This window comes from Microcaecilia unicolor, chromosome 1, assembly GCF_901765095.1.
Source record: "Microcaecilia unicolor chromosome 1, aMicUni1.1, whole genome shotgun sequence".
Lineage (NCBI taxonomy): Eukaryota > Metazoa > Chordata > Amphibia > Gymnophiona > Siphonopidae > Microcaecilia > Microcaecilia unicolor.
In genome coordinates, this window is record NC_044031.1 from 749,090,276 (window position 1) to 749,234,454 (window position 144,179).

General features: G+C 47.5%; 1 protein-coding gene across 1 annotated transcript; it reads right to left on the reverse strand.

Moving 5' to 3' along the window:
* Positions 1-904: 904 nt before the first annotated feature.
* RGMA (repulsive guidance molecule BMP co-receptor a) lies at positions 905-107,816 on the reverse strand. Its single transcript, XM_030189720.1, has 4 exons — positions 107,710-107,816; positions 61,764-61,882; positions 21,383-21,894; positions 905-3,007 (listed from the first exon to the last, which is right to left on the reverse strand). Exons 1-4 carry the CDS (start codon positions 107,721-107,723, stop codon positions 2,312-2,314), a joined length of 1,341 nt encoding a protein of 446 aa, XP_030045580.1. The 5' UTR covers positions 107,724-107,816; the 3' UTR covers positions 905-2,311.
* Between the last annotated feature and the right edge of the window lie 36,363 nt (positions 107,817-144,179).

The following is a 144,179-nucleotide window of genomic DNA, read 5'->3' on the forward strand; positions in this document are numbered from 1 at the left end:
ATAAAAATGAAGAAACTGCAGACTGGTGAAGGAGCTATGGACAGGACCAAACCTGCAGTCACGACCACCAGCAGGTCATTCATTAGGACTAAGCTGAACAGGAGAAGCAAAAGGGTCTCTGCTGAAGGTTTGTATGTGACCACAGCATCTGGGTACAGATGTGATCCCTTTTTTTGCCTCTTGACTGTGCTATTATGTAATTAGAAGAACTTAAACTCGATGCGAGTTTGCCTTCCTGCCATCCTGGCCTCTTTTACGCTATGAACCCCTTTTTACATTGGGGTGGGAAGGAAGGAGGGTCAAACAGCCCGAAACTCTCATCTTTAACATCAACTTCTGCTCTTCTTTGCACTGAGCCTGGGAGACACATTTTTACCGACACAGGGACCTTTTTACTAAGCTGTAACAGGTACTAACATGCGCCTAACGCCTCAAAAATGACCTAATAGAGGATATGTGAAAGCATTCTGCATTACGTTTGCCATGTGCACTTGCTAACTATGCACTAAGTAATTTTTTTTGCAGTTTTTGAGGGGGCATGTCGGGGTGGAGAGTGGGCATTCCTGTACAGTACCATGTGCTAACTGGTTAGTGCACAGATAACGCAGAAGCCCTAACCACCTACAAAACAGTTAATTGCTCACGCAGTATTTTTTGAAAATGGTCACAGCACACAGCCATTAACAGAAAAAAAAAAAAAAAAAAAAAACATAGAAAATTGGAGTTTTTACCGCCATGGTAAAAATGGCCTTAACGTGCGAGAACGACATGCGTAAGGGAGTACCAAGACCAATTCTTGCCGCAGCTTAATAAAAGGACCCTATAATTTGTGTATACAGACAAGAGGCCTGCTGTGTTTTAATACAAACCCACCCACCCCCCCAAAAAAACCCCAAAAGTGTGTAACACTAACAAAGAGCAAAAGCACATTCTTAAAAAAACAAGTACAGGAGAGAAGGACATTCCAGAAAATTCTCTCAACGTTAGCTAGCCATGAGAATGTCCACTCATACTTCTGCGGTCAATCAATCAGTCAAATGGAATTTTTACATTTTGCTGGGGGATGGAAGGAGAATATAAATATTAAAACAAAATGAAATAAAAACTTTTCTTTCTAACTTCTGACACAGAAAATATATTCAAGGGGCCAAAAGACAAAATGTGTATTCTGAGATGCCTGTCCCAGGGTTCCTCACCCTCTCCGACACCAGCTCCACCTTTGCACTGTACATTCTTTTGCGAATCATTGCTTGACTGCGCTAGCAGCTACACTTGGAAATCAGATATTTATAAGAAAAGGTTCCCCAAAGGCTCAGAAATCAGGGTCCTGAAATGCAACATCTGCAAATCCTAATCGGATTTAATTTGCAGCATCAAAAATTATGTGTATTATACACATAGTTTTGATGCTGCAAATTAAATCCTAATATTTTGCCCTCTACCTGCTGTCCCTGTTCGCTCTCTCTATTTTTGTTGAGATGCCCTCCCTTACAGTTTGTTTATTGGCTCATTGTAAACTGCTTACACGTTTACTTCGATGTACTGCAAATCATTAAAAGAAACGTGAACTGAGATCTGCATTCAACTTGCCACAGAACCTCAAAAGTCTTAGCAATGAGTAGCTAAAAGAGAAGGAAGGGATTTTTGTGTCCCAAGATATGCTTATAACACAACCCTCCACCAGTGAATGGGAGACGGGTTTTAAAAGTTAAATGTACAGAATCTGACATCTGGATACTGCAGAGTGCCAAAGACAGCTCAGCCTAAGTAAAACAGATTTTGTAACGGAGCAGGGCTCTCGGCCATTTCCTTCTTGCTTGGATCTGCCCTGGGAGGCCTACTACACCGATATGCCATCTCATACTGGGGCTAGTTTCAATTATTTCAACGCGACGATGAGGGGAAACGAACACCCATTACCAAACAAATGAAGCCACTTTCACAAGTGCAACGTCACAGTCACCACGACTTCTGCAGAACTACAAGGGTTAGCTTGGGAAGAAGGGAGACCAATTCATCACGCTGCTTGCCCCCCCTTCCCTGAGGGCTGCCAGATAAAAATGAGGTATGGTACAAAGCTGCTGCTTTCAGAAGGACCAGCAGCTCCAGAGCACCTATTCCTCCATCAACAGCAGAGACTGTCTAATGCTGTGGAGGTGCCAAACAAGGAGATCTGTCCTTCGTTTGCATGAGCTCCCAATCAGACCTGTGAGCCGTGTTTCTTCTGATTCAGGAAGATGCATATTTCCCTCAGTACATATCACCCCCCAGTTATTCTTGTCGTCCACACGGTTTTACATGGTAAACACATCTATAGCAATACTGCAAAGTACTGAATCAAACACATCAGTGTTACAAAGAGCTTAGGCAATCCAGAGGCTTGCCTAGAGGCTGCATTGCCTGGCCTCAAGTCCCTTGTCCTTTCAAAAATATGAATTTTGTCCTTGTTGGAGTGTAATGTTTTGACATCCTCAAAGGCATAATAAGCAGCAAGTGTGAAATTCACATCCCCTGTGGTTAACAGGTCAAACACGCATGACTGGAAGTAAAGGTCTTCTACTGGCAACTTCTCCTTGCATTTCGCAGTGGCCGTTTCATAAGTGAAGGCCTCCGCGGAAGCTGATCCCTGCCTCCGTGACCGGCTTTCCGTGGCCTGCATATGGAAGTTTTGGAAGTCAATCTGCTGGTTGAGCGGGCATCCTCGGAGGCACAGGTGGAGTCCCTGGTTGTCTTTGTCCTCCACCGCATTCACCACTTCTTCTGGCATCCGCACGGCGAAAGTCAGGTAGCGGCCCACTTGCCTCACCACAATGGTCGTGCCAATGTACTTGGCCTGAATCTCGATATGTTGACCAGCAACCTTCTCAATGATTTTCAGGCTGTTGGCGCCACTCTTGTCTCCTCCATTTTTGGAGCCGTCCATGAAAGCTGTGGGTAGTTCATCCATTTCTGCTTGGTATTCCTTCTGATCTACACACTCCTGGAAGTTTTTGAAAATTATAGTGAGCTGCAAAAGAAAGAGAAAAAGATACATAGTATCCGGTAAATGCTACAGTTCTAATGATCATAGATATAATATTTAAACATACGTAAGACAGGGAGAACTAAGTTCAGAAAGCACAATCTTCAATCAGGTCTGGTTTTCATGCAATCCATTTAGAACATTCAAGGTGTACAGATTTCTATCTAACAATTAGGCTAATTTGTATTATTTTTGGTTATTGTGAAAGCTGAATGTGGGTGAGCATCTTAGGGACCAATTGGAGACGTACTGCTATAAGACAATATGAATATTCATCGCTGGGTTTTGTGAATATTAAAAGCATTTTGGGAGTTAGGAACTGGGATGCTGCGCTATGTACGGATTCTGTATCGGCAATTATGCCAGTAATTGCTGTTACAAAATACTAGACTAGGTCGGTATGCGCCAACATTTAGGCTGATGTAAACGTCTGTGGTCGCCTCTGTCTCGCTGTCTTCGGACTCTGCATCGCTGCCGCTCTCCTCCGCAACCCCATGTCCCTATCAGGTATCGGTGCCGGTCGTTCCATCTTCACTTACCAAGTCAGGGTTACGGCGGCCGCCAGCAGCGGTAAAAGGCGTGCAGCCTAGGCCCTTTTCTCTCTCTCAGCTGTGGTCCTGCCCTTGCGGAAACAGGAAATGAGGGCGGGACCACAGCTGAGAGAGAGAAAAGGGCTGAGCCTCCACGCCTTTTACCGCTGCTGGCAGCTGCCGTAACCCCAACAAGGTAAGTCAAGATGACTTTCAAACTTGTTCCTGGGGAACTGAGGAACTGAGTTTGATTCCCACTTCAGGCACAGGCAGCTCCTTGTGACTCTGGGCAAGTCACTTAACCCTCCATTGCCCCATGTAAGCCGCATTGAGCCTGCCATGAGTGGGAAAGTGCAGGGTACAAATGTAACAAAAATAAAATAGACACTATTGGCGATTCTACATGGAATGTTGCTACTATTGGAGATTCTACATGGAATGTTGCTATTCCACTAGCAACATTCCATGTAGAAGGCTGCGCAGGTTTCTGTTTCTGTGAGTCTGACGTCCTGCACGGACGTGCAGGACATCAGACTCACAGAAGCAGAAGCCTGCGTGGCCACATTGGTGATCTGCAAGGGCCGACTTCGACATGGAATGTGGCTAGTGGAATAGCAACATTCCATGTAGAATCTCCAATAGTAGCAACAGTGGAGGAGAGGAGTGGCCTAGTGGTTAGGGTGGTAGACTCTGGTCCTGAGGAACTGAGTTCGATTCCCACTTCAGGCACAGGCAGCTCCTTGTGACTCTGGGCAAGTCACTTAACCCTCCATTGCCCCATGTAAGCCGCATTGAGCCTGCCATGAGTGGGAAAGCGCGGGGTACAAATGTAACAAAAATAAAATAAAAAATCTCTCTCAATAACAAAAAGAGAATTAAAGAATAATGAAAGGTGGTGAGAGAAAACAGAGACCCAGGTCCCAAAAGCAGTTATAGGAGATTGTACATACCAGCTAGAGTCAAGTAAAACAATGACCTGGGCAAAGCTAAGGAAAAAAGCTTAGTTCCTTTAGCTAGTAAGGCGTTCGCTGACTGATCAGCTCTTTGGATCTTATTTCTCCGAGAGGAAACCTTTATCTACTGGAAAATCCCTGAATAAATAGACCCTTTTGTTCTACAGTCTGAGATTTTCAACAGAACTCAAGGCAGATGAAAACATGTTGATGTGTCAACAGTCTCTATATCCCTGTGAAAATTTGTTCCCAGTCAAAATCTGTAGGCTCTGGAGAGTCTCAGTTCTCCTATTCCACTCTCCACCGCTGCAGGCACTGCCAACGTGTTACTGATTTATCATTTCTGGCAAAAATTCACACATACACACAAAAAAAGCTCAAAATCCAACCCCGAGGCCCAAAAAGCTGTCATTAATTTAAGGGGAGTTTTTGTGTTCTTGATTTACAGTCATTTACGGATCTCCGCCCTTTCCTGCCTCACACCTCTGTGGTCCCAGAACAGGTCATACACGAATAAACATTTACAATCGCATTGAAACCTGGCCCAGAGCAAATGCTTGCAGTTTTCAATGAGAGACTCGCTCCTGTAGGACTCTGTTGTTCAATACATCTGCCACAGGTGGTTCTTCAAAGGTCCTCAGCGTGGTACCCTATACCACAACAGGAACACGGGGAAGCCCCTACCACAAAAGGAGCATGAAGTAGTCTACACCTGAGTTACAACCACCACTGCACATGTGCAGTCAGACTCACCAATCCACAACAACTGTTTACATTATTATTTACATAAAGGCTCTGCACCAATTTTCAAGGAGAAAGTGTGCAAACTTTCTCTTCAATAACTGCTGTGCTTCCATGGACGCTTGTACCTGCTCCTTGTGTAAGTGCTTTGTTCATGGAAAATAATGCATATGAATCTGAAGTCTACAAAGAATTCCCCTCCCTGACCTAAAAGTGCCCCCAAGTATGTCTCCTAGCGTGGCTAGAAGCACAGGTGCTTGGAGGGAGAGGGTATTCTCTACCTAAGTTTAACATGGTTAATTTTGAAACAGTCCCTTTCTCTAAGTAAAATCAATACTTCCCCAGGGAAAAACTTTTTCTAACTTGTTTTCTCTGGGAAGATACTGCCATACTACGACATTCTACTGAATCAGTTTGTGCTGTTTGTCCAGTTGCATCACTGGCCGCATAAAAATCTACCAGTCAACCTAACATGTCACTGGTGACTACTGTAAGGACACACAACTGACATACAGTTGTGCATTGAGCATCAATTGTCCCCTGGGAGTTCAGAAATGGAATCCAAATGTGGCTCTTTGCACCTTGGCCCACTAATGACCTTCTTCTAGGTTGAGAGAATGTGCTGGAGGCAGAAGCAAGTAGGCCTCGCCCTTGCGTTTCCAAGGTGGGTAGGGTCTGGGGGGGGGGTCACTACACCACCACAGATGGTGGTGTCAAGGGGGGAGGGCTGGTGGGTTTCAAGTTCACTGGACCTGGGAACTTGTGCCATACTTCACCTCAGACGACCTTTGATGGAAGCTTTACGCCTCGGTAGGCCTGGCGTTAAAAGTCCCGCCATTCTCCTCAGCCTTTAATTGTTCTGCACATTTTTTGGCATCACCATGGTATATTTAATTGCTGTGATTTGAATAGGTTTAAACGTGCCGTGCCCTGATCCGTCACCCAAGGCTTTGTGTACGGTTAATTTTTGTGCAAAACCTTTTTCTGAATCGGGTGCCCACAAAGTTGTAGGCCGAAGGACACCGCTCTAGGATTTGTTTTCTCCATGCAAGGTCTTCTCCTCGTCTCTCTTGCAGTGTGACCCCTCAGCACTTTGGGGCAATTCTAAATCTGGGGTGTCCATTTAGGCAGCTTGAGGGCGCTTGGTGAGAGCCTATTAGATTTGTTACAGAAGTCTAGTGTAATCTGTTATTGATACACATGCAATTAGACCAGTCACAGACTTGGCATAACTGCAGTTGCGTAAATACAGCGGGGATGTGCATAACTTGCAGTATTCTGCAAATTATACATGTAAGCGGGATCCCTGCCCCTAAGAGGAAAGGCTAAAGCGGCTAGGGCTCTTCAAGATTGGGGAAAAGACGGCTGAGGGGAGATATGATAGAAGTCTATAAAATAATGAGTGGAGTGGAACGGGTAGACGTGAATCACTTGTTTACTCTTTCCAAAACTACTAGGACTAGGGGGCATGCAATGAAGCTACAAAGTAGCAAATTTAAAACAAATTGGAGAGAATATTTCTTCACTCAACGTGTAATTTAACTCTGGAATTTGTTGTCAGAGAATGTGGTAAAAAGCAGTTAGCTTAGCAGGGTTTAAAAAAAAGGTTTGGATAGCTTCCTAAAAGAAAAGTCCATAAGCCATTATTAAAATGGACTTGGGGAAAATCCACTGCTTATTTCTAGGATAAGCAGCATAAAATGTTATTGTACTTTTTTTGGGATGTTGCCAGGTACTTGTGATCTGGATTGGCCACTGTTGGAAACAGGACACTGGGCTTGATGAACCTTCGGTCTGTCCCAGCATGACAATACTTATGTACGCCGCTTGCATTTAAACGCTATTCCCCAGACTCTATATATGGCGTCCAAAGTTAGGCGTGCTTCTGAAATGTGCACACAAATAAATTGGATAATGATCTCTGAACCATCAATAACTGGATGCTAACATCCAATTACTAATGTTAAATGGCACACATTAAAATGTGTGCATGCATCTGGCTGTGTGCTATTCTATAAGGCATGGCACCTAACTCTGCTAGCATGTAATCAAAAGGGGGAGTGGACACTGCATGTCAAGGATGTTATTCTGAAAATTGCATGCGGAATTACAGAATACTGCTTAACAGCGCCTAACGTGGATGTTGGCATTTATACTAGATTTCAGCAGGCGCCAAGACCGGCACCCAAAAGTTAGGTGCAGCATCCCTGCTAAACGCTATCCTATATAATAAAACGCACCTCCAACATTCTGAAGCTGACTGCATGACTGAGGCATTCCTGCTCTCTGTATCGATCTCCTGAATTGACATCACGTACTTCCGGGTTTGTCAGAAGCAGAAGTGACCAACCACATGAGGTTTCTCGGCTTCAGAATGTTGGAGGTGCATTCTATTAAATAGGATTGGTCAGTTCCTTGAAGCACAGCCAGAGCTCAGCGTCCTGCACAGTTAACGCTCAGACACCAGAGAGAGAGGGGGGAGCCTGACACCAGAGAGGTGGGGGGAGGTATCTCTGTCACACACACACACACTCTCTCTCTCACAGTCAATGTCTTTCTCTCTCCCTCACTCTCACACACTGTCTCTCACACACTCTATGTCTCACACTGTATCACATTCACTCTCTATGTGTCACACAGTCACTCACACACTCTCTTGGTCTCATACACTCAGTCTCACAGAGAGTCTGTGTCTGACACACACTCTCTCACACACACACACACTGTATCTGTGTGAAACACACTCTCTCTCACACTGTGTCTCACATATGCACTTGCACACACACACTCTCTCTCACAGACACACACACTCTCTCACACACACACACACACTGTATCTGTGTGAAACACACTCTCTCTCACACTGTGTCTCACATATGCACTTGCACACACACACTCTCTCACAGACACACACACTCTCTCTCACACACACTCGCACATTCACTCTCTCCACACAGTCACTCTCACATACACTCTCTCAAACATACACACTCCGAGGAAAACCTTGCTAGCGCCCGTTTCATTTGTGTCAGAAACAGGCCTTTTTTACTAGTTCTACATAAAGGGCGTGAGCCCTTTATCGAATAGCGCTGAATTCTTTTAAGATTCTACATGGAATGTTGCTACTAGTTGAGATTCTGGAATGTTGAGACTCTATGTGGAATGTTGCTATTATTTGAGATTCTACACAGAATGTTGCTAGTGGAGGAGTAGCCTAGTGGTTAGTGCATCAAACCTTGATCCTGGGGAACTGGGTTCAATTCCCACCACAGCTCCCTGTGACCCTGGGCAAGTTACTTAACTCTCCATTGCCCCAGGTACAAATACGTACCTGTATATACTATGTAAACTGCTTTGAATGTAGTTGCAAACCCCCCCCCCCCCCCCCCCCGAAAGGCAGTACATCAAATCCCATTCCCTTTCTCCCCCTCCCTTCCTAAAAGAAAAGTCCATAAGCCATTATTAAGATGGACTTGGGGAAAATCCACTGAATGTTCTAGGATAAGCAGCGTAAAATGTGTTTTACTCTTTTAGGATCTTGCCAGGTACTTGGTGACCTGAACTGGCCGCTGTTGGAAACAGGATACTGGGCTCGATGGACCTTCGGTCTGTCCCAGTATGGCAATGCTTATGTTCTTATTCTATACAGGAAATGAGGCATCTAAGTTCCACCAGGTGGCCCCCTAAAGGACTGACCAAAGCTACACATCCATCCCCGGTAAGGACAAAGAAATCAACGGCTTCCAACGTGAAGTAGCTCTGGGACTAGATAGTACTACTACTTGACATTTCTAGAGCGCTACTAGGGTTACGCAGCGCTGTACAGTTTAACAAAGAAGGACAGTCCCTGCTCGAAGGAGCTTACAATCTAAAGGACGAAATGTCAAGTTGGGGCAGTCAAGATTTCCTGAATAGAGGTGTAGTGGTTAGGTGCCGAAGGCGACAATGAAGAGGTGGGCTTTGAGCAAGGATGTGAAGATGGGCAGGGAGGGGGCCTGGCGTATGGGCTCAGGGAGATTATTCCAAGCATGGGGTGAGGCAAGGCAGAAAGGGCAGAGCCTGGAGTTGGCGGTGGTGGAGAAGGGTACTGAAAGGAGGGATATGTCTTGAGAGCGGAGGTTACGGGTAGGAACGTAAGGGGAGATGAGGGTAGAGAGGTAAGGAGGGACTGCAGATCGAGCGCATTTGTAGATAGCAGAGACATTATTTTAAGCACTCTTCCCATTAGTATTATTGAAACGTGTGGGGGGTGAGAGACTGTGCAGTACACTAGCGGAGTGAAAAAGGACTGACTTTCGGGCTGGCTGGCGTGTATCATCTTCACAACAGAAGAACACTCAGCAGAAATCCTACACCTGACACGGGGGTGGGGGGAGGGGGGCCTATTTTATTACCAAGGCTCAACATTTTCCATCTGAGTTCCTCACAACTGTATCTGCTGCTGTGGCGAATTTATCTTGGCTAGAAAAGCGCAGTGAGAGGAGCCGAGAGACCAGAACATGTTGATACTAATATGGAAATGAGGAGTGCGATGGAAAAAGTGACCCTGTAAAATGATGCATGGAGCTCACTTCCCTGTCTGCAGAGTGGAGTCTGCAAATGGAAAGCTTTCTGCTAGAACTCAAAACTGCCAGTGTGCACGGTCAAATTATTCTCGACACGTCATCGTATATATTACATCAACAATTCTCAAGCTGTTAAAATTTGCTTTTTTTTCGGGGCTCCGGCTAAAACTCTGATAAAAAAAAAGTTAAAAGCCTGATTCTGCATAGGATGTTTCAGGCGGAAACGGAAGCTAATTTCAGTGAGTATTTTATAAAAAGCTTGCTAAATGCAGAGCCTTTTTGCAAGATAATCTATAATGGGCGGTAAATATTGGGCACACAGGGGCCATTTTTACGCATAACTAAATCAGGCAGTTGGTGCTAAATTAGCATTAAGTACCAATAACTGGTATCAACAAAGGGAAAGGGAAATGGGACTTGATATTCCGCCTTTCTGTGGTATTTTGCAACTACATTCAAAGTGGTTTACATATATTCAGGTACTTATTTTGTAACAGGGACAATGGAGGGTTAAGTGACTTGCCCAGAGTCACAAGGAACTGCAGTGGGAATTGAACTCAGTTCCCCAGAATCAGAGTCCACTGCACTAACCACTAGGCTACTCCTCCATTAGCAACATTCCATGTAGAAACCTGCCCTTGCAGATCAGCAATGCGGCTGCGCAGGCTTCTGTTTCTGTGAGTCTGACATCCTGCACATAGGTGCAGGATGTCAGACTCACAGAAACAGAAGCCTGCGCGGCCACATTGCTGATCTGCAAGGTAAAATTATGTATAATCATACCTGATAATTTTCTTTCCATTAATCATAGCTGATCAATCCATAGACTGGTGGGTTGTGTCCATCTACCAGCAGGTGGAGATAGAGAGCAAACTTTTGCCTCCCTATATGTGGTCATGTGCTGCCGGAAACTCCTCAGTATGTCGATATCAAAGCTCCATCCGCAGGACTCAGCACTTAGAGAATTACACCCACGAAGGGACACTCTGCCCAGCTCACCACCGCCGAAACGGGGGAGGGGAATTAACCCAGCTCATCCCCACACAAGTGGGGGAGGGGAATCCGTCCAGCTCATCCCCGCGGAGCGGGGGAGGGACACCACACCCGCCGATGCGGGGGGATCTGGCTTATCCTGCAACCGCAACCGCGGGAGGAGCTGACTGACCCTAACACCGCCGAAGCGGGAGGGGTACAAAGCTGCCCTACAGCCGCACGAAGCGGGAGGGAGTGCCGGCAGAATTTATGTCTCAATCCAGCCCCGTAAAATGGAGGGGAGAGGAATGCAGCAGCTCACTGTAACACAAACTCGTCTCAACTCTTGAAGAATCCAAGTGAAAGAACTTGAACACGAAGTCTTTCTGAAATAACTGAAGACTAAACTTGAACCTGAAATGCAACCAGAATAAAAACAGAACAGATATCTGGGAGGGGCTATGGATTGATCAGCTATGATTAATGGAAAGAAAATTATCAGGTATGATTATACATAATTTTACCTTCCATATCATCAAGCTGATCAATCCATAGACTGGTGGGATGTACCGAAGCAGTACTCACCCAGGGCGGGACATTGAAATCCCTGACCTCAACACTGAAGCTCCAAACCGGGCCTCCGCCCGTGCAGCCACAGTCAAACGGTAATGCTTGGGGAATGTATGAGCCGAAGCCCAAGTTGCCGCCTTGCATATCTCTTCCAAGGAGACGGATCCGGCCTCTGCCATCGAGGCCGCCTGAGCTCTCGTGGAGTGAGCCTTCAGCTGGATAGGCGGCACCTTCCCCGCGGCCACATAAGCCGCTGCAATGGCTTCCTTGACCCATCTTGCCACTGTAGGCTTAGCAGCCTGCAGACCCTTACGAGGACCTGCAAACAGGACAAACAGATGGTCCGATTCCGGAAATCAATGGTCACTTCCAAGTATCTGAAGATGACTCGTCTCTCATCCAGATATTTAAGAGCAGAGTACTCCTCTGGGTAGTCCTCCCTACGAAAGGAAGGGAGACAGAGCTGCTGATTCACATGGAAGCGAGAAACAATCTTGGGCAGGAAGGAAGGCACTGTGCGAATAGTCACTCCTGCCTCAGTGAACTGCAGAAAAGGCTCTCGACATGAGAGCGCCTGGAGCTCGGAAACTCTTCTGGCTGAAGTGATAGCCACCAAAAAGACTGCTTTCAACGTCAGGTCTTTCAGAGATGCCCTCGACAAGGGTTCAAAAGGCGGCTTCTGCAATTCTCTTAGTACCAGGTTGAGATCCCACGCAGGCACCACTGAGTGCAGAGGAGGGCGCAGGTGATTAACTCCTTTGAGAAAGCGCACCACATCTGGCTGTGAAGCCAGGGAAGCACCCTTCAGGCGGCCCCTGAAGCAAGCCAGAGCCGCTACCTGGACTTTAAGGGAACTGAGCGACAGGCCTTTCTCCAGACCTTCTTGCAGGAACGCCAACACTGAAGCAATTGGAGCAGTGAAGGGAGAAAGAGAGCCTGCTTCACACCACGCTGCAAAGATACGCCAAACCCTGGCGTAAGCAGTAGAAGTAGAGCGCTTCCTCGCTCTCAGCATAGTGGCGATGACATTGTCTGAGAAGCCCTTCTTCCTCAGACGCTGCCGCTCAATAGCCAGGCCGTAAGACCAAAGGGGGAGGGATCCTCCATCACCACGGGACCCTGATGTACCAGGCCCTGCTCCACTGACAGCCGCAGAGGATCGTCGACTGAGAGCCTGATCAAGTCCGCATACCAGGGACGTCTGGGACAATCCGGACCCACCAGGATTACCCTGCCGGGATGCTTTGCCACCCGGTCTAGCACCCTGCCCAACATGGGCCAGGGCGGGAACACATAGAGGAGCTCTTGTGTCGGCCACTGTTGGAGAAGAGCATCTACTCCCAGGGATCGAGGGTCCCGTCCTCTGCTGAAAAAGCGCGGCACTTGGCCATTGGCCGATGACGCCATCAGATCTAGGCTCGGCTGGCCCCAGCGCTTCGTGATGTCCAAGAACGCCTGAGCAGATAGTTGCCACTCTCCGGGCTCCAAGGTATGGCGACTGAGAAAGTCCGCCTTGACATTCATGACTCCGGCAATGTGGGCTGCTGAAAGCTGCTCCAGGTTCGCTTCCGCCCACTGGCAAAGACTCATAGCCTCCTTGGCTAGAGGGGCGCTCTTGGTACCCTCCCTGGCGGTTGATATAGGCCACAGTCGTGGCATTGTCCGACAGGACCCGTACAGGCTTCAACACCAGTACCGGGATGAACTCCAATAACACCAACCGAATGGCTCTGAGTTCCAGGAGGTTGATAGACCACTTGCCTCTGCAGGAGACTAGAGCCCCTGCGCTGTCCTTCCCAAGCAGTGGGCTCCCCAGCCCATCAAAGAGGCGTCTGTCGTGACGACAATCCACTCCGGGGTCACCAGAGGCAATCCTGCAGACAACTTGTCTGTCTGCGTCCACCAGCTCAGCGCCTTGCGCACTGCTGGGTCCACGGGAAGGCGCACAGCATAATCCTCCGACATCGGAGTCCAGCGCAGCAGCAGAGATAGCTGTAGTGGTCTCATATGAGCCCTGGCCCAGGGCACTACTTCCATCGTGGCCGTCATAGAGCCCAACAGCTGCACGTAGTCCCAAGCCCGAATAGGAGAGGCTACTAGGGACTAGTCCACCTGAGCCTGAAGCTTGACAATCCGATTGTCTGGCAGGAACACTCTGCCCACTTGGGTGTCGAATCGAACTCCCAGATACTCCAGGGACTGAGTCGGGCGCAGCTGGCTCTTCTTCCAGTTGATGATCCATCCCAGGGAGCTCACAAGAGCAACTACCCGGTCCATAGCTTTGCCGCACTCTGCATAAGAGGGGGCTCGGATCAACCAGTCGTCCAGATAAGGATGGACTTGTACTCCTTCCTTTAGCTCCTTGGAAAAGGTCCGCGGAGCAGTAGCCAACCCGAAAGGGAGGGCTCTGAACTGGAAGTGTCGTCTCAGGACTGTAAAACGCAGAAAGCGTTGGAGAGGAGGCCAGATGGGAATATGCAGGTACGCTTCCTTGATGTCCAAGGAAGCCAAGAACTCTCCTGCCTTCACTGCCGCTATAACAGAGCGGAGAGTCTCCATGCGAAAGTGCCTCACTTTCCAGGCCTGATTGACCCCTTTGAGGTCGAGGATAGGCCGGACAGAACCTCCTTTCTTTGGAACCACAAAGTAAATGGAGTAACGTCCCTTGCCAATCTGATTTTTTGGCACCGGAACGACCGCACCCAGGCGGATCAGGTTGTCCAAGGTCTGCTGCACTGCCACAGCTTGACCGGAGACTTGCAGGGAGAGAGTACAAACCCGTCTCTTAAGGGTTGGCAGAACTCTAGCTTGTAGCCGTCTCTGATGACTTCCAGCACCCACGCGTCTGAAGTTATAGTGGTCCACTCGCCCAGAAACGAGGACAGCCGTCCTCCAATCTGCACTGGGGCGTGGACCAAGGCCCCGTCATTGGGTACGAGACCCTGGGGGAGGACCGGAGGGAGCACCTCCGGGACGGCGGTCTCTGCGAAAGGAATGCTGCTTGGGGGAGAAATTCCTCTTGAAGGAAGAGGGGGCAGAGGAACCCGACTTGCCCGGGCGGGTACCGACGGGCTTCCAGCAACCGTCCTCTGGAGGTACCGGGACGAGTACTAGCCCGAGCCCTGACCTCTGGTAATTTCTTGCCCTTAGACGTGCCGAGATCGGTCACGATTTTGTCCAGCTCGACCCCAAAGAGCAGCTTGCCTTTAAAAGGCAATCTAGCCAGGCGGGATTTAGAGGCGTGGTCAGCAGACCAATGTTTCAGCCAAAGCCACCGCCGCGCAGAGACTGTCTGAGCCATGCCTTTAGCTGAGGCTCTCAAGACATCATACAGCAAGTCTGCCAAATAGGCTAAGCCCGATTCCAGGGCCGGCCAATCAGCCCTCAAGGAAAGATCCGAGGGGGAAGCCCGCTGCACCATAGTCAGGCACGCCCTGGCCACATAGGAGCCGCAAACTGAGGCCTGCAAACTTAAAGCAGCTGCCTCAAAGGACGACCTTAAGGCCGCCTCCAATCTTCTGTCTTGGGCGTCCTTTAGGGCCGTGCCACCTTCCACCGGCAACGCCGTTTTCTTAGTCACCGCAGTGATTAAATAATCCACGGTAGGCCACAGAAAGGCCTCACGTTCACTCACAGCCAAAGGATAGAGGCGGGACATAGCCCTAGCCACTTTAAGGCTCGTTTCCGGGACATCCCATTGAGCCGCAATTAAGGTGTGCATGGCATCATGCACGTGGAAGGATCTAGGCGGGCGCTTCGTCCCCAGCATAATGGCAGAGCCAACAGGGGCTGAGGGAAAGACGTCCTCCGGAGAGGAAATCTTCAAAGTGTCCATGGCCTGTAAAAACAGGTTGGGCAAATCCTCTGGGCTAAAAAGCCGCGCTGCAGAGGGGTCATCCGCTCCATCCGAGCGGGGATCTATCTCCTCCAAGGAATCCGCAAAGGACCGTTGGGAGACCTCAGACACGCTGCCCTCATCTACATCGGAGGAGACAAAGTCCTCCAAGGCCTGGAAATCAACCCGAGGGCGTTTACCTCTGGGAACCTCAACCTCTTTATCAGAAGAGGGAGCAGGGGCAGCGTTTGGCATGAGGAAAGCCTGATGCAGCAGCAAAACAAACTCGGGGGAGAAACCCCCCAGACTGTGCACTTCCGCAGCCTGGGCAACAGCCCTAGACACACTCTCAACCGGCGCTCGCAATAGCGGGGGAGAGACATGCTGCGCATCCAAAATGGCGTCCGGCGCGAAACTCCGCGAAGGAGCCGCGCGGGAAGAACGGCGCTTAACTTTAGCCGCTTGTGCCGTCGCCCAAATTAAGGGCGTTCATGGCATGTCTCCAACCTCAAGGGCGGCCCACGAAGAAGCCGTCCGAGCCGCGTGGCCGGCCAAGATGGCGGAGGCGAGGAGCGGGGGATGGGCGTTTATGGCGGGAAAAAACCGCCACGCCGGAGGAACGACCGGGACATTCATCGGTCACTAAACTGTCACCCATCAAGGGCGAATCAGGTTGTAAAACCCCCGCATCCCCTCTAGAAGCGCTCCAGCGATCCGGGGAGCGACCCTTTGCGCCCTCGCCCTCCGACGCCATATGCCACGAGGAGAAGAATCGGGGAACCCCCTGCCCGCTATAAAAAGGTAAAATTACCTGCTTGCCGCTCCGAGCTGTAACGAACTGGTGTCCCAGTGAGTAGCTGCAATGAACGTTTAAAGAAACGTCGAATTAAACGCCTTTAAAGACGTTTAAAATTTTTTTTTTTTTTTTTAAACGGAGCCAGCGGGAGGGGGGAGAAAAGGAGGGACCTGGCACCACCAGGTTTGCACTTGCTCAAAAGAGCCCTCAACCCCAGGCCTCAACAAAACCTAAGGATTAGGCTTGGAGGCCTAGCCAGAGCTGCTGCTGTGTGTGACCACCACCTGCTGAGATAGAGAACATACTGGGGAGTTTCCGGCAGCACATGACCACATATAGGGAGGCAAAAGTTTGCTCTCTATCTCCACCTGCTGGTAGATGGACACAACCCACCAGTCTATGGATTGATCAGCTTGATGATATGGAAGGGCAGGTTTCTACATGGAATGTTGCTAGTGGAATAGCAGCATTCCATGTAGAATCTCAAATAGTAGCAACAGAATCTCAATAGTAGCAACATTCCATGTAGAAACTCAAATAGTAGCAACAGAATCTCAATAGTAGCAACATTCCATGTAGAATCTCAAATAGTAGCAACAGAATCTCAATAGTAGCAACATTCCATGTAGAATCTCCAATAGTAGTAACAGAATCTCAACATTCCATGTAGAATCTCAAATAGCAGCAACATTCCATGTAGAATCTCAAATAGGGAAAGGGAACTGGTACTTGACATGGCTACTCCTCCACTCCTTGGCACTAATTTGTGGATAAGAACATAAGAATAGCCCAGTATCCTGTTTCCAACAGTGGCCAATCTAGGTTGCATGCGCTTGGCAGAAGCCCAAAGAGTAGCAAGATTCCGGAATCCCAGAAAAAAAACAAGATTCCATACTACCAATCCCAGGGCAAGAAGGACTTCCCCACATCTATCTCAATAGCAGACTATGAACTTTTCCTCCAGGAACTTGTCCTAATCTTTTTTAAACCCAGATGTTAACTGCTGTTACCACATCCTCTATTCCTTGAGTGAAAAAAATATTTCATCCTGTTCATTTTAAAAGTATTTCCATGTAACTTCATTGAGTATGTCCTAGTCATAGTACTTTTTGAAAGCGTAAAAAAAGAAATCAATTTACATTTACCCGTTTCTACACCACTCGGGATTTTGTACATCTCTATCATATCCCTCCCCAAAACCATTATTTTCCAAGCTGAACAGCCCTAACCTCTTAAGCCTTTCCTCATGAGAGAAATTCCATCCCCTTCATCGGGGCTGGTGGTTGGGGGGGCGGGGATAGTGCTGGGCAGACTTGTACGGTCTGTGCCAGAGCCGGTGGTGGGAGGCGGGACTGGTAGTTGGGAGGCGGGGATAGTGCGGGGCAGACTTGTACGGTCTGTGCCAGAGCCGGTGGTGGGAGGCGGGACTGGTAGTTGGGAGGCGGGGATAGTGCTGGGCAGACTTATATGGTCTGTGCCAGAGCTGGTGGTTGGGAGGCAGGGATAGTGCTGGGCAGACTTATACGGTCTGTGCCAGAGCCGGTGGTGGGAGGCGGGGCTGGTGGTTGGGAGGCGGGAATAGTGCGGGGCAGACTTATACGGTCTGTGCCAAAGCCAGTGGTGGGAGGCAGGACTGGAGATTGGAAGGCAGGGATAGTGCTGGGCAGACTTATACGGTCTGTGCCAGAGCCAGTGGTGGGAGGCGGGGATAGTGCTGGGCAGACTTATACGGTCTGTGCCAGAGCCGGTGGTGGGAGGCGGGGATAGTGCTGGGCAGACTTATACGGTCTGTGCCAGAGCCAGTGGTGGGAGGCGGGGATAGTGCTGGGCAGACTTATACGGTCTGTGCCACAGCCGGTGGTGGGAGGCGGGGATAGTGCTGGGCAGACTTATACGGTCTCTGCCCTGAAGAGCACAGGTACAAATCAAAGTAGGGTATGCACAAAAAGTAGCACATATGAGTTATCTTGTTGGGCAGACTGGATGGACCGTGCAGGTCTTTTTCTGCCGTCATCTACTATGTTACTATTCTGGTCACCCTTCTCTGTACCTTTTCTAATTCTGCTATATTTCTTTTGAGATACGGTGACCAGAATTGCACAGAATACTCAAGGTGAGCTTGCACCATGGAGTGGTACAGAAGCATTATTGTATTCCTTGTCTTATGCTCTCTTGCCTAATAATTCCCAGCATCCTGTTTGATTGTTTAGCTGCCGTCGCACACTGGGCAGACGATTTCAGCATATCGTTTACGACGAAACCTAGATCCACCACCCTAGGCCACTCCTCCACTGTTGCTACTATTTGAGATTCTACATGGAATGTTGCTATTCCAACATAAACATTCCATGTAGAAGTCGGCCCTTGCAGATCACCAATGTGTAATGTGGCCGCGCAGGCTTCTGCGAGTCTGACATCCTGCGTATGTGCAGGACGTCAGACTCACAGAAACAGAAGCCTTTGCAGCCTTCTACATGGAATGTTGCTAGTGGAATAGCAACATTCCATGTAGAATCTCCAATAGTAGCAACATTCCATGTGGAATCTCCAATAGTATCTATTTTATTTTTGTTACATTTGTACCCCGCGCTTTCCCACTCATGGCAGGCTCAATGCGGGGCTTACATGGGACAATGGAGGGTTAAGTGACTTGCCCAGAGTCACAAGGAGCTGCCTGTGCCTGAAGTGGGAATCAAACTCAGTTCCTCAGGACTAAAGTCCACCACCCTAACCACTAGGCTACTCCTCCACTAGCAACATTCGATGTAGAAGTCGGCCCTTGCAGATCACCAATGTGGCCGCGCAGGCTTCTACATGAAATGTTGCTAGTGGAATAGCAACATTCCATGTAGAATCTCCAATAGTATCTATTTTATTTTTGTTACGTTTGTACCCTTCGCTTTCCCACTCATGGCAGGCTCAATGCGGCTTACATGGGGCAATGGAGGGTTAAGTGACTTTGCCCAGAGTCACAAGGAGCTGCCTGTGCCTGAAGTGGGAATCGTTCCTCAGGACCAAAGTCCACCACCCTAACCACTAGGCCACTCCTCCATTATTATCTCTGATCATAAGGTAAAGTGCAGGAGGATTGCGCCTGAGCGCATACGTGGCTTACATGGAACAATGGGAAGGTACAATGGTTGGTTACAAGAGAAAAAGTGGGGTTAACAGTTGTCAGGTGGGGTTCACAAATCCATAGATAGAGCGGGAGTTTCTAGAGGTCTCTAGTGGAAGTAGTAGGATGGGTGGCCCCTATGGTGTAAAGCCCCGCCCAGCGCATCCCAAGATGCACTGGGCAGGGCTGGGCGCCACCACTGTTGAGGTGGCACTGCTGAAAGAGGAAGGCGTCTACCTCCCTCCTCCAACAATGGTACGGGTGGGGGGGGGGGGCAGTAAAGTGGGCCATGGACCACCAGGTCAGGGGGGCTTGATTTGCGGCCCACTGGGCCACCAGGGCTTTTCTTGGGAGGGATGCTAGGGGAGGTTACTGGGGCTGGAGGCCCACAAGATCTCCAAACCCCCCTGAACTTGTGTCGGGGGGGACTGGAGGTCTGCTGGACCTCCAGCCCCTAAGTCGCTTGGGGAGGGGTTCCTGCTGTGGGGTTGGGCTGCATTGGGGGGAATGGGGGGCTTGCTAGCATGCAAATGTATGCTGGACAGGCTGACCATTCCTCCCCAATGGTCTGCAAAGCCTAACGCCAGCTCCGAGCTGGCGTAGGCTTTGGCGCGCTGCTCGCTGATCACTGGAGATGAATATGTTTAGCATGCATTTGCACGCTACTTGTGCTAAGAGCCCTTTGCATGCTAGTTGCGTTCAGAGCTCGCAAGCGCGTTGTCATGCGCTCAGGGGCTCTGATCATGGGGCGCTAGCAAACACAGGCGCTAATAGCCTCTAGTGCCTGCGTTTGCTTCTGATCATTGGCCCACAAGTTATATATCCTTTGGTGGTCTAGTGGGTAGTTGGGGCCAGGGGTGTAGCTACATGGGGCCACGGGGGCATGGGCCCCCCATAGATTTGGCCCTGGCCCCCCGCCGCTGCCAACCCCTTCGACTCCCCTCCAACCCTCCCCCGCCGCCACCGGGTACCTTTGCTTGCGGGGGTCCCCAACCCCCGCCAGCCGAAGTCCTCTTCTCCGGCGCGGCCACGTTGCTGATCTGCAAGGGCAGGCTTCTGTTTCTGTGAGTAACAGAAGCTTGCCCTTGCACATCAGCAACACGGCCGCGCCGGAGAAGAGGACTTTGGCTGGCGGGGATTGGGGACCCCCGCCAGCAAAGGTACCCGACGGCAGCGGCGGGGGAGGGTTGGCGGCGGAGGGGTCAAAGGTGGTGGTGGTGGCAGGGAGGTCAAAAATGACGGGGGGGGGGGGGCTAAAATGTGCCCCCTCACCTCGGCCTCACCTCGGGCTCTGGATCCCTCCCCCCCCCCCCCCAGCTGAAGTTTGGCTACGCCCCTGGTTGGGGCTGAAGTGATCCCCAGCCACTCCTGCCCATGATGGCTCCGATCTCATAATGGCTGCTGTGACCTCAAAGCAGCCATTTTGGCAGCAGAGATGACACAGGCAGGAGCAACAAGTGATCGCTCCTGCCCTGACTACCCACTAGATCACCAAGGTACGTACAATAGCCCCGGGGGGAAGGAGGGGCGCCGGTTCCTAGAAACCAGTTTCCATTTCAGTCGCCCTCTAAAAATGGCAAGTACATGCTGATGATTTGAGTTTGTGCGACACGAGATCCTACTGCTTCGTTTTAGGCAGCAGCTGCTCTTCGCTGCCACCAAGACGTTCGTTGCTTGCCTAGGCGGCTGCCTAGTCATACCTAATGGCTGGGCCAGCCCTGCTCCCCCTATCAAGGAACCTCATTAAGGGCCCCTTTTACCAAGCTGCGGCAAAAGGGGGCCTGTGTGGCGTGTGGTTTTTGACATGCGCCAAGGCCCACTTTTACCACAGCGGATAAAAGGTAGGTCTTTCTTTTTTTTTAAAGAAATGGCTGTGCGGCAAGTGAAGCGCTTGCCGCGCGGCCATTTCGGGTGGAGGGGGAGCCCTTACCGACCCCTCAATGGGGGGGGGGGGGGGGGCGGTAAAGACTCCAGCGGTAACATGGTGGTAACCAGGCAGTACGCGGCACTGCCTGATTTCCGCCAGGTCCACAGCAGTGCTACAAAAATAAATATATTTCTGTAGCGCCGGATGACGGCACACTGGGAGTGGGAAGTACCGTCGGGCTGCTGAGGTAGCCCAGCAGCACGCGTTGGGCTTACCGCCGCTTTGTAAAAAGGGCCCTAACAGAGAAAGGCTCAGAAACTTTTCAGCTGGTACAAATGAATTTTCGGGGCCAGCTCTAGCACAGTCAGACTGTTCAACACTTCGGAATGAACACGGGCCACTGAGCATTTACCTACCTTGCTTGTTGCTGTCGCCGTCGATCCCGGTAAGACAGGTGTATTGGTGACTTGCACATACAGGTAGTTATTGTCTATCAGAGGCCAAGCCCCTTGTATTTTGCACGTCTGAAAGCTGTCAGTGAAAGTTCTAAGGTGGGGATCCCCAAAGAGACCGCAGTGGGTATAGTTAGGGGGGGCGGAGTGTTTATGAAAACTCTTTTCATAGTGACAGATCTCCGGGCTGTCGGATCTCTCCTGGCTGTCCCCTGCGGGCACCGTTTGCAGACGAGGCTGGGACGTGGGGCCATCTTTCGAGCAGTTGTGGTTGTTCATCAAGTCCTCTATGCCATGGACGGCGGAGTGATAGGCCAAGTCGCCCCGGCAAGTGCGGGCGGTGCGGCGGGTGCAGTGGGCATACGCCCTGAGCGCTACGCAGTACTCGGGTACCTCTTCGGCGCCCAGGTGATGTGAGCCGGACGTTGCCAACAAGAAATCAGAGTTGCACTTTAAGATCCTGCACTGGGAAGTTACTGTAAGACAGAGAGAGAAAACAGGTCACAAAGCGGATACTCATACCCAAGCTCTCCACCAGAACTTTCCATGCTTATTTACAGAGACTCGTACCAGACACACGTGCAAGCAGCCCTGGGCTCATGATTCTGGAAACAGGAGAGAAAAGGGCCGGGGGGTCCACTCCTTCCACAAAAGCGCAAGCAAAGCAAACCGAGGGTGGAAGAAGACCAAGTCCAAATGAACAGCCCAAACAAGGAAGTAAGAGCTTCAGACAAAGCTTATTAGGACCCTACACGGTCCGTGTTTCAGCAACAAGCGTTCCTCAGGGGTTGGTAAACAGGAGTCCTCTGCTCAGCGCCAAAAAAAACTGTGAAAGTGTTACCAATGCACAGGCGTGAATCCACAGGTCGTGGGGAAACGGCTTCCCTGCGATTGTACGACTTGTGGATTCAGCGTTCTCCCGCCTGTGCGTTGGTAGCACTTTCACGGTTATTTTGGCACTGAGCAGAGTACTCCTGTTTACTGACCCGAGGAAGGCTTTTAGCCGAAACACGGACCGTGTAGGGTCTTAATAAACTTTGTTTGAAGCTCTTACTTCCTTGTTTGGGCTGCTCATTTGGACTTGGTCTTCTTCTACCCCTCAGTTTGCTTTGCTCATGATTTTGGAAGCAAGGCATGGCTTGTTCCACCCATTCTCTCATCTTCCTGCACATTAAAACGTCTTCACAGAAAGAAGCTGTAGCTATGGACACTTTGCACAAGCCTGTTTACCTAACCGAGCAGGGTTAGCAAAGGCAGAACTGTAATTACACTAGGCTCTAAAACACCAATACACTACCTCGTGAAAAAAAAAGCAAAACAAAAAGGGCTGCAAATACTACATGCTAGCAGAATACTGCACCTTGATCACACATGAAAAACACATGACACAACACAATGAACATCCATGAGAGAAACCCGCATGCTGTGGAGGCAGTGAATGTAAATCTCTCTCAGGAATATTCACCGTGGACATCCCGAAAACCTGACTGGCCAAGGAGTCTCCAGGACAGGTTTGGGAATCAACGCGGTAGACGTTAAAATATGCTACATTTACCTAGGTTAAAATATCAAATATAGAAAATCAACCAATATATCTGAAATGTAAAGGGACTGAATATTTGTGACCATTATGTGCATTACAGAAAAAAAAATAAACCAGGGCCAGAGGCGCTAAAAGATTTTTCCCATTTTGGAAATATTTTCAGTCATCCCCATAGTTTCGGGCTCTTTAATACACGGATTTTAGCAAAATTTCAAAGGAACAGTTTATCCATTTGAAAATTAGGTAGCAGAAAGTCTGCAAGCTAAAGACCCCTGGTTAAGTAGTTGAGCGGGGGCAATTACCCTTGCACTTTTTTAAACAGTATAAATACATCGTTCTTAACTCACCTACCAGCTAAAATCTTGTGAGCTCTCGAAAGAACACTAGTCAATGAATGCAGATAAAGCTGAAGAAAACATCGAGGCTGGAAAAAGGCCAGGTCCCCCAGCCACCTGCTTGAAGTGCCAGGGAGTGGAATATGGGCAAATTGTTACGTCCGTTTGTTAGGGATTCTATTCATTTCGTTCAGATATTGGACCTCGTGGCTCTTGATGGGCGTGACAGTGTTTACTTGCTGGGTCTTGATGTGGTAGCTTTGTATACCAACATACCGCAGGATGTAGTAGTAAAGTTAGCCTGCGAGTATTTTGCTGAAGTACAGGTTCCACTTTCCAAGTATTGCAGGAATCGCAGCGGCGGGCGCCCGTAAAAGCATCAAGCAGCCAGGCTTCACTCCGTCCTTCGCTTCCTGCCCTCTCTCTGCGCCCTGCCTTCCTCTGATGTCATTTCCTTTCGGGCGGGCGGCACGCTGAGAGAGGGCAGGAAGCGAAGGACGGAGTCGAGCCTGGCTGCTTGCTGGTTTTACGCCCGCCCGCTCGCTGCTGCAAGAAGACTGTCATCGTCGAGGAGAAGGTCGCAAAAGACTGGGTGGGCCTGGGCCGAGATTGGGTGGGCCTGGGCCCACCCAGGTCCACCCGTAGCTACGCCCCTGCCTCATTTGCTTATTTCCGATCTGAGGAAGAAGGACAACCTTCGAAAGCTAATCAAGAAATGTATTAAGTTATGTCCAATAAAAAAGGTATCATCTTATTTTCTTTTCCATGTTTTATTTTGTTTGATTTCTATTGATAACCTTTAAAACGGTTAAAGCTAAAACTGGATATATTTAGGCCTTTGTTAACCTCGGGAGGATTTCTCAAAGCCTGAGGTGGGCCCCAGTGTGCTCTCCCTCAACCCCCAGCTAGAAAGAGGTTCCCTCCCCCAGGACAAACTGATGGTCTCCCCCCCACACCCCCACCCAAACAGAAATCACACCACCCTTTTACTCTGCTGGCATTAAAACAGTACTGGCTACCTTGCATATTCTTTTGCCACTGCAAGGCAGACAGCATCGCTTTGGACTAGGCCTCCCTCCCCCCACCATGTGTCACCAGTGGTCTTCATTCATTTTTAAGCTGGGGCCACTTTGGATTCTAATGAGCTGAAGGAGAGCCATTCAATATCTTCCCAAGCGGAGCCACACTGCTGACCAGTGTGTGTCAGTGACATCCAATCCCCACCGCCCTTCAAACTCCACTGGGGGGGGGGGGTAGCCTCAAGGTTGTGAGCATTTCCAAACACAGCTCTCTCTCCCCCCCCCCATCCACTTTCCCCATTCTGTCCTGAGCATGGGGAGAGAGGCAGAGTAGCAGGGGAAAAAAATGGGGGCCACCATGGCCACACAATATTTTATCGGCTGTAAGAACACAAACGTTATCTGCCACAGAACCATAGTAACATAGTAGATGATGGCAGAAAAAGACCTGCATGGTCCATCCAGTCTGCCCAACAAGATAAACTCGTATGTGTATACCTTACCTTGATTTGTACCTGCCTTTTTCAGGGCACAGACCGTACAAGTCTGCCCAGCAGTATTTCCCGCCTCCCATCACCGGCTCTGGCACGGACCTTATAAGTCTGCCCTCCACTATCCTCACCTCCCAACTACCAACCTCTCTTCCCCCACCTGCTCCGCCACCCAATTTCGGCTAAGCTTCTGAGGATCCCTTCCTACTGCATAGGATTCCTTTATGCATATCCCACGCATGTTTGAATTCCGTTACCGTTTTCATCTCCACCGGAATTCAAACATGCGTGGGATATGCATAAAGGAATCCTATGCAGTAGGAAGGTTTAACTGCTAATTGATGCATCTACAGGTCATTTAATAGGGGGGATGAGGTGGGGATGGGAAGGTAAAACTTGCACCAAAATCTTAATGCATTAAGACTTTAAAAATCTTAACACTCAATTCTATGGTTCTAAAGTTTGGATCTACCCAGACGTCACTAAGTCGACTCAACAACAAAAAAAGGAAACAGTTTCTTCCTTTAAAACAAAAGACAACGGATATAGGTGCTTCCTTTTTTCTTGCATATCCATGCAAGTGTATAGTTAAACTAGGTCAAACAAAATATACTTTCTTTTCACCGGAACAACTTAAAGCATTTTTAGAATTGAAACAAGTGAAATGAAACAGAACCTGGAGAGAATGCAGCCTTTACCTATAATTTGACTACTACTACTACTACTTAACATTTCTAGAGCGCTACTAGGGTTACGCAGCGCTGTACAAGTTAACAAAGGAGGACGGTCCCTGCTCAAAGGAGCTTACAATCTAAAGGACGAAATGTCAGGTTGGGGTAGTCTAGATTTCCTGAGTAGAGGTGTAGTGGTTAGGTGCCGAAGGCGACATTGAAGAGGTGGGCTTTGAGCAATGATTTGAAGATGGGCAGGGAGGGGGCCTGGTGTATGTGCTCAGGGAGGCTAGTTTTTTGTTTTCCTATGCCCCCCCCCCCCCATCCACCAACCCTGCTCTCTCCCCTGCCCTCCCCCCAGCGTCTGCTTCCCTCAGTTCCGCCCCCTCCTTCCCTCCCTGCTCCCTCCTCCTCCGATTTCCACGCCCATGTCCAAGCCCTCCTCCCTATTGGGCTGTACTGCTGGTGGAGGCGGGGCTTGGACTTCTACACTCTCAGCGTTCCGACTCTACTGCGCATTTGCAGGTCACTTGCCGTTTATATGTTTGATTAATTTCTTTTCCTTGTATTACTTCTCTCTCCCCCCCCCCCCCCCCCGCCCGCCTATGATTGGGGTCTAAGAAAGGTTTCAAATCAGTATGTTTGTGTAAACGCTCTAGTTATTGGTTTCTTTATGATTATAGTGACGTAAATTATCATATATATGAGTGTTTGGAATACCTTTATTTTATTTCTGCCTGTATTTCTATATAAGGTTATCCTTGTGTATTGTCATTAAAAGTATAAATAAAGAATTTAAAAAAAAATCTTATTGCAGTTCAGAACAGTGGCCGCCAATATTTGAACGGATTCTTCTTCCCAACTGAAAAATTTCATGCAGTCTGAACTTCAAGGCTGCGCTGCCCTAGCTGTTTCAAAGTGTGCACATCGATGTTCCAGAGAGAGCACACTGTAAAGCTCACAGGGATTCTCACTGGCTGCTACTTTAATTACATCACATTACTTGTTTTTCTATACACTTGGGGGGTAATTCTCAATAGAGGGCCTAAAGTTAGGATGATACACGCCCCTGCCCCTGCCCCACTCCTGCCCCTCCCAGGTCCACACCACCCTTGGAGTTGCACACTCTGGAATTTGAGCATGCAACTTAGAGAATACAGACCAGGGGCGTAGCTACGTGGGGCCATGGGGGCCTGGGTTCCCGCAGATTTGGCCCTGGACCCCTCTGCCGACAATCCTCTCGACCTCCCCTCCTGCCGCCAACCCGCCGTCACCTACCTTTGCTGGCGGGGGACCCCAACCCCCGCCAGCCGAGGTCCTCTTCTTCCTTCGTTCTGTTTCTCAGTCTGACGTCCTGCATGTTGTACGATCTGCAGGGCTTCGTTCTGTTTCTGTGAGTCTGACGTCCTGCACGACGTCAGACTCAGAAACAAAACGAAGAAAGACGACTTCGTCTGGCGGGGGTTGGGGTCCCCCGCCAGCAAAGGTAGCAGATGGCGACGGCGGGTTGACTGCGGGAGGGGGGGGGGGTTGAGAGGGTCATCGGCAGGGGGGTCCAGGGCCAAATCTACGGGGGCCCAGGCCCTGTGGCCCCATAATAGCTACGCCCCAGACACACACTCTCACAGAATGTGCTTTGTCACTTAGACACACAAGTGTATACTTTACCTGTGAAGGTGCCAGTATTCAGTACGCTTTCGTGCTCAAACAGCACGTAAATATTTGTTAAATGATACATTGCCTTTCCATGGTACAGCCAAAGCAGTTTACAAGTTACATATGGATACTTTCTCTGTCCTTAGTGGGCTCACAATTTAAGTTTTTGTACTGGGGCAATGGAAGGTTAAGTGACTTGCCCAAGGTCACAGGGAGCTGCAGTGGGAATCAAACCCGGTTCCTCAGGTTTTTAGCTCACTGCAATAACTACCCTTCACACAGGGCCACCAAGCCCCTATCATCAGACTAATGTGCCAGGCCTCCCACCCTTGTACAGTCCGAAAAACCATAGCTTCAGTGGGGACATTTGAGGATGTAACCAAAACACCTTTCTGAGAGACGGCAGAAAACTTAATGAAACAGGAATTTTAAGCGAGGTTAAGCACTGCAGCTGTCACTCGCGTAGGCCAGGGAGTTCACCCTTCGATGCGATTTAAAATCAGGTGTTCAATTTTATTTGCTATTATTATGCATATTCTAACACAAATCATAGTGGCCAGGTTAAAAAATAAAGGAAAAAGAGAGGAAATCGAAATAAATCGAGACACAAAAATTAAAATGACAATAATTTAATTGAACTTATTGGGAGTTATTAACCACCTTTATGAACGGATTCACCCAAGACAGCGTAAATACACGAACAATTTAGACTCCTTTAACAGGCTTGTCCCAGTTTAGTCAAGGGCTGCAAGCAGACCAGGTTTTCCGGATAGCTCTAATGAAAACGCATGAGAGCTCTGCACACAATAGATCTCTTTCTCATGCCTATTCATTAGGGATATCCTGAAAACCTGGTCTGCTTGCAGCCAGGACTGAACTTAGACCCAAGTCTGATTTACAAGGCCAGAAGGGAGGGGAGCGAGCAAGACAGCACATCACCCGTTAGTGACACCGTAAACCTACTGTCACGATCCTTCTTGGAAAAACCTTTCCCTGGCACACTGAAACACCCCTGTACCCCCTCAAACTGGCATTAAGGATGGACAGTGTATGTAAAAACTTCTGAGACACCCGTGACTGGAACAAGATTACGAGCCCTGCTGCAATGTGCACACCTGAAGGAAACAAACACCGTGTGTGCTTAAGAGGAACAGAGAACACACAAAGGGAGCCTTCAGAAACCGCCCGCAGTCACCTGATCTCCTGTACCAGGCAGCAGAACACAACACAGGCCTAGCCCCTGAGAACAGTGCATGCCGACCTCTGCCCCCCAGCGCCAACGCTCTTTGAAGGAGAAGGAAGATAAATATCAAAGACGAAACACCTGAAAGGAAAACGGCAGGAAAAGACAAAGCAGCCTTTAACCTTTGCTATGCCTATCAGCTACTGCAGTAATGAACTTAGTGAACAAGGCACGTTGCCCAGTTTCTGGGACTTTTGTTGGGACATAGGGCAGCCAGGAATGGGCCAGTGAAATATCGACGTGTATTGCTCTCTGCGTAGGGGCCCATGGCCACAGCCTGTCCGAGGCCCAGCTGTGCGTAGCCCATTTCCATGGATCAGCAGGCCATACAAACAGATGTTTGCAGGGTGTGAAGGCCTGTGGAGTCAGAATCAGAACCAATTTTGAGGGAGTCGGTAAAAAATGTACCAGGGGAGGGAGGGGGGAGATAAAAATCAGAAAAGTGGATTCTGAGCTCCGAGAGGGGAGATTTAACCTGCCAAAAGTTTAGATATGAAGCCTGAAGAAAAGAGCGTAAAACAAGTCTGATTCCTGTAGGCGCATCTGACAGCCGGAAGAGCATAAACCAAAGGGTTTGTTCTTTTAAAATCTTTGTGCCCTTGGAAAACACTTCTTCAGATATGGAAAATGATCCATAAGGGTAGTTCTTGCGTTCTAAAAACATGCCATCCTTGATTCAGGACTTTGACATGTTTAAGTGATCCAGGGACCTTAGGCTGTGGAGTTCAGAAAGTAGAGATTATGGTGCTTCCATGTGAATATTCTGCTACCTGTGTGACCCAAGCCTCATTTTCCAAAATATGAGCCCAGGACATATGACATTAACCCCGTTTCCCTCACGCCTCCGAGGACGTTACATGAGTGACACTGAGAAGGCAATTTTTATTAAGAAAGACACATAGGCTGCACCTGGGTAAACAGGCCAAAAAAATGCACAGAGTGGAGGAGTGGCCTAGTGGTTAGAGCACTGATCCTGACATCCACAGGTGGCTGGTTCAAATCCCACCGCTGTGCCTTGTGATCTTGGGCAAGTCACTTAACCCTCTATTGCCTCAGGTACAAACTTTGTGAACCCTCCCGGGACAGGAAAATACCCAGTGTACCTGAATGTAACTCACCTTGAGCTACTACTAAAATCCACGTTCCAGCTTCAAAATAAAAACTTTCAACATTATAATCTATGGTGGGAGTCGATATTCGAAGCAATTTAACCGGCTAGAAACGACTCCTGACTGTTTAAATCGCCTGTTCTGGATTAAACTGATTAGAGCAGCTGAAAACACCAAACTAAAAACCGGCTATTTTGGGGGCATTCCAGTGGCTGAGTGGGCAATTGGCCAGTTAAGAGCCGATATTCACCACTTAACCAGCCAGGTTAACTGCATAAAAGTCAGTCATATCTTTATGTGTAACCCAGGGGCGTAGCTATCATGGGGCCACAGGGGCATGGGCTCACGTAGATTTGACCCTGGACTCCCCTGCCGCAACCCTCTCGACCCCTCCTTCCCGCCGCCAACCCTCTCCTGCTGCATACCTTTACTGGCGAGGGACCCCAACCCCCGCCAGCCGAAGTCCTCTTCTCGGCTGCGCGGCGTTCATTGCTGAATGATACGATCAAGTTTCTGTGCGTGCGTCTGACGTCCTGCATGTTGTTGTGCAGGACGTCAGACGCACGCACAGAAACAGATTCAAACTTGATCAGATCATTCGGCAATGCCGCACGGCCGAGAAGAGGCCTTCGGCTGGCAGGGGTTGGGGTCCCCCGTCAGCAAAGGTATGCGGTGGGAGAGGGAGTCGAGAGGGTTGCAGCAGCGGCGGCAGGGGGGGTGAAAGTTGGCGGCGCCGGGGAGGGGACTAAAATGTGCCCCCTCACCTCTGGCTCTGGACCCCCCTCCCGTCGAAGTCTGCCTACACCCCCTGGTGTAACCCATAGCTGGTTAAGTTCTGAATATCACAATTAAGTGGCTATGTGTTAGCTGACACCGAGTCATGCAATGGGAGCAGTATAGTACTGTACAAGTTGCACAAGTAAACTATAGACACGCCCATGCCCCTCCCACAGTCACGCCCCCTTGCAGTCATGCGCTATAGCACTTGTGCGCGCCCTTATAAATACCGTGCACTACCAGTGATAGAACTGCCCTTCGCAATTTTCCTTGCTCTCAGACGGCTTAAAATCCAAGTCTGTACCTGAGCTAGAGGGGGGATTAAAGTGACTCAACCAAGATCACAAGAAGCAGCAGTGGGATTTGAACCTCCAATGCCTGGTTTCTTATCTTTTTGCCATTTGAGAATCCTCTGTATTAAATCCACTCCTTTTAAAGTTCCGTCACTGGTTTTCTGTCTCCATTACTTCCTTTGGGACAGCAATTAAATTGTACAGCGCTGCGTAACCCTAGTAGCGCTTTAGAAATGTCAAGTAGTAGTAGTAATTCGGGCATCCACCACTTTTTCTGTGAAAAAAAATAACACCACATTTAACACTGCTTCCGAGTTTGCCTCTCTCCGGCTTCATATTGGGTCACTGGTTGTACCACTTCCTTCCTTTGGAAAGGGTTAATTTGTGCATTCTTCCTTCCCTTCCCCACTTTGCTAGAGATGACCTATTTCTACAACTTCCTATTCCAATGACCTGGAAACATCCACTAGAAAGGTTTCTACCATAGCCAGAGGTCCGCAATGCTTTTGGACAGCGCCAAACCTGGTTCCTGTACCGCCCCTCTCCATCAAATACTTTTAAGGTGCTAAAGGTGGGCTTGGGGGTTGGTCTGCATCTCTCTCAGGCTGGGGTGGGTGGGGGAGGTTCCAGCTGACTCTTGGTGGTGGGGGGGGGGGGGGGGGGGGGGGGGGGGGAGTGATGCATTTACTCCTGACAGTATCTTCTCTCAGGCAGACCAAGTGTCTTCTAGAAGTCTCATTCTGGCCTCCTGGTTGGTCAGGGCTGGAAGGTGCATGAGGAAATCCTTCTAGCAGTGTCTCTCTCAGGCTGGGGGGAGGAGAGGTGGGGGGGAAGAGTCACCTAGCTGTACGTAGGACTACAGCAGCATTTTGAAAAGGAGGCACCGTTATGGGCCAGCTTGCAGGCCCTGGAAATGCACCTTGAATTCCATTACCATTTTCATCTCCACCATCTCCCACAGGAGGGCATTCCACATATCCACCATCCTTTCCAGGAAGTATTTTTCACGGAAAGGCTGGTGAATACGTGGAATGCCCTCCCGCGGGAGGTGGTGGAGATGAAAACGGTAAAGGAATTCAAATACGTGTGGGATAAACACAAAGGAATCCTGTTTAGAAGGAATGGATCCACGGAATCGTAGCGGAGATTGGGTGGCAATGCCGGTAATTGGGAAGCAAAACCAGTACTGGGCAGACTTCTATGGTCTATGCCCTGATCGTGACTGAATAGATAGGGATGGGCTGGAGTGTAAATGTTAAGGGGCTTTGACGTTAGCTTCAGAACTTTTAGTACAAGAAGAGTGCTGGGCAGACTTCTACGGTCTGTGCCCTGAGAATGGCAAGGACAAATCAAACTCGGGTACATATAAAGTATCGCATACCATGTAAAATGAGTTTATCTTGTTGGGCAGACTGGATGGACCGTACAGGTCTTTATCTGCTGTCATTTACTATGTTACTCTTTGGGGTTCTACATGGAATGTTGCTACTAATTGGGATTCCGGAATCTTGTAACTCTTTAGGATTCTAGAATCTTCAGAACTTTTAGTACAAGAACAGTGCTGGGCAGACTTCTACGGTCTGTGCCCTGAGAATGGCAAGGACAAATCAAACTTGGGTGTGCACATAAAGTATCACATACCATGTAAAATGAGTTTATCTTGTTGGGCAGACTGGATGGACCGTACAGGTCTTTATCTGCTGTCGTTTACTATCTTATGCTGCCACCCTATCATTTTCCAGGTGCAGAAGTGGGGCCACAGTATGTACCACTGACTCAGGGCAAGGCCAAGATTGGACCCATTTCTAAGGCAGCTCTGGCATTCAGCAGCCCGGGCAGGATGTCTGCCCAAATGTTTTCAAAGTGTCACAGTTTGACATCTGAGCCAGCAGCTACCGACCCCCCTCCAAAAGTAAAAAAAAAATAAATGTCTTTACCAGAGTGGGCACCGAAGGAATGTGCATGGACATTGCTCTCTGGCAACGCAGGCACCAGCCTCTCCCGGGAACACTCTGGGTTAGGAACCTCACAAGGGACCCGGTTCTGCCTGGAGATGACCAAATATTTTCCCAGCCTAGTTCTGCATTACTAAATCAGCAGGATGCAGCCCAGTCTACCAGCTGCAAAGGACTTAAATATAAATCCACATATGCAGCCAGCTTCTCCTACATAAGCGCGCAACTATGGAACGCACTACCAAAGGCCATAAAAACAATGCACGACCTAACAATCTTCCGAAAACTGCTGAAAACCAACCTGTTCAAGAAGGCATACCACAATGATCTATCCTAAATGCTAGACAACTAGACTTTACATGAACTAGACAAAACCGAACTCTTTACACTAGACTGATAACCTTCGTCGCTACTAATGAAAGTTACGCAATACACACTACCACTTTGTTTCTCATGCCGGAAATGAACTTTCTATAGTTGATTATCTAACTTATTTTAGAATTCACTCTATCATTCAGAAACTTCAATGCAATACCACCTTGTATTCTACTCTACCATTTATGCGCCTTAATGCAATACCACTTGTAATTCTCTATCCGGAAATGGCGATCGCCATTACGGCATAATGTAAGCCACATTGAGCCTGCAAATCGGTGGGAAAATGGGGGATACAAATGCTACAAATAAATAAATCAATAAGTTACAGGAGCAAAAAGCAGCTCAGACACCCATCCAACAGCAGTAAGAAACCAAGTTAGCTATCAAAATCGGAACTCTCCGTGCTGTGGTCCAGTGGATCAGGTTCTAAGAGTGAATCTGAGCTGCGCTGGGATACTGACTCCACATCTGGAGAATCGGGTTCATTCAGGCCGATGGGGGACAACGACTCAGACAGTCCTTCACAGTTGATATGATACAGCCCTTGCGTGCCCTCAGGTCTACAAACACGTGTAATAAAAGGTTTTTCTGGGTCTAGAAATGATCTCGATGCATATTATAAAAACAGTGTGGCTGCCACGTTAGCCCACTTAGATGCACAGAAATGAGAAGAGGTGACACTTTTTTATTGGTTTAAGTAATTATTAGTCCGATAAAAGGGTATCAATTGCACTGCTTGAGCGGGTTATGACATGCCATCTGCTCCCTGCCGTACTCCCCAGCGTATCTTTCACGGGAGTTTAATGATGCGTGTACAGTCAGGCAACACTGTGAAATAAACATTTTATCTTATCATCAAGGCCAAAGAAAGTGATGCTTGAAAGCTGAATCATCCTGTACACTGGGATAACCTTACCCTTCACCTGAAGCCTGGCTGCGATGCTACTGGACTGGGGTCAGTGTAAAAGAAGTGAATTAAACTAGGAGAGAAATCGCCAACACATACTGTACGGTCTAAGAAACAAACAGCTGCTTTTGATGCTGACAATCTCCAAAGCTACAATACGTATCATAGTAACATAGTAGATGACGGCAGAAAAAGACCTGCACGGTCCATCCAGTCTGCCCAACAAGATAACTCATATTTGCTGCTTTTTGTGTATACCCTACTTTGATTTGTACTTGTGCTCTTCAGGGCACAGACCGTATAAGTCTGCCCAGCACTATCCCCGCCTCCCAACCACCAGCCCCACCTCCCAACCACCGGCTCTGGCACAGACCGTATAAGTCTGCCCAGCACTATCCCCGCCTCCCAACCACCGGTTCTGGCACAGACCGTATAAGTCTGCCCAGCACTATCCCCGCCTCCCAACAGTAGATGACAGCGAATAAAGATCTGATTCTGTATGGTCCATCCAGTCTGCCCAACAAGATAAACTCATAGCATAAGGTATGATGTGATACCACCTTGATTTGCCCTTGCCATTTTTCAGGCACAGACCATAGAAGTCTGCCCGGCACTGACCTGGTTCTCTAGCTACTGAAGCTGAATCTGTCCTGCCATGATCAGGGCACAGAAGTTTTGCCCAGCACTGGCTCTGCTTCCCAATTACTGGTGTTGCCATCTAATCACCACTAAGCTCGTTTGGTTCCACACCTTCTATACAGGATTCCTCTGTGTTTATCCCACACATTTTTCAATTCGGTTACCGTTTTCATCTCCACCACCTCCTGTGGGAGGGCATTCCAGGTATTTATTTGCTGCATTTGTACCCCACATTTTCCCACCTATTTGCAGGCTCAATGTTACTGTTCCAGTTCAAATTATATATATATATTTTTTAGTTTATAACCTCAAATGAGGTTCCGCTGTATTCAGCTGATGCCTAGTTCCCAACTGGGTCAGGAGCTGTTTCAGTAACTAGTCTAAGAAATGCATGATCTGCCCATCACCATCCACTAGAGATACTGAAACACTGGGCATCTAAGGCTACACAGCACCCTACCACCCCTCTCCGTGAAAAAGTACTTCCTGATATTATTCCCGAGTTGGCTCCCCCGGAACCTCAATTCATGTCTCTCTAGTTCTACCACCTTCCTGTCTCTGGAAGAGGTTGGTTTGTAGATTAATATGTTTCAAATTTTTGAATGTCTGTATCATATATCATAAATATAATCTAGCTATATATTCCACCCCTCAATATAATAAATAAATCCTTATAATAAATAAATAAATATCACCTCTCTCTCCTTTCCTCCAGGGTGCACAACGCCAAAGACCTTCTGTTTCCTTATCGACAAGGCTTGCGCTGCGCACTCTGTGGATGACAGAGCGTGAAGGGTCTCTCTCGAAGAAGATCCAAATCATTCAAAGTCAATTGTTGCCCCCAAAATCTCGCCGACAGCCCAGAAATGAACGGAAAGAGACAGCACCATACAGATGGCCTGGAACTGAACGTTAGGATTTATTAAACCTTACTGCCACTGCCCCTCTATCGCTGAATTAGCTTTCTGCTCTAGGTGATGTCTGGTGACTGAGGCAAGGAGCTGTGACATCTAGGCCCAGGTCCCTTCTCCTGTCAGGTTGCCGCCTTGTCCACATAATAACACAGGCGTCACACCTCTGCTGCTTGCTAGAGTCACTTCTCTTTCCTGTAAAATTACTTCAGCATTTTATAAATACACAGTGCTTCGGGACCTTTTACTAAACTGCGTTAGATGCTAATGCGCACCTTACGCAGCTAAAAATGGAGTACCGTGGGACACGCTCAGGCTTCCTGCTGTAACTTTGCAAAGTGCGTGCATTAAAAATTTTCCTTTTTTTTTTTTTTTTTTGAGGGCTGTGTCGGGGCAGAAAGCGGGCATTCCTGCACCATCCATTCAATGCAACTACGGTACCGTGTGCTAACTGGATAGCGCAGGAATACCAAAATGATACAGCATTAAGAGCTCACGCAGTAATTTAAAAAAAATGGCACTGTGCTAATGGCAACATTAGAACACGCACGATAAATCTGTGGGGTTCTCTTTTGTAAGTGCAAGTCAGTACACAGAACGTTACTGGAGGAAAAGCCTCGAGAAGCTCCCACACTTCTTAAACTGTCTTACAGGAACGGGACTTCATCATCATTATCGGCAAAAACCTCCATAGAGTATTTAATGTTATAAATTTAACAAACTTAGCTTAGGGCTGCCAGGTCTCTTTATTCTTCCCTTCTCAGGTTTCGCATCCTGTATCAAACTTCTTCTACTAACCTATAAATGTACTCACTCTGCTGCTCCCCAGTATCTCTCCACACTCGTCCTTCCCTACACCCCTTCCCGTGCACTCCGCTCCATGGATAAATCCTTCTTATCTGTTCCCTTCTCCACTACTGCCAACTCCAGACTTCGCGCTTTCTGTCTTGCTGCGCCCTATGCCTGGAATAGACTTCCTGAGCCCCTACGTCTTGCCCCATCCTTGGCCACCTTTAAATCTAGACTGAAAGCCCACCTCTTTAACATTGCTTTTGACTCGTAACCACTTGTATCCACTCGCCTCCACCTACCCTCCTCTCCTCTTTCCTCTACACATTAATTGATTTGTTTGCTTTATTTTTTGTCTATTAGATTGTAAGCTCTTTGAGCAGGGACTGTCTTTCTTCTATGTTTGTGCAGCGCTGCGTATGCTTTGTAGCGCTATAGAAATGCTAAATAGTAGTAGTAGTAGTAGTAGTAATCTTAAGACAACGACCGTGCATGTTTGCTGGTTTGGGTATCTCTCCCCCAGATAGCTTTATTTAGTTTACTTCTAGCATTAGAACATGACCATTAATAAAAAAACTAGAAAATAGGCCATTTTACAACCACAGTAAAAATGGTCTTAGCACACAGGAATGACTCACGTTAGGAGTGCACTAAGGCCACTTTTTTTTTTGTTACATTTGTACCCCGTGCTTTCTCACTCATGGCAGGCTCAATGCGGCTTACATGGGGCAATGGAGGGTTAAGTGACTTGCCCAGAGTCACAAGGAGCTGCCTGTGCCTGAAGTGGGAATTGAACTCAGTTCCTCAGGACCAGAGTCCACCACCCTAACCACTAGGCCACTCCTCCACTGTTGCTACTATTTGAGATTCTAGAAGTCGGGCAGATCACCAATGTGGCCGCGCAGGCTTCTACTTCTGTGAGTCTGACGTCCTGCACGTGCGTGCAGGACGTCAGACTCACAGAAACAGAAGCCTGCGCAGCCTTCTACATGGAATGTTGCTAGTGGAATAGCAACATTCCATGTAGAATCTCCAATAGTAGCAACATTCCATGTAGAATCTCCAATAGTATCTTTTTTTTTTTGTTACATTTGTACCCTGCGCTTTCCCACTCATGGCAGGCTCAATGCGGCATACATGGGGCAATGGAGGGTTAAGTGACTTGCCCAGAGTCACAAGGAGCTGCCAGTGCCTGAAGTGGGAATCTCGAACTCAGTTCCCCAGGACCAAAGTCCACCACCCTAACCACTAGGCCACTCCTCCACTGTTGCTACTATTTGAGATTCTACATGGAATGTTGCTATTCCACTAGCAACATTCCATGTAGAAGTCGGCCCTTGCAGATCACCAATGTGGCCGCGCAGGCTTCTGCTTCTGTGAGTCTGACGTCCTGCACGTACGTGCAGGACGTCACACTCACAGAAACAGAAGCCTGCGCAGCCTTCTACATGGAATGTTGATAGTGGAATAACAACATTCCATGTAGAATCTCCAATAGTAGCAACATTCCATGTAGAATCTCCAATAGCCAATAGTAGCAACATTCCATGTAGAATCTCCAATAGTATCTTTTTTTTTTGTTACATTTGTACCCTGCGCTTTCCCACTCATGGCAGGCTCAATGCGGCTTACATGGGGCAATGGAGGGTTAAGTGACTTGCCCAGAGTCACAAGGAGCTGCCTGTGCCTGAAGTGGGAATCAAACTCAGTTCCCCAGGACCAAAATCCACCACCCTAAGCACTAGGCCACTCCTCCACTTCACTTCCACTTTTTTAATGCATCTTTGTAAAAGAACCCCTTAAGGATCACATTCTATACATGGCGCCTAAAAAAAATCAACGCGGAAAACAGTTTCAACTAAGCGCGTTCTATAAGCGGCGCCTAGATTTAGGAGCGGTATATAGAATACGCTTAAGTCTATATCCCAGCGCCTAAAACTAGGCGTCTTCATTTACACCAACGAAAACGTGGGGTAAATTCCGGCGCAGAGGGCCACATTCTATAACTACAGGCATAGATTTCGGAACACCCACGAAAACACCCATTTACCCGCCCATAACCACGCCCTTTTGCCTGCGTGCCTTAGAAGTTAGGCGCGCTGTTACAGAGCACGCTTAGCAAGTTGTGGGCGTAAATTCTAACTACTGCCAATTAGTGCTCCTTATTGCTTGTGTTATCAACGCTGATAGAACGTGCCTGGATTTCGGCGCGGATCTCCAGGTGCGCTATATAGAATCCAAGGGTAATTGTGTAAGGCAGGATTTGTTCAGTAATACTGTCTAACACCAAAGAGAACTCCTTTCTTTGCCTGTAGGGCACAGGAACTGCTGGACTTACAGACCTTGAAAAGTCTGCAGTGGTGCTGGAACTGTGCTGAACACATTTAGAAATGGCTAAGCCAAAAAAGCAGGATTTAAACTGCAGTCTGAGAGAAGTGAATTGAAAAATAAAATGTGCCAATTATTTATCAGCTGTCTAACAGGTACATATGCAAAAAGCTATCCCAGGTCAGCGTCCTTGTAGGTCCCTGTTATGATCCCCTGCATCTCTGGCCCTCTGCCTTGGCAAACTCCTGACTGTGTCAAGTTGCCTCCAAAACAGTTCAATACTGTCATTGTGGAAGTCTTGGACCTCACACACATTATTCACCTGGGGGTGAGTCACCACTGGCAGTACACGCTGCTGCTGTTGGCACCCTGAACACCATGACTATTTTAGCATTTTCAAAAGTGGAAATATAAACAAACAAAAATCACCCACACACATGCAAACCCACACAAGCCGCTCCCAGCCATCTGCTGGCCATGGCACTGGCAGAGAGGGGGGAAGATCACTGGGCAAAACTGAGCTAATCTGAACGAAGGCCAACGAATCGGATTTATTCTCTGGTACAAATGTTATTCTCCCCCCTCCGCACAGGATGGGTTGGTTTTATAAACATGGTGTTCACATACTAAAGGTTCTCTGCTGTGAGCAAGATTTCTTGAAGAACAGAATGAAAGCAATCATAAACAAACACATCGGGAAAGGGAACGGGAGAGTTAAGTGACTTGCCCGGAGTCGCAAAGAGCTGCAGTGGGAATTGAACCCAGTTCTCCAGGATGAAAGTCCGCTGCACTAACCACTAGGCTACTCTTCCATTAGCAACACTCCATGTAGAATCTCAAATAGGGAAATGGGACTTGATATACTGCCTTTCTGTGGTTTTACAATTAAATGAAAAGTGGTTTACGTAGTATACACAGGTCCTTATTTGTACCTGTGGAAATGGAGGGTTAAGTGACTTCCTCAGGATCAAAGTCCGCAGCACTAACCACTACATTACTCCTCTACTCGGGGCATATAAAGACAATTTCCCAGCTGCTGCCGCAACTTAATTGGGTTGTTACAAACTAACACTACATCTCGGGCCATAGGCCCCTAACCACCTATCAAAATGATTAAATTAAATGGAACCTAGGGGAGAGTGGGCCCCCTACTGCTCTCGGCCCTCTGGTAAAAATCAGCAGCCGGCCACCTCAGTGAGGTTTAATCAGGCAAAGCTTTGAATACGGGGCCCCAAATGTTCCTCGAGACATCATCCATGTGGATAACCAGGAATCTGTTAATCAAGGTTGACCATGCTTAGTTCTTGGACGGAACCTGTGGAATATTCTGCCTGAGACACTTTGTACGGAGAAAGATTTTGGGGAATTTTGTAAACAGCTCAAAAAAACTTCCATCGTTCAAAGAATTTTTATGATGTTATCATACAGTGTTTTAGAGATCTTTGATTATGCTTTTTGTTTGACAGTTCTTATGAGAGATGTCTCTGCTTATTGGAAATCACTTGGAATTTGTAGATGGGTGGTCTATAAATGCCCTAAAATAAATAATTAAAATCACCTTAGCTGTTTAACTTGGAAAATTACCACGTTGAACAGCTAATATAAAAATACTATTTTGGAGTGAGGGACAGACAGGGACTGCATTTTACAATTAATTTATGAGTCATTACCATGAATTAACACGTGATACAGCTAGTAGTGTCACTTGCAATGATATCTGCCACGCAGTTAGCACCTGATAGGGTGGTGGATGCTTGGAATGCCCTCCTGCGGGAGGTGGTGGAGATGAAAACGGTAACGGAATTCAAACATGCGTGGGATATGCATAAAGGAATCCTGTGCAGAAGGAATGGATCCTCAGAAGCTTAGCCGAAATTGGGTGGCGGAGCAGGTGGGGGAAGAGGGGTTGGTGGTTGGGAGGCGAGGATAGTGGAGGGCAGACTTATACGGTCTGTGCCAGAGCCGGTGATGGGAGGCGGGACTGGTGGTTGGGAGGCGGGAAATACTGCTGGGCAGACTTGTACGGTCTGTGCCCTGAAAAAGGCAGGTACAAATCAAGGTCAGCTATACACATATGAGTTTATCTTGTTGGGCAGACTGGATGGACCATGCAGGTCTTTTTCTGCTGTCATCTACTATGTTACTATGTTATCTGCATAAACTACAGTAGTAGTAGTAGTAGTATCTCTCTGAAAAACAAATAAACAGACGCTGCAACATGTCCAACAGTTAACCCAGAGGTTCTACAATTGCTACCTACATAAGAATAGCCATACGGGGTCAGACCAATTGTCCACGTATTATTATTATTTATTACATTTGTACCCCGCGCTTTCCCACACAATGCAGGCTCAATGCGGCTGACATAGTAATTTGAAATACAAAGTTAAGAATAGAATTTTCAATAAAACAGTAGTAAAACAACGTAAAATCGGGCTTAGTAGTGCCCAGAACACGGCAGCCAGACTAATAATCGGCACATCAAAATACGAAAGCGCGAACCCCCTACGGGAAAAATTACACTGGCTCCCACTAAAAGAACGCATCACGTTCAAACTTTGCACCCTAGTCCATAAAATCATCCATGGTAACGCCCCAGCCTACATGTCACACCTAATAGAACTACCACCCAGGAACGCAAAAAAAATCTTCTCGCACATTCCTTAATCTTCATCCGCCCAAGTGTAATGGTCTGAAACACAAATTAATGCACGCATCTACCTTTTCCTATACGAGCACGCAGCTCTGGAACGCGTTTGCCACGTAATCTGAAAACGGTCGGTCTATGAACTGACCAATTTCCGTAAACTACTGAAAACCTCTCTCTTCGACAAGATATATCACAAAGATCAACATGTGTAACTGTACAATCTTTCAAACTTCCAGAATTGTCTTATAATGTCTTTTGCTTTAACACTGTCATGTATTTCGCCACCATGTAACACAAAACCCTCTGTAAATTAATTGTATATTTACTTCTATTTCCAGTATCCATGATGAATTGTAAGCCACATTGAGCCTGCAAAGAGGTGGGATAATGTGGGATACAAATGCAATCAAACATATAAATGGCAAGTGACCGACTCACCTGCAAATGTGCAGTAGAGACTTCCCTCTCTGTCCCGCCCCCGCGTCAAGATGTGATGATGGAACAGAAAGGGAAACTGCGCTGAGGAGTGCACCACACGGAAGGGAAGGGAGGGAGGGAACCGCCGAGGTCACTACTGCGAGGTCGCTGCCGGCCCCCCTCCACCCGGGCCCTCTCTTCTCCATTGAACTTACAGCGCCAAAACCGCAGCAGGCAGATCATCTCCCGTCGGCCTTCCTTCCCTGCCCGTGTCCCGCCCTCGCTGATGTTATGTCACACGAGGGCAGGGCACAGGCAGGGAAGGAAGGCCAATGGGAGGCGATTTGCCTGCTGTGGTTTCGGAGGTCAGGCGCTGTACGTTTAATGGAGAGGAGAGGGCCCGGCCCGGGTGGAGGAGGGGATAGGGGTGGCAGCGACCTTGGGGGGGGGGGGGGGGGGGGGGGGGGGGGGGGGGGGGGGGGGAGGGAGGGGAGTGCAGGAGAAATGCTGGACATGGGAGGGCTCAGAAGTAGGGGGGCCTTGGAGCTGGGAGGGAGGGGGGCCTTTGAGCTGGTGGGGAGGGGAGGGGGCCTTGGAGCTGGCAGGGAAGGAAGGAGGATGCTGGACATGGGAGGTCAGAAGGAGGGGGGGCCTTGGAGCTGGGAGGGATGGACAGAGGGGGCCTTGGAGCTGGCTGGGAAGGAGGGACGGAGGGGGTTCTTGGAGCTGGGAGGGGAGGGGGGGGGGGCGGAGGGGAGCCTTGGAACGGGGAGGGAGGAGGGAGTGGGGCCTTGGAGCTGGGAGGGATGGACAGAGGGGGCCTTGGAGCTGGCTGGGAGGGAGGGACGGAGGGGGTTCTTGGAGCTGGGAGGGAATGGGGCCTTGGAGCTGGGAGGGAAGGGGGGAGGGACGGAGGGGAGCCTTGGAACTGGGAGGGAGGAGGGAGTGGGGCCTTGGAGCTGGGAGGGATGGACAGAGGGGGCCTTGGAGCTGGCTGGGAGGGAGGGACGGAGGGGGTTCTTGGAGCTGGGAGGGAATGGGGCCTTGGAGCTGGGAGGGAAGGGGGGAGGGACAGAGGGGAGCCTTGGAACTGGGAGGGAGGAGGGAGTGGGGCCTTGGAGCTGGGAGGGATGGACAGAGGGGGCCTTGGAGCTGGCTGGGAGGGAGGGACGGAGGGGGTTCTTGGAGCTGGGAGGGAATGGGGCCTTGGAGCTGGGAGGGGAGGGGGGAGGGATGGAGGGGAGCCTTGGAGCTGGGAGGGAGGGAGTTAGACATCAAAATAGAATATACCAATACTCGCCCGTTTTAACGGGCTTAACGGCTAGTAAATAAATAGATGATAAGTTGAGCTAGATAATATATGACTAGGATAAAAGAGGGTAGATGGGTAGATAGGATAGTGTAATTTGGGAGAAAGGGTGAGGAGGGATAAAATTAAGGAGAGACGGAAAGAGAAGGATGGGAGGTTGGTATTTAAGTCAGAACAGGATTGGGAGTCTCCGGAGGTTGGCGAGATTAGGTTGGGGCATTAGGGTAGGCTTGCTTAAAGAGATGAGCTTTCAGCGTTTTTCTAAAGGGCAATGTCGCCCAGTATCCTATTTCCAAAAGTGGCCAATTCAGATCACAAGTATCTGGCATCAGAGGCAGACTTTTTTTTTTTTTTGGGGGGGGGTGGGGGGCAAGTCTCTGCCGCTCTCTGGCCCACTGCAACCCCACATACCTGGGCTGGCAGGGGTCCCCCAACCCCGCCGGCAGAAGCCTTCCCGTGGCGATACTTGGCGCTGTGCTGCTGGCGTACATGCTCGGTCTTAGTGAAATCGCGCATGTTCAATTTCATTAAAACCAAGCACGTGCATGAAGGAAGGGGAAGCAGCGAATACTGCCACAGGAAAGCTTCTGCTGGTGGGGCTTGGGGACCCACCCCCAGCCAAACCAGCACACTTTAGGGGGGGGCCCAGGATGAAACCCAAATTAGTAGCAACAATCCATGCTACCAATCCTGGGGCAAGCAGTGGCTTCCCCCATGTCCATCTCCATAACAATGGCCTTTTCCTCCAGGAATTTGTCCAAACCTTTCTTAAACCCAGATATGCTAGCCACTTTTACCACATCCTCTGGCAGCGAATTCAAGAGCTTAACTATTCTTTGAGTGAAAAAAATATTTCCTCCTATTTGTTTTAAAAGTATTTCCGTGTCATTTCATCGAGTGTCTCCTGGTCTTTGTACATTTTGAAAGAGTGAAAAAGTGATTCACTTTTACCCATGCCACACCACTCAGGAGTTTATACACATCAATCACACCCCCCTTCAGCCCTCTCTTTTCCAAGCTGAAGAGCCCTAACCTCTTTAGACTTTCCTCAAATGGGAGGAGTTCCAGCCCCTTTATCATTTTGGTTGCTCTTCTTTGAAGCTTTTCTAATTCCGCTATATCGTTTTTGAGACACGGTGACCAGAATTGAACACAATACTCAAGGTGAGGTCACATCATGGAGTGATACAGAGTCATAATAATATTTCTTGGTCTTATTTTGCATCCCATTCCTACCGTGTTTCCCCGAAAATAAGACACTGTCTTATATTAATTTTTGCGCCCCAAGACGTGCTAGGTCTTATTTTCAGGGGATGTCTTATTTCTCGGGGAAACATCGGGGTCGCCCCCCCCCCACCCAAGGTCGCCCCCCCCCACCCAAGGTCGCCGGGCCCCCCATTCCACCCGCCCTCCGTCGCTCCCGGAAGTTGGAACTAATCTTGAACGCCTCCTTTCACCTTCGCACTCGCAGCAAGCAGCAGCGGGGCAGACCTCTCCTTCCTTCCGTGCCCCGCCCTCGCAGACGTTACGTCAGGCGAGGGCGGGGCATGGAAGGAAGGAGAGGTCTGCCCCGCTGCTGCTTGCTGCGAGTGCGAAGGTGAAAGGAGGCGTTCAAGGTTAGTTCCAACTTCCGGGAGCGACGGAGGGCGGGTGGAGGGGGACCCCTGTCCGGCTCTCGGCGGCCCTGCTTTAAAAGAAAACAAAAAAAACTTTGCTAGGTCTTACTTTTGGGGGAGGCCTTATATTTTCCAATTGCAGCAAGACCTCTACTAGGTCTTATTTTCGGGGGATGTCCTATTTTCGGGGAACCACGGTAGTAATTCCTAGCATCCTGATTGCATTTTTGGCTGCCACTGCACACTGGGCAGATTTCAGCGGATTGTCTACAATGACACCTGGATCTTTTTCTTGAGTGCTGACTCCTAAGGTGGAACCTAGAATTAGGTAAATACGATTTGGATTGTTCTTTCCAATGTGCATCACTTTGCATTTGTCCACGTTAAATTTCATCTGTCGTTTGGATGCCCAGTCTTCCAATTTCCTTAGTTCTTTCTACAATGTTTCACAAACCGCATGTATTTTGACAACTTTGAATAGTTTTGTTGTCATCTGCAAATTTAATCACCTCATCACTCTGATTTCCAGATCATTTATAAATGTTAAATAGCACTGGTCCCAGTACAGATCTCTGTGGAATTCTACTATTCACCCTCCTCCATTGAGAAAAATGGCCATTTAACCCTACCCTCTGTTTTCTGTCCAATAACCAATTCCTAATTCACAGAAGGACATACAGTGGTGGAAATAAGTATTTGATCCCTTGCTGATTTTGTAAGTTTGCCCACTGACAAAGACATGAGCAGCCCATAATTGAAGGGTAGGTTATTGGTAACAGTGAGAGATAGCACATCACAAATTAAATCCGGAAAATCACATTGTGGAAAGTATATGAATTTATTTGCATTCTGCAGAGGGAAATAAGTATTTGATCCCCCACCAACCAGTAAGAGATCTGGCCCCTACAGACCAGGTAGATGCTCCAAATCAACTCGTTACCTGCATGACAGACAGCTGTCGGCAATGGTCACCTGTATGAAAGACACCTGTCCACAGACTCAGTGAATCAGTCAGACTCTAACCTCTACAAAATGGCCAAGAGCAAGGAGCTGTCTAAGGATGTCAGGGACAAGATCATACACCTGCACAAGGCTGGAATGGGCTACAAAACCATCAGTAAGACGCTGGGCGAGAAGGAGACAACTGTTGGTGCCATAGTAAGAAAATGGAAGAAGTACAAAATGACTGTCAATCGACAAAGATCTGGGGCTCCACGCAAAATCTCACCTCGTGGGGTATCCTTGATCATGAGGAAGGTTAGAAATCAGCCTACAACTACAAGGGGGGCACTTGTCAATGATCTCAAGGCAGCTGGGACCACTGTCACCACGAAAACCATTGGTAACACATTACGACATAACGGATTGCAATCCTGCAGTGCCCGCAAGGTCCCCCTGCTCCGGAAGGCACATGTGACGGCCCGTCTGAAGTTTGCCAGTGAACACCTGGATGATGCCGAGAGTGATTGGGAGAAGGTGCTGTGGTCAGATGAGACAAAAATTGAGCTCTTTGGCATGAACTCAACTCGCCGTGTTTGGAGGAAGAGAAATGCTGCCTATGACCCAAAGAACACCGTCCCCACTGTCAAGCATGGAGGTGGAAATGTTATGTTTTGGGGGTGTTTCTCTGCTAAGGGCACAGGACTACTTCACCGCATCAATGGGAGAATGGATGGGGCCATGTACCGTACAATTCTGAGTGACAACCTCCTTCCCTCCGCCAGGGCCTTAAAAATGGGTCGTGGCTGGGTCTTCCAGCACGACAATGACCCAAAACATACAGCCAAGGCAACAAAGGAGTGGCTCAGGAAGAAGCACATTAGGGTCATGGAGTGGCCTAGCCAGTCACCAGACCTTAATCCCATTGAAAACTTATGGAGGGAGCTGAAGCTGCGAGTTGCCAAGCGACAGCCCAGAACTCTCAATGATTTAGAGATGATCTGCAAAGAGGAGTGGACCAAAATTCCTCCTGACATGTGTGCAAACCTCATCATCAACTACAGAAGACGTCTGACCGCTGTGCTTGCCAACAAGGGTTTTGCCACCAAGTATTAGGTCTTGTTTGCCAGAGGGATTAAATACTTATTTCCCTCTGCAGAATGCAAATAAATTCATATACTTTCCACAATGTGATTTTCCGGATTTAATTTGTGATGTGCTATCTCTCACTGTTACTAATAACCTACCCTTCAATTATGGGCTGCTCATGTCTTTGTCAGTGGGCAAACTTACAAAATCAGCAAGGGATCAAATACTTATTTCCACCACTGTATGTCTCCTATCCTATGATTTTTTTAATTTTCTCAGGAGTCTCTCAGGACAAATCACTCCTATCTGTACCTTTCTCCACCACCGCTAACTCCAGACTCCGTCCCTTCTGCCTCGCATCACCTTATGCCTGGAACAGACTTCCCGAGCCCATATGCCATGCGCCCTCCCTGCCCATCTTCAAGTCCTTACTCAAAACCCATCTCTTCTCCCTTGCTTTTGGCGCCTAACCACCTTCCCCATTCATGATACCTACACTGACTACATAGTTTGTTACCTTAGATTGTAAGCTCTCTTGAGCAGGGACTGTCCTTCCCCATGTTTTAACTTGTACAGCGCTGCGTAACCCTAGTAGCGCTATAGAAATGCTAAGTAGTAGTAAGTAGTAACTTTGTCACAAGCTTTCTGAAAATCTAGATACACTACATCAACCGGCTCACCATTATCCACGTTTATTCACACCTTCAAAGAAATGAAGCAAATTGGTGCGGCAAGACTTCCCGTGGCTGAACCCTTGCTGACTTTGCCCCATTAAACTATGTTTGTCTACGTGTTCCGTAATTTTCTTTATAATAGCTTACACTATTTTGCCCGGCACTGAAGTCAGGCTTACCGTTCTTGCCTGGATCACCCCTGGAACCCTTTTTAAAGATTGACCTTACGTTGGCCACCCTCCAATCTTTAAGCACTACGAACGATTTTAATGATAGGTTACAGATCACTAACAGCAGATCGGCAATTTCATGTTTGAGTTCTTTTCAGGTGTATACCATCCAGTCCGGGTGATTTATCACACTAACTTGTTGATTTGGCTCAGTACGTCTTCTAAATTCACTGAGATTTCTTTCAGCTCCTCTGCATCATCACCCTTGAAAACCATTTCTGGTACAGGTAGATCTCTTACATCTTCTTCCATAAAAACCGAAGCAACAAATTCATTCAAACTCTCCGCTAAGGCCTTGTCTTCCCTGAGTGCCCCTTTTGCTCCTTCATGATCTAACAGTCCCTCGGATTCCCTCACAGGCTTTCTGCTTCTGACTAGCCGTCGAGCCCGTAAAAACGGGCTAGTATAGGAAAGGGGGGGGTTGAAAGCCCCCCCGCCGCCGAGCTCGCCCCCCCCCCCCCGAGTCGCTGGCACCCCCCCGAGTCGCCCCCACCCCTCCACCCGGCCGGGCCCTCGCTCCGCTATTGAAACAGCGAGGGAACGCAGCACACAGCTCTGCTCTGCTGAGCTGCCGTCGGCCTTCCTTCTTCTTCTCTGCCTGTGTCCCGCCCTCGTGTGATGTAACGTCGTCGAGGGCGGGACACAGGCAGAGAAGAAGGAAGGACTGCAGCTCAGCAGAGCTGTGTGCTGCGTTCCCTCGCTGTTTCAATAGTAGAGCGAGGGCCAGGCCGGGTGGAGGGTGGGTGGCGGCGGCGACTCCGGGTGGGGGAGCGTTAGCGACGGCGATTTTGTCCCTCGCAAATGCGTCATCACGTATTGACGCGGGGGCGGGGCAGAGAGGGTCTCTACTGCACATTTGCGAGTGAGTACGACACTTGCCGTTTATAAGTTTGATGGCCCTGAAAAGTGTTTCTATTTGTCTCCGCGGCAAGTTTTCCTTCATATTCTCTTTTAGCCTTCTTTATCAGTATTTTGCATCTGACTTGCCAGCGCTTATTATGTTGCTTCTTATTTTCTTCATTCGGATCCTTTTCCCATTCTTTGAAGGATGCACTTTTGGCTCTAACAGCCTCTTTCACTTCATCTTTTAACCGTGCTGGCTGTTACATCTGCTATTATTGTGGGGTAGCCACAAAACTGTAACATACCTTGGAATGGCAATTCCTGCACAAAAATCCTTTTCCACTTAAAATGCCTCACTCCAAGGACTCTTTATATGAAAGGATGGTGGGAGTCCTTAAAAAATGTCACCTCCCCACATGGACTTGTAACAAAGAGGGCTGCCGAACTACTAGGAGCTGTATAGAACATTCCGGCACTTTTCAGACCTCATAGGATAAGTTCCCTGCAGTGTTGGCCTTTTCTTCGCCTTCAAAATCCCTTCAGACTGGCCAGGAGCTTGCTGCTTTCATAGTTTAGGAAACCCCATTTAGGTAAACAACAGCAAAATGCCCCCTTGATGGATTGATTTTATAGCATGAATGGAGCATGATGAATTGAATTTAAATAATGGAGGGGTGGGGGGGAGGTCTGAAAGAGCTGAACGGTGCAAGTCAGTGTGAAAAGTCCTTGTGCAGCTCTGAAGCTAATACATCCTTCTGGCAAACGCCTTTGAACTGCTAATCAAGAATCCTGCACAATAGCCTGGGTTATTACTCTGCATAACAAAAGGATCCCAGAAAATGGTAGAGGGTTCCCCTCCCCCTCTAACTGGGCTCCAAGGGGGGGGGGGGGGGGGGGTGAAAATCGGCCCTGAGAAAGGAGCCCCAGGATGGAAGACAGCTCCTAAGACTGAGCCCCCAAAATAAAAGACATGGCAATTTGCTCTCAAGTAAAACCCAACAGAGCAATAAATTTCCGCATGTGCAGAGGGGATTAGATCAGGTTTCAGTTCTGCTGGGGGAAGGGGAAGGAAAGTCCTTTAAAGAGGCCCTGTTTTTTTTCATGTGTGTTTAAAAGGTGAAGGTACCAGGCAGGGACCCATGGATAACTTTTATTTATTTTGTTACATTTGTATCCCCCATTTTCCCACCAATTTGCAGGCTCAATGTGGCTTACGTAGTACCGTAAAGGCGTTCGCCAATTCCGGTGTAAACGGTTACACGGTGATGTTACATAATAAGGAATCGTATAGAGGAAGAGGTTAAGTTCTAGAGCACCGTTTCTACGGGATGCAAGTTTTAGGACAAAATAAAAGTCACCTGTTTAAACTTAGCTTACAGATCCTGCCAAGAGGCCGTGGGAGATGCATCCATGTTGTGCGTTGCGGCAGGAGCACATGGCCGCATGGTAGGTGATGGCAGATAATGAACGAAAAGGTGCATTCAGTATTGAGTTCGGACAGCCACTTCATGCAGGTAACGCCCCTCTCCCCCCCCCCTTCTTGGGAGCATTATCCAGACACTCCACAGCTCTTTTGGGCTGATCCCTGCAGACTACACTGGTGCATTGTTTTCCATCTTCTTGCAATGAAGAACCATCTGTGTTTATCCCACTCCTTTTTGAATTTCACCATAGTTTTTGCCTCTGGGAGGGTATTTCAGGCAGCCCTAGGCCATTTCCTGGTGTAGCTTCGAATCTCGACCCCCCCCCCCCCCCCCAGTTCATGTAAATGATGCAGAAAAAGGCCTGTATGGTCCATCCAGTCTGGCCACCCTACTGGGCCAGAGTTGTCCATGGAAATGCCCTGTTTAGAGTGTGAAGTTCATTTAAGTTTTGCTTTGATTCCATCCATTTTGTATAGGGCTCCTCTGTGTTCATCCCATGTTTTAGAATTCTGTCACTGTTTTTTGTCCCCATCACCTCGCCCCAGGAGGGTATTCCAGGTATCCACCACCCTTCTCTGTGATATTAATGAAAATATAAGCAGTTAGACTTGGTAACACTAGCTCTTCCCCATGCAAATAGAGGGCTGACACGATAGTTACAGGCAGGAGCATAGCCAGACCTCTCAACATTTGGGGCAGCCGGAGCCCAAAGTTAGGGGGGGGGGGCACAGTTTGGCCCGCTTCCCTGCTGCAACCCCACATACCTTGGGTTGGTGGGGTGCTGAAACCTTTCTTCAGCACTGTTCTCTGCGCATTGTCTGCCCTGCTTCCTCTCACATCGCGTGCATGCTCGGTTTTTAACTTCCTCTCACGTCACATGCATGATCGGTCTTAGTAAAACCAAGCATGCACGCGACGTGAGAAGCAGCAGGGCAGGCAATGTGCAGAGAACAGCACTGGAGAAAAGCTTCAGGTGGTGAGGGTTAGGGACCCCTACCAGCCAAACCAGGGGCCCCGAATCTAATTTGGGGGGGGGGCCAGGCCCCCAAGGCTCCCCGTAGCTACGCCACTGGTTCCAGCTACTGGCGTTCCCAACACTTTCCAAACTTATCCCAGTGTCCCCACAGCCAGTCAGGATTTCAAGATATCCAGAATGATAACCTCCACTCCCCATACATACCAATACACTCAGGTTTTCCAAATACCCGTAATGAAAATACACAAAATAAGATTTGTATGCACACTTCTACAACTGTGTGCAATTACCTTAAATTTATTCATTAGGGGTATCTTGAAAACCCCGTGTGAACGGCTGTGCACGGGACTGAAGGCTGCCTACCCCTGCAATGAGATATTAGAGGCCCAGATCTACTATAATAAAACTCACCCTCAATGTTCTGAGGACACTGACGTCAGTGAAGCCAAGCTCTGACTTCCTTCAAAAAGGTTCGAAGGTTCGTGGTGGTGAAGCCACCAAAATCGCTCGGGGCCCCACCCTCGAGGGCGGAGCAATGGCAGAACAACGAAGGGGTTGGTAGGGAGGGAGGCGGGGTGGGTGGGAAATCGCTCCGGGCTCCACCCTCGAGGGCGAAGCAATGGCAGAACAACGAAGGGGTTGGCAGGGAGGGAGGCAGGGAGGCGGAGGGGTGGGAAATCGCTCGGGGCCCAGCCCTCGCGTCAAACGTCATGACGTTCGGGGCGGAGCAATGCCAGAACAACGAAGGGGTTGGCCAGGGAGGGAGGGAGGGGGGTGTTGGCGACGAAAACCTTGCTAGGGCCCGTTTCATTTGCTCTGAAACGGGCTTCTTTTACTAGTTATCTATATTATATACAAATTCACTGCGGATCTCTTGAAAAAACGACTGGCCTGCAGGGAAAGCCCCAAGTAAAGAACAGATTTACCAGCCAAATCCTCTTTCTGAAAAGTCTCTTCAGAGCAAGCTGGTGTTGCCCTTTGGTGAACACAAATGTTCTTTTAATTAGAGGAAAAAGATAAGCCACGCTTCAAAAGACGTTGATTGTCTATAGGGTCATGGATTTGAGACATCATTTTTGTGAAGTACAATTAAACTGGTTTACATTTAGTATACATGCAGGTACTTTCTCTGTCCCTAAACTAGTTTAAGTCAGTAACTGCTTCTAATTGAACAGCGGAGGTAATGAAAGACTCTCCCCAAGGTCGCACAAAGTCAAAGATTTAATACATTTTACAATCCACCTTTCATAATAACAACCATAGTACAGTGGATCACAATTAAAATGGAAGAAGTTAAGTCTTAACCTCAAATACCATGGACAACTTAATCTAAAACCTCTCTAGATCATATCTCACCTTAGAAGCTTTTCAAGTTTTTTTTTTTAAACATCTGCTATGCTCATTTTTATTACCATAATCTGTACAGAGATCACAGAAATTATTTCTGTGGACACCAAAAAAATAATAAGAAAAATTAAATAGCCCCAGGTTAGGAGTCCATTGTGTTCCGATTTTATCCAGATCTAAGGAGTCAAACCAAACCAAACCTGCTGATGAATCTTAACACCGAAGCTTCTGAATCCTAGTGAAATTGAGCTGGCCAAAGTGCAGGTAGAGGTTACAGACACAGCCGCCAGGAGCTGAGGCACTAAGAGAAATCTATCCATTCCTCTACCTTTCAGTGAGCTTTTTCCTACAGCATCCCTTTACCTTGGGTCCAGTCCCAGCATGCTTTGCGGCAAAGCAAAAAGCCTACCGAAATTCACAGCCAACTTGTCATGTTAGGTACATGCAAGCTCAGTTCCCCACTGACTTTTTGTGTTTACTTAAAACGTATTTTAGGTTAGTCTGATAGAATGGGTCAGTTGCAAAACCACATTCTGACGTCATTTCCTCTTTCCGCGAGGGCGGAACTCTGAGGGAACGAACTCGAAGGGAAGGCTAGAGACGGGCAGGGCTTTCAATAACATGGTTGCTTCGACAGAGGTAATCAGGGGAGAGAGGAGAATCGCTGGGTGGCTGGAGGGGGTGGCAGGGGAGAGAGGAGAATCACACACATTCTCTCTGTCACACACACATTCGCACCCAGTCTCACTCTCCCTCTGTCACACACACATACTCGCACATTCACTCTCTCTCTCACACAGTCACTCTCACACACACTCTCTGAGGAAAACCTTGCTAGCGCCCGTTTCATTTGTGTCAGAAACGGGCCTTTTTTTACTAGTTATCACATATCCTGCTTTGAAGACCAGGTCTTGACATTTTCTGTGGAGTCACCCCCAGCTCTGGCCACCTTACACACTGCGATCCAATGCAGGTGCCACTTAAAATATATCCATAGCCTTATTCAATCGTTTTTATTAATTAAAACAATTTCTATTTCACAATCTGCAATTCTAAGCACGAGACATTAAATCATTACAAAGCCAAGAAAAACCAATTTAAATAAAATGAAAGGAAACATATCAAAACATTAGGCAAATAAAGTCTTAATTCCCTTATGGAATTTTAAATAATCAGTTTCAAACCTTAGCGCTGACGGCAAAATGTTCCCAGAATATTTGACCAGAAACTGTAACAGCACATTCTCTAGTCGTGAGTTCAAATTTTCACGTATTATTTTCACAGCCAGCAAAAGCAATTAGTTACATACAAATAGTTAGCGACAATCTACCCTTCCGGAAGTTGCTAAAAACTTACCTCTTCAAACAAGCCTACCCAAATGACCAGACTTAAACTATGAACCCACTCTACACCTCTCCTACCCCTACATCTCCTGCCCATTTCACCTATCTCAACCTGTTTCCTAACAACCACATCATACCTCTACTATTGCTACAGCTGTGTTTTTTCTGTGATACTATGTAATTCCGTACTATGATTAGGGTGGTGGACTTTGGTCCTGGGGAACTGAGGAACTGAGTTCGATTCCCACTTCAGGCACAGGCAGCTCCTTGTGACTCTGGGCAAGTCACTTAACCCTCCATTGCCCCATGTAAGCCACATTGAGCCTGCCATGAGTGGGAAAGCGCAGGGGACAAATGTAACAAAAATAAAATAGATACTATTGGAGATTCTACATGGAATGTTGCTACTATTGGAGATTCTACATGGAATGTTGCTATCCCACTAGCAACATTCCATGTAGAAGCCTGCGCGGCCACATTAACAGTGGAGGAGTGGCCTAGTGGTCAGGGTGGTGGACTTTGGTCCTGGGGAACTGAGGAACTGAGTTCAATTCCCACTTCAGGCACAGGCAGCTCCTTGTGTCTCTGGGCAAGTCACTTAACCCTCCATTGCCCCATGTAAGCCACATTGAGCCTGCCATGAGTGGGAAAGCGCGGGGCACAAATGTAACAAAAATAAAATAGATACTATTGGAGATTCTACACGGAATGTTGCTATTCCACTAGCAACATTCCATGTAGAAGGCTGCGCAGGCTTTTTTGTGAGTCTGATGTCCTGCACATACGTGCAGGACGTCAGACTCACAGAAGCAGAAGCCTGCACGGCCACATTGGTGATCTGCAAGGGCCGACTTCTACATGGAGTGTTGCTAGTGGAATAGCAACATTCCATGTAGAATCTCAAATAGTAGCAACAGTGGAAGAGTGGCCTAGTGGTTAGGGTGGTGGACTTTGGTCCTGGGGAACTGAGGAACTGAGTTCCATTCCCACTTCAGGCACAGGCAGCTCCTTCTGACTCTGGCCAAGTCACTTAACCCTCCATTGCCCCATGTAAGCCGCATTGAGCCTGCCATGAGTGGGAAAGCGCGGGGTACAAATGTAACAAAAATAAAAAAATAAATAAAAAATTACTGAGCGGGAAAGAGCGGGGTATAAATGCAACAGATAAATAAAAACAAACAAATAAATAAATAAAAATCACGGCCCAATATGGCTTATCCTTGTCCTCAATTTTACGCAGTAGGTCTATCTGGTGAAACAAACAATGACCTAAGGATTTCATATATGAAGGTCCCAGAGCAGTTGCCTTCCCACCCAGTCCTTGGCAGCCACCAGTTTTCAGGGTATCCCTATCAAGTGGAGTGGAGTAGCAGCCCTAGTGGTTACAGTAGCAGATTAAGAACCTGAGAGACCTGAGTTCAAATCCCGCTGCTGCTCCTTGTGATCTTAGGTAAGTCACTTAAACCTCCATTGCCTTAGGTACAAACTTAGAGATCCTTTTACAAAGCCGCAGTAAAAAGCGGCCTGCAGGAGTGCGGGCGCTGGGCCACTTTTTACTGCGGTTGGGAAAAAGGCCATTTTTTAAAATGGGATGGGAAATGGGCGTGCGCAAAAATTAAACCTAGCACGTGCCTATTTTCAGCCTGAGTCCTTAACACCAGCCACTGACCTAGTGGTAAGGGCTCATGCGATACCTGCGTGGTAACCGTGCAGCACGCTTCCAATATGGGCACGTTACCGATTACCGTCGGGAACGCCCACCCCACTGTAGAAAATACAAAAACGTTTTCTACCACGGGATTTGGGGCACGCCAAACTCAGAATTACCGCCGGGCGCCGGTGCTACCCCGGCAATACTGCCGATTTGGGCATGGTACCCACAAATTAGCCCTCCCGCAGCTTTGTAAACGGGCCCCTTAGATTGTTAGGCCTCTAGGGACAGGGAAATACCTCGTAACTAGAAAGGCATGAACTAAATACGTGAGAGAGATTTGCATTCAATGGTGGTAGTAGGTACACAAATCTCCTCTTTGCATAATCATTAGGGATATCCTGAAAACCTGACCCTGCTGCGAGGACTGGGAGTGAAAACCAAGGTCCTAGAACAAGGTGGGCAACCACAGTCCTCAAGAGCCACAAAACAGTTGGGAGTTTTCAAAATTTGTTCGTGGTCCTCGAGGACCGTCCCTGTCCTCAGGGACCACACGGCCAGTTGGGTTTTCAGGATACCCACCATGAATATGCAGGAGACAGATTTGCATAGAATGGAGGTAGTGAATGCAAAATCTATCTCCTGCATATTCATGGTGGGTATCCTGAAAACTCAACTGGGCAGGGACGGTCCTTTAGGGCCACGGACCAATCTTGAAGACTCAACTGGATTGTGGCCCTTGAGGACTGTGGTTGCTCACCCCGTTCTAGGACCTTGGCTTTCACTCCCGGTCCATGAGGGAAAGCAGCAGGGTCAGGTTTTCAGGATATCCCTAATGATTATGCAAAGAGGAGATTTGTGTACCTACTACCACCATTGAATGCAAATCTCTCTCACGTATTTAGCTCATATTCATTGTGGACATCCTGAAAACCTGACTGGCTGGGTGTGTTCCAAAGACCGGGTTGAGAACCCTTGGTCTATTGTAAATGAAATGGGTCCGATTTTATGAAAGGACACCTATGTGAGAAGCCCGAGAAGAGATCTATTTCAAGCCTATTTGATACAGAAGATAATGGTGCCCAGATGTCTTCATTAAAGACATGCTCATGTACACTTTTTCACCAACTCTGCACACAGTGCAAATGTAATGTACACGCTCAGAGTATACACACACGCACAAGCTTTGCTCTACCCAAACCATGCCCCAGAAACATTTACACGCAGCGTGCATGTAAGTACATGCTATCTTCTGTTACTTACTGGCCTGAACACGTATACCTCGGGAGAAAGGAGAAACAGGGGAGATATGATACAGACGTTCAAATATTTGAAAGTTATTAATCTGCAAACAAACCTTTTCCGGAGACGGGAAAGCGGTAGAACTAGAGGACATGAATTGAGGTTGAAGTGGGGGGGGGGGGGGGGGGGGGGGGGGGGGGGAGAGAATGAGGAAAAATGTCAGGAAGTGTTTTTTTTCCACAGACAGGGTGGTAGATACTTGGAATGTTCTCCTGCGGGAGGTGGTGAAGATGAAACCGGTGATGGAATTCAAAAATGCATGGGATAAACACAAAGAAATCCTGTTTAGAAGGAATGGATCCACAGAAGCTTAGCAAAGATTGGGTGGCAACACTGGTAACTGGGAAGCAAAGTCAGTGCTGGGCAGACTTCTACGGTCGTACCCTGAAAATGGCAAATCAAGGACAGGTAGCACATACAATGAGTTTTATCTTGTTGGACAGACCGTACAGATTTGTCATCATCTACTGTGTTGCTTGTTCTCATGCACAGCTGCACAACTTTAAAAGTTTTATTTTCTGCATGCAAAGCAACTGTGCGGACAAACACCTTTATCAAAATTACGAGCTATACAGGAAGAGTTTTGTCTTTCTATCATGTTTTCTGTCCCAGAATTGTTTTTGAAACGTATCTTAAATATGCTATGTTGAGCAAACAAAGAAAAACATATCTCGGTATCTGAGAACCAGCGACTTCCTTTCTGTTTTGTCCGAAGTGCTACAGATTTCTAGTTCTGTGGTTCTAAACAGGGAATGAAGTGAAACTTTCACAGGGATACGCCTGTGGTCTTCTCCTGATGAAGACTCAATCCCAGGGTCAGATGACTAAACCTGGTAGTCTATGAAGTTCATTAGAGCGGGCTGTAAGAGGGGAAACACGAAGCCTACGTATACCTCTGGATACTGAATGATCAGTTCCATGGGGATTTATGAGCCACTTTGACTAGCTATGGACACTGGGCAGTCAGGGTTTTTTTTTTTTTTTTTTTATAGACAGAATGTTGAAGCAAACCCCTTGGGCTTCTATTCTGCAAAATTTGGAAGCGAAGACATCACATATGGGTTCGTACCTTCATGGGAAAGGGCTGAATGCTCAGCCACCCTTAAATTTGGCCCCAATATATATCTTTGTGTATAGAACGATAAATTAAGTGAACATCTCTTGACATTTAGTTACATAACTCAGGAAGGCTGGCAAACTTGAGCACTGTACAAACAGGCTTCTAGGTGCCGAGTGCCATGTCGTTCTCTTTAACCTGGTCCCATATTCTTTTTCCTATCCAACGAATTCCGTAAATCATCCAAATAAAAAACATTTTTCATATTTAAGAACGTTTTTACTTGGCTGGTATTTCTTTCGACCAGACCACTGCATGGGACCTGTTGGTGTTTTACCAGTCGTGCGCCTAATCTGTAACTAAACGATGCAGATGTGGGACCCTTAAGATTTTCTTCAGGGTAAAGAGGCCGATGCCCAGACTGCTACATTGATCTTGTACAAAAGTACGTTTCCCCCAGTTGCAGGTCAGAATATTTTTTGACCACCTGATCAGCACTGCTTATCTACAACAGTGTTGTAATGAATATTAAGATAGAGAGAAGATGGAGTCAGTCCAGAGGGCAGCTACTAAAAGGGTCAGTGGTCTTCTTCATAAAGCCTATAGGGGACAGACTTAAAGATCTAATATGTACACTTTGGAAGAAAGGCAAAGAGGGGTGACAGAGACGTTTAAATACCTCCATGGCATAAATGCACAGGAGATGGTCTCTTTCAAATGAAAGGAAGCTCTGCAATGAAGGGGAATAGGATGAAGGTGAAAGGGGATAGACTAAGAAGTAACCTGAGGAAATACTTCTTCACGGAAAGGGCGGTGAATTTGTGGAACGGCCTACTGGTGGAAGTGGTGGAGACGAAAACAGTTATCTGAATTATAGAGAGCTGGGGACAAATACATAGGATCTCTAAGGGAATGATTGGAAGAGTAGACGGCATGGGTGGGCAGAGTGGATAGGCCATATGGTCTTTATCTGCCTACAAGTTTTCTCTGTTTCTATCCAATAGCTTCAAAATCAATTGGAGATTAAGTGTTATCATCTAACTTACATCGAAAAGGTAAACCTTATCCCAGTTGTGCATGCCACGGTAACATCAAGACTGGATTACTGCAATGCACTATACAATGGTCTGACTACAAAGGGCCTGCACCAGCTCCAGTTGATTCAGAATGCAGCAGCAAGACTGATAGAACTTTGCAAGCAACGTGACCACATCACACCATTTTTGCAAAAACTTCATTGGCTACCAGTACAATACAGGGCTAAATTTAAAACTCTATGTCAGATCTTCAAGGCCCTAAAAGGAAATGGCCCCGAGTATCTGAAGAATAGGATGATCCTCCACACACCGCCAAGGACACTAAGGTCCTCCCAAGGACTTTCACTAACTACACCCTCTCCAAAAGACATTACACGATGTGATACCCGCAAGCAAGCCTTCTCAGGTGTAGTCCCCACACTCTGGAATGCATTGCCTGAAAGGCTCCGCTTAACACAAGACTATCTCTACTTCAGGAAGCAGGTGAAAGCTTGGCTCTTCAACCAAGCCTTTAACGAAAGAAGTAACTAACTTTTTAGTCTCACTCACACACACAAGGATTGACTCAGGCTGCACATACTGCAGTGGGACGTTTATCCATTCCTACCCTAGCTGAGATGATATTTAACGCAGTTGTGGAACGCATTACCTACAGCCCTGAAAACCATTGACGAAATAACTAATTTTCGCAAATCTCTGAAGACACATTTCTTCAACAAGGCCTACAAAGAGAACCCATAACCTTACAAGACTACCTCACCAACCCACCCAGTTATTAAAGTCCACCTTCTATACTAGCCTGCCTAACACCTTCCTTCTCTCTTCCATTACTTAATCTTAGTACATTACTAATTGTATCTGATATCCTGGAATGACTGTCTTACCAAAACTCTGTAAGCCACATTGAGCCTGCAAATAGGTGGGAAAATGTGGGATACAAATGCAATAAATAAAAATAAATAACCATCTCTCTGACTTCATGTGCAACTTTCTTCAAATCAGTCACATTACTTTCTAATTCTTCCTGCTTTCTTGCTCATCTATATGTTACAACTTTGCCTTACCCTTCACTGCCAATTGTAGTGTTCTATTGCGTGGTCATTGCGGGTAGTATACCACGCCATACTTTGTATTGTTACTTGAATATTTTTACTGCTGTAATTGTCTATTGCTCATGTTTGATCTATTCTCACTGTACACCGCCTTGAGTGAATTCCTTCAAAAAGGCGGTAAATAAATCCCAATAATAAATAAATAACTGGGCCCCAGCCCCTCAAGGCTGTTTCCTAGAAGTGAGAGGAAGACTACCAGAGAGGTTAACGGTTGGTTTGGACAGAAACCTTCCTAATATCCAAGAAATGCAGGCTCTGATATTGGCCCTAGGCACCTTTAAACTTTTTTCTATGTAAATATTTTGTTCCCACCCTCTCAATCACAACCCCGGCGCTTATGGTGTCAGGTAATACGGCCTTGATAAGCTACAGGCATTTCAGATCTCTACAGGTTTTATTCACTTTCCTCCTTTCCCTTTAACCACATTTTAATGCAATTGATGCCATGGAGTCGTGTCTCAGGTCTGGCCCTGGAAGCAACAAGGTGGCTTTAAGGCCTGGGAGGAAGATTCTTACAAGAGCCTGGTCTGGGGCTCCTTCTTCTCCCTTGATCCCTGCAGCAGACAAAAGCCGTTTATCACCCTATCAGAAAAATGTCCAATAAGCTTGACCTTTATGGAAAATAAACCATGCAGCCACGAAGCTAGCCATTTATTTTAGAAAACAGCTGCTTGTTACTTCCAATGGAAATATACTTTTTTTTAAAAAGCGTGGCCGATCCCCTCCTTGCCTGCAAATGGATCTGTGGTTTCAAGAAAAAAAAAAAAAGAGCGAACAGATCTGAGAAGAGTTATCTAAATTAGGAAGCATTAAACGCAATTACCGAGGAGGCACAGGGTAACACCAGCCCTTTAAATCGAATAATCTGGGTTTTATCTGCTTGAGAAAGTGGCCTGCCCCTGGTTTTATTTGCTTGCAAGTTGTTGGCCCGATTAAAGCTATATAGCCATGGTTTCAGCCGGGTCCTGGGCCACTGCGGGTGGGCAGCAGGGTGCCTGCCAGACAAGGAGACCACTTGCCTTGAACGAGCTGCACAGAGCTTCCGTTCAAATATTTGCAGATTTCTATCGAGCTCCTCAAGAGTTACTCAACCTAGCCGTGCAGTCAGTCCCTTGCAACGTATTCCGATTTATTTGCAAAGCTCCCTTTCTTTATCAAAACTTTTATAAAAGGTGCAACCGTGAAGGCTGAATGAACGGGGTCCACTTTTGGAAGCTGTGGCAGGTTTCCTCAGTGCATTAGGAAAAGCGCAGGGAGATTCAGACATTAAACAATACCCCCCCCCCCCCCAGCAGGCAATCAACATCTGCATTAATACAAATGATCAGCCATTTAGAAGGTGGGGGGGGGGGAACCTCCATAGCTCTGACCATGTGTTACTTACTGTAAGCGACTGATCTGGTGCAGATTCGACTTTTTCCTGCCTTCCCCCCCCCCCCCCCCCCGAGGTAGGCGAGAAAAATGTGCAGAGCCTGCCATCCCCTCCCCCAACAACAACAAGGGGCTCAGGGCTTGGAGGAATTCACGGGCAACCCAGCTGCCAAAAATATTGTGAAAATCTAAAAGGGGATTCATTAGAAACAGATGGCTGCCTCACAGTCTTGATTCTCTGCGTGGCCCTGTCTCCCCCCCCCCCCCCCCCCCCCCACCCCCAAATAAAATAAACAAGGAGTTAAATCATACCCAAACACGCGTAACTGGCCCCCTTTCTGCTCCAGATCCAGGAAAAAAAAAAAAAAAGTTCGGTGCTAGGAGGCGAGTCATGCCAGGAAAAATTGTTAAAAAAGAAATGTCTAGGATTTTTTTTTTCCCTAGTTTGCTTTCGGATTTCTTTTGACAGATGTAAGCCCTTGGAAGAGAATCTATGGTACAGGGAAATCCATACAGCCTGCTCCCCCCAGCTCCTTAAATCTAAAAGGATGTGTTTTTCACCTTTCTACGTTACCCTCTCCCTAAGCACATCACCATCCACCCTTTTTTTCTGTGTATTAACCAGGTAAACAGCGAGCCAGCAAAATGGGTTTTTCTATTGTCCTTACAACGCTTAACCTGGGATAAGAGATGAGGGTCCCTGCCCCGGAGAGATCTGCAAACAAAACACCGCCACCCGGACCCCTGCAACACCAAATAGCATGGAGCTCAGATGACTTGAACCTTTTCTTCTACCCAGAGCTGGTGGCTGCATGGAATCGACCCCTGTCTGTGTGGCTACTTCATTGATTTCTTTGCATTTTAGCTCAAATCTAGTGCCGGCGAGCCAAGTCGCGGAAGCTTTTTCTCCTTACCTGCAGGGAAGATGCAGAGGAAAGCGGTGAGGATCTGGAGGACGAATCCCAGGGCTGTGGGTCCTGCCCCTCTCCCCATACCCATCCATCCAGCTTGGGCTAGAACCGCTATCCTCTCCCTGGAAGAAGGGTGGAGAGAAGGAGGGAAGAAGAAGAAGAGAAAAACATCAAGTCACCCTCAAGCCAGAGAGACCTGTTGCACAGCACAGCACCCCAGCAAGACTGCAGCCAGCCCAGTCCCCACATTCTCCCCTCCCTACGAGGCAGCACAAAGCAGTGAATCATGATTGCAGGGCCACTGGCAGGCTCTTCCCTTCCGCCGGGCTGCACCAATGGGGAGGGGAGGAGGAGGCATGAATTCAATCCATTATACTCCAGAAACCCGAGCCTGCCAAGGAATGAGAGGAGCCTCTCTGCAAAGAGCTAATGGAAAAAGGAACGGCAATGCCTAGAGCAGCAGACAGCCAGGGCAAGCAGAGCAAAGGCATGGCTTCTTATGCATTAAAGAGGGCCTCCGAATCTCTTTAGGTTTTTCTGTGCGTCAATTGCTTCAACAAACATGCATTTCCATTCTGGGTTTTATTTTTAATTCGTTTTGATTGACTGGGTGGCAGCCGTCCAATAGGGCATCCCTGCGTTCAAAACATGTCACTTGATCAGCCAGCTGTGTTTGAGAGGGCAAGGCTGTTCTGCTCAAGAGATGCAGCGAAAGCCATTTGCAATGTTGCATGCTTTTGAATTTCATTTTGTGGCTTAAGTGCCAGCTCTGTGGGTGCAGAGCACCCCTCCAATATTGAACAGTGTCCAGAGACCCTGTTCAGTATTGTGCAGTATTTACCATCTCCAATCAAGTTGGCCCCTGTGCATGCTAGCAGTAACAATTTAGTCTGCTCGTGGATGCTAACATCAGAAACATTCCTCTGGTAGGCAGGACTGAATCAAAAGTTTCCAAACCTGTCCTGAGGACTCCACAGCCCATTCTGTTTGAGATATGTTTAAATTAGGATACGTGGGAGGGGGCATAACCGAAAGGGACGCCCAACTTTGGCTGAGGACATCCTCGCAAAACGTCCCGGTGGAAGAGGCGGGGAAACCCGTATTAGCGAAACAAGATGGACGTCCATCTTTCATTTCGATAATACGGTCGGGGACGCCCAAATCCTGAAATTTAGGTCGTCCTTAGAGATGGTCGTCCCTAGACTTGGTCGTTTATGATTTTCGGCGATAATGGAAACCAAGGACGCCCATCTCAGAAACGACCAAATGCAAGCCCTTTGGTCGTGGGAAGAGCCAGCATTCGTAGTGCACTGGTCACCCTGACATGCCAGGACACCAACCGGGCACCCTAGGGGGCACTGCAGTGGACTTCAGAAATTGCTCCCAGGTTCATAGCTCCCTTACCTTGTGTGCTGAACCCCCCAAACCCACTACCCATAACTGTACACCACTATCATAGCCCTTACGGGTGAAGGGGGGCACCTAGATGTGGGTACAGTGGGTTTCTGGTGGGTTTTGGAGGGCTCACATTTACCACCATAAGTGTAACAGGTAGGAGGGGATGGGCCTGGGTCCGCCTGCCTGAAGTGCACTGCACCCACTAAAACTGCTCCAGGGACCTGCATACTGCTGTGATGGACCTGAGTATGGCATTTGAGGCTGGCAAAAAATATTTTTAAAGATGTTCTTTTAGGGTGGAGTGGGTTACTACTGCTTTCGACTCCTAACCATGACTCTCTTACTCAACACCCTCACTTATCATCCCTACCACTGCAATTTCCCCACCCCTAGCTGTCTGTTCGTCTGTCCAATTTAGATTGTAAGCTCTGTTGAGCAGGGACTGTCTTTTCATGTTAATTTGTACAGCGCTGCGTAAGTCTAGTAGCGCTATAGAAATGTTTAATAGTAGTAGTAGTAGTAGTAGTAGGTTAGTGACCACTGGGGGAGTAAGGGGAGGTCATCCCCGATTCTCTCCGGTGGTCATCTGGTCAGTTTGGGCACCTTTTTGTGCCTTGGTCGTAAAAAAAAAAAACAGGACCAGGTAAAGTCGTCCAAGTGCTCTGGTCAGGGACGCCCTTTTTTTTTCCATTATGAGTCGAGGACGTCCATATGTTAGGCACACCCAAGTCCCGCCTTTGCTATGCCTACGACACGCCCCCATGAACTTTGGTCGTCCCCACGAGGGAAAGCAGTTGGGGACGCCCCAAATCAGCTTTCGATTATACCGATTTGGGCAATCCTGTGAGAAGGACCCCCATCTTCTGATTTGTGTCGAAAGATGGGTGTCCTTCTCTTTCGAAAATGAGCCCGAAAATGAGCCTGAGAAAATGAGGTACTTCATTTTCTATATGTGCAAAAGACCCTGAGAATCTCCTGGAAATGCAACTGGCTGAGGGATCTCTAAGGCAGGTATGGGAACCAGGGGCCTGGGCTTGTTCACTTTATGCTCTTATGCACCATTTAGCAATATATCAAATGTAAATAAAAAAAAATAAACCTGGCGTAACTGGTGAGGATCCCAAGCTCTGCCAACTGAAGACATCATCAGCCTGAACCCCTGGGATGGGGGGCTTTATGCCCACCCATCCCACCAACTGGCCCACCCAAAAATCTGGCACAGTAGACATAGGTCTAATCAGGGGCGTAGCCAGACAACAGATTTTGGGTGAGCCTAGGCAAGACGTGGGTGGGTACCAAGTGTTCTCCCCCCTCCCAACCACCACCAAAAAATATCTCAGCTGGTGGGAAAACACTTCTTTCCACCTTGGCAGTCCGCAGCAGGCATGCGCTGAAAACTGAGCATGAGCAGGTGCCAGTATTGTGGAGAGTAGTGTTTTCGTTACCATCAGGGGGAAGCCTTCAGCTGGCTGAGCTTGGGATCCCCACCAGCTACCGCTAAACATGTGCTACTGTTGGGTGGGCCCGAGCCCTAAATGGGTGGGCCAGGCCCACCTGTGGCTACGCCACTGGGTCTAATGGGCAGATAAAAGCCCCGCGCTTTTCCAAACAGCGCTCTAAAAATAGCGCTGGAACAGTGCGGGGGCTTTACCGCCCCTATGATCAGAAATAATTGCATGCAAATTTAAGCACACAATTCTCTTTGATCATAGGGTGGAAGCGCAGGAGGACTTGACAATCCTCCCGCACCTCTGAGATAGGACCGGGGGAGGGGGTTCAGACAGAAACGGGCAGACGTTGGGTCATTAAAGAAAACACTACATTGTATGTATGTACAGGGGTGGGGGTGGGAAGAGCCCACCCAAAATGGCAGGTTTGCCTACGCCCCTGGCTCCGTTCTGCAGTCAGCTTTAGTAGGGATTTCATCCCCATTTCTTCTTTACTGTGCGTATATTAGACTTCGCAAAATTTTTTTCTGGGTTCCATAAAAAGCATGGGTTAAAGAAAGAGAGCGAACTGAGGGGGAGGTGTACAGGAACAAAGCGCTGGACTGTTAACAGCTGCATACTTTTGCACAGGTCTGAGCACAAGAAAAATCACTGGCACCTGGAATTTTGCAGTGGAGGAGTAGCCTAGTGGTTAGTGCATTGGGCGTTGATCCTGGTGAACTGGGTTCAATTCCCACTGCAGCTCCTGGTGACTCTGGGCAAGTCACTTAACCTTCCATTGCTTTGATTGTAGCCACAGAAAGGCAGTATATGAAGTCCCATCCCCTTACTACTAATCATTTCTATAGTGTCTACTAGACATACAGTGCTGTACACATTATATGCAGGTACTTTCTCTGTCCCTAGAGAGCTCACAATCTAAAGTTTTTGTACCTGGGGCAATAGAGCTGCCCAAGATCACAAGGAGTTGTAGTGGGAATCGGACGTATCTGAGGTTCGGCGGTAGGGGGGGCAGGGGCTAGAGTGAGGGGGCACATTATAACCCCCCCCCCGCCGCCGCCCCCCCTGCTGTCGTCATTGTCAACCCTCCCCCCCACCGCCGTTAACCCTCCCCCGCCTACCGCCAACCCTTTCCCCGCCTACCGCCGTCACCTACCCCGAGGTCCGCTCCTGCCGGTTTTTTATTTATTTATTTATTTATAGATTTTACATTTAACACACAAGCACCAACTTGCATAAGTAACATGAGAGCAAAATACATTTAAAGGCATTTCTATAAGAAAAAAAAGGAAAAAAAAAAAAACATTTTAAATTCTCTTCTTAGACCACTAAAAAAAAAAAGGGGGGAAGATCTAGAAAGTTATGAAGAACATATTATGCACAATAATTCAAAAGAATAAGGCCTGGACGTTTTAGCCACGGTATTATACATTTCTCTCAAAACTCTCATCTGAGGGTCCCTGGGCAATTCTCTTTAAGTTAACAAAACTCTTAAGCTGTTCCGGATCAAAAAACGTATACTTATTCCCCTTATATTTTATCAAACACTTACAAGGATAAGATAATAGGAAAGTAGCACCTAGTAGCTTGGTCTCTTCTCTCAATGCTAGAAATTTTCTACGCTTATCTTGAGTTGTTCTTGTTACATCTGGATATATCCAAACACGAGCACCCAAAAATTCTTTTATAGCATTTCTAAAATACAACTTAAAGATAGAGTTAACATCTCTTTCAAAAACAAAGGATACCAACAAAGTAGAACGTGTTTGGACTTCCGTCAAACTCTGTTCCAAAAATAAAGTCAACTCTTGTAATCCCTTTGATTGTACATCTTGTTTCTCTGATTTTCTCTTTTGCTCCTCTGTTTGCGGTAATGGGAGATAGTACAACTTGTTAATCGGAGGAATCATTTCAGAGGAGAAATTAAGAATCTCAGTCAGATATTTTTTAAAGAGTTCAAGAGCACTTAATTCCTGGATCTTTGGAAAATTTACAATTCTCAGATTAAGTCGTCTATTATAATTTTCCAGTTGATCTAATTTATTGTGTAAAATAACTTTGTCCTTAATCAAACTCTCTGTTACATTTTTTAAAGTATTAATGTCTTGTTGAAAATCTTTTCTCTGTGAGTTTACCTCTTGACGCACTTTCTCAATTGCTTCATTGAGAGAGTCCACTTTACCCACCAGGGAAGTAGTTTCTGAAGCAGTTTTCAGAGTAGTTCTGTTTAGGTGTTGCAACATTGCCCAGATACTACTCAGGGTCACCTCTGCGGGAGTCGAAGGCTCCTGTTGAACTTCCACTGCAGCCATTTCAGGAGAAGCGCCGTCCAAGGAATAATTCTCGGCGCCGCTTTCAGACGTCGTTAAGAACTCCGCCTCTATCCTGGATTCTGCAGGGCACGGAGGGGGGTTGAGATCGGGCGAGGATAGAGTGGTTTCATGCCCCAGGGGAATCGCCGCTTCATCGGACGTTCCCACAGCAGGGCTCCTCAGCTCCTTGTTTCGCGGCGTGCTTGTAGTGAAGGACTCGAGAGTCGTCTGAACTAAACGGGCAGGCTCAACTGTGGACGGCAAACGTTTGACCACCCCCTTTCGCTTGGTATGTGGCATTATGAATATAAAATAATAAGGAAATGTTTAGAGATAGAATATATCAAGCAAAAGGCATTCCAGCGAGCCTCGAAGAGCTCCAACAAGCCACGTCCGCCTTCTTGGCTCCTCCCCCGCTCCTGCCGTTTTTTTAAACTATTACTTCAGCTGAAGCCCAGCCGAGGTCTTCTTTAACTTCTTCATCCTCGTGCTGTTAAAGCTGCATGATGCATCCTTCCAGTTGGAAGGAGTTTGACGTCGCAGCACGTTGACGTCCGTACAACGTGCTGCGACGTCAAACTCCGTCCAATTAGAAGGATGCATCATGCAGCTTTAACAGCACGAGGATGAAGAAGTTAAAGAAGACCTTGGCTGGGCTGGTGGGGGTTGGGGTCCCCAGCCAGCTGAAGTAATAGTTTAAAAAACCGTCAGGAGCGGACCTCGGGGTAGGTGACGGCGGTAGGCGGGGAAAGGGTTGGCGGTAGGCGGGGGAGGGTTAACGGCGATAGGGGGGGTCCAGGGCGAAATCTGCAGGGGCCCAGGCCCCTGTGGCCCCACGCAGATACGCCCCTGGTGGGAATTGAACCCAGGTTGCCAGAATTAAAGCCCAATGCTATTCCTCTGGGCCAACTAGTACATAAGGTCCCCCTTCCCCTTCCTAGCCACAACTGCCAAGTACATAGTTTTACTATGCATCACATAAACAACACAATACAGTGGGGGAAATAAGTATTTGATCCCTTGCTGATTTTGTAAGTTTGCCCACTGACAAAGACATGAGCAGCCCATAATTGAAGGGTAGGTTATTGGTAACAGTGAGAGATAGCACATCACAAATTAAATCCGGAAAATCACATTGTGGAAAGTATATGAATTTATTTGCATTCTGCAGAGGGAAATAAGTATTTGATCCCCCACCAACCAGTAAGAGATCTGGCCCCTACAGACCAGGTAGATGCTCCAAATCAACTCGTTACCTGCATGACAGACAGCTGTCGGCAATGGTCACCTGTATGAAAGACACCTGTCCACAGACTCAGTGAATCAGTCAGACTCTAACCTCTACAAAATGGCCAAGAGCAAGGAGCTGTCTAAGGATGTCAGGGACAAGATCATACACCTGCACAAGGCTGGAATGGGCTACAAAACCATCAGTAAGACGCTGGGCGAGAAGGAGACAACTGTTGGTGCCATAGTAAGAAAATGGAAGAAGTACAAAATGACTGTCAATCGACAAAGATCTGGGGCTCCACGCAAAATCTCACCTCGTGGGGTATCCTTGATCATGAGGAAGGTTAGAAATCAGCCTACAACTACAAGGGGGGAACTTGTCAATGATCTCAAGGCAGCTGGGACCACTGTCACCACGAAAACCATTGGTAACACATTACGACATAACGGATTGCAATCCTGCAGTGCCCGCAAGGTCCCCCTGCTCCGGAAGGCACATGTGACGGCCCGTCTGAAGTTTGCCAGTGAACACCTGGATGATGCCGAGAGTGATTGGGAGAAGGTGCTGTGGTCAGATGAGACAAAAATTGAGCTCTTTGGCATGAACTCAACTCGCCGTGTTTGGAGGAAGAGAAATGCTGCCTATGACCCAAAGAACACCGTCCCCACTGTCAAGCATGGAGGTGGAAATGTTATGTTTTGGGGGTGTTTCTCTGCTAAGGGCACAGGACTACTTCACCGCATCAATGGGAGAATGGATGGGGCCATGTACCGTACAATTCTGAGTGACAACCTCCTTCCCTCCGCCAGGGCCTTAAAAATGGGTCGTGGCTGGGTCTTCCAGCACGACAATGACCCAAACATACAGCCAAGGCAACAAAGGAGTGGCTCAGGAAGAAGCACATTAGGGTCATGGAGTGGCCTAGCCAGTCACCAGACCTTAATCCCATTGAAAACTTATGGAGGGAGCTGAAGCTGCGAGTTGCCAAGCGACAGCCCAGAACTCTTAATGATTTAGAGATGATCTGCAAAGAGGAGTGGACCAAAATTCCTCCTGACATGTGTGCAAACCTCATCATCAACTACAGAAGACGTCTGACCGCTGTGCTTGCCAACAAGGGTTTTGCCACCAAGTATTAGGTCTTGTTTGCCAGAGGGATTAAATACTTATTTCCCTCTGCAGAATGCAAATAAATTCATATACTTTCCACAATGTGATTTTCCGGATTTAATTTGTGATGTGCTATCTCTCACTGTTACCAATAACCTACCCTTCAATTATGGGCTGCTCATGTCTTTGTCAGTGGGCAAACTTACAAAATCAGCAAGGGATCAAATACTTATTTCCCCCACTGTATACACGCAACATTTTTTTTAACAATTCCGATTCTTTTGTTTTTCTTTTTGTACTTAGCAGCGCCACTTCAAGGCTTATGATCCATCTAACAATAACAGTACAACAGACAAAATATCAATGAGAAAAGATGTAAGTAGGTTCCACAGAGTACCAAACGTAGTCCAAGTAGATATTGGTAGACGGCAGAAAAGAAAATATTTTGCTTGGTCAAATTACTGTTAGCGTTACAGGGTATTGACATGAGCATTAAGAAATGGTAAACATCAAGTTTTCAGCAGAGCTTATAAATAGATTTATTACATTCCTGAGTAGAGAGGAGTGTGGTAGCCGTGTTAGTCCACTCTTAAAGGTTATCAATAGAAATCAAACAAAATAAAACATGGAAAAGAAAATAAGATGATACCTTTTTTATTGGACATAACTTGATACATTTCTTGATTAGCTTTCGAAGGTTGCCCTTCTTCGTCAGATGGGAAATAAGCAAATGTGTTAGCAGATAGTATATATAAGAGAAACATCTTTATAGTGGAGAAACAGGCCAGATGCTTAAGACAAGATTCAATCTGAACAGACATCACATGAAAATAGCCGGTGCCAGTCAAGCCCCCACCCCTGTGGGCCAACACTTCACAAGACCAGAACACTGCACCAGTGATTTCACAGTAAGAATCCTGAAAGGTAATTTTAAAACAATACAGGAACGTAAGACCTTTGAAATAAGAATGATTGAATATTTTGACACCCAACAAACAGGACTTAATAAGGATCTGGGTTTTCTAACCAATTATAAACCATAAGCTGTATTTCTCTGTTTATTACCCTCCTCTCACCTACCAACACCCATTCTGTTAGAATATCAATGAAATGCTTTGATGTCCCCATGCATACCTCCTACCCACCCCATCCTCCCACCCTGTCAGACTGTCATAGTAATGCTTTGATGTTTCTCTTATATATACTATCTGCTAACACATTTGCTTATTTCCGATCTGACCAAGAAGGGCAACCTTCGAAAGCTAATCAAGAAATGTATTAAGTTATGTCCAATAAAAAAGTATCTTATTTTCTTTTCCATGTTTTATTTTGTTTGATTTCTATTGATCACATTCCTGAAAAATGCAACCACCGGACTCTCTAAGGTAGGCTGCTACGCAAAGCCCACTTTGATAATAAGAGCCCATGCGAGGATCCGTCCCTGGCGGAAATGAAATTCTGGGCATAAATATCAGTAATGCAAAAATGTTACATGCAGAATTGCATTCCAGCACTGCACCAACCCATGTGCATGCAGCAAGGGTTGAGACAAATGTGCTCACACTTGTATGCAGGGTATAGCTGCTGCTGACAGACTCATTTGCACAAGCGTCTGGTGTATTGTTGCATGTTATTGGACACTATTTAGTTACTGCACTGAGGAGCAACACTTTTCCAGTGTGCTCGTGTGAGCTTAGTGCATTGGCCCCATGGCGTTTTGCAGGAACAGGGAATGACCGCAGTCAAAATTCTTATCAACTGGAGCTGGCCCCCACATAGGAAGTAATTCTCTACAGGTCACCCAAAATGAAGCATCAGGATGGTTCACGCTAAGTGTAAATTCTATATTGACAGAGAATACTAGTGTAAGTGCACACTTATGGCCACGAGTATTTATTTGCGCCTAAATGCTTTCGGGTGTGTAAAGTGCATATATTTGCTGGGCATGCCCCTCCCCTCCCAGGTCCATGCTTCCTCACAGTTGTGCACTATGGATTTTGCACGCTCGGCTTCTAGAATCCTGACTAAGGGCTGATACGCACATACCCTCAAATTCTATATATTGCGCCTTAATTTCCGTGCAGAAATCAAAACGTGTTCTACAACAATGCGCATACCTTTATTTATTTATTTATTATTACATTTTTACCCCGTGCTTTCCCACTCAAAGCAGGTTCAACGCAGCTTACACAATAATATGGATTACAGAGTATTGATAGAGAAAATATTAGTTAATTATAGCAGAGTAATAAAAAGAGATAGGTAGGTAGAGATGGGGCAGGGTGAAGGGAGTATGAGAGGTATGAGCAAGGGGTAGATGAGCATTGGAGGAGGGGTATAGGAGGCGGGAGGGGGATGGGACGTGGGAAAAGCATAGGAATAATATGGTGGGAGATATAGTCTGAGTCATTGTCGTCGTCTTCTGGATATGTGTTGGGTAGATGGGTTCATAGGATTAGATTGGGTCATTGGTTAACTAGCAAATCAGCGCTGTTAATTGGATGTTAACAAGCAATTATCAGGACGTCAGACTCACAGAAACAGAAGCCTGCGCAACCTTCTACATGGAATGTTGCTAGTGGAATAGCAACATTAACATTCCATGTAGAATTTCCAATAGTAGCAACATTCCATGTAGAATCTCCAATAGTTATTTCTGTTACATTTGTACCCTGCGCTTTCCCACTCATGGCAGGCTCAATGCGGCTTACATGGGGCAATGGAGGGTTAAGTGACTTGCCCAGAGTCACAAGGAGCTGTGCCTGAAGGGCCCACATGTGCTGGGGCCCACATGTCTAACTCCAGCCCTGATCCCGTCTGAAGTAGGACAGTTCCAGTTTGGGGTTTTAGGAGGCCACCGGAACACTGTGATTCTCATGAGAGGACCCTCTCATCCTGTCTTTGTGTAGTCGGGTGTAATAGGATGCCAACAGGGTACTTCACAATCAACAGAAGGGGAGTCAGTGCCAAGGTTGTACTCAAAGGCAGAAAAAGAAGGGAATCTGTGCTGGAGGATTTCAGGTACAGGGACTCCTGAAAACCTAGCCAGCACAACAAGGAGATCCTGTCTGTCTTATGTGCACTGTGTTGTTGTGTGTTTGTTTTTGAACGTGTTGTAACTCACCCGGTGCTTTGTTGTGCAGGCGAGATACTGTTTGATAAATGAAGTGAAATAAAAAAAATTTTTCAATGGAGCTCACTGAATCTCTACCCACTAAACACACAGCCTGTCAAATCATTTGCATGGAAGATGTTTTGTTACAGTAAAGATTTTTCAACACCAAGAGGAATGTGGAGACTTTTTTTGTTTTTTTTCTGAGTCCAGGACAGCCTAAGGGTGTAGAAGTGAATTTCCTGTCTGCACAGGAATGAACACCTGGTGCCCTCCTTCATAGGGAGGACAGTGGGTGGGGGAAGGGAGCTACATGTTAAAAATCATTTCTTGGGAAACAGACCATTTTATAAGCTACTTGTTCAAGGCTACCATACGTTTTCCTAGACATGTTCTCCTCTTCAGGGGACTGTCGGGGGAGGGGGGGGGTCTGGATGTTCTTTTGTCCAGCCAGTGCATTTGTCTGTAGGTTGGCTGCAGGGGTGTAGCTAGGTGGGGCCACAGGGGCATGGGCCCCCTACAGATTTAGCCCTGGCCCCCTCTACTTTCTACCCTCCCCCCCCCGCCGCTGACCCTCCCCTGCCACTTTCGACCCCCCCCCCCCTCCCGCAGCCGCCAGGGACCTTTGCTGGCGGTGGTCCCCAATCCCGCCAGCCGAAGTCTTCAGCACTGGTCTCCGGCGCGTTCGCTGATCTGTTTCTGTGAGTCCTGACTCCTGATATCTTAAGGTACCTGGCGGTGCTGGCGATGGGGGAGGGTCGGCAGCAGGGGAAGGGGGGGGGGTCAAAAGTGGTGGTGGGGGGTGGCAGAGGAGGGTTGAAAGTGGCAGGCTAAAATGTGCCCCCCACCTTGGGCTCTGGACCCCCTCCCGCTGGCTACGCCCCTGGCTGGCTGGCAGGTTGGTTGGCGGATGGTCGGGCTTGTCTTCTCCCCCCCCAGCCTACCGTAGTGCACCCTGGTGGCCTTTTCGGGACAGGAAAGAACACTCTTTCCTGCCCGCTGATGCTGACCCCCCCTCCGCTACCTCTGCTTTTTGAAAATGGCTGCATAGACTTCAAGTGGAGGCTTCATGAGACTTCACGGAAATCTTGCGAGGCCACCGCTTGAAGTCTCGACAGCCATTTTCAAGCAGCAGCGGCAGTGGGGAGGTTGGTGACAGCGGGCAGGAAGAGGCCACAGGACCACCAGGGTTGCAAGGTACACCTGGGAGAGGATGGGAGGGGATGGAGAGGAGGGGGCAAGCTGCTCGTGGATGGGAGAAAGAGAAGGGAGAGGAGAGGGGGACATGCTGCTCCTGGATGGGAGGGAAAGGGAAGGGGGACATGCTGCTCATGGATGCTTGCTTTTTTGGAAATGTACATATTTTCTAACTTTGTATTTAGCATTGTACAGAAGAAAATGCGTTTCTGTTACTTTTACCAGTATTTCACTGCTTATAGAAACTAGCTGGGACAGGGCCAGGGTCGCTGGGACGTCTTCCGCCAGGGTCGCTTTACTCATACTACCCCTCTCCTCAAGACCCTTCACTGGCTCCCTATCCGTTTTCGCATCCTGTTCAAACTTCTTCTACTAACCTATAAATGTACTCACTCTGCTGCTCCCCAGTATCTCTCCACACTCGTCCTTCCCTACACCCCTTCCCGTGCACTCCGCTCCATGGATAAATCCTTCTTATCTGTTCCCTTCTCCACTACTGCCAACTCCAGACTTTGCGCCTTCTGTCTCGCTGCACCCTACGCCTGAAATAAACTTCCTGAGCCCTTACGTCTTGCCCCATCCTTGGCCACCTTTAAATCTAGACTGAAAGCCCACCTCTTTAACATTGCTTTTGACTCGTAACCACTTGCCTCCACCTACCCTCCTCTCCTCCTTCCTGTACACATTAATTGATTTGATTACTTTATTTTTTGTCTATTAGATTGTAAGCTCTTTGAGCAGGGACTGTCTTTCTTCTATGTTTGTGCAGCGCTGCGTATGCCTTGTAGCGCTATAGAAGTGATAAGTAGTAGTGAAGGAGTGGAACGCCGGTACTACCTGAATACTACTGAGCAACAGGACAACCTCATGTTTTGTGCCTACTGATGGACTTTTATTTATGCACTCTACCTCTGCTTTTGGCTGTTTGGCCACACCTTATTACTGCACTGGACATTTGTGCCTTATCCAGTTTTACTGTTTACTAACAAGACAAGTTTGCTGTTTACTAATGTACAGACAGAATGCAGGGCTATTAGATATATAGCTTGTAACAGTAGTTTGCAAGGCCTATACAAGACCAGCTTGCACGTAGCAACGCCATCTGAATAGGCGACCTTGGAGGGTGCTGACACCCCCCTGCATTCCTGAGCCGCACCTTATCTCCTGTGCTAGAAAGGAGCATTGTGTGTACAGAATAAGCTGCTAAGTTTCGTTTTTCTTGCCAGTATCATTTCAGTGTTATGACGTGTGTACGTACTGGGACTACAATTTTGTACTGTAAGAACTACAAATGTTTACTGCGCATGACAGTTGTGACGTGTAAGGGGCCAAATGCGCAGGCCCAGTAGGGAAGTATAAATGTAAGCGTCAGATGATTTATGACACACAGTGTCCCGAGGCTACTCGGTGCTGTTCACTTGCTAGCAATAAAGTTGCCTTGTTTGGAACCAAAATTTGCCTTTCGTCTCCTGATTTCCCACCTGTTTCATTGGCGACCCAGATGGGACAGAAGTAGAAAGGGGAATCGGATTATATTCTTCCCCTCCCCCACTGCAGTCGGATCGGGTCATCGATTCCCACCCGAGGAGGTGGTGAGTGGCCACCGCTGATTTCAGCGTCCATCTCCCGGAGGAGGGCCGATCAACTCTGCCTGACTGTAGAGGGGGCTGTGTGGTTCCGACAAGGCACCTTTTCTATTTCAGGGAGAAGCGCACGACGGCGCGGCCTGCGACCCCGGCGGACAGGCGAGTATACTCTACGTAGTGACCGGCCCAGTAAGGACCGAAGAAGAGGCGTGATCACCCTCTTTTAGCCAGTGACTAATACGGACTATTGGTATCCGACTAGGTCCCGAAACTCACTAGGCTCCGACGTCGAAACCGAGCGGCGAACGGGAGGGTTTCTTGTGGCGTATGAAAGTGTGTGAATGGGCTTGCAGTTCCAGGCCGGGCGACCGCGTCCTGGTCAGGCCGAGTGTTGACCCTTCTGTGTCTGGTGGAACGAGACCCCTTACTCCTCCACCTCCCCTTTCCCCCTTTTGTCCGTCACCTGTCCTTTGGCACTCAGGTTAGGATGGGCGGGGGTGGGTCTTCACCGTTAGATTTAATGACGGAACACTTTAGCGAAGTGTTCGACCTAGATAAATGTAGCAGGGCCGGGATGATACAGAGATGTCAATTTATGTGGCCAGGGCTAGGAATTGCTGGATGGCCCCCGGAAGGGTCATTCGAGTATGAAAAAGTGGCGGCGGTCATGAATATTGTTATAATTGAGGGAAACCCAGGCTGTCCCGAGGACATTCCATACATAGAAGCGTGGTTGGATGTAGTCCGGGATCCGCCGGCTTGGGCCCAACGGAAGGTAGAAAAGGCCGCCCTTATGTTGGTAAAGCAGAGAAAAGGCCGGAAAACCAAACTTAGAACCCTGCCGACCCATGCCTTCGCTCTCCAAAGCTCGGCAACCGCTGCCGTCCCGAAGGCCGCAGGGACCGCCCCCATACGGCCTACCGCCCCTAGCACTGAAGCCACTGAGACCACGCCCCCTGCTACCAGAGTTAAGGCAGGAACTACGCCCAATACTACCAACACACTTTCTAGAAAAAAACCCCCAAAGAAAACCGCAGGGAAAGTTCAGGGTTCGGCCGAGAAGAAGCCTCCAAAAGCCCCGATACTTGCTACGGCGGAAGCATACGAAGACGACATTGCGCCGCCGCCCTATGCTCCTATGTACCCTGACCTTATGGGCCTAGTAGAAGGCCCCGCTGACGCCGGGACTTCCGGGTCAGAGTCGGATGCCGGGGAGACGTCCCGCCCAGCCTCACCTGAGTCACCTGGCCTCGCAACCACACGGAAGAGTAAACGGGTTGTGAAGAATATTACTCGGTTCCCCCAATCGAGTCCGCAACAGGCCCTTCCGTCCAGCCGAAAAGGGGGAACCTCTCACTTATTCCCAGTTCGACAGTCCACCACCTATACCCCTAACCCGGCAGAAGGGGGGGGCCAGCCCATCGAATCAACAGTCTATAGCCACGTTCCCTTCTCAAGTGCCGATTTGTATAACTGGAAATTCCATGGGCCGTCCTACGACCAGAAACCCGAGCAGCTGATAGAGCTGGTGGAAGGCATTATATACAGCTACAATCCAACTTGGGCCGACCTTAGGCAGTTGAGCGCCCACATCCTGACCTCTGAAGAACGCCGCCTTTTACAACAAAATATGGAGCAAGCCATCCGGGATGCGAATCCGGCCCATGCCAATTTACAGAACCTACTAGAAACGGAGGCGCCCATCGCTGCCCCCACGTGGGATTACCGAACCGCCGAAGGCCAAACCTTTATCCGCCGATACCAGCAGGCGTACCTGGCCGCCTTAAAGAAGGGGAAGCAGAAGGTTACCAACATGGGAAAAATCCACAGTGTGGTCCAACAAAAGGATGAGAGTCCAGGGGACTTCCTTGAACGACTTATGGAAGCATTCAGGAGGCACAGCCCGATAAATCCCGAGGACCCTAAGAACCTCCCAACTGTGGTTATGAGTTTTGTTAGCCAGTCGGCCCCGGATATACGAAGAAAGCTACAGAGAACAGAGGGGTTCGAAGGGATGAGCCTCAGCCAACTGAAAGCTATAGCTGATCGCGTGTTCGGATATCGCGACCAGGAGGAAAAGGTGGAGGCCCGGAAGGAATCGACCAGACGGATGCGGGAGAAGGCAGATGTGTTGGCCACGGTGCTGGAAGAACGAATGAGGTCTAGACCAAAGGGGAGGGGCAGGAGAACAAGAGGAACGCGGTCCCCCATAGGGCGTAACCAGTGTGCAAATTGCCGACAAGAAGGACACTGGTGGGCTGATTGTCCAGAGGAGATACGGGACAACCCGAGAGAAGAGGAATCATGGGACCGGCATAGAGAGGAGGAGACCGGCGACCGCACGGGGGCCCCTAGGCGAGGCCGTGGAAGGGGCCGAAGAGAGAGAGGACGGGATGACCGGAGGGAATGGCAGATGGCTGTGGACGCTACCCGAGACGGCACAGCATGAAGAAACCGGGAGGGCAGAGTCCCCACTGACCCTCTGGTGGAAATTCGGGTGGGGACAGAATCTATGAAGGCCTTACTAGACACGGGGGCCCAGCGATCTGTTATCACCACTGCCATAGCCCCAGCCACGAAAGAAACTATACCAATAGTGGGAGCCTCCGGGAAATCCCTTGCGGCCCCCCTCCTCAAAGAGCGCCAAGTCCAGATCGGAGGGACGATGGTGTCCCATCAGTTCATACACATCCCTGGATGCCCGGTCCCCTTGATTGGTCGAGACCTACTCTGTAAGCTCCAGGCCACCTTGAAGTTCAAGACTACGGGTGAAGTGGAAGCTCGCTTTGAAGATCGGCCAGTAACACTTATCTGTCCAGTAAGAGAAGAATGGAGACTACACGTTCCCCTAACTGTAGGACCCGGCGACTGCCGTTACGACCAGAACACCCCTTTCGCCCAGCAGAGGCGAGCCATAATGGATGAAGTGCCTGATGTATGGGCAGAATTGAACCCCGGCGGACTGGCCGTTAACGCTATCCCCATCTGGATTGAGCTCAAACCAAATGCTCAAGTTGTCAACCAAGGACAATACCACATCCCCTATGCAGCCCGGCATAGTATGCACACACATCTACAGAAACTCCTTCAACAGGGAGTCCTTAAACCAATCAGATCCGCATGGAATACCCCATTGTTGCCCGTTAAGAAGCCAGGAACATCCGAGTACAGACCCGTCCAGGACCTGAGGAAAGTCAACAACCAGGTAGCCGACATAGTTGCCCTCGTACCAAACCCATACTCCATCCTAGCCCAAGTGCCATCTCAGACCAAGTGGTACAGTGTCATTGATTTGAAGGACGCCTTCTTCTCCATCCCCCTCGCCGCCGACAGCCAGAAATTGTTTGCCTTCACGTGGGAAGACTTACAGACTGGTAATAAGCAGCAGTTTACCTGGACACGACTCCCCCAGGGATTCAAGAACTCCCCCACCCTCTTCGGCGACCAACTCGCTCAGGACCTGAAGACGTATCAGGACGAGTATGGGCCGGTTGTCCAATACGTGGATGACCTGTTGGTGGCCCGTGAAACGTACACGGACTGTGCAGAAGCTACCCTTTACCTCTTGAAGACCCTGGAAGCCCAGGGGTACCGGGCCAGTCGCAAGAAGGCACAGATATGCGAGATCGAAGTCGAGTATCTGGGGTTTCGCCTCCGAGAAGGAACCCGAAGGCTCGGTATCCCCCGAACCCAAGCCATCCGCAACCAACCCACTCCTGCAAATAAGAAGGAACTACGGGCACTCCTCGGAGCCGCTGGATATTGCCGCATTTGGATCATCAATTTTGCTATCCTGACCCACAGCTTGTATGCCAAGCTGAAGGGGCCTGAACTCGAGGGCCAGGATCTCCAGTGGGAGAAAAGCGAACTGAAAGCCCTTCAGGACCTTAAGGATGCCCTTGCGGCTCCACCAGCGCTCGGACTGCCAGATGTGACTAAGCCGTTCTACTTGTTCATCGACGAAAAGAAGGGATTGGCACTTGGAGTCCTTACCCAACTGGTCGGTACCTGGCAACGCCCTGTAGCATACCTCTCCAAGAGCATGGACAACGTGGCACGAGGATGGCCGGGCTGCCTACGAAGCATTGCGGCTGCTTGTCTCCTGATACACGAGGCCAATAAACTCACATTCGGCCAAACACTTTTTGTGACCACACCCCACACCATCCGCGGCCTACTCGAGAGCCACGGACCCAGATGGATGACCAACTCCCGATTGGTCAAATACCAAGCCCTCCTGTGCGAAAATCCGGAGGTGCGGATCCTGGACACGACCAACCTCAATCCTGCCACCCTCCTTCCGGCCCCTGAACCACCACTCCACGACTGTGAAGAGGTAATGGCCACTGTGCACTCGAGCAGACCTGACCTGAAGGATCAACCCTGGCAAGGGGGCATCACCCTTTTTACCGATGGAAGCAGCCAGGTGATAGAGGGAATTCGAAGAGCTGGCTATGCGGTGGTATCTGAGGACCATGTGATCGAGGCTATGGCTCTGACACCCGGAACATCAGCCCAGAAAGCGGAGCTAATCGCCCTCACCAGAGCCCTCCTGTGGGCTGAAGGAAAAGTTGTCAACATTTACACCGACTCCAAATACGCTTTCCTCACCCTCCAGGTGCACGGAGCCTTGTACAAGGAGAGGGATTTCTGACAGCTGAAGGGAAAGGACTTGCAAATGCTGCTGAGATCTGCCAATTACTCGAGTCGGTATGGAAGCCGAAGAAGGTGGCTGTGATGCACTGCAGGGCCCACACTGGAAGAACGGACCCTATCGCCCGGGGAAATCAGCGGGCAGACGACGCTGCAAAAAGGGCAAGTCAGCTCCCCTACTCCTCTCACCCTTCTGACCCCGTACTCGTCGTCCAGCTCCCTACGGAGACCCCTATTTACACCCCCCAAGAAACGGAATGGGCCCAACAGGAGGGTCTACAGTCACGCAATGGCTGGTGGATACTACAGGATGGGCGCATATGGATACCCGAAGCCTTGGCCTGGACGGTGGCCAAGGAGGCTCACGACCGCACCCACCTGGGAAGGGACGCCCTGGGGCGCTTACTTGAGAAGACCTACTACATCAACAAACTATCCCTGTGGACCAAAAACGCTTCCAGCCGATGCGCGACTTGTGCCCGGAACAACCCTCGAACGGGGCCCGGCCCTATGCCAGGACATGTTCTCCGAGGCACCAGCCCTTTCCACGTGTGCCAGATTGACTTCACACACATGCCCCCGGCGCGCGGCTACAAAGCTATCCTCGTCGCCGTGTGTACCTACACCGGATGGATTGAAGCCCAGCCTACTAGAACGGAAATGGCTAAAGAAGTTACCTCCCTACTGCTTCATCAAATCCTACCCAGATACGGCCTCCCCAAGCAAATAAACTCTGACAACGGCCCCGCCTTCGCTAGCGAAGTAACACAACAGCTCAGTACCAGACTGGGCCTCGATTGGAAGTTGCATTGTGCCTGGAGACCCCAAAGCAGTGGAGTAGTGGAGAGGGCTAACCGATCCCTGAAGAACCAGCTAGCCAAGCTATGCCAAGAAGCAAAAGCCAAATGGCCCGACCTGCTTCCACTGGCCTTGCTGCATCTTAGGTGTACCCCCAAGGCTACCGGCCTTACTCCCTACGAGATGATGTATGCTAGGCCACCACCACTACCCTCCTTTCCCGACTCCTTGCAGATACAGGGTGAGAGTTCCTTAGTGAAACAGATGAGAGCCTTACACCAGGTAGTGCAAGACATCCAGCAGTACACTGAAAGAGTAGCTCCCTTGGTCCTCACCAATCCTACGCACAGGTTCAGGGTGGGAGACGAGGTCTGGGTAAAAGAGTGGGATGAATCTGACTGCCTAAAGCCAAAATGGAAGGGGCCCTCCCTTGTTCTCCTAACGACCTCCACCGCTGTTAAAATTGCAGGAAGCCCAGTGTGGATACATTGGACCCGATTGAAGCCTGCTGCTCCCACTAGCAGCACCCTGAAGCGTTGGACTGCGCACCAACATCCTGACGCTCCATTACGGCTGACTCTAAGAAAGACGTGAACCACCAGATTCATGCCTGCCCAGCAACAGGAACTCAGTTTCTGGACCCACTGCGTTTTTGGCTCTCTCTTTATCGCAGCCTTCATCGTGGGCCTCATTATCTTCTTGCTGCAAAAGCTCGGATACCTCCCACCACATATATAATGCTGACCATCTTCCTTCTCCTGTGTGCAGTTCCGAGCTATCATCCTGCCACCCTGAGCCTGAATTGCACTGAATGTTTGCGCCTCGTGCGCCACCGTATAGAGGGAGGATATCACCTAGTCACTACCCTCATTCACCAGACGCAGCCCCCGGAAGGCGATTGCCAGTTTCTCCCGACTTGTGCCCTCATCACTCCGAATGGCCTCCAACAGTTCCACAGATGCCTCCAAGGAAATTTCACTATCTGCCACAGCCCTACCAAACCCAGATACTACAATGTCACCCTCAGCGTAGGACTCCCTGCGTATGTGGCCGGACCTCCGGGAGTCGAGGGAGATGGCATTCTGTATTACATTAATTCCACTCGTATCCTTGTCGGTGGCATCCAAACTGTAGCAACCCTCACCTTCGACGTCTGTGCCGCCATGGACAAGCACCCTTGGTCTCGCAAGTGTGGTAGCCAGAGTTGGCGAGAGGCGTACGTTAAGGACCACAAGTATGTCTGCCCCTTCAGTCCAGACATGAGATGCTGCTCCCCGTGGGTGTGGCTCCCATGCGCCGGCGACACTCGAGCCTCGGGCTGGGACCGAGTATGTGCTTATACGGGAGGAGGATATGCCGGATGCGCCGGCCTGGGCGAATTTCGTCGAGGTTCTGGTAACTATGTGTCCCTAGACTGGCCCATCCGAGGACACGACATGCCCTGGAGAGGAACGTGGGGCCTCGGCATTGACGGCGGAGGAATGGATCCGTTGACATATATTACCATATATCAGAGTCTCGAAACGAAGCCTCCTACGCACTACCAGACTACTGTTGTCGGCTACCAAGACGTATTTGATGAAATTGCTCGTGCTGAGCAGACCGAGACTAAATTCCCCATTTCCCCAGAAGCCCGAAATATGTTCCTCAATTTGGCTGAAAACATCGCCCTCTCCCTCGGAATTGCCAACTGTTTCGTCTGTGGTGGCACCGACATGGGTGAACAATGGCCCTGGGAAGCGAGAGAGATCCGACAACATATATGGGATGCACTCAACACCACTAACATTACCTTTCCCCAACGGCCGAAGCCGTACGAATGGGCCCTGCGAACAAACATCATAGGTACCCTCTGCGCTAGTCGAGCGCCATCGAAGCGTTACTCTGTACCAGTGGGAGACTCTGCTTGTACGGGGGTTCTTCAGTATAATGGCAGCCGGACGACCTGGTGGCAAACGGACAACCTGCCCGCCCCGGAGCCTATCTGGACAGAACCCACCTTGAACACGACATGGACATACGGAGGGAACGCCTCCCTCAAGTGGGTAGCCCCGGCGGGCTACTACTATATCTGCGGCCGCAGGGCCTACGAACAGCTCCCGGCCCGCTGGTACGGTACCTGTCTCTTGGGCACGGTCCGACCTAGTTTTTTTCCTTCTGCCCATACAAGTCGGCGAAACTTTGGGAATCCCCCTATACGTGGAAAAGGGGCCTGATAAACCTACCCGACGAAAACGGTCTTTCCCAATCATCAAGCCCAAAGTACAGATTGGAGACTGGAAGGACAACGAGTGGCCGCCTGAACGTATCATTCACTACTATGGACCGGCCACATGGGCTGAAGATGGTACATACGGGTACCGCACCCCTATCTATATGCTGAATCGCATTATTCGCCTACAGGCCGTACTCGAAATCCTTACTAACGATTCGGCCCTGGCCCTCAATATCCTAGCTCGACAGAACACTAAGCTCATTACCGCCGTCTACCAAAATCGCTTGGCTCTTGACTACCTCTTAGCCCAGGAGGGCGGGGTGTGTGGCAAGTTTAACCTCAGTAATTGCTGCTTACAGATTGATGACCAGAGCCATGCCATCAGGGAGATAACTGACCGGATGGTCAAACTAGCCCACGTCCCCGTCCAGACCTGGAACAGTGCGTGGGATTGGACTTCCTCCCTCACCAGCTGGCTCCCAACCTCCGGGAGCCTGCAAGGCCTCCTCGTCATGGGTGGCCTGTTCTTGCTGTCTTGCCTAATAATACCTTTGTCTCTTCCCTTAGTTTTCAGGTGTCTCCGCTCCACCATGGAAAGCATCACTGACCGCCGTGCTGCTGCCCAACTTATGGCTCTCCAGATGTACTCCCCCATTCCCCAGTCTGATGAAGCTGACGATGAAGCACCTTGTGGCTGATGTGCACTTTGAACCCCCTGAGTCACTAAATGGGCCATCACCCTTGTGCCAGCAAAAGACCGGCTACAAAGGGGGGGGGATTCCCCTAGGGGCCCTCCGTCTCAACCCCGGCGAAGCAACCAACGGCTGCGCAAGGGCTTAGGGCTCGCTTGTTGCCTCCCTCGCTAACTATCCTTGTCCTTTCTTTCCTTTTTCAGGGTTCATGGAGGTGATACTCTCCACCAGAATGGATGTTCAAGTATCAAAAGGGGGGAATGAAGGAGTGGAACGCCGGTACTACCTGAATACTACTGAGCAACAGGACAACCTCATGTTTTGTGCCTACTGATGGACTTTTATTTATGCACTCTACCTCTGCTTTTGGCTGTTTGGCCACACCTTATTACTGCACTGGACATTTGTGCCTTATCCAGTTTTACTGTTTACTAACAAGACAAGTTTGCTGTTTACTAATGTACAGACAGAATGCAGGGCTATTAGATATATAGCTTGTAACAGTAGTTTGCAAGGCCTATACAAGACCAGCTTGCACGTAGCAACGCCATCTGAATAGGCGACCTTGGAGGGTGCTGACACCCCCCTGCATTCCTGAGCCGCACCTTATCTCCTGTGCTAGAAAGGAGCATTGTGTGTACAGAATAAGCTGCTAAGTTTCGTTTTTCTTGCCAGTATCATTTCAGTGTTATGACGTGTGTACGTACTGGGACTACAATTTTGTACTGTAAGAACTACAAATGTTTACTGCGCATGACAGTTGTGACGTGTAAGGGGCCAAATGCGCAGGCCCAGTAGGGAAGTATAAATGTAAGCGTCAGATGATTTATGACACACAGTGTCCCGAGGCTACTCGGTGCTGTTCACTTGCTAGCAATAAAGTTGCCTTGTTTGGAACCAAAATTTGCCTTTCGTCTCCTGATTTCCCACCTGTTTCAGTAGTAGTAGTCTCTTGTAACCAGAGCTAATATTGTGATGTCATAATGCCTCAGTCCACCAATAAGAGCCAACCTCATCAGTGATGTCACAATGGCTTGATTGTCCTATACTTGGCTCACTTTTATGACATAGCTCTTTGAGCAGGGACTGTCTTTCTTCTATGTTTGTGCAGCGCTGCGTATGCCTTGTAGCGCTATAGAAATGCTAAATAGTAGTAGTAGTAGACAGAGGCAAGGCGGCGTTTTATTTTTTGTGTCCTCTTTTTTTGTCTCTGCAAATATGGTAACCCTTTACTTGTTGGATGATCCAGCCAGAGAGCCCAGATACTTGCAGTTGTCCTTGACATGACGAGCTGTGTTACCATAAAACCACCGGACCTATGAGAAAGTGGCGCACAGCAGCTGTTACAACCCTAAAACCCACTGGACATTGAGAGTAACCTACACCGTGAGGCAGTTACAGCATTAAGATGATTGGATTTACGAGCAAGCATGCGGTGGCAGCTGCAAACCTAAAAGACAGTGCTCCTACTTTGAATGCTTAGGTGACGGACATGGTGAAAGGGGGAACAGGAATTTGTATGCACGTGTGCTCAAAGTAGCCAAGTTGCTCCTGCACAGACTGGGTAGTCCACCATGGTGTCTGGTTTGCTCCAAAATACTAGATGGTCTTTAATATGTGTATGCAGACACTGCTTTTATTTATTAATTTATTTGTTGCATTTGTATCCCACATTTTCCCACCTATTTGCAGGCTCAATGCGGCTTACAGTGTGCCGAAAAGGCGATCGCCATTTCCAGAATGAGAACTACAACGTATTATTACATTAAAGTTCATAAATGTTGAAGTAAATTATAAAGTAAGTTGGATAAACAGTTCATTTCAAGCATGAGAGATAGGGGGGTAGGACGTTAATGTTCATTGGTGACAAATCGATTGAAGCAATTAGGTGTAAAGAATTCGGTTTTATCTGGTTCTGGTAGAGTTTTGATGTTAGGTCATTTATGATGTCTCATTATGGTATGTCTTTTTGAACAGGTTGGTCTTTAGTAATTTCCGGAAAGCTGTTAGGTCGTGCATTCCATAGTTCCGTGCTGATGTAGGAGAAGCTGGATGCATATATTGATTTGTATTTGAGTCCTTTGCAACTGGGGTAGTGGAGGTTCAAGAATGTGCGTGCTGATCTTTTTGTGTTCCTGGTTGGTAAATCTATGAAGTCTGACATGTATGCCGGGACCTCGCCTTGAATGATTTTATGAACCAGGGTACAGATTTTGAACGTAGTTCGTTCTTTCAGTGGGTGTGATTTAGTAATTTTCCCAGATTCTATATAGCATGATTGATATTCAAAAAGTCGAAATACAAACCCCTCTACCCGAAACCCTACACTGGCTGCCAATCAAGGCAAGACTACTCTTCAAAGCCAGCACCCTCATTGTCAAGACGCTATTCGGAATGGCGCCTGTATGCATGCAAGATATGATAGAACTATCACCAAGAAACGCAAGATCAGAAACCAGAAGCCACCTACTTTTTCACCTACCCAACTGCAGAAACACAACTTACAGAACCATCTACTGGGATCCAAATGGTGGAACTCAATACCAAAAGCCACAAGAAACATCTCTAACTATCTCCAGTTCAGAAAAGAACTGAAAACCTACCTCATCAAAAAAATTCTATAGCTAACCACGTAAGCTACAAATGACCTCTTTAAGTCACAACTGTAAAACGCTACTGTAATTTTACTGTAAATTGTAAGCCACTTTGAACCGAAACTTGTTTTTGGATAACAGAGGGATACAAGAATGCATAAATAAATAAATCCAGTTGTGTTCTGGATTTGCGCTCGCAATTTAATTACTTAACAAGCCACTCAGCGCCGATAATTGACACTTAAGCAATAATTGACACTAATCGACATTAAATAGAATTTATTTGCAGAATTGCCTAAGCGTGTTCTATAACATGATGCGCGTAAATTCTAAGTCTTGTGGAGGGGCATAATCGAACGGGGGTGCCCATCTCTAAGGACGCCCATCTCTAAGGATGGCCCTGTAAAGGGGTGTCCCCGACCGTATTATCAAAACAAGATGGGCAGCCATCTTTTGTTTCGATAATACAGTCGGGGACGCCCAAATCTCAACATTTGGGTCCACCTTAGAGATGGCCGACCTTGGTTTTCGCTGATAATGGAATCCAAAGACGTCCACCTCAAAAACGGCCAAATCCAAGCCATTTGGTCGTGGGAGGAGCCAGCATTTGTAGTGCACTTGTCCCCCTCACATGCCAGGACACCAACTGGGCACCCTAGGGGGCACTGCAGTGGACTTCAGAAATTGCTCCCAGGTGCATAGCTCCCTTACCTTGGGTGCTGAGCCCCCCAACCCCCCCCCCCCCCCCCAGGTCTGCCTGCCTGAAGTACACTGCACCCACTACAACTGCTCCAGGGACCTGTATACTGCTGCGATGGACCTGAGTATGGCATTTGAGGCTGGCATAGAGGCTGGCAAAAAAGTATTTTTAACCTGTTTTTTATGGTGGGAGAGGGTTAGTGACCACTGGGGGAGTAAGGGGAGGTCATCCCCGATTCACTCTGGTGGTCATCTGCTCAGTTCGGGCATCTTTTCACGGCTTGGTCATGAAAAAAAAATGGACCAAGTAAAGTCGGCCAAGTGCAAGACCTGGCCTTGTGGACAGTATGAAGTGTGGCCAGTGAAAGGTGCTGTCCTTAATACACAGGGTTTGGATGACAAACTCCACTGGACCAGCCTAAGTCTGATTATGGCTATCTTCCGCTACTATAGAGCGCAATTAATAGTGCCGTCTGCCCCTGGATTCTATATAGCGCGCCTAGAGCTCCGCGCCAAAATCTAAGCCTATTCCACAACAACGCGCTTAACTTAATTGGCTTAACAAGCCAATCAGCATTAACAGCACTTAACAAGCAATAATGAGCGCTCATTGGCAATAATTAGAATTTACGTGCTTAACTCGCTAAGCATATTCTGTAATGATCTGCACCTAAATGCTAAACTGCACACTGTTCAAAAGGGGCGTGGCTATGGACAGGGAACTGGGTGGTTCATGGGTGTTCCCAAATGTACACATACTGTCATAGAATATGGCCCAGTCTGCGTAAATCTAACCTAAGCCCACCCCTTCAAAACACAAGACCTGGACGCTGCCGAAATGGCAGCATCCCACCCTGCCTGGTGCATCCTGGGATGCGCCGGGTGGGGCTTAACCCATATATGGAAGTTAAGCCCTGCCCAGCGCGGGCACTGCAGGGTGGGACGCCACCATTTTGGGAAGGTGCCCGAAAAGGAAGGAGGGAGTGCTAGTCCTTCCCTCCCCCAACTACTAAGAGTACGGAGAGGTAGGCTGCCGGGGGGGAAGGGGGAAAATAGCAGTCCTACTGGACCACCAGGGCATTTTTTGTGCCATGTGGGGGGGGGGGGGGGGAAGCAAGTGCTTTGGAGGTGGAGGGGGCCTAGAGGTCCATCGCTGCAGGTCTTGTGTTTTGAGGGGGGAGGGCGGGCTTGCTGTTTGACAGATCTGGCCTTTTGACAGCCCGGACCTGTCAAACATCTTCTGCGGGAGGACGCCCAGGCACAATCCTCCTGCAGAAGTACCCCTATGATCAGAGCTAAGAGCGCACATAAATTTGCATGATATTAGCTTTGATCGTAGGGGCGTTATAGCCCCGCGCTGTTCCGGCGCTATCTTCTGACCATCGGCCTATCAGAGAATGAGTCACTTTCTCCACTCAGTCCTTCAGACACACCTAGCCAGTCTGGTTTTCAGGACATCTAGCAATGAATATGCAAGAAAGATTTGCATACATTAAAAGGCAGTGCGTACAAATCTCTCTCATGCCTACTCATTGTGACTATCCTGAAATCCAGACCTGCTGGTGGTGTGTCCTCCTGAGGACTAGGTCGAGAAGCCCTGTTTTAATACAATGGACCAGAAGTTGTGCATCTTGAAAAAGCCGAGTGGGTATTGCAAAAACGCTGCTCACAAGCAGGGCCGCCGAGAGGGGGGGGGGGGGGGGCCCAGTGCCGGGGTCAGGCCGCCGGCGCTGCAGTCCCCGGTCTCACCATCCTGCCTCCATGGCTACGGGCCTCCTTCTTTCAAAGTGGCAGTCACAGATTGCGTCTCTTCTGGCCTTCCCTCCCTGTGTCCCGCCCTCGCGGAAACCGGAAGTTACATCAGACGAGGGCGGGACACAGGGAGGGAAGGCCAGAAGAGACGTATCTACGACTGCCACTTTGAATGAAGGGGGCCCGGAGCCGTGGAGGCAGGCAGGTGAGACCGCGGACTGCAGTGGCGGGGGGCAGGAGTGATGGGCGTGGAGGCCGGGCAGCGGGGTGCGGAGGCGGGGTGGCCTTGCTCCAGGCCCGGCCTAGTCTCTCGGCGGCCCTGCTCACAAGACCTCTCTAACATGATGTGTTGGTACTACCTTCTGCTGAAGGTGGTGCGCTGTCTTGCTAAATCCTTCTACTGTTGCATTTCCACGGGGAGGAAAGAACGGCCTGACCTTCTCGATGAATAAACACATCACGGGCCACATGTACAGTGTGTTCTGTTTTCTTGCTCCATTCTGTTGACCTTCAGCCAGTTTCACAGATGTCTTTAAAATGTATTTCCTGCACAGGCAGGATTTGGCCATGTGACTAAGTTTTCAACAAAAAGTCTCTTTCTTTGCCAGTCCTTCAAGCAGATGTAGGACTAATGTGGCAGTGTTATTAATGGTAGGATCAGCGATCTTGTATGTCTGAAAGACTTCTGATTCTTCCCCAAAGTGGTGTTCATACTTTTGTTTGCAAACTGTTAATATTCATTTTCTGGGTAACCCAGTCCCTAAGGAAAGATGAGCATCAATTTATATGTCCACATGGATTACGATAAAGTGGCTCAGGGCAAGAGATCACTTTATTCTTCTGCTCTGGATTTTTCCACTACGAAGACATGAAAAGAACAGCCCAAAGTCATGCAACTCTGTTTTAAATCCATTCAAAACAGAACAAGCAAAAGAGAAAACAAAGCAAAAAGAACCTAGTGGCCTAGTGGTTAGGGTGGTGGACTGTGGTCCTGGGGAACTGAGTTTGATTCCCACTTCAGGCACAGGCAGCTCCTTGTGACTCTGGGCAAGTCACTTAACCCTCCATTGCCCCATGTAAGCCGCATTGAGCCTGCCATGAGTGGGAAAGTGCGGGGTACAAATGTAACAAAAATAAAATAGATACTATTGGAGATTCTACATGGAATGTTGCTACTATTGGAGATTTTACAAGGAATGTTGCTATTCCACTAGCAACATTCCATGTAGAAGCCTGCACGCGCGGCCACATTGGTGATCTGCAAGGGCCGACTTCTACATGGAACGTTGCTAGTGGAATAGCAACATTCCATGTAGAATCTCAAATAGTAGCAACAGTGGAGGAGTGGCCTAGTGGTTAGGGTGGTGGACTTTGGTCCTGCGGAACTGAGGAACTGAGTTCGATTTCCACTTCAGGAACAGGCAGCTCCTTGTGACTCTGGGCAAGTCACTTAACCCTCCATTGCCCCATGTAAGCTGCATTGAGCCTACCATGAGTGGGAAAGCGCAGGGTACAAATGTAAATTAAAAAAAATAAAAAGTGCATTCATTTTAAGGTCATTTCACTTATCGGTCATAAAGTCAGACTAAATCTTATCTTTTAAGCTAAGCAGCAGTAAAGGTCCAGAAATAAACTGTAAGTGATAGCTTTTGAACTCAATACATTTGTGACTAATTCTGAGATATTCACACCTTTCTTCACAATAGCATTAAGAAAAGGCTTTTGAAGGACACTCAGGGCTGTGCTATGTTTGACCACGAAAGGCAGCACCTACGACTTTCTCACTGACCTCTATTCCTACGTATCCCGGTGGATGAACTTACTAACCACTAGGGTGGGATAGACAGGGGTTTTGCACGGTCGTGTTGGGGAGGAATGGTGGTAGGGGGTGCATTTCTTGGAGCTCACATCGGCTGCTGGAAACCCTACATTAGCTATGAAACAAAAAAAGTTAGATTTTGCTCTATACAACTGCAGATTGGTTAGAGGAAAAAGGGAAGGGAAAGGGAAATGGGACTTGATATATCACCTTTCTGAGGTTTTTGCAACTACATTCAAAGTGGTTTACATATATACAGGTACTTATTTTGTACCAGGGGCAATGGAGGGTTAAGTGACTTGCCCAGAGTCACAAGGAGCTAGCTGCCTGTGCCTGAAGTGGGAATCGAACTCAGTTCCTCAGTTCCCCAGGACCAAAGTCCACCACCCTAACCACTAGGCCACTCCTCCACTTGAACTCAGGTCCCCAGGATCAAAGTCCTCTGCACTAACCACTAGGCTACTCCTCTACTAACAACAGTCCATGTAGAAGCCTGCCCTTGCAGATCAGCAATGTGGCCGCGCAGGCTTCTGTTTCTGTGAGTCTGACGTCCTGCACGTCAAATAGTAGCAACAGAATCTCAATAGAAGCAACATTCCATGTAGAATTTCAAATAGGGAAAGGGAAATGGGACTTGATATACCGCCTTTCTAAGGTTTTTGCAACTACATTCAAAGCGGTTTACATATATTCAGGTACTTATTTTGTACCAGGGGCAATGGAGGGTTAAGTGACTTGCCCAGAGTCACAAGGAGCTACAGTGGGAATTGAACTCAGGTCCCCAGGATCAAAGTCCTCTGCACTAACCACTAGGCTACTCCTCCACTAACAACAGTCCATGTAGAAGCCTGCCCTTGCAGATCAGCAATGCGGCCGTGCAGGCTTCTGTTTCTGTGAGTCTGATGTCCTGCACATACGTGCAGGACGTCAGACTCACAGAAACAGAAGCCTGCGCGGCCGCATTGCTGACTACTTAACATTTCTAGAGCGCTACTAGGGTTAGTAGGAGAAGCTTGAACTGTATGCGGTATCTGATCGGAAGCCAGTGAAGTGACTTGAGGAGAGGGGTGATATGAGTATATCGGTTGAGGCGGAAGATAAGACGTGCGGCCGAGTTCTGGATGGACTGAAGGGGGGATAGATGGCTAAGTGGGAGGCCGGTGAGGAGTAGGTTGCAGTAGTCAAGCCGAGAGGTAATGAGAGAGTGGATGATGTTAAGTAGTAGTAGTAGTAGTAGAAACAGAAGCCTGCGCAGCCGCATTGCTGATCTGCAAGGGCAGGCTTCTACATGGAATGTTGCTAGTGGAATAGCAACATTCCATGTAGAATCTCAAACAGTAGCAACAGAATCTCAATAGTAGCAACATTCCATCTAGAATCTCAAATAGTAGCAACATTCCAGAATCTTGTTAATGGGACTTGATATACCGCCTTCCTGAGGTTTTTGCAACTACATTCAAAGCGGTTTACATATATTCAGGTACTTATTTGTACCTGGGGCAATGGAGGGTTAAGTGACTTGCCCAGAGTCACAAGGAGGTGCAGTGCGAATCGAACTCAGTTCTCCAGGATCCAAGTCCACCGCACTAACCACTAGGCTACTCCTCCCAGTTAACCTGATTCATTCTTAGCCATACTGTTTATTTATTGTTTAGGATTTATTTACCGCCTTTTGAAGGAATTTCACTCAAGGCAGTGTACAGTAAGAATAAATCAAACGTGCGCAATAGATAATTGCAGCAGTAAAAATATTCAAATAACACAAAGTAAGGCATAGCACACTACTTACAATGTCAACACAATACGTAATAGAACGTTTTAATTGACAGTGTAGGGTATAAGCAAAGATGGAACATATAGATAGACTAGTAAAAAAGGCCCGTTTCTGACACAAATGAAACGGGCGCTAGCAAGGTTTTCCTTGGAGTGTGTATGTTTGGGAGAGTGTATGTGAGAGTGACTGTTTGAGAGTCAGAGTGAAAGTGTGAGTGTGTGAGAGAGAGAGTGAGTCTGGGTGTGAGTGTGTTTGTGAGAGAGTGTGTGTGTGAGAATGAGAGTGTGTGCAAGTGTGTATGTGAGACACAGTGTGAGAGAGAGTGTGTGTGTGTGGGCGAGAGAGAGAGTGTGTGTGAGACACAGATTCTCTGTGAGAGTGAGTGTATGAGACCAAGCGAGTGTGTGAGTGACTGTGTGGCACATAGAGAGTGAATGTGATACAGTGTGGGACAGAGTGTGTGAGAGTGAGAGTCAGAAAGACATTGTATATGAGAGAGAGAATGTGAGCCGTGCCCTCCCAATCCATGGCCATCTGTCCCCTGCCCCCTCCATTCATCCTTTTCCAGCAATTCCCCTATCTCCCTGAGCCCTGCCCTCCCAATCCATGGCCATCCATGTTTCTCTGTCACCTGCCCCTCCATTCATCCCTATCCAGCATTTCCCCTCTCTGCCTGAGGCCTGCCCTGCAATCCATATCCATCCATGCCCATCTGTCCCCTCCATTCATCCCTATCCAGCAATTCCCCTCTCCCTGAGTCCTGCCCTTCCAATCCATGTCCATCCATGCTCCTCTGTCACCTGGCCCCTCCATTTTTCCCTATCCAGCATTTCCCCTCTCTGCCTGAGGCCTGCCCTGCAATCCATATCCATCCATGCCCATCTGTCCCCTCCATTCATCCCTATCCAGCAATTCCCCTCTCCCTGAGTCCTGCCCTTCCAATCCATGCCCATCCATGCTCATCTGTCACCTGGCCCCTCCATTTTTCCCTATCCAGCATTTCCCCTCTCTGCCTGAGGCCTAACCTGCAATCCATATCCATCCATGCCCATCTGTCCCCTCCATTCATCCCTATCCAGCAATTCCCCTCTCCCTGAGTCCTGCCCTTCCAATCCATGCCCATCCATGCTCATCTGTCACCTAGCCCCTCCATTTTTCCCTATCCAGCAATTCCCCTCTCTCCCTGAGCCCTGCCCTCCCAATCCATGCCCATCCATGCTCCTCTGTCCCCTGCCCCCTCCATTCATCCCTTTCCAGCAATTCCCCACTCTCCCTGAGCCCTGCCCTCCCAATCCATGCTCCTCTGTCCCCTGCCCCCTCCATTCTTCCTTTTCCTGTAATTCCCCTCTCTTCCTTCCATGACCCCCCCTCGCATCCATGCTCCTCTCTGTCCCATGTCCCAGCCTGGCCCGCCCTCTTCTTCCCCCCCCCTCTTCGCATCCATGCTGTCGTTTTTTCCCCTGCCCTCCTGCTCCCAGTGTTCAACTTTGCTGCCCACCCTCTTCTCTCCCCCCAACATCCCTTTTCTTTTGTTTTTTTTTTTAAATTTACCTCCGTGGTGGCGGTTCCGGCAGCGCAGCGTCAGGGAAGGAGGCGGCGTTTCCGACGTCTAGCCTTCCCTTCGCTGTGTTCCGCCTTCTTCTGACGTCATCATTGACGTCAGAAGAAGGCGGAACACAGCGAAGGGAAGGCTAGAGTCGTCGGGAGCGCCCCCTCCTTCCCTGACGCTGCGATGCCGGAACCGCCACCACAGAGGTAAATCTAATATACTAAAACGCACCGTGCGTGGGTGCGATCAGTTTGTTTCTTTTTCTGCCCTCGCGATCCGTGTGTTTTCCCCGCCCTCGACGTCATGACGTTTGACGCGAGGGCGGGGCAGAGACGGCTGGGTGGCTTCACACCACGAACGCCACGAACCCTTCAGGGAGTGTTTTAGTGACTTCAGAACGTTGTCCTCATTAGAACGTTCACGGTGCGTTTTATTATATTACATAAGAGAGTAAGAGGAGTTAGAAAGTAAGGTGACTAATTTAAAGAAAGTTGCACATGAGGTCAGAGAGATGGTTAAATATGATCTCAGCTAGGGTAGGAGTGGATAAACATGTCCCGCTGCAGTATGTGCAGCCCATGTCACTCCTTGTGTGTGTGAGTGAGACTAACAAGTTAGTTACTTCTTCCATTAAAGGCCTGGTTGATTATACCGCTGATTATATGTTATGGTTAATGGTACAAAACTATGACATGATGTCCAGCAGTAAAAAGCGCTGCCATTTTGCGAGGTCCTTTTACTAAATTACGCTAAGAAGGAAATGAACTAACTGGCGCTCAAAGTTGAGGATGGATCCCCAGTTGGCGCCAGTTTTTTTTTTAATTAGTCAGTATTTATTGAACATTTGGAATACCATTAATCATAACATCTAATCAGCAGTACAGTAACTATCTACAGCATTTTGAATGTACTTTTATATTAAACTGTAAAACAAACAGCAAATATCAAGCAGCCTAACACAAGGAAATATACAAAGATAAAACACACAAGAATAAAATACGAAAATTCTAAAAAGCGAAACCTAACTCCCATCCCCCTCCCCTCCCTCCCTCCCTGCATTCTCCTAATGAGGACTGCTTTATATATATATACTAGTTAAAAAAGGCCCGTTTCTGGAGCCAATGAAACGGGCGCTAGCAAGGCTTTCCTGTGGCCCCCCCGCCCCCCCACCCGTCGTCGATGTTGGTGAATTGGTCCGCCTCCGCCCTCAACGTCATAACGTTTGATGCGAGGGCGGTGAATCGCTCCGCCTCTGCCCTCAACGTCATAACGTTTGACGCGAGGGCGGGGCCCAGAGACTTTGTTTTTGGAGCCGTCGTCGATGTTGGTGAATTGGTCCGCCTCCGCCCGCAACGTCATAACGTTTGACGCGAGGGCGGGGCCCAGAGACTGTGTTTTTCAAGGCTTCAGAGCTTCGAACATACGAACCTTGGCTTCAGTGACGTCAGAAGCCAATAGAACGTTGAGGGTGAGTTTTATAGGGAGCAGATGGGCGTGGCTGAGTACTGAGGGTGAGTAGTCCCAATAGTAGCCTAGCCTACCAGGAGGAAAGGAGTTCAGGGCTTCACTGCCACAGATGGAGTGAGCTTCAGAACTCTGAGGGGGGATTTTATTTATATAAGATATGTAGGTAAATAATAATCCATCCAGCTCCCCCGTGGCAATTCTACTACCAAATCATCAACAGGTCAAAGAGCCATGGTGCAACACCCACCTACCAAACCACTGGATGCTAATTTTGTTCATAATTATCTTTCTGGCCTTGCAGGGTTGCTGTGATCTTATCGTATCTGCAAAAGTCTTCACAAACTATTTTCCAGAATAGAAATGGAGGGCTCTGTGTCTCCTTCCAAACATGAACTAATACTCATCTTTCATGCTAGAAGTAGAGTCATAATGGCCAAAATTCTCTATATGGCACTGGAAAATTAGCGTCAATAACATTTCACACTAAACATATTCTATAAACGGCGCTCACAGTTGGATGCCATTTATACAACAGCATTTGGTGCTGGGTCTGTGCCCAATTTTAGAGGCGAGGATTTGCACCAAGTAAAACCTGGTGCAAATTTTCACGTCTAAATTACACACGGATCTCCTCTATTCTATTAAACGGTGTGTAAATTTCAAGAGCTCCCCCGATCCACCCATGCCCCTGCCATGGCCACTCCCCTTTTTAGATCCACACATAAAATTTACATGCAGATCCTAAAAATGTGCATTTAAATTTTAAATTAATCCTGAGATTGTTGATGACGTCTTATTCATCCACAGATTAAAAAATCATAACAGTGCTTCATAGGGCATATTTCTCCCCTCTAGGGCATACAGAACTGGTTGTATTTTGTAACCCCTGGACGTTTTAACAGGGTGGATTAGGATTCCTTGGGGTAGTAGAAATCAGCTATTGTTGGGACTGGAAGGGTAGAGGGTGGTGGTGAGGAGGGTTATTATAGCTGCTCGCTGTTATTATTGTTTTCTATTTGTAATTTATACACAATCGTCGCACAGCATATTGTTCCTTTTTTTACTTTAATAATAAGATTTAAATATAAAATCATAATTGTTTGAGGCTTCTGCAGATGAGGACAGAGCCCATGGGGACGGAGACAGGGCCTGCGGGGACAGGGTGGGGACGGAGACAGGGCCTGCGGGGACGGGGACAAAGTTTGTCCCCGTGTCATTCTCTAGTTACTACATACTGTTTTACCATGTGCTGTCTCTGTTGCAGTTAACACAGGCGCACTTATCACCTTCTAAATAAAGGCACTGAACTGGATTCTGTCCTCATTGATGACATGGCAAAATTGGCTGAGTATAAGTACATAAGTATTGCCATACTGGGACAGACCAAAGGACCGTCAAGCCCAGCATCCTGTTCCAACAGTGGCCAATCCAGGTCATAAATACCTGGCAAGATCCCAAAAAGTACTAAACATTTTATACTATCCCAGAAATAGTGGATTTTCCCCAAGTCCAATTTAATAATGGTCTATGGGCTTTTCCTTTAGGAAGCCGTCCAAGCCTTTTTAAAACTCTGCTAAGCTAACCGCCTTTGCCATCGCTGGTGCCTAGTGGAGGAGTGGCCTAGTGGTCAGAGCACTGGTCTTGAAATCCAGAGGTGGCTGGTTCAAATCCCACTGCTGCTCCTTGTGATCTTGGGCAAGTCAATTAACCCTCCATTGCCTCAGGTACAGACTTAGATTGTGAGCCCTCCTGGGACAGAGAAATATCCAGAGTACTTGAATGTAACTCACCTTGAGCTACTACTGAAAAAGTTATTAGCAAAATCTAAATTAATAATTAAAGTGAGTATTACCAAGACAACTTGCAGTGTGTTCCAGCTTCACAATACCAGTGCAAAAAAGGAATTCACAATCTATCTTAATGGACAGAAGAAGCTCCTTCATAGTCTATCTGGGTGTTACCATGGACCAAATATTGATGTATAGTGAACACCTTTTAAAGGCTGCAGGTAAATTGAAACACTGTAATAATTTATTATCCAACCTAGCTGGCTCCTCTTGTCAGTGCAGTCTCTTTAGGTAAATCTGCCCTGGCTCTGTTACTGTGCCGAGTACTGTATGCCAGTCTGGGTATCATTTTTGCATACCTCAATGCGACATCACTGGTACTCTTTGCCCAACCCCATTATGATGGCTTCCTGTTCTATCCAACACTGAACTTCCTGTGCTGTGTCGAAGGGTTGCAACAGCAAGGCTTATTCAGAAGATATATGATCATCTTGACAGGGCTTTGTTCCATGACTTCTCATAGATATCATGTTACCTCACAACATCTACCATGGAGAAACATGGAATGCTTTGATATTGCAGCTAAGGGAGAGAGGAATGGAAGTTGGTACCTCTAGACAAGTTAACCCTTGCGGAAGGCCCTACTATTTGACAACCAGGATTTAGTCTCCCCCATTGACAACAGTCCCTCCTAGACTGCCTCCGCCAGGACAGGGACATTGCAGAGACGGAAGAATGGTGAATAGTGACCTGTGCGATTGCGGAGAAAGACAGACATCTCATGTTGTTGACTCCAGTCAGCTGACCCAGCTGGACGGTGGTTTGGCAGTTCTTCATAGAGCCGATGAGCACTGTTTGCACATGATGATAGCAATAATAATAATTATTATTATAATGTCAGGAAGAGCATTTGTGCTCTGAAGGCACTTATTGCAATTGTAAACAACTTGATGCTGGAAATGCCAACAATGCACTTACTGTGTGTTAATTTTTGCATCTAACTTGTAGTAAAGGGTAAACTTTTACAGCACTTTAATAAAAAGGGCCTTTAAGATTTTTTGGTATATTTCACAAGATAGTTATTTATCAAAATACACGCTCTGGTTCAGTGTACATGCTATTTAAAAAAAAAAAAAAAAAAAAAAAAACACAACAAAACCCAACAACAACAGATCTTCAATGAAGCAAGACAACAGACCGACATAGGAAATGACAAGTCCAAGTTGGCTTGGGAACTTCGTCTACAGATGGCTTGAACACATGGAGTCCCATTACGACATGCTGGAGGGTTCTGTGTAAAATGGCATGGTGTCATTTTAACCCTTCCCTTTCACAATCCACTACAGATTAGAAGGTATACCAAGGCTAATAAACCACAAACTCACAGGTTGGGGTGGTGGATACCTGGAGTGCCCTCCGGGTGGGAAGAAAAACAGTGATAGAATTCAAAGATATATGGGACAAACACAGATACTCTCTACCTAGAAGATGGAAACAAAAGCCTCACTGAAATGACATTCACACTTTACATGGGACGTGGAGGGGTGTAACCAGCACGGAGTGACCACCTTGTTGGGTAGACTGAATGGACCATACAAGCATTACTATGTTAAAAATATATTCAAAGCCCACCTCTTCAATGTCGCCTTCGGCACCTAACCACTACACCTCTGCTAAGGAAATCTAGACTGCCCCAACTTGACATTTCGTCCTTTACATTGTAAACTCCTTTGAGCAGGGACCGTCCTTCTTTGTCAATTTGTACAGCGCTGCGTAACCCTAGAAGCGCTCTAGAAATGTTAAGTAGTAGTAGTAGTAGTGACAATACATGAGTCTTATTAATTCCAGAACAGCAAAAAATATTCTGTTGTGGGTGAGGGGAAGTAACCAAACTCTTATTTGTGCAGGACAAATTACATTGAGAAGGGAAAATCCCCGTTAATTTGTTAGATGGAAAAGAGAACTCCTGGACTCAGACTGGCAGAACCTGTTTGACAGGTTAGATTGAGACAAATTAGTAGGTACTCAGACAGCCCTCCCTTCTTTCAACTCCTTCATGGGGATTATCAGAAGGATTTCTTCTGCAAGACAGGGACACCCTCCGCATCCAATCCTGTCACCTCTCCCCCCCCCCCCCCCCCATGCAGACAGTTCAGGGTAGCAGCCAAATCACTCTTATTCCTACTGCCTCTAAAGCCACAAGCTTTACAATTGAAAAATTCGTCTGTTAAAGAGATTTCAATTCCACAGCTGAAGCATGCCAGCCAGTGAAGGCTGTAGAGCTAACACTTAAAAATCCTTTTCGATTCTTCCACTAGGGGGCTTCCTGTTTCCTCAAAGAAAGCAGTTTATTTTTGTAACTACCCAGTTACTACTACAATTAACTTCTGCAACTATGATGTAGACTATAAATCTAACTTAGCAAGAACTATCCAAGGTTTTACAAAGACAGATAGTAGATGACGGCAGAAAAAGACCTGCACGGTCCATCCAGTCTGCCCAACAAGATAAACTCATATGTGCTACTTTTTGTGTATACCCTACTTTGATTTGTACCTGTCATCTTCAGGGCTCAGACCGTATAAGTCTGCCCAGCACTATCCCCGCCTCCCAACCACCAGCCCCGCGTCCCACCACCGTCTCTGGCACAGACCGTATAAGTATGCCCAGCACTATCCCCGCCTCCCAACCACCAGCCCCGCCTCCCACCACCGGCTCTGCCACCCAATCTTGGCTAAGCTCCTGAGATAGTAACATAGTAGATGAATAAGCTGGTGTGCTTGCCATGTTAGTCCACTTGGATAGGCAGCAATGAAGATCCATACAAAGTTGTAGGTACAACCTTCTCACTAGACTAACTTAATACTTCATGCATTCACCTGCTGAAGGGTGCAGAGCTCCTCAGAACTAGTCACAAATACTGAATTAGTCTAGGGGTTCTCAGCGCAGTCCTCGGGACACAACTACCCAGTCAGGTTTTCAGGATATGCAGAATGAATATGCATGAGATAGATTTGCATGCTCTACCTCTATGGTATGCAGAATTATCTCATGCATATTCATTGTGGTTATCCTGAAAGCCTGACTGGCTAGGTGTATCCTGAGGACTGGGTTGAGAAGCCCTGAATTAGTCCAATTACAAAGAATGGCCCACAATTTATTTCTTGACCTTCGTTTCTACAAAGAGAGATGGAATTCCATTTTCACAGCATTTGAATAAGACCAAGGTTGGCTTAATAGGCAGAAAAAACAAAGTAGACCCGGAGTCTGGGAAATTCTTTATTGGAATAGACCTGACGTGGTCACGTATCGCCAAATAAGCTGCATCGGGGGTTAATAAACCACTAATTAAAATACGCATAGAGATAAACAAAAAATACACAATACCAAAAAGAGGCTCTTGATCTCCACAGCAACCAACAAGCAGAAAAAAAACAAAGTAGACCTGGAGACTGGGAAGTTCTTTATTGGAATAGACCCAACGAGGCCATGTTTCGCCAAATAGGCTGCATCAGGGGTAACAGACCAGGCACCAACTAAAGCAGCAAAGAGCAGTTAAAGCAAAACTACAAGAACTGACAATCAAACAAACTCGTCGGGGTGTAATCTTAAATTACCCACAGAGCAAGTGAGCAATATTCAGATAGGTTATTTTACTGGGGTACATGGCTTTCAGAAACTGCTCTCATTGGGTGACAATTTCACCAAAGGCTTTTCATGTATACATGGGAAAGGGAATTGATGTACCATCTTTCTGTGGTTACAATAGAGAGGTGTGGTAGCCGTGTTAGTCCACTTTTAAAGGTAATCAATAGAAATCAAACAAAATAAAACACGGAAAAGAAAATAAGATGATACCTTTTTTTATTGGACATAACTTAATACATTTCTTGATTAGCTTTTGAAGGTTGCCCTTCTTCGTCAGATCGGAAATAAGCAAATGTGTTAGATGACGGTATACATAAGTAAAACATCCAAGCATTTCATTGACAGTCTAACAGGGTGGGGATGGGTAGGAGGTATGCATGGGAACATCAAAGCATTTCAGCGTTAGTCTAACAGGATGGGGGTGGATAGGTGAGAGGAGGGTGATAAACATTACAATATGGTTTATAATGGGCTAGAAAACCCAGATCTTTGTTAAGTCCTGTCTGTTGGGTGTCAAAATATTCAATCATTCTGACTTCAAAGGTCTTACGTTCCTGTATTGTTTTAAAGTTACAATCAAAGTGGTTTATATCATAGGAGCCAACTTTTCAAAATTATTCGGGGGGTGCTAAGCCCAATGGAAATAACCCCTCCTTGGACACATACAAGGCATTTTCTCAATACTGGGGGTGCTCAAGCACCCACAGCACCCACAGAGTCGGCTCCTATGGTTTATATACTATATACAGGTACTTATTTTGTACCTGGGGTAGTTGAGGGTTAAGTGACTTGCCCAGAGTTACCAGGAGCTGCAGGGGAAATCAAACCCACTGCACCAGGACCAAAGCCTGCAGCAGTAACCACTAGGCTACTCCTCCACTCCAATATGCTGAAAGACACACTAAATGCCTCTTAGAAAATTACTCCCGCTATATAAAAGAAAGCACTTATTTTTATGTGACTGAAGTGTAGGCGTTTTCAGGGGTGGAGTTGCGATGCACATGTATTGTATATAAAACATGCTTGCTCTTGACATGCTTACATTACATTCGCATCTGTGGGTTTCTTTTACCTTCTATATCTGCAGGTATTTGTGATGGTAGACGCTTCTGTGTCTTTATAAAAATAGGCGTCTTTTTAGGTAACCTCTTATAAAAATTACCCCCATTCCCCCAGATTCTATGCATGGTGACCATGCTGCTATGTGCATGCAAATTAATTGATTAATGAGCTCTTAACTGTCAATAATTGGGTGCCAACAATCAGTTATTGATGCTAATTGACACTAGTTAAACTTTGCATGAGCATGGCTATGCACGATTCTATAAGGCAGGGCGCCTAACTCCCATAGCGCGTATCCCAAAAGGGGGCATGGCCACGGTCATGTTGGGAATGTTCTAAAATGTTACACCAGGGTTATAGAATGCGATCTCAACGCGATCTCAACTTGGGCGCTACCATTTACATCAGGTTTCAGCAGATGTACGTCTGGTGCCTAAAGTTAGCCCTTCATAGAATCATGCTTAGTACCGAATTTTGAGCACCATTTATAGGATTCCCCTCTGTTATTCACATATATACAACACAATATTTAATATTAAAATTTAAAATACAATGTCCAATTATGTATTTTTAGAGGGGTAGTGTGGGGATGATCATGATTATTGAGTTTACTTCACATATATTGGGGCTAGGGGCTTGGGGGACTGAAGGTTTGCTTAGGCAGGGGCAGTTGACCATCTTTATCATTGGAGGGGCCAAACAAACCATTCTCCAGCCCCACACCCCAAGCGTTCTAATTGCTGATGCTGTGTAGGGCAAAAAATTGGTGGGGAATGACCCCTGTGGCCCACCCCATTGTGCAGCCTATGCCCATAAGGCATCCACTATCCTTGTCCCTGGATGATCTGCTCATAAGCCAAGTTCCATAAGAAGAGTCGTTTTTATATAAAGTTTTTAAAAAACATACTTAAAACGTTAAAAAATTGACAACTAAGGTTTAATCCCAAAAAATGCAGGGTCATGCACTTGGGTCGCAAGAATCTGAGGGAATGGTACAGTATAGGGGGGTGAAGTGCACAGTGTACGAAGGAAGAGCGGGACTTGGGGGTGATTGTGTCTGATGACCTGAAAGCTTCCAAACAGGTAGAAAAAGCGACAGCCAAAGCCAGAAGGATGCTTGGGTGCATAAAGAGAGGCATGACCAGCAGGAAAAAGGAGGTGATAGTGCCATTGTATAAGTCTCTGGTGAGGCCCCATTTGGAGTACTGCATGCAGTTCTGGAGACCGCACCTACGGAAAGATATAAACAGGATGGAGTCGGTCCAGAGGGCGGCTACGAAATTGGTAAGTGGTCTTGAATGCAAAAATTATAGGGGCAGGCTTATGAACCTCAACATGTATACGCTGGAAGAGAGGAGGGAGAGAGGAGACATGATAGAAACGTTTAAATATCTCAAGGGCATTTATGTACAGGAAGAGAGCCTTTTTCAAATGAAGGAGAGCTCTGGAATGAGGGAGCATATGACAAAGTTAAGAGGGAATAGGCTTAGGGTAACCTAAGGAAGTATTATTTCACAGAAAGGGTGGTGGAGGCGTGGAATGGCCTCCCGGTGGAGGTGGTGGAGTCGAGGACTGTTCCAGAGTCTAAAAAGGCATGGGATAAGCATGTGGGATCACTTAGGAACAGGAAGAATTAGGGGTTACAGAGGATGGGCAGACTGGATGGGTCATATGGCCTTTTCCTGCCGTCATGTTTCTACTACAAAATTGGAAGGTGGAAGGTTTTTTTCAGCCAGTGATGGAAGTTTAAACAGGTGGAATATATGATCTTCCTGTGATAGAAGGGGAAAGGGAAGGGAAATGGGACTTGATATACCACCTTTCTGTGGTTTTTGCAACTACATTCAAAGTGGTTTACATATTATATACAGGTACTTGTTTGTACCTGAGGCAATGGAGGGTTAATTGACTTGCCCAGAGTCATAAGGAGCTGCAGTGGGAATTGAACCCAGTTCCCCAGGATCAAAGTCCGCTGCACTAACCACTAGGTTACTCCTCCACTGAGGTATTTGCTTCCTACCAGAATAGAAGTCTTGAGAACTATTGGAATACTGAACATGTATTAAGTGAAGTTTTTTATTATTATTTGTTTTTATTAAATATAACCATCAGTGCAGTTCTCCTCTGCTCTGCTAAAGGTATCCAAAACCGGCTGTGGTCTAGGGGTGGCAGTACAGTCCCAAAGTCAGGAGAGTAAGTGTATCACTTCCTCTCTAAACCAATGGCAAGTCCCCCCCCCCCCCCCCCCCCCCCCCCCCCCCCGTCTCATTTCACCTAGAGCAGGATAAGAAAATAATCAGAGCTTTAATAAAAGCTGTTTCTACTATCCTCCGGTTTCAGAAGCTGTCATATTCCCTGTGTGTTGTGTAAAAACAGAATTATCATTCCACCCGAAAGCTGGCTGCAGTTATAATTTTGAAAGGGGGCTGTTAAGTCCTTTGAGCCTCAGCTTGGATGAAAGCGTTTTGTAAAAATCACATTTCTATTCTTGTGAGTGACAGAAATAATGCTGAAATCGCATCCGTCTGTCAGGTCACTGACCTGCAGTCTTTGCCAACTGTGCCAAATTGCTTCCTTATCTGCCACCGCAGTCGGAGTGGAGGGTTGAAATCCTGCCCCCCACCCAGCCCTCTTTTTTTTTTTTTTAAATCATCGTTGCAGGGAATAGACTTATGGCTCGGCATTTTACGTTCATCATTTACAAATTACAAGGCGTGATCTGACCCTGGGTCACAAAGAAATTCCTATTAGATCTTGCAGTGACCTGCAGATGCTGTATTGGAAGAGAAGAGATACATGTGTGTAAACACAATAGGGTCCTTTTACAAAGGCACGCTGAAAAATGGCCTGCGGTAGCGTAGGCGTGGGTTTTGGGCGCGCGCAGAATCATTTTTCAGCGCACCTGTAAAAAAGGCCCCCATTTTTTTGCCGAAAATAGACGTGCAGCAAAATCAAAATGGCCATGCGTCCATTTTGGCTCTGAGACCTTACCGCCAGCCATAGACCTAGCGGTAAAGAATTTGGGTGGTAATGACCTACACACGTCAGATGCCACTTGGCGAGCGTGCCAGAAAAGAAAAAATATTTTGCAGACGTACGTGGTGGACGCGCGCCAAAAATGAAATTACCGCTACAGCCACAGGGTAACTCCATTTTGGTCCTCGTTGGATGCGCGTAGACGCTTATGCGGCTTAGTAAAAGGACCCTAATATTTCTTAGATTAGCCATAGAACTTCACAGTCGTCAGCCGCAGGGCTGCATTGCAACCACTGCAAAACTCCCCAGACACCCAAACCCAAACAGGTTAGTAACAGCTTTGCAGGTCAATTTATGCCCACTAGTTGCTAATCAGGATCGATCTCTCTCTCTCTCTCTCTCTCTCTCTCTCTTTTTAACTTCTATTCAAATTCAGCATAGGATGGCGATCTTCTCAAATAACAGCACTACATACATAGGATGACTGAAGATAATTCCGCAGCAATCTGAATTAAACTGGCTGGAATGGAATCCGTATTAAGACAATATGTATTTGACATACAGAAGAAGCCAGTATTTTCAAAGCACTTAGACTTACACAGTTTCATAGGTTACTCACCTAACTTTGTAAGGCTAAGTGCTTTGAAAATGAGCCCCAATGTGTTTAAAGGGCACAGGAATATATGATAACTAAATGGGTAAAGGGGGAAAACGGGAGGGGGGAACGGGAGTGGAGGAGTAGCCCGATGGCCAATGCAGCTGGTCTTGATCCTGGCAACCTGGGCTCAGTTCCCACCGCAGCTCCCTGTGACCTTGGTCAAGTCACCTAGCCCTCCGTTGCCCCAGATACAAAAAAAATCTTAGGGGCCCTTTTACTAAGCCGAGTAAGCATGTACGCACACCCAATGCACGCCAAAACAGAGTTACCGCCCGGCTACCGCGTGACTCTTGCGGTAATTTCATTTTTGGCACGTCAGAAAAAAGAATTTTTATTTTCAGACACACGTATCGGACGCGCGCCAAGTGGCATTTGACGTGCGTAGGTTATTACCACCCGGTTACCGCATGAGACTTTACCGCTAGGTCAGCGGCTGGCGGTAAGGTCTCAGACCCAAAATGGACGCGCTGCAATTTTCATTTTGCAGCATGTCCATTTTCAGCGAAAAATAATTCTGCGCTTTCCCAAAACGCGCACCTACACTAGCGCAGGCCATTTTTCAGCGCACCTTAGTAAAAGGACACCTTAGATTGTGAGGTACCCATATATAGTGTGCACAAGGGGTGCCCAGTTATGTGAGAGGAACGGCACTACCTACAGTTATTAAGAGACTGCCCCACCTCCTCCTTTAAACACATTAGTACTGATCTTAAATAATAGTATAGGCAAATTTAGGGGGGCTGGAGAGTTGACACCCTCCAGCCTGAACAAAGCTCCACCAGGCGTTAGGTAACGGTGTTATTCACATGACATGAAAATAATAAAAATGCCCCTAAATGCAACAGAAAGGGATTGGCCAGACCCTCATTGGGAACTTCTACAGAAAACACGTGTCGTGTCGCATAGCATCTGCTACAAAGCGACAATCTCTTCAGTCCAGTAGGTGGCGCTGTTCTTTTTTTTTTTTTTTTTGGCAAATTAACCAGTTTCATAAACATGCAATCCAACACCACCTTAAAGCCGCATGACATAACAGCAGCTTGCAAGCTCCCATTAGAATCTCAATTTGGGGAAATTGATTCTACCTCTCAGTAATTGCGATGCCAATTACTCCAACAGGGCAGCAATCAAGCATCACATCAAAACATGAGTTCAATCTTTTCTTTTCCTGCCTCGGAAACACATATTCAAAAGAAAAAGAAAAAAAAAAACCCTCTCTCTACCTTTCTAAAAGAACACTTTTCATTTGTGTTAAATAATAAGATGCTTTTTTTTAAGGTGAGTTTTTTTCCCGTTAGGCATGAAGTCAAGAAAGCCCGTTCACGATCTGGACTGCAGAAAACACCATGACAAATGTAACGGCGCTCACAGGGAATCGTATCACCCCTATCTCGGTATTATTTTAAAATAATTTGAGCGGAGAATGTAGGGGAGGACCCTCGAGGTTCTCAATCATAAAAAAAAAAGCTTTGCAAAATAGGTGGAGGAACTCCGCGTTTGCAAATGCAAGAAAGCTATGATTTAAAAACAAACAAACAAACAAACAAACAAACAAACAAACCAGTTTTAACAATTCTGTGCTTATTGCACGCATATGGCATCTTGGCTTCCGCACGTGTCAAATTCATTTAAAGGACGTTCATTCCAGTATTGCACGTTTATTACCTTTCGGGCGTGCGGCGGGCTATAATTTGTCTCTTTTACGTTTCTGAACAGCTGCGATTCCGCGAGCTAGGTTTTTTATTTTTAGGTTGTTACGTGCCTACAAAGACTACATCTTAAGATCACAAACTCGTCAAATAAGAAAAACATTAAAATACTCTAGTAATTGTAAAATCACAACTAATTCCTAAAAAAAATAATAATAATAATTACGGCAAAATGCCACAAGGAAAAACTCTTTTATTAAATTAAGAAAAAAAAAGCAAACTTGTAACTCAAATGGTAACTAAATAGCGCACATTCCCTCATAGATTAAAACAAAAATGAAAAAGATAAATTGGAGGGACGCACAGAATAGCCAAATAGGTGAAAGAGAGAAACACCGATCATTAAAAAAAAAAAAAAGTTGAATTCCCGCAGACTGCACGAAAAACCCCCCAGAAAATCGAGGGCTAACCGCAAGGAGAGAAGAAGGCGGAGACAGAGAAACCTGGAAATGCAAATCCACATTAGTTAAAAAAAAAAAAAGAACCCGGAGGGGGGAAAAACCTGCTGTCAATGCATTTAGCAAAAATCCCAACTGTTAATTGGTTCTTATACAAAAAAAGCAAGCGAGGGATTAGCTGCCTGCTGAGGTCGTGCTGAGCTCTTGTGCCCACGCTGGGCTGCGCGGCCAGCAACAAGGCGCCCACCGCCCCTCCAGGTGGTGGCATGAGCAAGGCAAAGCCCCCCCACCCCACCCTTGCTTACCTTAGTGGCTGCATGAGCGCCTCCAGCCGGCCGGGGGCCTGACCTCAGGGGATGGAGGGGGAGGAAAAGGGGAGCAGCTTAGGGCACCGTCCTAACAGAAAGGGCATCCAGCACCCCTCCCCATGGAAATCCAGAAAGCTCGGATGCCTTCACGAGCGGGCACAGTCTGCCATCCGTTTGCCCCGCATGCCCGCCGGAGACTGGCTGCAGCAGCCCAAGGAAGGTGTGAAATGAAAGTGGGGGGTTTTTTTTTCCAGGCGGATCCGTCAAGTCTGCGAGAGATAGATAGCTACAGTAGCCCGACAAGCAAATCTCCCCCCTCCCCTCTGCTGGTGTGAAAAGATTAGTTAGCATGCAAAAAAAAGGGAGGGAGAGGCCAGTGCAGCAGCAGCTGAGTACAGCCGGTGAGGGAGAGAGAGAGAGAGAGGCTAGCACACCTCTGGTAGAGTAATTCACATGCATAATGGGGACCCGGAGCAGAAAAAGCATCCCTCAGCTCCATGAACAACCCACCCCCCCCCCCCCCTCCACCTTGGACAGAGAGCAGAGGAACACGGATCTGTCCCCCCCCCCCCCCCCCCCCTTTTGCAGAAAGACAATCTGCAGTCTGGAAATAAAAGAAAGCGGGTAAACCCCCCTGGCAAATTAATTATTGGTTACCGCGCATTTTAATCAGAATTAAAGCACGCATGGGTTAATCCGGATTGGTGCTGTCACAACGTCACATCTAGGGAATATCTTTACTGGAGTGGCTTTAATCCACTGTGCCACAGATTGATCCGGATTTGTCTATAACGCCCTGTATTTGGTGGCAGCAAAAATATATATAGGAAAGGGGGTAAAATTAAAAACAAAATGATTAGTATTACTTGAGTTCCTACCTACGGGCGTTTTCCCATTCAATTTAGGGCCCATTGATATTGCTATAACAGCCAATTTGAGGAGGGATATAAGAAGCCCAAGACAGGTGAGACTGTAGTATAAAGTGACGGTATGATAGCTTTCTTAAGTACCATTAATTCATAGCCATCAAAATCTTCCTGGACATCTAGCTGTCTTATTGTTAGAAATAAATCTTCAGGGCATGTTTTCAAGATCCAAGATTTCAGAAGTCCAGTGTTTGCATAAATTATATATTTAGGATAAGGAGGTTTGCACAAAGTATCCATGTTAAAGAACACCATGCAGAATACCAAGGGAGACACTTTAACAATTGTATGTAATCCATGTTAAATATGTGTTACCTGACTGTTCGTTATATCACCCATGTTTTATATGTATTACCAATTGTATCTGTATTCTGAAGTGGCATAAGTCATGATGGAAAATTGTAAGGCACATTGAGCCTGCAAATAGGTGGGCAAATGTGGGACACAAATGCAACAAATAAATAAAATAAATAGATAGATAATGGCAAGTGGAGTGTCCGTTCTAACACAGCCGAACTGCAAAACGTCCAGTTGCATCTGTAAGTGAATTTATGCTTTATTTGGCCAAATCTATAGCTAAGTTCTTCAATCTTCTAGACAGTTCAAGCACACCCCAGGTACCAGGGCCGATCTTAGCAACTGCAGGGCCCTGCAGACCAGTTCAGTGGACCCCCTACCTGCGCCCCCCCCCCCCCCCCCCGCCTCCAGAAGTCGTAATTTATCAGTTTAAAAGGAGGTGTAGAGCTCTCGGAACCCCCACCTCACCCCATACCTTGATGTGCATCCGCTATGTTTCAGTAGAGAGCGACATAAATTTTCATATCCCGTCAGCTGCCGAGCCCAGAAAGCCACATCGCTGCTGCGTCCTGCCCTTGTGGAAGCAGGAAGTGGCATCAAAAGGGGGCGGGACGCAGCAGCAAGGAGACTCTGGGCTCGGCAGCTGACAGGATATGAAACTAGCTGCTGCTGTTCGCTACTGAAATGTGGACGCACATTAAGGTACAGAGCAGGGAGGTGCTCCGAAACAGGAAGACAGACGTGCCAGAGAGGCAGGGGCCCCTAGGAGCACGAGACCCTGTGCGGCCGCCCCTGTTGCCCCTGCCTAACACCGGCCCTGCCAGGTACATTCAGGTATTTACTACTACTACTACTACTACTTAGCATTTCTATAGCGCTGCCAGGGTTACGCAGCGCTGTACAAGTTTAAACATGGGGAAGGACAGTCCCTGCTCAAGAGAGCTTACAATCTAAAGGTAACAAACTATGTAGTCAGTGTAGGTATCATGAATGGGGAAGGTGGTTAGGCGCCAAAGGCAAGGGAGAAGAGATGGGCTTTGAGTAAGGACTTGAAAATGGGCAGGGAGGGCGCATGGCGTATGGGCTCGGGAAAGTCTGTTCCAGGCATAAGGTGAAGCGAGGCAGAAGGGGCAGAGTCTGGAGTTAGCGGTGGTGGAGAAGGGTACAGATAGGAGTGATTTGTCCTGAGAGCGGAGGTTACGGGTGGGAACATAGGGGGAGAGGAGGGTAGAGAGGTAATGGGGGGCTGCAGATTGAGTGCATTTGAAGGTCAATAGGAGAAGCATGAACTGTATACGGTAGCGGATCGGGAGCCAGTGAAGCGACTTGAGGAGAGGGGTGATATGAGAGTATCGGTTCACGCGGTAGATAAGACGTGCGGCGGAATTTTGGACGGATTGAAGGGGGGATAGGTGGCTAAGCGGGAGACCAGCGAGGAGAAGGTTGCAATAGTCAAGATGAGAGGTAACGAGCGAGTGGACGAGGGTTCGGGTGGTCTGTTCAGAGAGGAATGGGCGAATTTTGCTGATATTATAGAGGAAGAAGCAACAGGTCTTAGCTGTCTGCTGGATATGGGCAGAGAAGGAGAGGGAGGAGTCGAAGATGACACCTGCATAGACTTGAAGATTCCAGATGTACATAAACCGAGGAATCGGTGCTCCTGTGAGAATTTTTTGTTCTCCACGATTGAAAAATGGACTTGGGGTTTGTGCATCTAACCACAAAATCACTTTCGGACTAATCCTTGAAATATTGTCCCATGTTTTCTTTCCAAAGGGATACATTAGTTTTCAAAGCTTCAAAGTTTTAGCAGGAGTCAGACAGAGATATAAGTAATCCAGTGGCGTTCCTAGGGGGGCTGACACTCGGGGCGGATCGCCGATGCGCCCCGCCCCCCCGAGTGCAGCATCCCCCCCCCGGTGCAGCGCCCCCCCCCCCGACGAAAGGACACCCCCACCCTGGCAAAGGAACCCCCCCCGGGGTGCACACCGCTGGGGGGGTGCCGCGCGCCGGTCAGCTTCGTTCGTTTTCATGCTCCCCTAGTGGGGGATGGGACGACTTTCCTATGAAGAGAGGCTGAGAAGGCTAGGGCTTTTCAGCTTGGAGAAGAGACGGCTGAGGGGAGATATGATAGAAGTGTATAAAATAATGAGTGGAATGGATCGGGTGGATGTGAAGCGACTGTTCACGCTATCCAAAAATACTAGGACTAGAGGGCATGAGTTGAAGCTACAGTGTGGTAAATTTAAAACGAATTGGAGAAAATTTTTCTTCACCCAACGTGTAATTAGACTCTGGAATTCATTGCCGGAGAACGTGGTACGGGCGGTTAGCTTGACGGAGTTTAAAAAGGGGTTAGATAGATTCCTAAAGGACAAGTCCATAGACCGCTATTAAATGGACTGGAAAAATTCCTCATTTTTAGGTATAACTTGTCTGGAATGTTTTTACGTTTGGGGAGCGTGCCAGGTGCCCTTGACCTGGATTGGCCACTGTCGGTGACAGGATGCTGGGCTAGATGGACCTTTGGTCTTTCCCAGTATGGCACTACTTATGTACTTATGTACTTATGCCCCGGAACAGGTTACTTCCTGTTCCGGGGCAGAGGGAGCATGGAAACGAAGCTGGCCGGCGCATGGCACCCCCCAGCGGTGTGCACCCGGGGCAGACCGCCCCCCCCCCTTGGTACGCCACTGAAGTAACCCATGTACAGGGAGGGTAATAACTATTCACCTGTCATTGTGAGTCGGTATTGGTGGAGGAAGGTGACTATTATTTCTTGCTTAAGCTTGATTTAGAAAAACTGAATTGGAATAGTGTTTGTTTAAGGTAGATTAGTAAATGGATGTACAATGGTGGAAATTCAGAAGACATCGGATATATTTTGAAAGGCTACTGTTACATAGTAACATAGTAAATGACGGCAGATAAAGACCTGTACTGTCTATCCAGTCTGCCCAACAAGATAAACTCATTTTACATGGTATTTTGATTTGTCCTTGCAATTCTCAGGGCACAGACCGTAGAAGTCTGCCCAGCACTTTTCTTGTACTAAGTTCTGAACCCAACGTTGAAGCCCCTTAAAATTTACACTCCAGTCCATCCCTATCTATTTAGTTACGATCAGGGTGTAGACCATAGAAGTCTGCCCAGCACCGGTTTTGTTTCCCAATTACCGGCGTCGCCACCCAATCGCCGCTAAGATTCCGCGGATCCATTCCTTCAAAACAGGATTCCTTTGTGTTTATCCCACGCACGTTTGAATTCCATTACCGTTTTCATCTCCACCACCTCCTGCGGGAGGGCATTCCACATATCCATCACACTCTCCATGAAAAACTTCCTGACGTTACTCCTGAGTCTGCCCCCCTCCAACCTCAATTCACGTACTCTAGTTCTACCGCCTTCCCGTCTCCGGAAAAGGTTCTTTTGCGGATTAATACCTTTCAAATATTTGAAACATGTGTATCATGTCACCTCTGTTTCTCCTTTCCTCTAAGGTATACATGTTCAGGTCAGCAAATCTCTCCTCGTACGGTTTGCAACGCAAATCCCATACCATTTTTTTTTGCTGTTGCCTAGCATGATGCAAGCTTTCATGAATTATTATTATTATTATTACAATTTTTCTAAATCATTTATTCTGACATATTTTCTTATACATCAGGCCACTGCATAACACTCACAGCTGGAATATTTTTAAAATTGGGAATGGGTTGTTCGGACAGACTCTTCTATCTCGAAGACAACCTGTTTTCAAATGTGAAAAGAAGTTTGGAAAGTTAGAGAATGTGTCCCCGGACAGGAAATGAACATTTAACCTTTCACTTTGTACGTAATCATTGAGTTTTCCAATATCCTTCTCAGACAGACTGTTCAAAACCACAGGGAATTCTACTACTGTTCAGACTTAAACTGTAAGCAAAATCTAATGGTGGGGTGGAAGAGATGGAAAAATATGAATTTAATCCAACCGTAGTCTAGAGCAGAGTTTTATTTCTAGGGTAATGGCCAGAAACACAGTTCCACTCTTCAAACTCCGTCCAGAGCAGCAGAGGTGTCTCACTCCAGCCCCTCCCTTCCAGGCAGAGAAAATGAGGGGGAGGGTGGTGGTGAGCCTGGAGCACAGAACAGAACAATCTGCTCCCAAATCCAGCCCCTCTTCCTGGGTTGATCCTGCCCACCCACCCCTTCCCTGGGATCCACAGTTCCACTTCCTTTTTGTTCTAGAAATTAAGCTCTGGTCTTGAGCAATCACAACATTTTGCCATCACAGGCGTTGGGGGGAGGGGGAGAATCTGGGCATTTGCCTCCTCCCTGGTTTTTAGTGGCTCTGTCCAGTATCTTCCTTACCCACCTGCTAGCTGACCATACTGCTGTGCTCTCACAGTCAAATCACCCTTGTCTTGGATCTAAGGTACCAACAGCAACACAGTAAAGATCTGTGAGGCTTTATTGAAATCAAGTCTCTGCCGCATCCCGTCTCAATAGGAACAGGCAGTCTGAAACAGAGGAGGCAGCAGAGGCTAGCTTTCAGCACACTCACAGGCTCAAGGAGGCCTCAGGGTTCTTTATTGTAATTATCACTGGTGCTGCTGCAGGTCCTGGGCAGGGGTGATGCGACCATGACAACAAAGCAGTAAGATAAACAGGCAGATGAGGAAGAGAGATCAATGCTGTTGAACCTGGGGGGATGGAGAGGGGTTGGAGTTTGATTGTTAAGAGTCATATAAATGTGATAATAAGTAGTAATAGTATAGATCCTGGACTGGGCTTGGCTGGTGGGATGTTGGAGGAGAATTGGGGACATGGGGCAGAAATGGAGCAACAGGGGAGAGACATTCAGACAGACACAGGGGAGGAATACAGGAGGGGAGACATGGGGAGATGCTGGACACAGGAGTGGGGAGATGGAGAAGCTGGACATGGGGGGATGGGGAGATGCTGGACATGGGGGCAGAATAGGGAGATGGGAGAATAGTGAGACAATGGAAATGCTGGATATGGGAAAATATGCTATAGACAGGAAGATACAGAGACAGAGAAGGCATAGGGAGATGCTAGATAGAACAGATAGACAAAAAGACAGACAGATGAGATGCTGGATAGGGAGGGGAGGGAGAAGAGGTTAAAGTTCATGAAAGACAGGAGAATGAGGCCAGCGAAGGAGAGATTGTTAGGGAATGGAAGGGCTAAGATAAGGGAAATAAAACTGTAGGTAGCTGCTGTAAAAAAAAAAAAACCCTAACATTAAGGAGTGGTGGTAAGAAGTGAAATCTAGTTACGGAAGCAAAAGAATAAATGGAAGAAAGAGATCAACTTTAGAGATAGAAATAAGGAAGAAATTGAAGATAGGAGGAGAGAGAAGAAATGGCAAATGGACAGGACAAGAGACCCTTAAGAAAAGATGGATAGAGGAAAGCAGAAACAAGAACCAGGGACCAACACAATCAGAAAAATAATATGGCCAGACCACAAGGGTATAAAGAATATTTTTATTATCAATTTTGTGATTGGAATGGCAGATTTTACAAAGCTATTTTTAAGTTTTGCAAAGTACAGGGGAACATATTTCTAGTTTTCAAGGTGTTGTACTGCAAGCAAGAATCTGGATTCTTATAGTTTCAGTTTAAGTTTTGTCCATATATTTCCGGGGTCCTTTTACTAAGCTGCAGCAAGAAGTGGCCATAGCAATGCCCTTACGTGGGGTTTTTTTTTGCATTGATGGCCCATGTGCTATTGTTATTGATATAGTTGCTTTCCCTTCCTTTAATCCTTATGTCTATTTAATTTCTATGACTAGTTGTTACATCTATATATCTAACAATTAAGTGGATTATGAATACAGATTTTTGCTTATCTTTTTCTGTGATCTGTATGATTGCACACCCATCTGGTTAATTTAGTGGATTCTAAGCATGTGCTATTCAGTGGCGTAGCTACGTGGGGCCACGGGGGCCTGGTCCCCCCCCCCCAATTTCCTCTGGGCCTCTGGTTTTGCTGGTGGGGGTCCCCAACCCCCGCCAGCTGAAGCCTTGTCCAGCGCTGGTCTCCGGTGCTGCCTCGTCGCCTGCCCTGCTCTGTCTTCCTCTCACATCCAGCACGCTCCTTTTAGTGAAACTGAGCATGCTCAATTTCACTAAAAGGAGCGTGCAGGACGTGAGGGGAAGAGAGAGCAGGGCAGGTAACGTGGCAGTGTCAGAGACTGGCGCTGGACAAGGCTTCAGCTGGTGGGGGTTGGGGACCCCCACCAGCTAAGGTATTTGCTACGGCAGTGGGTGAAGGGGGCAGGGCGGCAGACCAAAATGTGCCCCCCACCTCGTGCTCTGACCCCCTCCCACTGCGAGGCCTGGCTACGTCCCTGGTGTTATTGTTGCTATTAGCACATGGCCATTTTTTTAACATTACTGTGTGAACATTTACCGTCACCCATTTGGAATAAGGCAGTGATTTCCAAACCAGGTCCCAGAGGAATAGCCACCGAGAGGGGGGGGGCAGGGGGGACAAAATTCCCCGGGCCCGGGCCTCCAAGAGGGGCCCGGCGCTGCAGTCCCACCCACCCTCTGTCGTCGACCGTCTGCCCCCTGCATTGAAATTGCAGTCTCACCTCCGTGAAAGCAGCGCTGCAGGCAGCAGAACGCCTCCCTTCGGCCCTCCTTCCCTCCCTGTGTCCCACCCTCGTCTGATGTAACTTCCGTGAGGGCGGTACACAAGGAGTGAAGGAGGGCCGAAGGGAGGCCCAGTGGCGGATGGAGGGGGGGAGTGGGGGCTACCTGGGGGTGTGGAGGGGAAAGTAGTGGCTGCAGTGATCTTGGGGGGGGGGGAGCAGTGGTGACCTCTGTGGGGGGGGTGGAGGAGGAGAGCGGCGGCGGTGACCTCGGGGAGGGGTGGGGCTCCGGGCCCGGCCCAGTCTCTCGGTGGCCCTGCCCAGAGGCACTCCAGCCAGTCAGGTTTTCAGTATATCCATAATGACTATTCATGAGGTATATTTGCATGCAGTGGAGTCAGTGCATGCAAATATCTCTCATGAATATTTATTGTGGATATCCCGAAAACCTGACTGGCTGGGGTGCCTCCAGGATCAGGCTTGGAAACCACTGGTATAAGGTAAGAGCTCATGTGATATCCGTGCGCTAACTAGTCAGCACGCAGTGACGTAGCTTTACTAATTGGATGGCGCAGGAACGCCCATTCTCCGCTCCTGACATGCCCCTGCAAAAAAAAATTAAAAAACATTTTTAGCACTTGGTTAGCGTGTATAGATTTCAAAGTTAGCACAGGTTGCCTGAGCGTGTCCCGCAGTACTCCATTTTTGCTGCATAAGGTGCGAATTTGTGTATCCATCCGAGGCTGGGTATTCTGTTAGCATGGAATTTCTATATAAGGATCCGTAATAATCTGTCTTGTTTGGTTTTCCCAATAGGTGTACTTATGTTCTATACCAGGGGTTCCCAAACCTGGTCCTGGAAGCTCCCCAGCCACTCAGGTTTTCAGGATATCCACAATGAGTATTCATGGGAGAGATTTGCATGCAGTTGAAGAGGCAGGTTTTCAGTGATTTCCGAAAGTTGGTTGTCGCGTTGTTTTTTCACGTCAAGTGGTAATGCATTCCATAGCTGCGTGCCTTTGTAGGAAAAGCTGGATGAATACGTTAATTTGTATTTTAGTCCTTTGCAGCTGGGGAAATGGAGATTTAGGAATGAGCGTGCTAATCTTTTAGTATTCCTGGGTGGCAAGTCTATGAGGTCTGACATGTAAAGCGGGGCATCACTGTAAATGATTTTATGAACCAAGGTGCAGACGTTCTTTGAGTGGAAGCCAATGCAGTTTTTCTGTTAGGGGTTTGGCACTCTTGTATTTTGTCTTACCAAATATGAGTCTGGCTGCAGTATTTTGGGCTGTTTGAAGCTTCTTGATTTGTTCTTTACAACCAGCATAGAGTGCATTGCAGTAATCTATCCAGCTTATAATCAAAAGAGAAAAACGCCTATATTTCGACCCAAATCGGGAGATGGGCGTTTTTCTTGCAAAGGCGCCCAAATCAGTATAATCGAAAGCCGATTTTGGGTATTTCCAACTGCACTCCGTCATGGAAACGAATAAAGTTGACGGGGGTATGTCGGAGGCGGGACTGAGGCGTGGTTATCAGCCGAGGAGAGATGGGCGTCTGTAGCTGATAATAAAAAAAAAAGGCGTTTTTACCGCGATTTTGGGTCACTTTTTTGGGACCCTTTTTTTTCCACGAACAAGTCCCAAAAAAGTGCCCCAACTGCCCAGATGACCACTGGAGGGAATCAGGGATGACGTCCCCAGAATCCCCCAGTGGTCACTAACCCCCTCCCACCAAAAAAAAAACCCACTTTAAAAACTTTTTTCCCAGCCTGTATGCCAGCTTCAAATGCCGTACCCACCTCCATGACAGCAGAATGTGTTTGATCCTCTCACAGCCTTTCCCTGGGTCAGATGTGGCTCTCGGGTGCACTACAGGGTCACATCAGCATTGCATTGTGGTGGGTGTAGGGTATTGGGCTCCGTGATTTCATTAGCTTGTGTTACAGTCTCACGATGTTGGTAGTTGGTAGGCTCTTCTCCCATGGTGCTTTCCCCCCTGCCTACTGGGTCACAGTGTGCCCTGTTGTGTTTCCTGTTGTAGTCCATGCGATAGTGGCCATTTTTGTAAGCCAGTTTTAGTTCCCTTTCCTGTGTTAGCCACGTTAGACAACTTAGTTCTTCCCTTGAATGTGGCTGAAAGAGGGCATTGTACAGCATTCTGCCAGCTCAGACCTACTGCTCATCTCAGTACCAGGGAGACTCGTTGCCAGTGGGACACAACCTCTGCAGTTAACTGTGAGTAAACGTGCTTATTCCAAAAAAGGACGTTTTCGGAGAGATTAGTCTTCAGGTGTCAACTGCTGTGCCAATGTTATACAGCAGCAACAAGTCCTAGAGGCCTGCGTGTATGCAGGTCCGTGGAGCACTTTTAGTGGGTACCGCAGTGCACTTCAAGCAGGTGGACCCAAGTCCATTCCCCCCCCCTACCTGTAACAATTATGCTGGTAAATGGGAGGCCTCCAAAACCCACTGTACCCACATGTAGGTGCCCCCTTCACCCCTAAGAGCTATAGTAGTGTTGTACATTTGTGGGTAGTGGGTTTTGGGGGAGGGGGGTTGGGAGCTCAGCACCCGTGGTAAGGGAGCTATGCATGTGGGAGCTTTTTCTGAAGTCCACCGCACTGACCTAGGGTGCCCAGTTGGTGTCCTGGCATATCAGGGGGGCGAGTGTACTACCAATCCTGGCCCCTCCCACAACCAAATGGCTCGGATTAGGACGTTTTTGAGCTGGGCGTTTTTAGTTTCCATTATCGCTAAAAAAAACAAACGCCCAGCTCAAAAATGTCCATTTTTTCAAAAATACGGTTCGGCCCACCCCTTCACGGACCCGTTCTCGGAGATAAACGCCCATGGAGATAGGCGTTTGCGTTCGATTATGCCCCTCCACGTGACTTAGTACCATTGATTGTACTAAGCTGCAAAATATTTCCCTTGGGAAGAAAGGTTTAATTCTTTTGAGTTACCACATTGAATGGAACATTTTCCTTGTTGTATTCTTCACATGGCTTTCGAGTGTCATATATTTCGGTCAATTGTGACTCCAAGAATTTTCTTTTTTTTATTAAGCGTTCAAAAAGTTGGGGGTGGGATTAATAAATTGCTGGAGTACAAAACTGTAACAAAATCCCACATGCAAGGTAGACACCAGCTTAGAATCTACTTGACCTTCTCGGTCTCCGTTTGGGAAGGAAAAAGGCCTCAAAGAGCTCTTGGATATTAAACAGCTAAAAGAGCTAAACGGATCAATTCAATCCTCTCTTCATCACCGGCCAAAAAAACCTTCCAGAGCTCAACTATGCTGATTTATTTCTTTTCTGTTCTTGTTGTTTTTTTATTATTTGTTTTACTGAGCTTATCACTTCAGACTTAAATTAGAAAATTTAAATAATCAATAATTCCAAGGAGTTAATTCACTCCACTGGCTTCCATACACATCTGAGATAGTCTTTCCAATGATGAGCTATGGTACTGAAAAAAGGACACTTATCTTTTCAATGTCCGTGGTGTTAGTCGTCGACACTCGACTGTTCTGTAGTCTCTATCTCATCAGCACCTCAGAACACCTGTGCTATAACTTGCTGTCTTCACCACTCTGCCCCCAAGCCGACGGTGGCCAGCGTTTCGCGCTGCTGCTTCAGGGTCTTGGCGACAGGGTTACCACTGCAAGTGAGACAGAGAAACAAGTACTTACTACCAGTCTATTTCTTACTGCTCTCTGGACTCAACAATTACCAGCACATTACTTGGGACAGCCACAGGTTCTCAGTACACGGCGCTTCGCACAACATCCGACGCACTGAATGGACTCTGTTATATATACTGACTGTGATGTCAGATGCTGTCAAACTTGCAGCCAGTCACAGGTGGTGCCTTCACTGTTAGGAGACCCGACATGGGGGCCGTGTTTCAGTGGTCAATCTCGCCTGCCTCAGGGGTCATAAAATGCTTCAAGTTTTCAACACTATGGAAGAGATTCTATATATGGTGCCTAAAAAATTGGCGCTGAAATCAGTGCCGACTAAGTGTATTCTATAATCAGCGCCTAGATTTAGGCACCGATTATAGAATACGCTTAGTTGATACTACTGAAAAGGTGTGAACAAAAACTAAATACAGTAATACCTCGGTTTTCGTTGACTTCGGTTATCGTCGGTTTCGGTTTTTGTTTTTTTCCGTGAAAACTTTGTCTCGGATTTCGTCGGTTGCCTCGGATTTCGTCGGTGTGCTCACGTGACCTCGCTGCTAATTTTGCGAAAACAAAGGGTGACCTACGTGTTCTCCTGCTCATTGTGGTGTTGTTTCTCGTTGTGTGAGCATCACCCCGCGCGTCTAACGCAACGCACGCAAGATAAAATCACATGTGCTCAAATCTCATTGTCCCTGTTAAGTGTTTCCCTTTCTAATAAGTTAACCCTTTCCCTTTAGCTCCATCATGGGACCAAAGAAAGTTTCCAGAGCCAGCAGCCCTTCGAAGAAGAAGGCCAGGAATACGATCGAGTTGAAGAAGGAAATCATTGAAAAATACGAGAGCGGCATTAAGGTTGCCCCATTTTAGGCAAATCTTAAAGAGGCGGCAGAAACAGACCTCTTTAGACAGCTTTCTTGGGCGACATGGGTCCACTGACTCTGAAACTGGTCCTAGTACCAAAAGACCAAGAAGGGAAGTGACACCAGATAGTGCCTTGATACCTAAGGTCCTTATGGAGGGGGATCCCCCTTCCAAACAATAATATCTGCACCTCTCTCTCCCCTCCTCGACGTCTTCCATATGCCAAGAAGAGTCTTCAGAAAGGTAGATGCCGTGTTAAATGTTCATTAATTCTTTACATTATTCTTTTATATTCATTTTATATTAATTTCTTATTGCTTTTAGTATTAAACACTATATTTATTCTCTATAAAATGTGTTTTTGGTATGTATTTTGGAGTGTCTAGAACGAATTAATTGGATTTACATTGATTCATATGGAAATAATTGCCTCAATTTTCATCGGTTTCAGATTTTGCCGATTGTTTTCGGACGGATTATCGACGAAAACCAAGGTATCATTGTAAATGAAATGAATAAATGAATGAATGATATCTCAGCGCCTAAAACTACGTGTGCCCATTTATACCAACAAAAACATGGCGTAAATCCCGGCACATAGATTTAGGCGCACTGGCCCATAGTCTATAACTACATGCGTAAATTTCAGAATGCCCACAAAACACCCATTTCCCCGCCTACAACCACGCCCCTTTTCGCCTTCGCACATTAGAAGTTTGGCACACTTCATTACAGAATACGATTAGCGAGTTGTGTGCATAAATTCTAATCAGTGCCAATTAGTGTTCATTAGTGCTTGTTAAGAGCTGTTACCAACGCTGATTAACTTGTTAAGCCAATTAAGTTATGTGTGTTGTTAGAGATCCGTACTGATTTCAGCGCGAATCTCTAGGTGCGCTATATAAAATCTGTGGGTACTTGTGTGGTGCTTGTCTGAAAAGACCAACAACGGTCAATACTGTATGTTGTGGAGAGTATAGAACACTGCCAATGATCAGTCAGCCACTACTATTTCTGTTGGCATTCTTTTGAGTCCCTGACTTATCACTGGCAGTGTTTCTATATTCTCCGCATTGGCCCACCAGAGGGCAACTTGTGGGAGCCGATTCTGTAATGGAACATAGATGCTTATTTTCCTTTAGTGACTACTAGCCTAACTGGATATATAGACACTTATAAGTACATAAGTATTGCCATACTGGGACAGACCAAAGGTCCATCAAGCCCAGCATCCTGTTTCCCAACAGTGGCCAATCCAGGTCACAAGTACCTGGCAAGATCCCAAACAAGTTCAAAACATTTTATGCTGCTTATACGCAGTGGATTTTCCCGAAGTCCATTTTAATAATGGTCTATGGACTTTTCCTTTAGGAAGCTGTCCAAACCTTTTTTAAACCCCGCAAAGCTAACTGCCTTTACCACATTCTCTGGCAACGAATTCCAGAGTTTAATTACACATTAAGTGAAGAAAGATTTTCTCTGATTCGTTTTAAATTTACTACTTTGTTACTGACTGTGGGTGTGTTGCCCTTTTTCTTTTTTTTACAGCACTCTGATTTGCATAGTATTAGTTTAGAGCAGTGTTTCCCAAGTCTGGTCCTGGAGTACCCCTTGCTAGTCAGGTTTTCAGAATATCCACAACGAATATACATGAAAGAAATTTGCATATAATGGAGGCAGAGCATGCAAATCAAATTTATGCATGTTCATCGTGGAAATCCTGAAAACCTGACAGGCAAGTGGTACCCCAGGACTGGCCTTAAAAACACTTGCTTATAGCAGCAGGAGTAAATTGGTTCATTAAAATGTGAACGCAGCTTATTAAATGGGTCACTTAAGAGTCCTTTTACTAAGCTGAGGTGAGCACTAACACAAGTTTACTACAACTAAAAATGCCTTACTGTGGGGCATGCTCAGTCGTCCCATGGTAATTTTGGGATTGACGCCAGCTATCTGCTTGATACAAATTTTTTTAGTGCTGGGGCAAGTCTGGGGGCAGAGAGTGGGGGCTTATTTTACTATGGTGTGGTGACAAATGGCTTGCAGTAGTGTAGACGTGGGTTTTGGGTGTGCGCCGATCCAATTTTCAGAGCACCATTTTGCTGAAAATGGACGTGCGGCAAAATCAAAATTGCCACGTGTCCATTTTGGGTCTGCGACCTTACCACCAGCCATTGACCTAGCGGTAAAGTCTCACGCGGTAACCGGGCGGTAATGAACTATGCACGTCAAATGCGCGCATCCGATAAGCGCATCTGAAAATAAAAATTATTTTTCAGCCGCGTGTATCGGACACGTGCCAAAAATGAAAATACCACAAGAGCCACACAGTATCCGGGCAGTAACTCCATTTTGGTGCGTGTTGGGAGCGCACATGGTAGCCGGGTGGTAACTCCATTTTGGTGCGCGTTGGGAGTGCGTAGACGCTTACGTGGCTTAGTAAAAGGGCTCCTGGGTGTTCTCTGTGGTAATTGGTTAGCGCAGCTACATTGCCATGCACTAACTGATTAGCGCATGGTTAGCATGAGTCCCTGCTGCCTACAAAATAGGAAGCGGAAGGGGCTTGCACGCAATGGGAAAATTAGCGTATGTTCCACTTAGGGTTCTCTCACATTATAACTAGCACACTTATTGTGATAAAGGCGAAAAGCCTCGAGAAGCTCCCAGACTTTTACACCGTCACTCTGGAGCAGGAGTTCTTCATCATCATCGGCAAAAACCTCTACAGAATGGTCTGTTACTGTGACTATCCGGAACAAGCAAAATAGAAGAACTTAGCTTGATTTCAGCTGGTCTCTGTGTTCTTCTCCAGGCCCCGACCGTGATCAATGGTGGCCAGCGTTTCGAATCACTGTTTTCTGCTTCAGGATCACAAGCCGAAAGGACCTATAACCGGAACACAGCTTCGTTACTCAAAGCTCTTATACAATCCACTTGTCCTTACTTCCATTCACTCGTGCACTCATATCCATTCAGTAAAGCTGACAGAAGCTTGGGAGACACCCCCCCCCCCCCCCCGGGAAATGGCCGCTCTTATATACAGCTAGTGACGTAGCCTGCTTGCCACAAATGCGTACATTAACTCCTTCACATTTTTTTCAGTCAGTCTTATCACCTCTTGCTTAGACTATTGCAACTTGCTTCTCACAGGTCTCCCACTTAGCCATCTCTCTCCTCTTCAATCTGTTCAAACTTCTGCTGCACGACTAATATTCCGCCAGTGTCGTTATGCTCATATTAGCCCTCTCCTCAAGTCACTTCACTGGCTCCCTATCCGTTTCCGCATACAGTTCAAACTCCTCTTATTGACCTATAAGTGCATTCACTCTGCAGCTCCTCAGTACCTCTCCACTCTCATCTCTCCCTACACTCCTCCCCGGGAACTCCGTTCACTGGGTAAATCTCTCTTATTTGCACCCTTCTCCTCCACTGCTAGCTCCGTTCCTTTTATCTTGCTGCACCATATGCCTGGAATAGACTTCCTGAGCCCATACGTCAAGCTCCATCTCTGGCCATCTTCAAATCTAGGCTAAAAGCTCACCTTTTTGATTCTGTTTTAACTCCTAACCCATATGTCTGTTTTATCATTCTCACCTTAGTAATTCCCTTATCTCTTAATTGTCTTGTTTGTTTGTCCTAATTAGATTGTAAGCTCTGTCCAGCAGGGACTGTGCAGCAGACTTTGATCCCGGGGAACTGAGTTCAATGCCCACTGCAGCTCCGTGTGGCTCTGGGCAAGTCACTTAACCCTCCATTGCCCCTGGTACAAAATAAGTACCTGAATATATGTAAACCGCTTTGAATGTAGTTGCAAAAACCCCAGAAAGGCGGTATATTAAGTCCCATTTCCCTTCATGTCCAGTGTACAGTGCTGTGTATGTCTAGTAGTACTATAGAAATGATTTGTAGTAGTAGGTAGTAGCACTTGAAGATAGAGGCAGTTGCGACTTGCTAGACTTTAGCTTTACGACCGTGGAAGACATTGATGAGACCTACCAGCATTGGATACTTGTTTATGCATCGTTTAAGACGATCCAATATTTAAAATTCTTTACATCATTTAAGACTCCTGAGGCAGGCCTGTGGCTGAAACACAGTACTGTGTCGAGTCTACAATAAAGTTTACTCCTTTACATACCAGCGTAGTCTCAACGTCCTGGTCATTGGTCCACTTCCCACTTGGTTCTTTGTACCTGCCTCAAAGAAACCATTAGACCACCAGGGCCTTTAGACGGTAGGCCTGAGGGGAGGGCAGGTGGAGCTGGTGGGCCAGTGGGAGGGGACAAGTTTTCTCTGAGGAGGGTTCGGAGACTGGTCTTGCGGGGGGGCAGTTTCACGTTTTCATTTTTTTTTGTTTTGGTTCCGGTTTCTACCGAAACCGAGCTGCATATTTCAACCACTGATTCGGTTTCAGCTGAAATCAAAACCACCGGTTTTGGTCAACCTCTAGTGCGTGCACGTGTGTATGTCTGAAGGCTGAGATTGTGCACACATGCGTCTAAAGAAGGAGCGTGAATACATCTGTGTGTGTATGTCCATAAGACCATGAGATTAGCTTCATGGCATAGGAAGCTAATGTGCTAGTAAACGCTGCTTCTGTCGCCAGGGTAGATAGAAGGGTTATAAAATCCAGTTGTACCACATGGGATGTACAGGCAAGGGGAAAAACGCACTGCACTTATGTCCCCACTGGAATTGGAGACAGTAACAACAACAACAACAATCATTTCTAAAGTGCTACTAGGGTTACGCAGCGCTGTACAATTTAAACATAGAAGGACAGTCCCTGCTCAAAGAGCTTACAATCTAAAAGACAAGAGAACAATTTAAAGACAAGTGAACAATCTAGAGGACGAGTGAACAGTTAATCTGATAGGGTGGATAGATTGGGGTATTTTATATTTCTCGAGCGGTTAGGCGCCGAAGGCAGCATTGAAGAGGTGAGTTTTAAGCAGAGATTTGAAGATGGGTAGGGAGGGGGCATGGCGTATGGGTAAAGGAAGATTGTTCCAGGCATAGGGTGAGGCAAGGCAGAATGAGCGGAGCCTGGAGTTGGCAGTAGTGGAGAAGGGTACTTGTAGCCTGAAGAGTCAGAATTTCAAAATCAGGGGCAATCCCTGAAAACCCGGGACATCTGCTAGCCTCATTGAAGAATCTAATTCATACTTCTGCTTGAAACACTAAAATTCGCTATATAGATCAGTGATGGGCAACCTTTTGAGCTTGGTGTGTCAAAATTCGCCAAAAAACCGAGCATAACTCGGGTGGTGTGTCACTTCAAGAAAAAAAACCATAATTTCACGATATTTATAGTTTAAATAACAAAAATGTATAATTGTAATATATAACTGTATTTAATAAACCAAAACCTAATTATTTAACTTACCTGCTTAGTGACTTCTTTGTTCATCTGTCAGTCGGTTTCTTTTGTTGGTCTTGATATTATTTAACTTGTGTGGGGTGCCGTGAACTAAGATAAGTGAGGGGGAGGGGGAATTCTTTAACTAACCTGCCTATTAGTGACTTTTTTGTTTCTGAATTTCATCAGGGGGGCAGTGACAGAAGATAGAATTATAAATAGCCTGTTAGCCCTGCAGGCAATTAGGGGTTAACTAGCCTATCTGACCACCTTATGTAAATTAAGACAGCTGCCGCTATTTCTAATGGCGGGAAGCGGCACTCATAGCACATGCCCTCGCCTCTCCCAGCCTCCCCCTCACCTAGCTCAGTAATGACGGTCAATTACAAATCCACGACACCCCAGAACAGTAGATTGGATGATGGTTGCTGTGGTTATGTGGTTGCTGGTAAAGGCGATCACAGGGCCCCCAGAGATGCGTCTCCCATGGCATTCCGCTGCTCTCTGCTCCGCTGGCCGGAAGTGAGGTCAAAGATCCCCTAACGGCCGTGCAGGAGCCGGGGCAGAGGGAGCATCAGGGAGGGAACGAGCGAAGGACTCGGAGGGAGCCAATAGGAGCGCGCACGGCACCCCCCCCCCCAGCAGGTAAACATGCACCGGGGGTGTGTGATTTCGCCGGAGGGGGATGTGATTTCGCCGGGGGTGTGTGTGTGTGTGATTTCGCCTGGGGGGGGGAGGTTGCGCTGCATCCGGGGGGGGGGGGCGCATCGGCAATCCACCTCAGGTGTCAGTAAGCCTGGGAATGCCGCTGCTTCTCTGTATGCGGCCGCGTGTCATCTAAAATGGCTACGCATGTCAGTGCTGACACACGTGTCATAGGTTCGCCATCAAGGATATAGATGATCCTTCAAGGTACAAAAGCCTGTCCTCACACCTGCTGCAAAAGCAACATGCTACTTTTGAAAGCCATCTGCATCCATGATGCACTAATTTCTAAATTTACTGCCGCCGGGAGGCTACCAAGGTTCAAAGGGGGCCTTGAGGTCTGTGACACAGCTGCAGTGGAAGTGTTGGGGACAGTAATCACACAGCTCAAACACAGCTGGAGCCATTAACACACAAACAACAGAGAAGGCTGGCAGGTATTAGCAATTAGCTCCCTGGGGGCCTTCAGAGACACAATAAACAAAAAAGCAAGCCATGTCATCCTCTTGTGCTCAGAGAAATTTAGTGAAAGGACATCAAAGTTGAATGCTCTGTTCTCTAGACACCTGTGTCTTGGTAGGTGGTAGGTTATGCTGGGGGAAAGGGAAATAGTAACCCAGAGAGAGAACCTGAATAGAATCAGTCATGCCAGACGTCAATATTAGAAGCAGGAATAATGTGTCACCTTCCGCCAGATAGTTCAGAAATCATAACGAGGTCCATTTTCAGTAGACCGGCCAAAACGTTACTTTTAAGTGGATAAGCTACCCATTTACAGTTCTGCCAACATTACATTCTGTTAATTTGTTGTCTTTCTAAATATTCATTTTCACGTTGTTTATTGGACCTCTGTCCCAGCTATTTACTGAAGACTGCTCTGGAGTTATTTCTTCGTTGTCTCACGTTGAATCTGTCCTTTTTGCTGTCTCAAGGTTTTTTCCTTATAGGTAAGGGCTGTATAACTCTTACTTCTATCCCGAAGAACCCCTCCGCAAGGAGAAGTGAAGTCTCTAATTACAGACCAGTAGTCTCCATTCCATTGCTAGACATGATAGAGGTCTATAAAATATTGAGTGGAGTGGAACAGGTGGATGTGAAGCATCTGTTCACGCTTTCCAAAAATACTAGGACTAGGGGGCATGCGATGAAACTACAGTGTAGGAAATGTAAAACAAATCGGAGGAAATGTTTCTTCACCCAACGCGTAATTAAACTCTGGAATTTGTTGCCGGAGAACGTGGTGACAGCAGTTAGCTTGGCAGAGTTTAAAAAGGGGTTGGACGGTTTCCTAAAGGACAAGACCATAAATCGCTACTAAATGGACTTGGGAAAAATCCACAATTCCAGGAATAACATGTATAGAATGTTTGTACGTTTCGGAAGCTCGCCAGGTGCCCTTGGCCTGGATTGGCCGCTGTCGGGGACAGGATGCTGGGTTCGATGGACCCTTGGTCTTTTCCCAGTGTGGCATTACTTATGTACTTATGTACCATGCCATACTTAGTATTATTTTGAATATTTTTACTGCTTTGTCTATTGCTCATGTTTGATCTATTCTTACTGTTCACCGCCTTGAGTGAACTCCTTCAAAAAGGCGGTAAATAAATCCTAATAATAATAATAATAAAGGTGATGGAAGGTTTGGTATCGTCTCAACTCATGGAATTCCTTCACTCACATTCCATTCTACATAGCTCTCAATCTGGGTTCAGACCTGCATATAGTACAGAAACTGTTTTAACCACCCTGATAGCCAATTTCAGGAAATAACTGAGCCTAGGTAGTTACATTTTAATTTTGCAGTTTGACGTCTAGTGCTTTTGATAAAGTTGATCATTGCGTTTTACTAAACTTGACGGATCATTTTGGTATTTGCGGTACAGTGGATTTCTAACATCTAGACACTATCGGGTAAAGCAGGCTGGTCTTTTGTCTCCTTCTTGGTCCTCAGTTTGTGGTGTTCCTCAGGGTGCCCCTCCCCCACTCCCCCCCCTCCCCATACTGTTCAATTTGATGAAGGCTCCATTAGGTAGTTTACTGGAATCCAGTGGTTTTAAGACCTTTTAAGGAGTGGAGGAGTAGCCTAGTGGTTAGTGCAGTGGACTTTGAGCCTGGGAAACTGAGTTCAATTCCCACTGCAGCTCCTTGTGACTCTGGGCAAGTCACTTAACCCTCCATTGCCCCTGGTACAAAATAAGCACCTGAATATATGTAAACTGCTTTGAATGTACTACTACTACTACTTATCATTTCTATAGCGCTACTAGATGTATGCAGCGCTGTACACTTGAACATGAAGAGACAGTCCCTGCTTGACAGAGCTTACAATCTAATTGCAAAAACCTCAGAAAGGCGGTATATCAAGTCCCATTAACAAGATTCTGGAATGTTGCTACTATTGGAGATTCTAGATGGAATGTTGCTATTCCACTAGCAACATTCCATGTAGAAGCCTGCCCTTGCAGATTAGCAACGCGGCAGGACGTCAGACTCACAGAAACAGAAGCCTGCGCGGCCGTGTTGCTGCAAGGGCAGGCTTCTACATGGAATGTTGCTAGTGGAGGAGTAGCCTAGTGGTTAGTGCAGTGGACTTTGAGCCTGGGGAACTGAGTTCAATTCCCACTGCAGCTCCTTGTGACTCTGGGCAAATCACTTAACTCTCCATTGCCCCTGGTACAAAATAAGTACCTGAATATATGTAAACCACTTTGAATGTAGTTACAAAATACCACAGAAAGGTGGTACATCATTTCCCTTTCCCCTTCATATATGCTGATGTTACCATTTATTTTCCACTTTTGAAGAATTTATCAGTGATCTTGTCTACCATCAAATCTGGCTTTGAATCTGATGGAATCCTGGGCCACTGAATTCAAACTTAAACGTCTTAAATTCCTGATTCTGACTAATCCCTATTACCCTGTGGTCATTCAGAATTTCATCAGAGATAATACAACTTGCCCATTAGCTACTACTATGAAAATCCTACATAGTAACATAGTAAATGATGGCAGATAAAGATCTGAACGGTCCATCCAGTCTGCCCAACAAGATAAACTCATTTCACATGGTATGTAATACTTTATATGTATATCCGAGTTTGATTTATCCCTGCCTTTCTCAGTGCACAGACCGTAGAAGTCCACCCTGCACCGGTTTTATTCTCCAAATACCGGCGTCGCCACCCAATGTCCACTAAGATTTCGTAGATCCATTCCTTCTAAACAGGATTCCTTTGTGTTTATCCCACGCATGTTTGAATTCCATTACCGTTTTCATCTCCACCACCTCCTGCGAGAGGGCATTCCAGGTATCCACCTCCCTCTCCATGAAAAAATACTTCCTGACATTACTCCTGAGTCTGCCCCCCTGCAACCTCAGTTCATGTCCTCTAGTTGTACCACTTTCCCATCTCCGGAAAAGGTTTGAATGTGGATTAATACCTTTCAAATATTTGAATGTCTGTATCATGTCACCCGTTTCTCCTTTCCTCCAAGGTATACATGCTCAGGTCAGCAAGTCTCTCCTCGTACGGTTTGCAATGCAAATCCCATACCATTTTCGTAGCTTTTCTTTGCACCGCTTCCAGTCTTTTCCCATCTTTAGCAAGATACGGCCTCCAAAACTGAACACAATACTCCAAGTGGGGCCTCACCAATGACTTGTAGAGGGGCACCAACACCTCCTTTCTTCTGCTGGTTATACCCCTCTCTATGCAGCCTAGCATCCTTCTAGCCATGGTCGTCGTCTTGCCACATTGTTTCTTCACCTTCAGATCCTCCGACACCAACACCCCAAGGTCTCTCTCCTGAGTCGAGCTTGCTAATCTCTCCCCTCCTATTCGGTATCTCTCTTTTGGGTTTCTACACCCCAAATGCATCACTCTGCACTTCTTGGCATTACATTTTAACTATACAAAATATAGAAACCGCTGTAGTCTTACTTTGACATTGTTTTTAAAAATATTTTTATAATTTATGAAGTGCTCAGTGAAACACATATCACACTGGCTAGTCAACTGATAAGTAGTATGTTCAAAGTTTGCACCATGGTCCACAAAATTATACACGGGGAAGCCCCGACCTATATGTCAGACCTTATAGACCTACCTACTAGGAACGCAAAAAGATCAGCACGCACATTCCTCAATCTACACTACCCCAACTGTAAAGGACTAAACTACAAATCTACATACGCAACCAGCTTCTCCTACATTTGCACGCAACTATGGAACGCACTACCGAAGGCCATAAAAGACCTATCTTCCGAAGACTACTGAAAACTGAACTGCGCAAGAAGTCATACCATAAATAACCATCCTAACTATTAAAATAATAAGAATGATTGTGAACCAGACAGAACCAAACTCTTATCACTTTATTTTAGTTACATTTGTACCCCCATTCTTTCCCACTCATGGCAGGCTCAATGTGGCTTACATATACAGGTGCTTATTTGTACTCTGGGCAATGGAGGGTTAAGTGACTTGCCCAGAGTCACAAGGAGCTGCCTGTGCCTGCAGTGGGAATTGAACCCAGTTCCTCAGTTTCCCAGGACCAAAGTCCACCCCACCACCCTAACCACTAGGCCACTCCTCCACTGTTGCTACTATTTGAGATTCTACATGGAATGTTGCTATTCCACTAGCAACATTCCATGTAGAAGTCAGCCCTTGCAGATCACCAACGTGGCCGCACAGGCTTCTACATGGAATGTTGCCTAGTGGAATAGCAACATTCCATGTAGAATCTCCAATAGTATCTATTTTATTTTTGTTACATTTGTACCCCGCGCTTTCCCACTCATGGCAGGCTCAATGTGGCTTATATGGGGCAATGGAGGGTTAAGTGACTTGCCCAGAGTCACAAGGAGCTGCCTGTACCTGAAGTGGGAATCGAACTCAGTTCCTCAGGACCAAAGTCCACCACCCTAACCGCTAGGCTATTCCTCCACTGACCAACCTCATTGCGATCAACGAACAAGCAATACCACTTTAATACTTATGCCGAAAATGATTTTTATGTAATTGATGACCTAACAAAGGTTACAAGCTAAACTATTACCCTGGAACTTATGTGAAATACCATAATGTATTCTTCCTTATCATGTATGTATGCACCTTAATGCAATACCAAATGTAATTCTGTTACCGGAAATGGCAATTGGCACTAAGGCAAAAGTAAGCCACATTGAGCCTGCAAATTGGTGGGAAAATGTGGGATACAAATGCTACAAATAAATAAATAAATAATTAAATAAATAAATACTAGACATCATTGCACTTCAGCCCTCCCTTTCCTCCTATATAGTTATAACATATAGCTCCAAACATCCTAAACTTGAACATACCATCTTGTAAGCAAATACTTAGCTTTGGGCTGGTGCTGTCGTTTTCTTCCCAGTGAGTTGCCAGAGTTTTGTGAATAGGTGAACGTGATAGTGAAATTTCTACAGTGAGCCGTCTTCCTAGTCCTCTTAGTGCGGCTTCTGATCTTTCTTGTTATTCTTTAATTCTCAATTCTCTCTATCTCAATCCTCCGGAGGATTGACTCTGATGTAACTTCCGGTTTCCGCGAGGGCGGGACACAGGGAGGGAAGGCCCGAAAGGAGGCGATCTGTGACTGCCGCTTCGAATGCAGGGGGCCTAGAGCCGAGGAGGCAGGCAGATGAGACCGGGGACTGCAGTGCCGGTGGCCTGACCCCGGCGCCGGGCCCCCCCCTTGGAGGCCCGGGCCCGGGGAATTTTGTCCCCCCTGCTCCCCCCCCCTCTCGGCGGCCCTGATCCTGTTTAACAGAATTGCCCCCATAGAGGGTCATTTATAAAATACTAGGATAAGTAGAAAGTAGGTGAGGGCAACAATTTTTGGAAGATAAACACACACTACTTGCAGTTCAGCATTGCCAATTGCCCCTCCACTGTACATAACCGTCTAATTTTAAAGAAATATAATTGTGGTCAAATTGTAGCTAATTCATTTTGGCTCTTTTCCTTTCACGTCTTTTAACTTCGTTCTGGACCCAGTATCTGGCTAGTTGCCACCTGGAAAGTTCCCACCCACCAATTCCCTCCTAGGACTGTTCCCCCACTGGCTATTTTTTACTGGCATGTATTTATTTATTTAGATTTTGCTCACACATTTTTCAGTAGTAGCTCAAGGTGAGTTACATTCAGGTACTCTGGATATTTCTCTGTCCCAGGAGGGCTCACAATCTAAGTTTGTACCTGAGGCAATGGAGGGTTAAGTGACTTGCCCAAGATCACAAGGAGCAGCAGTGGGATTTGAAGCGGCCACCTCTGGATTGCAAGACCGGTGCTCTAACCACTAGGCCACTCCTCCACTCCAGTTGTCTTTGTTTGTTCCTGTGTTGGTGTTTGTTTGGGATTTTTTTTCTTATGCATCGTATTTTTGTATGAGAAGTGTGGTGGTGTAGTGTGCATGCGTTGGTAATATTTTCTGTAGTTTATATATGCATATTATATTTTATGCTCTTTATTAATTTGGATTTTGGTTTATTTTAATTTTTTTGTGTGGTGTGTAGTGTTAAAGGTAATGTTTTGGGGTGTATGTGGGGGGAGGGCATTGCCCCCACTAACGATCTGGAAGGGGCAAGGGAAAGAGATACATTTCAGACTGTGATGCTTCATGATTGTTAAGGGTGGGAATTGATTAGATGGCAATTTTCCTAGGTGACAATTTTCCAGATGGGAATTGGTGAGGGGAACTGATCAGGTGGGAACTGACCTGGAACCCTGGACCCAGATAGGCCTGTCATATATGTAATAGTGGCTCTCAAAATGTGGAACATTTTGTGGACCAATGGGGACAATCCAGTAACTAGATGCCTCCAGTTAGGAATGCCAGTGCCACGTGCTGAGCCCCAAATTTGGAACGACATCTGTGCACCAAGATGCCCTCTTAGAATACTAGTGTAAAACTGAACTGCTGGACCTTTTTTTTGAGCATGACCATTTATGGCAGATTAACGGAAGGCGTAAATGGGCAAGGCCTAAGGTAAAAAGGGCCCTGTGCTAGTGGCAGCAGGTAATAAGGCTGGAAAAAGACGTGGCCAAGCGGTAAGATTGCTCTTACTGCATGGCAAAGTGATGCACGTGGGAAGGAGGAACCCGAATTACGGCTATGTCATGCAAGGTTCCGCTTTAGGAGTTACGGACCGAGAAAGGGATCTGGGAGTCATCGTGGACAGAACGTTGAAATCTTCCGCTCAATGTGCTGCGGCGGCCAAGAAGGCGAACAGAATGTTGAGTATTATTAGAAAAGGGATGGAAAACAAGAATGAGGATGTTATAATGCCGTTATATCGCTCCATGGTGCGACCGCACCTGGAGTATTGTGTTCAGTTCTGGTCGCCTCATCTCAAAAAAGATATAAAGGAATTGGAGAAGGTGCAGAGAAGGGCGACGAAAATGATAAAAGGGATGGGACGACTACCTTATGAGGAGAGGTTAAGACGGCTAGGACTCTTTAGCCTGGAGAAAAGGCGGCTGAAGGGTGATATGATAGAGGTCTACAAAATAATGAGTGGGGTAGAGCGGACAGATGTGAAGCGTTTGTTTACGCTTTCTAACAATAATAGAACCAGGGGACACAAGATGAAATTAGAATATGGTAGGTTTAAAACAAATTGGAGAAAGTTTTTCTTTACTCAGCGCGTGGTTAGACTCTGGAACTCATTGCCGGAGAAGGTAGTGACGGCAGCTGGCCTTGCTGAGTTTAAAGGGGGTCTGGACAGATTCCTGAAGGAAAAGTCCATTGATCGTTATTAAATTCTGGGTTTTTGCCAGGTTCTTGGGGCCTGGATTGGTCGCTGTTGGAGACAGAGTGCTGGGCTTGATGGACCTTTGGTCTTTTCCCAGCGTGGCAGTGCTTATGTACTTATGCCATGTGGGAGGTGGGGGTTGGGGGGAGCTCTTACCACCACCACCCATTGAGGTGGCAGTAAGGGCTCCCTCGCTAACCCAGCAGTAACTGAGTAGCCCAACGTAGTCCCACCCCCAGTGTGTAGCTTTTCCGGCATTAGCTACACACTGGGGGTGGGACTACGTTGGGCCATCAATAGCGCCAAGTTGGAGTGTGGTAAGCGTACCACTGCTTAGTAAAAGGGCCCCTCAGCACGCTATGCAATGGGCATAACTTATAGTATTCTGAAAGTTGCATGTGTGAGTTAGAGACATGCCCGTACCCCTCCCTTGCCCCTTTCAAGTATGGTTTAAGGTTTATTTATTTATAATCTGCCTCTTCCAAGGCAGAGTACAAAGACATACACAATCAATATATAACCCCTCCAAAATCAAAGTACATGAAATATCAAGAATAAAAACAGCAAAATAAAACAAGAACAAAAGTTTATTTATGTTTATTAAAAATATTATATACCGCCAGGCCATGAAAGGATCTAAGCGGTTACAGAACAATAAAATACAAATGAATTAAAAAGAGAGAAAGGAACTCCATATAAATAATAAAAAAGATCTAACATAAATCAAAACAAGAAAATCCATTAAAAATACTTTTACATGCTAAATCATATTTCTCTGGAAGTCTAATAAATCTTTCCATTATTATCTGAGTATCAAATGCTAAGTAAAAGTGACCTCTAGGAGTGGAGGAGTAGCCTAGTGGTTAGTGCAGCGGACTTTGATGCTGGGGAATTGGGTTCAATGCCCACTGCAGCTCCTTGTGACTCTGGGCAAGTCACTTAACCCTCCATTGCCCCTGGTACAAAATAAGTACCTGAATATATGTAAACTGCTTTGAATGTAGTTGCAAAATACCACAGAAAGGTGGTATATCAAGTCCCATTTCCCTTTCCCTATTTGAGATTCTATATGGAATGTTGCTACTATTGGAGATTCTAGATGGAATGTTGCTACTATTTGAGATTCTACATGGAATGTTGCTATTCCACTAGCAACATTCCATGTAGAAGCCTGCCTTGCAGATCAGCAACGCGGCCACGCAGGCTTCTGTTTCTGTGAGTCTGACGTCCTGCACGTACGTGCAGGACGTCAGACTCACAGAAACAGAATCCTGCGCAGCCATATTGCTGATCTACAAGGGCAGGCTTCTACATGGAATGTTGCTAGTGGAGGAGTAGCCTAGTGGTTAGTGCAGTGGACTTTGATCCTGGGGAACTGGGTTCAATTCCCACTGCAGCTCCTTGTGACTCTGGGCAAGTCATTTAACCCTCCATTGCCCCTGGTACAAAATAAGTACCTGAATATATGTAAACCACTTTGAATGTAGTTGCAAAATACCACAGAAAGGTGGTATATCAATTCCCATTTCCCTTCCCTTTCCCATTATATAGAACTAACAAACAAAGCAAATGACTCTTAAGAGAAGAGGTGTCTGATTGTGCTCTAATCTCCAATGTCCCTCTTGCAGTTACCTTATAGCATGTAATGTGACTAAGCATGGAAGTGCCAATTTTCCCAGCGCTAACTTGCGCAAGGCCTGTGTATCTGTAGACACCCAGTTATAGAATTGCCATGAATCTGTTTACTCCAGGCTACGTTTTAGGTGCAGTGTACTAGGGAGCACCGTGACACTTCATTTCCCAGTTCAAATGTGATCTGATAGTAACATAGTAGCTGACGGCAGAAAAAGACCTGCATGGTCCATCCAGTCTGCCCAAGACAAACTCATATGTGTATACCTTACCTTGAATTTGTACCTGTCCTTTTCAGGGCACAGACCATATAAGTCTGCCCAGCAGTATTTCCTGCCTCCCAACTACCAGTCCCGCCTCCCATCACCGGCTCTGGTACAGACCGTATAAGTCTGCCCTCCCCTATCCTCGCCTCCCAACCACCACCCCCTCTTCCCCGCCACCCAATTTCAGCTAAGCTTCTGAGGATCCATTCCTTCTGCACAGGATTCCTCTATGCGTCTCACTGTTCCAGGGGCGCAGTCAGACACCCAATTTTGGGTGAGCCTGGTCCCAAGATGGGTGGGCAGAAGAACTCTGCCCTGTTCCACAAGTGATTTGGTCTCTCCCTCTCTTGCCTGTATGCCATATGGTCTCTCAAACACCCCCCTCCCCCACATACCTTTTAAATAGCTTTCACCGGCAACGAGCAGCAACTAATAATACACACTGCTCGTGTTGGCCCCACAGCCTTCCCCTCTGATGCAACTTCCTGTTTCCGCATAGGCGGGAATACATCAGAGGGAGGGGCTAGTATGCAGGAGGGTCAGTTGTTGGGCTTGGGGATCCCTGCCAACTACATCATTTGTATTTTATTTTTTTGTTACATTTGTACCCCGCGCTTTCCCACTCATGGCAGGCTCAATGCGGCTTACATGGGGGCAATGGAGGGTTAAGTGACTTGCCCAGAGTCACAAGGAGCTGCCTGTGCCTGAAGTGGGAATTGAACTCAGTTCCTCAGGACCAAAGTCCACCACCCACCACTAGGCCACTCCTCCACTGTTGCTACTATTTGAGATTCCACTAGCAACATTCCATGTAGAAGTCGGCCCTTGCAGATCACCAATGTGGCTGCGCAGGCTTCTGCGAGTCTGACGTCCGCCTCACAGAAACAGAAGCCTGCGCAGCCTTCTACATGGAATGTTGCTAGTGGAATAGCAACATTCCATGTAGAATCTTCAATAGTATCTATTTTATTTTTGTTACATTTGTACCCTGCGCTTTCCCACTCATGGCAGGCTCAATTCGGCTTACATGGGGCAATGGAGGGTTAAGTGACTTGCCCAGAGTCACAAGGAGCTGCCTATGCCTGAAGTGGGAATCGAACTCAGTTCCCCAGGACCAAAGTCCACCACCCTAACCACTAGGCCACTCCAGGTGTACTGCTACTGTGTGGGCCTGGGCCCACCCTCGGCTACGCCACTGCGCTGTTCTCTGGTTTGGCCTCTGTTGGGGACAGGATATAAGGCTTGATGAACCTTCTGTATGTCCCAGTATGTCGATGTTTTATGTTCTTATCCTCCTTTCCCTGGGTTCTCTTATCTGGTTTCATTTGGGAATCATTTTAAGTCTCCTCTCCTTTCTTCGTATCTTCTGTTTGGATGAAATCTACTTTGCCTGTTATCACAGTATTATAATTATTAAGAAGAACCCATTATCATATGCTTGATCATGCTGTCCTGCAACATATAAAAGATGAAAGGGTTTAAGTCCAAGGTTAGCAAGACGAAGCAGTGCACAGCGAGGGGAGATTCATTCAAGATTGCACAATGACAGCCATGGATCTGGGATTCAGACGTCAACAGTTCTGGCAACCTCACCAGCTCAGTGGTAACTCTTTCCCCCTTTCTAGAGCAAAATCTTCTACCTGTGAAGTGTTTTTTGCAGATTCGGCAGAGGTCACACTTTCTTCTCACACATGGTAAGATCTCCTGGAATTAAACAGTTATTAAACTTTTTGTTTGGTTTCTTTTCAGGCCTCCAGCCTTTTTTTAATTAAAAAACAAAACAAAACGAAATGGTAATCTTGCATTCCATATACATCACGTAACCCCCAGGTGTGTTTACTCTTCCATGCCACCTTGGCTCACAATGACAGCTGCACTCCGAACCCACAGCAGAAACTGCGCTAGTGACATGTCAGGTTTCTGTTTACACGCTTCACATCAGTTAAGTAGACACAGCCTGCAGCAGGGGTCTTCCTCAAAGCACTTCCTTCCCTCATCATCATCCCATTTCCACTGCCTCTCAGGTTAACTGGAAAAAAAAGGAGAGGTTTGACTCCTCCTGCCCTGGGAAACATGGCAGGACTGCCTGTAAGGTTAAAGGTCAAGAATGAGAACAGGCTTTGAACAGGATCAGTTCTGCTGCAGCCCCTCTGCCATCTGAACCTGCCAGCATCAAGGTATGCTTTCCATGTCTCCCTGGGCCAAACTCCTGCTCTTTTACAAGCGTGATGGTTAATTGCGATAAATTATTTAGGGGTCCTTTTACTAAGCCGCATAGGCGCCTATCCAGCTCATTTTCGAAAGTGATTGCTGGCGATCTTTCGACACAAATCGGGAGATCACCGGCGATCTCCTGATACCGGCCAAATCGGTATTATCGAAAGCCGATTTTGGCCTGCCACAACTGCTTTTTTGTCGCAGCGCTGGCCAACCTTCAAGGGGGCGTGTTGGTAGGGTAGTGAAGGCGGGGCGGGGGCGTGGGTACGAGATGGCCGGCTTCGCCTTATAATGGAAGAAAAGTGGCCGGTTCGAACGAGCATTTCGCCGGCTGGACTTGGTCCTTTTATTTTTAGGACCAAGTCTCAAAAAAGTGCCCCAATTGACCAGATGACCACCGGAGGGAAACGGGGATCACCTCCCCTTACTCCCCCAGTGGTCACCAACCCCATCCCACCCCCCCAAAAAAATAAAACATTTTTTTGCCGGCCTGTATGCCAGCCTGAAATGTCATACCCAGCTCCTTGACAGCAGTATGCAGGTCCCTGGTGCAGTATTTAGTGGGTGCACTGCACTTCAGGTAGATGGACCCAGGCCCATCCCCCCCTACCTGTTACAGTTGTGGTGATAAATATTGAGCCCTCCAACCCCTCCCCCCAAACCCACTGTACCCACATCTAGGAGCCCCCCTTCACCCCTTAGGGCTGTGGTAATGATGTAGAGTTGTGGCGAGTGGGTTTGGGGGGGGGGAATTGGGGGGCTCAGCACACAAGGTAAGGGAGCTATAGTCCTGGCACCTATTTTTGGTTTTTTTTTTTAAATTTAGAAGTGCCCCTAGGGTGCCCGGTTGGTGTCCTGGCATGTCAGGGGGACCAGTGCACTAGAAATGCTGGCTCCTCCCACGACCAAATGGTTTGCATTTCGCCGGGTTTGAGATGGCCGGGCCCGGTTTCCATTATGGCTGGAAAACGAAGCCAGCCATCTCATGTAAACCCGGCGATCCTGCTCTAAACCCAGCGATCGGTTTAGCCGGCCCCAACCGTATTTCGAAAATACGGTTTGCTCCACCCCTTTGCAGAGCCGGCCCCGAAGATGGCCAGCCATCGATTTGGCCAGCGCCGTTCAATTATACCCCTCCAAGTGTGCTCAACGCGCGCCAAATTGGAGTTACCGCGTGGCCCTTTCGGTAATTTCAATTTTGGTGCGCGTCCGCAATGCGCGTTTGAAAAATATTTTTTTATTTTCGGACACGCGTAGCAGACGCACACCAAGTGGCATCAGACGTGTGTAGGTCCTTACCGCCCAAGTTCTTTACCGCTAGGTCTGTGGGTGGCGGTAAGGTCTCAGACCCAAAATGGAGGCGCGGTAATTTTGATTTTGCCGCACGTCCATTTTCAGCAAAAAAAGAGGCATTTTTTTGCAGGTGCGCTGAAAAATGGATTGGCGCGCACCCAAAACCCGCGCCTACACTACTGCAAGCCATTTTTCAGCGCGCCTTTGTAAAAGGACCCCTTAATTTGTTCCCCTGCTTTCTCTTGTAGCCACTTGCTGCAACTCCCAGTCTGGATGTAATTCTTATTCAACCACCATGGACAGAAAAAGAACTATAATCTTATCAAAAAACCCACAATAAAAGAAAGAAAATGTGTGATTTGGCCAAGCAGTCTTCTGTTTCCATTTATCACAGACACTACAGTACTCAAATCATCCCTTGTTCTATTAAAACCGTGAGGCTGATGCAGAAAGCCGTGCTTTAGAGTCGTGCGTGATGGCTGGGCGCATGGCTTGTAATGGCTACGTAACGCCTAAATTTTGACCGCCGGTTCATTAAGCTGATCATTATACAAGCTTGAAGCTTGTAGAACATGTGAGCTAATCTACTACTACTACTTATCACTTCTATAGTGCTACAAGGCAAACACAGCGCTGTGCACCATACATGAAAAGACAGTCCCTGCTCAAAGAGCTCATAATCTAAAAATGGAATGTTGCTAGTGGAATAGCAACATTCCATGTAGAATCTCAAGTAATAGCAGCATTCCAGAATCTCAAATAGTAACAGCATCCCATGTTCCACTGCACTAACCACTAGGCTACTCCTCCACTAGCAACATTCCATCTAGAAGCCTGCCCTTGCAGATCAGCAACGCGGCCGCGCAGGCTTCTGTTTCTGTGAGTCTGACGTCCTGCACGTATGTGCAGGACGTCAGACTCACAGAAACAGAAGCCTGCGCGGCCGCGTTGCTGATCTGCAAGGGCAGGCTTCTACATTACTACTACTACTACTTATCACTTCTGTAGCGCTACAATGCATACACAGCGCTGTGCACCATACATGAAAAGACAGTCCCTGCTCAAAGAGCTCACAATCTAAAAATGGAATGTTGCTAGTGGAATAGCAACATTCCATGTAGAATCTCAAGTAATAGCAACATTCCAGAATCTCAAATAGTAACAGCATCCCATGTTCCACTGCACTAACCACTAGGCTACTCCTCCACTAGCAACATTCCATCTAGAAGCCTGCCCTTGCAGATCAGCAACGCGGCCGCGCAGGCTTCTGTTTCTGTGAGTCTGACGTCCTGCATGTACGTGCAGGACGTCAGACTCACAGAAACAGAAGCCTGCGCGGCCGCGTTGCTGATCTGCAAGGGCAGGCTTCTACATTACTACTACTACTACTTATCACTTCTGTAGCGCTACAATGCATACACAGCGCTGTGCACCATACATGAAAAGACAGTCCCTGCTCAAAGAGCTCACAATCTAAATAGGACAGACAAACAGACAGAACAACTAAGAGGTAAGGGAATTAAAGAGGCAGAAATGTCAGACGCATGCACACAAGATTCTATGGCCAAGGGCAGCTATTACCGTGCCAATGTCTGAGCAGAACAAAAGTGTTGGCACCCATCTGTGCATTTGCTGGAATGTTATGTGGGTAAATATAGACGTCGCAAACGTTTCTTGTATATAAAATTGTGATGCCTGTATTTATGAACAGATAAAATCTTTTCCTGCTCAGACCTCTGTACAGAACCTCCTTTTCTGCTTTAAGAATTGTGCATGGTGTCATGCTCACAGCAAAACGAAGAGCGACTCATAGAAGGTTGCAAGCGACGTGACCTCATCACACCATTTTTGCTAAAACTTCACGGGCTACCAGTACAATACAGGGCTAAATTTAAAACTCTATGTCTGATCTTCAAGGCCCTTAAAGGAAATGACCCCGAGTACTTGAAGAACAGAATAAGCCTCTACACACCTCCTAAGACACTAAGGTCCTCTCAGGGACTATCACTAACCTTCTCCAAAAGACATTACATGATGTGATACCCGCAAGCGAGCCTTCTCTGGAGTAGCCCCCATACTCTGGAATGCACTGCCTGAAAGGTTACGCTTAACTAGGGTTACCATACGTCCGGATTTACCCGGACATGTCCTCTTTTTGAGGACATGTCTGGGCGTCCGGGCGGGTTTTGCCAGTCCGCCCGTTTGTCCGGATTTTTGGACAAACGGGTGGGCGGGCGGTAGACCTATCCTAGCCTCCCCTCCCCTTCCCTTACTTACTATCTACTGCCCTGGTGGTCTAGTGACCTCTTCGGGGCAGGAAAGAGCCCCCTCTTTCCTGCCTGGAGTGCTGCCTTTGCCCTGCATCCTGTTGCTGTGTGATGGTCTCGGGATTCAAAATGGCCGCAGAGAGTTGAAGCGGCTTCACGAGACTTCAACTGTCGGTGGCCATTTTGATTCCCAAAACTGTCACAGCAACAGGATGCAGGGCAAGGGCAGCACTCCGGGCAGGAAAGAGGGGGCTCTTTCCTGCCCCGAAGAGGTCACTAGACCACCAGGGCAGTAGATAGTAAGTAAGGGGAGGGGAGGAGAATATGTGACCCAGGGGAGGGGAGGTGATGGGGGAAAGGGAGGGGAATATGTGACCCAGGGGGAGGGGAATATGTGCAAGAAAGGGCGGGGCGAGGATGTGAAAGGGGCGTGTTGTGGGTGGGGCAGGGGGGCATGTCGTGTCCTCTTTTTCAGAGGACAAAATATGGTAACCCTACGCTTAACACAAGACTCTCTCTACTTCAGGAAGGAGGTGAAAGCTTGACTCTTCAATCCAGCCTTTAATGGAAGAAGTAACTACACACACACACACACACACACACACACACACACACACACTGCAGCAGGACATGTTTATCCACTCCTACCCTTTCTGAGAGAACATTTAATCATCTCTCTGACCTCATGTGCAACTTTCTTTAAATTAGTCACCTTACTTTCTAACTCCTCTTACTCTCTTACCTATCTATGGGATCCTTTTACTAAGCCGTGGTAAAAAGTGGCTTGCGATAGTGTAGGCGCGGGTTTTGGGCGCATGCAGAAATATTTTTCAGCGCACGTACCAAAGATGCCTTTCCCCCCCCTGAAAATGGGGGTGCGGCAAAATCAAAATTCCACACGACCATTTTGCGTTTCTGACCTTACCACCAGCCATAGACCTAGCGGTAAGGAATCTGCGCGGTAAGGACCTAAGCGCATCAGATGCCATTTGGCATGTGTCCGCTACGCACGTCTGAAAATAAAAAATACTTTCCAGACGCACGTAGCGGACGCACGCCAAAAACGAAATTACCGCAAGAGGCACACAGTAGTCGGGTGGTAAGTTCATTTTGGTGCACGTTGGGCGTGCGTAGAGCCTAATGCAGCTTAGTAAAAGGGGCCCTATATGTTCTATCTTTGCTTATACCCTACGCTGTCTATTAAAATGTTCTATTACGTATTGTGTTGACATTGTAAGTAGTATATTATGCCATAGTTTGTATTGTTATTTGAGTATTTTTACTGCTGTAATTATCTATTGCTTATGTTTGATTTATTCTTACTGTACACCGCCTTGAGTGAATTATTTCAAAAAGGCAGTAAATAAATCCTAATAAATAAATAAATAAATAAATAAATACAATCCTCACAGACACTATGGCAGAAGAATGAGCTGATTCTTCTCTGACCTGGTGGTCAAGTTCTTGGATTTTGCTTGTCATAGTCGTCTTCTGAGTTCTCTGCATTGGGGCTGAATAGCTAATAACCTCATTACCTTCATTTCAATGCATTACCTACAGACTTGAAAGCAATCGAAGAAACAACTATCTTTCGAAAATCTCTGAAAACATTCTTCTTCAACAAGGCCTACAACGAGAACCTACAACCTCACTAAGTCACCTCACCAACCCACTCAACTATGAACACCCACCTCTATAACCAGTGGCTTAGCGAGGGCAGCTGACACCCGGGGCGGGTCGCCGATGCGCACCCCCCCTCCGGGTGCAGCACGACGCACCCTCCCCCCTCCGGAACGCACCACCCCCTCTGGAATGCATCCCCCCTTCTGGAGCGCGTACTTCGAAAGAGGGGCGGGAGGGCCGAACCGCCATGAGTGCATGTCGCTGGGAGCTGCATCGGCTCCGCTGGTTCCCTGCTCTCTCTGCCCCGGAACAGGAAGTAACCTGTTCCGGGGCAGAGAGAGCAGGGAAGCAGCGAAGCCGACACCCCCCCAGCGGCGTGCACCCGGGGCGGACCGCCCCACCGCCCCCCTCTTCCTACGCCAGTGTCTATAACTACCCTAACAACTCTCTTCTTTCTTCCCTCTTCCCTTCCTTAATCGCTACACACTACTACAGTAACTGTATCTTATATCCTGATTCGACAATGTTAACAAATCTATGTAAGCCACATTGAGCCTGCAAATAGGTGGGGGAATGTGGGATACAAATGCAATAAATAAATAAATAAATAAATAATTTACCACCCCCCCCCCCCCCGTTTACAAAAGCCACACAGCATTGCCTACGCAGCCCCGTTCAAAGTGAACGGGCTGTGTCGGCAGTACCGCACTGCCAGCTGCTAGCATGGCTTTGTAAACAGGGGCCTTAAAGTTTTGAGCAGGGTTCACTTCTGCGCAAAACTCTTGCCTGTATCGTGCACCCAGAAACGTATGCACAGATGTCTTGCTAACTGACTTCTACCATCATGCCCTTTAAGCTCCCATTGTCTCCTTCCAATGTTCAATGTTTGTGTTCAATTGTTGCGCTCCTTAACGACACTTCGATTGTCTAGCATAATTCTGC

Coding starts and splice junctions, on each gene's coding strand:
- RGMA (XM_030189720.1), bottom strand. Junction 21,895..61,763: donor CCTCTGCATCTTCCCTGCAG/GTAAGGAGAAAA, acceptor TCTGTCTTACAG/TAACTTCCCAGTGCAGGATC. Junction 3,008..21,382: donor CGGCGACAGCAACAAGCAAG/GTAGGTAAATGC, acceptor TTTCTTTTGCAG/CTCACTATAATTTTCAAAAA.